Source organism: Bombina bombina, chromosome 4 (assembly GCF_027579735.1).
Source record: "Bombina bombina isolate aBomBom1 chromosome 4, aBomBom1.pri, whole genome shotgun sequence".
Lineage (NCBI taxonomy): Eukaryota > Metazoa > Chordata > Amphibia > Anura > Bombinatoridae > Bombina > Bombina bombina.
In genome coordinates this window covers 922,946,057-923,090,235 of record NC_069502.1, presented here as the reverse complement: position 1 = coordinate 923,090,235, position 144,179 = coordinate 922,946,057, and positions in this window count along the sequence as shown.

Sequence of the window (144,179 nt, the reverse complement as noted above, 5' to 3'; positions counted from 1 at the left end):
ACCTTGGCCCTCCTGATGTTTCAGCACTACCTTACCCATTATGCTTAGGAACTCTGTAGTCCAGTTGAGAATCATAAGTCATGTAGTTCTGAAACAGCTGGAGGGCCAAGGTTCCCCATCTCTGCTCTAAGCCACTATCTAAGTTCCTTACAATTTGCCTTTTTGCATTCGAATGACCCATAATTATTTGCAAGAAATAGAACAACAATAAAATATTCTAACACATTAGAGTATTTTTTTTAAAGGGACAGCGAATAGCTAAAGATTTTAGATAAAATGTTTAGTAGACGTGCGCAGCGGAAACATTTTTTTGGTTCGTTTGGGACCGATTCTGATTTTTTCGCATTTTGTTTTGGATTGATTCAAATTCAGATACATTTGAATGTATTCATTTTGGCTTCATTTGGATTCTAATAAATTTGGATGTATTCGTTTTGGATTCAATTTGTAAATTCGGAAGTTCGGTATGTGTTATGTTGATTCAGATGGTTCCAAGTTACACAAACGGAATTGTTTCACTGTTCTCTCTGATCTCACTAAATCTCACTAAATTTAATTTTTATACTGAATTGTGATTATAAATTTAATTTTTATACTGAATTATTCGGATTTATTAATTACAAATGCATTCGGATTAGTTTAGTTTCGTTGTTAGGGTAATTCGGAAATTTGAATTTCGATTTGAATCTCCAAATTTGGCGAATTAGTCTGAATTTCTATTTGTTTAGTTATGTTTAACAAAGCAAATTTTCAATAAATGTCCTTTTATATTTTTCCTATTTTTGTGTGTAATTTAGCTATGAAAATTGTGGATTTTCTAATTCTCAGAGTTGGAAATGAACACTGCCCACAGCAAACAAGATGTTATTTTGTTTTAAAAACATTTAGCCTTGGCTGACATGTTATTCTATAGCAAAACAATAGAAATGTCTTGTAATTAAAATTATTATTATAAATGACTGTAACCTGATCGATTAATGAAAACTCATTAATAGGGATTCTTTACATAAGCAGATATTTTACAGATTTGACTTTTGAAGTTCTGGCATTTATTGTCTTCAGTTTCTTTGAACACTGGTAATCACATATGATAAACAGTATCACAGAGAGACCTTGAAGCTGTCTTATCATTCATGTGTGCTAGTAAACTATAAAATGGTTATTAATCATGCGGTTTGATTGCACAAAAAACCTACTTATGTTGCTTAAAGGGACCTTAAAGGGCCACTAAACCCAAAATCTTTCTTTCATGATTCAGATAGAGAATAGAAATTTAAACAACATTACAATTTACTTCCATTTTTTATTTTGCTTAATTTTTTAGATATCCTTAGTTGAAGAAAAAGCAATGAACAAGGTGAGCCAATCACACAAGGCTTCTATGTGCAGCAACCAATCAGCAGCAACTGAGCATATCTAGATATGCTTTTCAGCAAAGAATATCAAGAGAATAAAACAAATTAGATAATATAAGTAAATTAGAAAGATGTTTAAAATTGCATTCTCTTTCTAAATCATAAAAGAAAAAATGTGGGTGTCATGTCCCTTTAACTTTATATTTTTTCGTTTCTGTATTTAACACAGGACATTTGAAAAAGGATTATTTTTTAATGTACTGGCACTATTTACAAGATGGTAAATGGGAGTTCCAATCATCAGCCAGTGAGAAATCAATTCCTAGAACCAGATGTACAGACAGGCTTTTACCATTAGTTTCAAAATACAAATAAACCGTTTTAACTTTGTTTTCAAATAAAAAATATGGGCCTGATTACAAGTGGAGTGCTAAATATTGCTTTTATGAGAGCGATATTAGCGCTCCACTGTATACTGTATTCTCAGCAATGCAAACGCGAGGTTGCATTCACAGAAATGTGAACGCAACCTCGCGTTTGCATTGCTGGGAAGCATTGCACTCATGAAAGCGCGCTTCCGTAGGCTCCTATGGGAGCCTCATTCTGATGCCGTCAGAGGCAGCATCAGAACTTCAGCGCAGCAAAGGTGATAAGTAACGTAGCGATGGTAGCAATTTTAAATACAGGTATACCCCACTTTGCAGCACTTCACTTTACAGCGCTTCGCTAATACAGCGCTTTGTGGAGCTGAAGTTAAACCTCCAAGGATTTTGAAACAATGCTGTAATCATCGTGAGATTGCGAGAAAAGTAACTGGCAACATTTTGTTATGCGCATTTCACTGTTTACATCATTACAGGGCAATCTGTGTCTCAGAGTTGTAGTCTGGCAAATTTTACTATAGTAATTGTCACTATTTTACAGGTACAGCATTTATTGAATACTAATTGAATACTGTGCTGTGCTAGTGTTAAACTAAACATAGCACTATTGCACCCCTAATATATGTTAGTTCAAACATGTTTTCAAGTTTTTAAACACACTCGCAAGTGAAAAGAAAGCTAAAACCGCATTGTTTCACTTTAAGGCAGTTTTCACTTTACAGCGGGGCTCTGGTCCCTAACCCGCTGTTTGAGTGGGGTATACCTGTATATATGTATATGATTATATACATATATTTATGTGTTAATATGTATATACACATATTAACACATACATATATGTATATAAGCATATACATATATATATATTTACAGAGAACACACAGTTCCCATAGATCAGGCACTTTTCAGTGCCGTTTTTTTTCTAACACCCCACACCCACCAACTTTAGCCCCAAAATACTGCATAGTGCAGTAATTGTATTAACCCCTTAATGACTGAGGACGTGCAGGGTACGTCCTCAGAAAAAAGGCAGTTAATGCCTGAGAACGTACCCTGCACGTCCTCGGTCTGGAAAGCAGCTGGAAGCGCAATCACCAGCCATTTTGTAATGGGGTATGATAATTTAGTGCTCCAACTGTAATCTAGCCATATATGTTTACAATTCTTGCATGAACAACATTTTAATAGTTTAATGTCCCTTTAAAATAACATTTTTTTAAATATATTCCATGGATCATTTGGCAGAAAAACATTTTAATAGGTGTATATTTTTATTTGAACTACAATTAAATTTACTTCTGTTAAGCAAAAAAAAAAATGAAACCCAAATTAAGTACTCAGCAGCTGTCACTAAACTGATGGAGAAAATAAATGTGACATGATTCGTTCAAAGCATCTGTCACAGTTGGAATTCCAAGTCTTCTGAATGGAGTAAAGATCCTGTGGATACAATAAACAACTTTCAATTTTCTGTCTTTCTTTCTATCTTTTTTTCTTTCTATCTTTCTTTCTTTCTTTCTTTCTTTCAGTATTGTATACTGTTCTGTTTAATAGAAATATGAAACTAAGATGTCAACACATTATTTTTCAGTTAAAAAAAATCTTCTGGGTTTATTTTATTTCTTCCTTTGCAGAGAAACTATAATTCACACTGATATTTTAACAATTTAGGAAGGAAAAAAAAATGTTTTGCAAGTATTTAATATGCTGTGATACTGTTAGTTATTATTTTCCCCTTGATTTTAAACAAATGAATAGATATTTTATGAGAAAAATTCAACTTGCCTAAAATTGTTCTCCTAAAATAATGGATAAAATATAACTCATTTTTTAAAACAAAATTAGCCTCTCACTTGAGGGCATAAACAGAGGTTGCTTTCATTCATTCAGCTTGGTTAGTTTTTAGGTAGTATTTTAAATACGTTTAAAATAAAGCATGCATTTTACTTATAGTAATGATAACAAAACCAGTTGATAAATATAGATATTCAACCCATAAAATAGATTTTTATTTTTTTTAATCAACTTTATTTATGTAATAAAAAGAAAATACAAAGTCAGGAGACATAGCTCAAACATTATATATGCAAAAGCTAATTCCATTTATCTAATTAAGGTATTAAGGTTACTGTAACAAACATACATGAACATTTGTCACATTAAATGTAGAAGTTTTTAAGCATGTAAATTAAATCTGGTTCATAAGTAGTGACACATAAAGAAAAACAGTGTAATAATGATAATAATGAAAATAAAATAAAAATAAAAATAAATGACTGGAAGCCTCCACTTTTATAAAGTAATGTGTTAGTCTCAGAATCAGGCAGGTTATGTTAAAGAAAGAGAAAAGGGAACAAACACAAAGTTATGACGATAAATCTGTTAATATGCGTGTGTTTTAACTCTTTAAGTCTGAATTAAAGTACTCATATTTCTGGGGTGGTGTATTTATCCCAGCTTGTGATCATTCCAGCATATATATCCATCCTGTCATTTTTTAGGTAATGGTACTCCTCAAGATCCAAGAACTCATAGACTCTCTGGGGCCCATTTATCAAGACTCGCCAGAAACACCAGTTATGAAGCAGCGGTCTAAAGACCACTGCTCCATAACCTGTCCGCCTGCTCTGAGGAGGGGGACAGAGATTGTGGGAAATCAACCCGATCCAATACGATCGAGTTGATTGACACCCCCCTGCTAGCGGCTGATTGGCCACAAATCTGCAGGGGGCGGCGTTGCACCAGCAGTTCACAAGAGCTGCTGGTGTGATGCTGAATGGGGAGAGTGTATTGCTCTCCGCATTCAGCGATGTCTGTCGGACATGATCTGCTGATCGGATTATGTCGGACAGACATTTCATAAATAGACCCCTCTGTATCCACATGGTTAGTTGAAGTATCTCTCTACTTTTCAATTTTTTTTTGCAATCAGAAATGTAACGCTATTGGTCATTATATTGAATAGTTTGAGATGTAGTTTGTACTTAATCTTAGGGGATTTGTTTAGCAGCCAGATTAACCCTTTGAGTGCTAAGCACTTTCCCACCTGGGTGCTAAGATTTTTTAATGTTATTTTTATTTTTAATTTTTTTTTAACTTTTTTTATTTTTTTCCCAGACCAAGACTTACTCTGTTGGAAAGGTTAGATGATTACCTTTCCAATGGTGGGTCTGAGATACAGGCTTCTAAGCAGCATGCCCCCTGCTCCTATACTTAACATTGTTAAGTATAAATAAAGTTGCGCGGTGACGTCATCACGTTATTGCGCGTGACGTCACCACACAAAACGGGAAGCTCCGGTGATGCCTGTCACTCTACAGACACGATCGCCGGGGTAGGAGCGGGTGGGAGCCCCCAGATCTCCCTCAAGGTGGGAGAGTGCTAGTGACGGCTCTCAGCCGTCATTAGCACCAGAGTGGGAAACTCGGTGACAGCTCAGAGCCGTCATTAGCACTCAAAGGGTTAAAGGGTCTAGTGGAAATTGTGTCTCTAGGATTTTTTCTATTTCTTTTATCACAGCTCCCCAGAACATCCTAATAGAGGAGCACCACCATGATATGTGAGCCATGTCACTTCCCACCTGCCCACAGCACCAGCATGCATTGTTGGAATTAGGGAATAATCAATATAGTCTGCAGGTTGTAAAATACCATCTGTGTAAGATTTTTATATTTAGTTCTACTATTGACGCAGAAGATGAGGATTTCAAAGTAGAGTAAATAATTTGTGAGCTTGTTTGTGGTAAAATTATTTTCTCATCTCTCTATGTAAGGTTGGATATGTCCTGGTTGTGTTTGAGATAATAACTTATATATGACTGAGATTGTATGTCTTGGTGTGGGGGTTCTGATAAATAATCGTTTCAAATTTGTTAGTGGTCTGGTCATATTTCTGGCTTGTGGATGTGTAGTAACTAATTTGTGGACCCTGTAGTATGTAAACCACTGTTTGAAACAGTCTAAACCCTGAGTAATTAGGTCACTTTGTTGCTTGATTTGTTTTGGGTTTTTTTTAGAAGGTATATTATGGGTAAGTCTTTAGGAATTGAGGATGTGTGGTCCAGTTCCAACTGAGGGCCAAGATTGAATTCTCTGTTTTCTACTAGTGATGTTAAAGATGATGGTCTGGATGAAATGAAGGGGAATTGTATTTTCCCAGTTTTTAATAGTTTCTATGAATATTGGGTTGGTTGTGGTTATATTAGTGGTTTTCTGTTTAGGTGCCCAGCAGATTGTACCCAAATGTTTTGACAGCTGTGGGTATACCAATATAGGATGTGTTGTAGGAAAATTGTGCTTCTATAAGTTTTAAGGTTGAGTACCCCCAGGCCTCCCTGAAGTTTGGGAGACATCATTGTTTTTTTTTTAATTCTGGGGTGTTTTTTATTCCATGTAAAGTCACTGAAGGCTTTTTGTAATGCATCAAGATAGTATTCCAAGATAGGTATGGGTAGTGTTTGTAGCAAATATAAGATGCGTGAGAACACTTTCATTTTTATTGTGTTAATTCTACCAAACCAGGAAAACTTTTTATTTTTCCTTCTTGATAAGTCATTTATAATATTTTCTTTTAATGGTGTGTAGTTGTATTTAAATAAAAGGTGTAGAGATGGAGTGATATTAATTCCTAAGTATTTTAAGTATATTCGGCACCATGTGTAGGGGGCTCTTTTTTTAACTTTTTGTAGTATGTCATTATGAAGTGTAATGTTTAACATTTCTGACTTGGTTGGGTTTATTAAAAAATTGGAGAGTAAGTGGAATTCTTGAAATTCTTTGATAAGTTTCGGTATTGCTTTTCCCGTGTTTGTTAGTGTAAACAGTATGTCATCTGTGTATAGTGAGATAGTGTATTGGTGTTTCCCTATTGAGATTCCTTCTATCTGTGGGTTTTGTCGAATTTTCATTGCCAGTGTCTCTATTACACAGGCAAAGAGGATGGGGGATAGAGGGCAACCCTGTCTGGTACCATTGATAATGGTGAATGGGTCTGAGAGAATACAGTTGAGGAAAACTTTTGCACTAGGTTGTGTATATAATGCAAATATATGTTGAATTATTAGATTTCCAAATCCCATATGAATAAGTGTGCTACGTAGGTAATTCCATGCCACCTGGTTGAAAGCTTTTTCGCCGTCTGTTGACAGATGAATCAAAGGTATCTTCTGTTCTTGCACATGATGTTCTCACTGTATTGTCTTTTGCTTCCCGTCCTGGCACAAATCCAACTTGGTCTGGGGCTATTATGTCGGATAATATTTGTTTCAATTTGTTGGCTAATGTTTTGGCATATATTTTGATGTCAGAATTCAAGAGTTAGATGGGGCAATAATTTGATGGGTTTTCTAATGTTTTCCCTGGTTTTCGTAGTACTATGATATGTGCTTCTAATGCCGCTTTAGAAAATGGGTGTTTTTCATCGATTGTATTGAAATATGTTGCTAAGCTAGGTAATAGTAAGTCATGGAATTTAGTATAGTATGAGTACGAGAAGCCGTCAAGTCCAGGTAATTTCCCTGTGGGTAATGATTTAATAAAAAATAGATTTTATTTTTTACTGTGTGTAATTCCTCCTTCCAGCCCTTTCTGTTTTTTGCTGTAGTGTAGTGACTAGTGATGGTCAAATGTGCTGAAATGAGTACGAGAAGCCGTCAGGTCCAGGTAATTTCCCTGTGGGTAATGATTTAATAAAAAATAGATTTTATTTTTTACTGTGTGTAATTCCTCCTTCCAGCCCTTTCTGTTTTTTGCTGTAGTGTAGTGACTAGTGATGGTCGAATGTGCTGAAAGTGTAATTCGTTTGGTAGAGCAAATAGTCATGTGGACTTTCGTTTTGGACAATTAAATGTTGATAAGAATGAGAATCCATTAAAATTCAGTAATCAAATTTTATTTCTATATTTCAAATGTTACTTTTGTTTTCAAATGTTTATAATTAGATTGAACATCTGCATTCAACATTTGGAATGTAACATTCGATTTAACAAATACGATACAAAAGTTCAATAGTTCACAGGGTAGGTAGTTTAGTAAACTGATACACAATAGATACAAGTATATCAATTTGAATGTTTCTATTTTGAAGATTGTATCATTTGAATGTTGCATTTAAAGAGAGCATTAGAAGTACTATTACAAATATATCAATTTAAATTTTTTTAATTCGAATATTGCATAATTCAAATCAAATTATTAGATAAATTTGAATCAAATATTACATTTAAAGATAGCTTTAGAAATACTTTTAAATTAAATTAATGTTAAAATGTTGTACAATCATTCAAAATTCGAATACAAATGAACGAATGTGTTAAAATTCGTTTCATTTTTCAAATTGGGAAAACACAGTCCCTAGTAGTGACGTATAGAGTGGTATCTCTATAAATGTAATCTTATGGTCACAACTAGTATCTGTTAGACTGGAAGATGAATGGAGCATGTTCATTTGGTCTACACTGTCACTAATTCATTCTTGATGCTGTGAATTGGGAGCACACTTTTATCCGCAGATATGGGGCATACAACATGGCTGACTAGGAAATAAAACAAAACGATTTACTGTAGTGGCAAGGAGTAGGTCTGTATACAGGTATAATACAAACACAGATTTAACATATGCTTTATGCAAAGAGGTGTAATGTGCTTTGCAACAGATTTACGAATCCTGGCTTAATCTAAACTATATATGAACTTAAATCAATTACTTTAATTAATACTGAGTTACTATTGTAAAGGAATACCTACTAAGGATATTTTTTCACTGCTCATTTTTTACACAGCCATTCTCATTTTGGAAGATACTTTGCTTTATTAACTTGGACTGTTTTCTTTTTTTTTTAAGGGGCATTTCTTGTCTGTTTTTTTTTCAAGATCATGCATACTCTAATAACTGTCCCTAACTGGCTTCAGTAGAAAAACTAACCTAGGTTACAACATGGAGATGCCCTTTGCTTTATACAGCAGCATATTTTTTCTCAAACTAATCATTCCTTTTGATACATGATTATATCTTGCATTTATTTAGTTGTTATTCTTTCTTTAAATATATAACTGGGTCAATTTTTAGGACAACAAATAAATTATCAACAATACAGTGAAATCTGCATAGCCCATTGCAAGGTCCACATTAGTACTTAACATACACACCCATTACCTAAAGGTCTTATTCTACAAGGCCCAATGTCCACAGCTCCCTCTTTACAATCCACCATTAAAAATATTAATACAAAAATTTAAATAATATCTAAAATAACCCTAATACCCGCCCCAAAAAGAAAAAAAAATAACAAGATACCAGAAAGCAGCAAAGTCTAGCAATGTTTACCTTTTAAATGAAATAAATTATTCCAACCTTTCTAAAGATTCCTTACAGTCCTGTTACTTGCCTCAGTCTGCATGTTTCCCTTCGATTTATCCTTTTTAGAAGTAAATATGGATTGGATAAATAAGTAATCAGTACAAGGACCAATAAATACAGTAGAATTTTACCATCAACAAATGTATACTAAAAAGACAATGCAATAACACTTACTTATTTTTTCTGACAAATTTCAATCTGCTAGATTATGAGTTTTGCGGTATGAGTGAAAAAGCAGTGTTAAGGCTCTTTTTCACTACCGCTGCTATTACGAGTCTTGCAGGTTTAGCTGCAGCACACACTTTTTTGGCCGTAACGCAAAGTAACTACTGCACCTTTCCAAAAGTCCTTTTTCAACAGGACTTCTGGTATTACGAGTCTGCCTGGGAGGCCAAAAAGTGAGCAGTACACCCTATACCATCAAGATTCATACCGTAAACTGAAAGTCAGTAGTTATGAGTTTTACTCTACAAAGCCATAACATAAAACTCATAACTAAAGTTCTAAAAAGTACACTAACACCCATAAACTACCTATTAACCCCTAAACAGAGGCCCTCCCGCTTTGGAAACACTAAAATAAAATTATTAACCCCTAATCTGCCGCTCTGGACATCGCCGCCACTATAATAAACATATTAACCCCTAAACCACCGCCCTCCCGCAGCGCAAACACTAGTTAAATATTATTAACCCCTAATCTGCCGCCCCTAACATTGCCGCCACCTACCTACATTTATTAACCCCTAATCTTCCGCCCCCAACATCGCCGCCACTATATTAAAGTTATTAACTCCTAAACCTAAGTCTAACCCTAACCCTAACACCAACTAACTTTAATGTAATTATTATTATTATTATTATCGGTTATTTGTAGAGCACCAACAGATTCCGCAGTGCTATTAACAAAGGCGGAGTACAAAAAAACAGTTATAGGGATCAAATGGGTAGAGGGCCCTGCCAAGAGTTGCACTGTTGTAGTCAGCTCTTCAGAAGATGATCAACAAACAGCTGGACTCTTAAGCTTACATGCTAGGGGGGTTCAGGGGATAGCAATGGAGGAGAGGAACTGGTATAAAGAAAGGTTAGCGTAGGTTGTATGCATCCCTGAACAGTAGAGTCTTTAGTGAGCACTTGAAGCTTTTAAAACTAGAGAGTCTTGTGGATCGAGGCAGAGAGTTCCACAAGATGGGAGCCAGTCTGGAGAAGTCCTGTAAACGGGAGTGTGATGAGGTGACAAGAGAGGAGGAGAGTAGGAGGTCGTGAGCAGAGCAAAGGGGACGGGAGGGAGAGTATCTGGAGACAAGGTCTGAGATATAGGGGGGAGCAGTGCAGTTGAGGGCTTTGTATGTCAGAGTGAGAATTTTGTGTTTGATCCTAGAGGCAAGAGGAAGCCAGTGAAGAGACTGGCAGAGAGGTGCAGCGGATGAAGAGCGACTTGTAAGGAAGATGAGTCTGGCAGAGGCATTCATTAAGGATTGTAAAGGAGCTAGGCGGTAGGTGGGGAGACCAGAGAGGACAGAGTTGCAGTAATCGAGGTGGGAGAGGATGAGAGAGTGGATTAAAATCTTAGTTGTGTCTTCTGTAAGGAAGTGTCTAATTTTAGAGATGTTTTTAAGGTGGAAGCAGCAGGCTTTAGCCAAAGACTGAATGTGAGGAGTGAAAGAAAGATCTGAGTCAAATGTGACCCCAAGACATCGGGCATGCTGGGTAGGGGTAATGATGGAGTTGTTGACAGTTATAGAGAGATTGGGGGTGGAGAGTTTTGAAGAAGGGGGGAAAATAAGGAGCTCAGTTTTGGAGAGATTTAGCTTGAGGTAGTGAGAGGACATTCAGTTGGAGATGTGAGAAAGACAGTTAGTGACATGGGTTAACAAGGAAGGAGAAAGGTCTGGTGCAGAGAAGTAGATTTGGGTGTCATCGGCATACAAATTATATTTTAAACCGTGGGACTTTATTAGGGAACCTAGTGATGACGTGTAGATTAAGAAGAGAAGGGGACCGAGGACAGAGCCTTGCGGTACTCCGACAGAAAGTGGTGACGGGGTAGAGGAAGCCCCAGAGAAGGCTACACTAAAGGTACGGTTTGACAGGTAGGAAGAGAGCAACGAGAGGGCTGTGTCATATATGCCGAAGGATTGGAGGGTTTGGAGCAAGAGAGGGTGGTCAACAGTGTCAAAGGCTGCGGACAGATCAAGGAGAATAAGCAGAGAGATGTGGCCTTTTGATTTTGCTGTAAGTAGGTCGTTGGTAACCTTAACAATTAAAATAATTAAAATAAATCTAAATAAAACCTACTATTAATAACTAAATAATTCCAATTTAAAACTAAATACTTACCTGTAAAATAAACCCTAAGCTAGCTACAATATAACTAATAGTTACATTGTATCTAGCTTAGGTTTTATTTTTATTTCACAGCTAAGTTTGTATTTATTTTAACTAGGTAGAATGGTTAGTAAATAGTTATTAACTATTTACTAACTACCTAGCTAAAATAAATACAAATTTACCTGTAAAATAAAACCTAACCTGAGTTACACTACAATTAAATAAATTACATTTATTAAATACAATTAACTAAATAACAAAAAACAAAACACTAAATTACACAAAATAAAAAAGAAATTATCAAATATTTAAACTAATTACACCTAATCTAATAGCCCTATCAAAATAAAAAAGCCCCCGCAAAATAAAAAAAACCTAGCCTAAACTAAACTGCCAATAGCCCTTAAAAGGGCCTTTGCAGGGCATTGCCCCAAAGAAATCAGCTCTTTTACCTGTAAAAAAAAATAAAAACACGTCCCCCAACAATAAAATCCACCACCCACACAACCAAACCCTCCAAATAAAATCCTAACTAAAAAAACCTATGCTCCCCATTGCCCTGAAAAGGGCATTTGGATGGGCATTGCCCTTAAAAGGGCATTTAGCTCTTTTTCTGCCCAAACCCTAAGCTAAAAATAAAACCCACCCAATAAACCCTTAAAAAAAACCTAACACTAACTCCCGAAGATCCACTTACAGTTTTTGAAGACCCGACATCCATCCTCAACGAAGCCGGGAGAAGTCTTCATCCAAGCGGCAAGAAGTCTTCAACGAAGTCGAGAGAAGTCTTCATCCAAGCTGCAAGAAGTGGTCCTCCAGACGGGCAGAAGTCTTCATCCAGACGGCATCTTCTATCTTCATCTATCCGGCGTGGAGCGGCTCCATCTTCAAGACATCCGGTGCGGAGCATCCTCTTCTTTACACGGCTCTTCTCGAATGAAGGTTCCTTTAAGTGACGTCATCCAAGATGGCGTCCCTTGAATTCTGATTGGTTGATAGAATTCTATCAGCCAATCAGAATTAAAGGTGAAAAAATCCTATTGGCTGATGCAATCAGCCAATAGGATTGACCTTCAATCCTATTGGCTGATGCAATCAGTTAATAGGATTGACCTTCAATCCTATTGGCTGATCTAATCAGCCAATAGGATTGAGCTTGCATTCTATTGGCTGATTGGAACAGCCAATAGAATGCAAGCTCAATCCTATTGGCTGATTGGATCAGCCAATAGGATTGAAGCTCAATCCTATTGGTTGATTGCATCAGCCAATAGGATTTTTTCACCTTTAATTCCGATTGGCTGATAGAATTCTATTAGCCAATCGAAATTCAAGGGACACCATCTTGAATGACGTCCCTTAAAGGAACCTTCATTCTACAGTAGCCGCAATAAGAAGAGGATGCTCCACGCCGGATGTCTTGAAGATGGAGCCGCTCCGCGTCAGAAGGATGAAGATAGAAGATGCCGTCTGGATGAAGACTTCTGCCCGTCTGGAGGACCACTTCTTGCCGCTTGGATGAAGACTTCTCCCGGCTTCATTGAGGACTTCTTGCCACTTGGATAAGGACTACTCCTGGCTTCATTAAGGATGGATGTCGGGTCTTCAAAAACTGTAAGTGGATCTTGGGGGTTAGTGTTAGGTTTTTTAAGGGTTTATTGGGTGGGTTTTATTTTTAGCTTAGGGTTTGGGTGGAAAAAGAGCTAAATGCCCTTTGAAGGGCAATGCCCATCCAAATGCCCTTTTCAGGGCAATAGTTAGTTTAGGTTTATTTAGATAGGTTTTTATTTGCGGGTTTGGTTGTGTGGGTGGTGTGTTTTACTGTTGGGGGGTGTTTGTATTTTTTTTTACAGGTAAAAGAGCTGATTTCTTTGGGGCAATGCCCCACAAAAGACCCTTTTAAGGGCTATTGGCAGTTTAGTTTAGGCTAGGGTTTTTTTTTATTTGGGGGAGGGGCTTTTTTTATTTTGATAGGGCTATTAGATTAGGTGTTATTAGTTTAAATATTTGATAATTTCTTTTTTATTTTGTGTAACTTACTGTTTGTTTTTGTAATTTAGTTAATTTTATTTAATAAATGTAATTTATTTAATTGTAGTGTAGTGTTAGGTGTTAGTGTAACTTAGGTTAGGTTTTATTTTACAGGTAAATTTGTATTTATTTTAGCTAGGTAGCTAGTAAATAGTTAATAACTATTTACTAACTAGTCTACCTAGTTAAAATAAATGCAAACTTAGCTGTGAAATAAAAATAAAACATATGCTAGATTCAAGGTAGGTGGCGGTGATGTTAGGGGCGGCAGATTAGGGGTTAATAAGTGTAGGTAGGTGTTGGTGGTGTCTGAGGCCGAAGATTAGGGGTTAATAAATATAATGTAGGTGTCTGAGATGTCGGGGGTGGCAGATTAGGGGTTAATAAGTGTAGGAAGGTGTCAGCGATGTCGGGGGCAGCAGATTAGGGATTAATAAGTGTAATTTAGGTGTTAGCGATGTCGGGGGCGGCAGATTAGGGGTTAATAAGTGTAGGTAGGTGTCGGCGATGTCGGGGGCAGCAGATTAGGGGTTAATAAGTGTAATGTAGGTGTCAGGAGTGGCAGATTAGGGGTGTTTAGACTTGGGGTTAATGTTAGGGTGTTAGGTGTAAACATAAATTTAGTTTCCCCATAGGAATCAATGAAGCTGCGTTATGGAGCTTTACGCTGCTTTATTGCAGATGCTAGGCTTTTTTTCAGCCGACTCTCCCCATTGATGTCTATGGGGAAATCGTGCACGAGCACTTAAAACCAGCTCACCGCAGCTCACCACAGCGCTGGTATTGGAGTGCGGTATGGAGCTCAATTTTGCTTTGTGCTTCAATATTGTTTGCTAACGCCGGGTTTTTGAAAACCTGTAATACCAGCGCTGTAGGTAAGTGAGCGGTGACAATAACTTGCAAGTTAGTACCGAGCAGCTCTTACTACAAAACACGTAATCTAGCCGCTAGTTTCCTTTCATTTCCTGTCCCCTGTATCATGTGACAGCCATCAGCTATTCACAGATTCATAATGTGAACACCTGCACATGCTCAGTTGAAACTGTGCGCAACTGAATCAGTTATTTAATGAGATTTGACAATTAAATGATATTCCTTTGTGATTAAAACAGTTTCCAATTTACTTCTATGTATCAAATTTGCTTTGTTCCATGATATTATGTGTTGAAGAGATACCTTGCGTCTGGAGCAGTGCATGGCAAGAAATAGTGCTGCTATCTAGTGCTCTTGCAAATAAATAACATTGTTGCAAAACTGCTGCCATATAGTGCTCTAGAAATGGGCCGGCTCCTACGGCCCTGCTTTTAAACAAACAATACCAAGAGAAAGAAGAAAAAGTGATAATAGAAGTACATCAGAAAGTTGTTTAAAATGACATGCTCTATCTGAATCATGAAATAATTTTTTGGGGGTTTCATGTCCCTTTAATCATGAAAGTTTAATTTTGACTTTACTGTCCCTTTAAAGGAACATGAAAACCACATTTTTTTTATGATTTAGAAAGAGCATGCAATTTTAAAAAAAACTTTTGAATTTACTTCTAATATCTAATTTGCTTAATTCTCTTGATATCATTTATTGTAGCTTATTTGCTACTGATTAGTAACTGCCTCGTGATTGGCTCACCCATGTGCATTGCTATTTCTGTAACAAAGGATATCTAAATAATGAAGCAAATTAGATGCTAGAAGTAAATAGAAATGTTGTTTAAAATTGTATTCTCTATCTGAAAAGTCACCAAAATGTAACCATCAGAAAGATAGTAACAAAAAGCAAAGGCACCCTCCACAGGCTGTCATAGAGGATAGATGATTACCAGGGTCAGCTCTTCTTAAGAATGGATGGAAAATCGGAGAAAAAAATGAAAGAGAAGAAGGCGCTCCAATGGTGCTGAATGTTAAAACACAGCTAGATTTTCCCCAGAAATGATCCCCTTACAAGTAAATTGTAGTGTAAAACTCTTAACTACTGACTTTAGAATGCTGTACCAGTCTTGACAGGAGAGGGTCTATCGCTCACTTTTTGGCAGACTCGTAATACCGGCGCTATGCAAGTCCCATTGAAAAAAGAGGATACGCAATTTACATAAGTTGATTTGCGATATTTCCAAGTCTGGCCAAAAAAGTGAGCGGTGAGCCTGTACCTTCAAGACTTGTAATACCAGCGGGCATTAAAAAACTGCGTTAGGACCAGCTAACGCTGCTTTTTAAGCCTAACGCACAATTCCTAATCTAGCCAAAAATTTGCACTTATTGGGTTAGTGCATAAAGGCTAAGGGTTAGAAAAGATGTGCACCAAGCATAAGATAAATATGCCATTGACACATGCGCCCCCCCCCCCCCCCCTAAAGGAGCCAGATTCAAGATGGTAAGTAAAAACATTAGGGTTTAGAGTTAGTTTATTTTTAAACGTTTTATAGGGTGGTAGGTTTAGTATAGGCTTTTTTCAAAAGAGCTTAATCACTATTTTTTTTATTTGCAAAAGAGTTATAATCACTTGCCCTTTTCAGGGTGATTTTTAGTTTAGTATTTTTTTAGTATAGATTTTTTATTTTTTGCAAAAGAGCTTAATCACTTACCCTTTTAAGGACAATTTTCAGATTAGTTTTTTAGAAGTTTTGTTTTTGGTGGGGTTATTGTAGTTTTAGTATATGTTTTTTAGGGGCATTTGTAGGGTACTTTAGTTTTAGAATAGGTCTTTTACTAGTAGTGTTTTTTATTTTTGGTATTTTTTGTAACTTAGGGGGTATTGGAGGGGTTAGCGGTTAGGGAGTTAAGTAGCATAGGGGCTTTTGTGGTGGGGTAATGGTGGTATAGGGGTTAAGTAGTGTAGAGGGTTTATTGCAGTGGAGGTTGTGGCAGTTTAGGGGTTAATAGGATGGGGAATGAAAATCTAATTGAAACGTTTAATCTTAATCTCTCCTAAGGTGCCTTGTCAAAAGTAACTATATGTATAAATATGCTATAGGTCACTCTAAGGAGCAGTGCTTAAGCATAAGTATGCTTCTATGCACTGATTCAGTATTGATAAGTTATTGTTTGATACTAACAGAGGGCAAATAAAAAATAACTTTTATTTATATTTATTTAAAAGACAGTTTATGTTTCCATAGTGTTCTGCTGCCCTCACAAAAATTAAAAACACTTCTCCTGTGTGTTGATTCTAATGTTATAATAAACTTTAGATTGGTGGTGACAGAAAAAAGAGATCTTTAGAATATCTTCTGATGCATGCGTGTTTATTTATGTTTGACTTTATTTAAAGTTAGTATTGGCTTGCCATATATTGGGCTTATTTAAAAATGCAACTTGGATCTTAACCTCTGCTATATTCAGGGGTAATACCTCTTTAAATTTTATTTATTTCACATACTCAGGATTCATGAATAGACCTCAATGATCCTATATTACTTATACTGGTGGTAAAGAGTATAAATATTCGTACTGACTCTACTACAGTACTGTTGTGGGTTATGTTATGCTAATGTTTGCATGGAGGCATACTGACAGTATTCAAAGAGTCATATATTCCATATCATTGAGGAAAGAATTGCGGTCTAGGTATAAGGCTTACAGGTTACTGATGCCCCTTAGGGTCATAACTTAATGAATCTAACATTCTATGGTTATGTCAAAAAGTTGTGTCACTTGTACGCACAGCTACAATAAAAGTTACTGCTGTATTCTGAGGTGATTTCCCTTTAAATGAATTCAACCACTCGCATGCTGTATTGACCAATCTCAAAATTATTTCCTTAGACAACTATATTGATCGTTTTGACTAACTATGTAGTTCCATCCTTGATTAACTGTTGTTTTTTTTTACATAGATATGCGAAGAAAGTCTTGCATTATATATTTTTACAAAAGGAATTACAGCATTTGTAATGAACTATTCAATAGCCTCTACACCTTTTGAGTTTGAAGCTATTAATCTAACATAGTTGTGCGTTATACTAATATAATGATCCTAATATTGCAAACATTCCATATCTGTTAAATTGTGGCTCTGTTTAAATGAACCCTTTAGGAAATAGTGCTTATTGCCTCACGGAGTTTAAACTAAATTGCACTTTTAGCCGACAACAGTGCTGTTACAATTGGTAAGTTTGTTTGTATTGCTATTTTATCAAGTATTCGGCCAGAAGCACTGGCGAAAAAGCCACCAAGTAATTACTACGTTTTACCACCATTATCCAAAGTTTTTTAAAGTTTTTAACATTAAAGGTACATGAAACCCAAAAATATTCTTCCATGATTCAGATAGAGAATACAATTTTAAACAACTTTCTAATTTACTTCTATTATCTAATCTGTTTCAATCCCTTGGTATCATTTGTTGAAGGAGAAGCAATGCACTACTAGTTTCTAACTGAACACATGGGTGAGGCAATCACATTCAATATATATATAGTGATGTCGCGAACGTAAAAATTTCGGTTCGCGAACGGCGGACTTGAACGTCCGCTACTGTTCGTGAACCGGCGAACCCGCGCGAACCGCCATTGACTTCAATAGGCAGGCGAACTTTAAAACCCACAAGGACTCTTTCTGGCCACAATAGTGATGGAAAAGTTGTTTCAAGGGTACTAACACCTGGACTGTGGCATGCTGGAGGGGGATCCATGGCAAAACTCCCATGTAAAATTACATAGTTGATGCAGAGTCTGCTTTTAACCCATAAAGGGCCTAAATCACCTTACATTCCTAAATTGTTCGGAATAACGTGCTTTAAAATATCAGTTATGATGTTGTATCGATCAGGTAGTGTAAGGGTTACGCCCGCTTCACAGTGACAGACCAAACTCTCCGTGTAACGCACCGCAAACAACCGCAAACAGTCCATTTGCACAACCACGAGATAGATTTGATAGATACATAGATTACATAGCTCAATAGATGCAATATACATATGATAGATACAAATTACATAGATCAATAGATGCAATATACATTTGATAGATACGAATTACATAGATCAATAGATGCAATATACATTTGATAGATACGAATTACATCGATCAATAGATGCAATATACATTTGATAGATACGATTGATAGTTAGATAGATTTGATAGATAAATAGATAGATTTGAAAGATATATAATTTCCCTGACAGAGTATAACAATAAGACATGCGGTCTGGGACCCGTGGTGTGTTAAGTAGTACTATTCTTAGCAGTTTACTACTACCTGTTACTCCCCCTATCTGGGGAGATCTATATGGCCTGCATTTTTGGAACAGGGAGATGGAAGAAGATGACTGGTCTGTCCTCCTACTTCAAATTTGTCCTAAACACAAGTGGCTGTCTCAAAACAGTCCGGCCACGAGATAGATAGATTTGATAGATAGATATACATAGATTGATAGTTAGATAGAATCGATAGAAGATAAATAGATAGATTTGATAGATATATAATTACCCTGAAAAAGTATAATAATAAAACATGCGGTCTGGGACCCATGGTAACTACGTTGTGTTAAGTAGTACTATTGTTAGCACTTTAATCCCTGTTACTCCCCATATCGGGGGTGGTCTATATGGCGTGCATGATTACCCTGACAAAGTATAACAACAAGACACGCGGTCTGGGACCCATGGTAACTAGGTTGTGTTAAGTAGTACTGTTCTTAGCACTTTAATCCCTTTTACTCCCCCTATCGGGGGAGGTCTATACGGCCTGCCTGATTACCCTCACCAAATATAAAAACAAGACGTGCGGTCAGGGAACCATGGTAAGGTTACTTCCTTTTGCACAATCAAGTATACCAGTTGCCGACAGAGGTTCTGACCCTGCATTACGGCTGCACCTCTCCCTAAAAGAGGGATCTGTTACAGAGTCTGTGGGCCTGTATGCAAAGAGCTGGCCTGCCTGAAAGGAGCAGCAAGGCAGTACAGGTCTTTCTCCTTCAGCCTTTTTATACGATGGCCCACGACCCTCAACAGGCACAACAGCATGAAACACCACATATGCCATCCTTTTGCACAATAGATTACAGATAAGGCATTGATTTGAGGAACCCGGAGATAATTTAGAGGAACCGGGAATATTGAACAAAAAACGTGCTTGGACACCCAGTACAGGTCGTTCTCCTTCAGCCTTTTTATACGATGGCCCACGACCCTCAACAGGCACAACAGCATGAAACACCACATATGCCATCCTTTTGCTCAATAGATTACAGATATAGCATTGATTTGAGGAACCCGGAGATAATTTAGAGGAACCGGGAATATTGAACAAAAAACGTGCTTGGACACCCAGTACAGGTCGTTCTCCTTCAGCCTTTTTATACGATGGCCCACGACCCTCAACAGGCACAACAGCATGAAACACCACATATGCCATCCTTTTGAACAATAGAGTTCAGGTATGGCATCAATGGAACCCGGAGATAATTTTTCGGAACCGTGAGATGGAAAAAGATGCTTGGTCGGTCCTCCTACTTCAAATTTGGGGCACTGCGCGTGCAATGTACTGTGCCACCAGATATGAGTGGTGTGTTAAGTAGTACTATTCTTAACAGTTTAATCACTGTTATGTGATTTTTTTTTTTGGTTTGAGTTTTGTAGCCACAGTGCAGCACCAGAGGCCAGAAAAATTAGGCATGTACAAATGCCTGAAAAATTCGGTATTGTTGCGGCCAGAAAAATTGATGTTTGTAAAACAGTTAGAAAGTGCCCTAAAACCTTGTGGCTTGAACACTAGTTGTTGGCGAATAAGTCACGCAAGTCATCCTGCATTCTAAGAAAAAAAAAGCCAGCGTGTGTACCATTTGTAGCCCAAGGCAGCTCATCTCATCATCAGGCCTTTTTTACTCAAATATATCGCCCAATGTCAGTCCCTTCGGGATCCATCCCTCATTCATTTTAATAAAGGTGAGATAATCAAGACTTTTTTGACCTAGGCGACTTCTCTTCTCAGTGACAAAACCTCCTGCTGCACTGAAGGTCCTTTCTGACAGGACACTTGAAGTGGGGCAGGCCAGAAGTTCGAATGCAAATTGGGATAGCTCAGGACACAGGTCAAGCCTGCACACGCAGTAGTCAAGGGGTCCATCGCTCCTCAGAGTGTCGAGATCCGCAGTTAATGCTAGGTAGTCTGCTACCTGTCGGTTGAGTCTTTCTCTGAGGCTGGATCCCGAAAGGCTCTGGCGATGCATAGGAGTTAAAAAGGTCTGCATGTCCTCCATCAACAACATGTCAGGAAAGCATCCTGTCCTTGCCGCCGTGGTCGTGGGAGGAGGAGGATTACTTTCATCTCTTCCCCTGTTAGATTCCCGTTGTGCTGTGACATTACCCTTATACGCTGTGTAAAGCATAGTTTTTAATTTATTTTTTAAATGCTCCATTCTTTCCGACTTGCAGGAATTTGGTAACATTTCAGGCACTTTACGCTTATACCGGGGGTCTAGTAGCGTGGACACCCAGTACAGGTCGTTCTCCTTCAGCTTTTTTATACGAGGGTCCCTCAACAGGCACAACAGCATGAAAGACCCCATTTGCACAAGGTTGGATGCCGAGCTAATCATGTGCCATTCCTCGTCCTCACTGATGTCACTGAGGGTATCTTCTTCCCCCCAGCCATGTACAACACCACGGGTACCAGATAGGTGATAACAACGAGCACCCTGGGATGCCTGTTGTGCTTGGTCTTCCTCCTCCTCCTCCTCAAAGCCACATTCCTCCTCTGACTCCTCTTCCTCACAATCCTCTTCCTGCGTTGCCACAGGTCCAGCAAGCGATGCTGATAAGGCTGTTTCTGGTGGTGATGGACAACACAACTCTTCCTCTTCCTCTTCACGCTCATCTACGGCCTGATCCAGCACTCTTCGCAGGGCACGCTCCAGGAAGAAAACAAATGGTATGATGTCGCTGATGGTGCCTTTGGTGCGACTGACAAGGTTTGTCACCTCCTCAAAAGGACGCATGAGCCTACAGGCATTGCGCATGAGCGTCCAGTAATTTGGCAAAAATATCCCCAGCTCCCCAGAGGCTGTCCTAGCACCCCGGTCATACAAATACTCATTAACAGCTTTTTCTTGTTGGAGCAGGTGGTTGAACATTAGGAGTGTTGAATTCCACCGTATCGGGCTGTCGCAAATCAAGCGCCTCACTGGCAGGTTGTTTTGACACTGGATATCGGACAAGTGCGCCATGGCCGTGTAGGAATGCCTGAAATGTCCACACACCTTCCTGGCCTGCTTCAGGATGTCCTGTAAGCCTGGGTACTTATGCACAAAGCATTGTACAATCAGATTACACACATGTGCCATGCACGGCACATGTGTCAACTTGCCCAATTTCAATGCCGCCTCCAAATTACTTCCATTGTCAGAAACAACCTTGCCAATCTCCAGTTGGTGCGGAGTCAGCCACTGATCCACCGCGTTCAGGGCAGACAGGAGTGCTGGTGCGGTGTGACTTTCAGGCAAGTCAACCCCAAGACGGCGTGACACTGCCGTATACGGGATGTTGAATAGTACCTGGGGAGCTGGGGGGGTGCCGTTGATGTGGAGCAAGACGCAGAAGCAGAAGAGGACTAAGCCGAGGAAGAGGTTATGGAAGAGGATGGAGTAGGAGGAGTAGAGGAGGTAGCAGCAGGCCTGCCTGCAAGTCGTGGCGTTGTCACCAACCCCTCTGCAGAGCCACGCATTCCAGAAGTCAGCAGGTTTACCCAATGCGCAGTGTAGGTGATATACCTGCCCTGACCATGCTTTGCAGACCAGCTATCAGTGGTCATATGGACCCTTGCCCCAACGCTGTGTGCCAGACATGCCATTACTTCCTTTCGAGTACAGGTTTGGGATTGCCTTTTGTGAAAATAAATTTCTGCCAGGTACCTTCCACTGCGGTGTCCCAATAGAAACAAATTTTTTGAAAGCATCAGACTCAACCAGCTTGTATGGTAAAAGCTGGCGGGCTAAGAGTTCAGACAAGCCAGCTGTCAGACGTCGGGCAAGGGGATGACTTTGGGAAATTGGCTTCTTACGCTCAAACATGTCCTTGACAGATACCTGACTGTGGGCAGATGACCAGGAACTGCTACGTAAGAGAGACTCAGTGGATGATGGTTGAGAGGGGGCATGGAGGACAGCAGTGGTTGATGTGGCTGAAGATGCTGTAGCAGGAGGAGGATGGCGGCTTTGAGTTTGTGTGCTGCTTCTACTCATGTGTTCTTCCCATCGGCGTTTGTGATGTGAGACCATGTGCCTTCGCAAAGCAGTTGTACCTAGGTGGGTGTTGGACTTCCCACGACTCAGTTTCTTTTGGCACAGGTTGCAAATGGCATCGCTGTTGTCAGAGGCAGACACACACAAAAAATGCCACACTGCTGAGCTCTGTGATGACGGCATTCTGGTGGTGGCAACAGCATGCGTTGATTGGCGTCGGCGTGCTGTCTGGCTGACCCCGGGTGCCGATGCATGCTGTCTGACTGTGCCACTAGCTCCTTGCGATGACCTCCCCCTGCTTCCAACTCATCTCCTCCTCCTCCTCTCTGTCTCCCCATCTGAACTTTCCCCCTCTTCTTCTTCTCTTCTAGCAGGCACCCACGTGACATCCACCGACACATCATCATCAACCGCTTCACTTGTATCTGACACATCAACAAAGGAAGCAGCAGCGGGTACAACATCATCATCATCATCATCACACTGTACCTCCATGTCTGTAATGCTGTCTGACTGAGACATATCCCCGTTATCTACATCCTCTGTCAATGATGGTTGCGCATCACTTATTTCTTCCAACTGATGTGTCAATAACTCCTCTGACAGATCAAGTGAAGTGGCTGTGGTGCTAGTGTTGGTGGTGGTGACAGGCAGGCGAGTGGCACTGGTCACTTGAGAGGTGCCCAAAGCACAGCTGGAGGTGGATGGTGCGTCATGGTTAGGAGGACTAGGAGCGGAAGCTGTAGAAGATTGGGTGTCCTGTGTTAGCCATTCAACTAGGTCCTCCTCAGAACTTTTCGCGTCCCTGGCACCTGGCCTCTGAACAATGTGCATATTTGTAGGGTCTAAAGGAATCACAGCACCACGACCACGACGGCACCTGCGGGGTGGCCTGCCTCTGCCTGTCATTTTTTTTTAAAATGTACACTTACAATACTATTAAACAAATTGTGAGTGGTGGCACTGGGCAAGTGGGCACAGTATACGCTGTGAGCCTGACACCAAAAAACAGACTGATGTTTCAAAGTCAAAAATGTTTATTTTTTAAATATTAAAAGTACTGTGACAACAAATATGATTGGTGGCACTAGTTGGCAAGTGGGCCTGGCTGGCACACACGCTGGGAGGAAGGCAACTGCAATTAGATTACACTAGCTGACTGATGCTTCACAGTCCAAAAAGTTTTTTAAAAAAAAAAATTACAATACTGATTGGTGGCACTAGTTGGAAATGGCAAGTGGGCCTGGCACACACGCTGGCAGGCAGGCAACTGCAATTCAATGGCACTAGCAGACTGATGATTCACAGTAAAAAAAGTTTTTATTTTAAATATTTTCAAACCTGTTAGAACAAATATGATTGGTGGCACTAGTTGGCTTGGCAAGTGGGCCTGGCACACACGCTGGGAGGAAGGCAACTGCAATTAGATTACACTAGATGACTGATGTTTCACAGTCAAAAAAGTTTTTATTTTAAATATTTACAATACTGTTATAACAAATAGGATTGGTGGCAGTAGTTGGCAGTAAGTGGGCCTGGCACTCACGCTGGCAGGCAGGCAACTGCAATTCAATTGCACTAGCAGACTGATGATTCACAGTCAAAAAAGTTTTTATTTTAAATATTTACAATACTGTTACAACAAATATGATTGGTGGCACTAGTTGGCTAGTGGGCCTGGCACACATGCTGGCAGGCAGATAACTGCAATTCAATTGCCCTAGCAGACTGATGATTCACAGTCTAAGAATTTTTTTATTTTAAATATTTACAATACTGTTAGAACAAATATGATTGGTGTAACTAGTTGGCAAGTCTGCCTGGCACACACGCTGGCAGGCAGGCAACTGCAATTCAATTGCACTAGCAGACTGATGTTTCGCAGTCAAAAAAGTTTTTATTTTAAATATTTGCAATACTGTTATAACAAATATGATTGGTGGCACTAGTTGGCAAGTGGGCCTGGCACACACGCTGGCAGGCAACTGCAATTCAATTGCACTAGCAGACTGATGATTCACAGTCAAAAAAGTTTATATTTTAAATATTTACACTACTGTTATAACAAATATGATTCGTGGCACTAGTTGGAAAGTGGGCCTGGCACACACGCTGGCAGACAGGCAACTTCAATTAAATAACAATAGCAGACTGATGTAAAAGTTTGTATTTAAAAAAGTTACACTAATGTTGTAGTGGTTCACACCTAATTCACTTATAAGGTCTTAAAGTACAGTTATATTGAAATATGAATTCCAAGCACTGACCTTTAAATATTATATCAGTGAAACAGGTCTCATTTCTTACAAAGAAAGTTTCTGAGTACAATAAAGAAATGGTACTTGAGAGGATAACATTGTTTAAAAATAAATTTTTATTATACAGAAAAATCAGCTTACAGAAGTAATACAAAATTAAATTCATTTAAATCCAAAAATACACACAGAGTTAAAAGACTATCAGTTAAACTTGCTTTCAATAACAATTGTTACACACCACTCAAAATGACTTCTTTGCAACCAAATCTTATCCTTAGAGATGCTCTATAACATCCTGTCAGAGTCACCTGCCTCATGTTTACAACAAGGTGTATTTATAGTTTTTTATTTGGATGACGTCATCATTTATTGTTTTCTTTTTATATGTATTTTTAGCATCATTTTAACATCAACAAAACTTGTCTAGCTTTTTCTATCTTCAACAGATTTGTACATCAACAATGTGGCCTTGAAAATCTGTTATACAAGAGTTTAGACATACGCACTTTAAATTGCAATGAGCATCCATTTTAGAGCTATAAATTCAAGGTTGAATAAACCTCCATTTTAAATCACATATCATCTTATGTTAAAACTAGTTAGTTGGTTAGTATGTTAGCAGACAGATAATAAAAACCTTTTATATTGTAAAAGACTTTTGTTTAAACATATAAAAGTATACAGTTATACATTGTACACATTGTAGAAGTACATCATTTAAACATATATTTGAATATAGTCATACACTTCATATATTGCAAAATAAGCATATTAAAGATTATATTTTTCACAATTTATGTGAACAGGCTCTTATAGCAAGGTACAGTCTTTATGTATAGAAGCTGTACATGATAGATTTAAAAGAAATCTATCATTTATAGTAAGTTATAAGTGTTTTTCTGAAAGAATGTATTTCTTACTGTTGGTATAGTTTTTAGTCAAACATTTTATAGCAATGTTAATACTAACATTTAAAACTAACATTTACATAGCAGCTTATAAACAAAGTTTATTTGCAAAGTTATGCATTGTTAACTAAAAATTACATTTACAAGCACAGGTGTATCACAGGGTTAATGAAAGCCTGTTACAATGTTACAACAGATAGGAGTGATGGCACTCAGGATAGAAGTAGGCACAGTATGTGCTGGCAGCCTGACACACAGGCTGGCACTAGTGGCAGGCTTGCCTGGAACTAAAATTAAATAACACTAGAAGACTGATGTAAAAGTTTTTTTTTTTTTTACAAAATTTAAACTAATGTTACACCAGATAGGAGTGGTGGACTGGCACTGAGGATGGAAGTATGCACAGTATATGCTGGCAGCCTGACACACAGGCTGGCACTAATGGCAGCCAGGCTGGCCTGGCAACTAATATTAAATAACACTAGAAGAGGACTGATGTAAAAAAAAAATTTTAACACAATTTACACTAATGTTACACCAGATATAAGTGGTGGAAAAAAAGAGCTATTAATCACACTATATGATGTGGGCCTGACACACAGGCCTGATGGAAAATGAAATTAGATTACACTAGCAAAATGATTTAAAAGTTGTTGTTTTTTAAATTTACAATAATGTGTATGAGTGGTGGCTGGAGTGGTGGCTGGCACAGCAATTAACCACAGTATATGCTGTGTGAGCCTCAGACAGAGGCCTGATAGAAAATGAAATTAGATTACACTAGCAAAATGATTTAAAAGTTTTGTTTTTTAAATTTACAATAATGTTAAGCAGATATGAGTGGTGGCTGCTGGCAAAGCAATTAACCCCAGTATATGCTGTGTAAGCCTGACACATGGGCCTGATAGAAAATGAAATTAGATTACACTAGCAAAATGATTTAAAAGTTTGGTTGTTTAAATTTACACTAATGTTAAGCAGATATGAGTGGTGGCTGCTGGCACAGAGCAATTAACCACGGTATATGCTGTGTGAGCCTGAGACACAGGCCTGATAGAAAATTAAATTAGATTACACTAGCAAAATGATTTAAAAGTTTTTTTTTTATTTTAAAATAATGTTAAGCAGATATGAGTGGTGCCTGCTGTCACAGCTATTAACTACAGTGTATGCTGTGTAAGCCTGACACACAGGCCTGATAGAAAATGAATTTAGATTACACTAGCAAAATGATTTAAAAGTTTGGTTGTTTAAATTTACACTAATGTTAAGCAGATATGAGTGGTGGCTGCTGGCACAGCTATTAACCACAGTGTATGCTGTGTAAGCCTGACACACAGGCCTGATAGAAAATGAAATTAGATTACACTAGCAAAATGATTTAAAAGCTTTTTTTAAAACTTTTAAAATAATGTTAAGCAGATATGAGTGGTGGCTGCTGGCACAGCTATTAACCACAGTGTATGCTGTGTAAGCCTGACACACAGGCCTGATAGAAAATGAAATTAGATTACACTAGCAAAATGATTTAAAAGTTTGGTTGTTTAAATTTACACTAATGTTAAGCAGATATGAGTGGTGGCTGCTGGCACAGCTATTAACCACAGTGTATGCTGTGTAAGCCTGACACACAGGCCTGATAGAAAATGAAATTAGATTACACTAGCAAAATGATTTAAAAGTTTGGTTTTTTAAATTTAAAATAATGTTAAGCAGATATGAGTGGTGGCTGCTGGCACAGCAATTAAACAACAGTGTATGCTGTGTAAGCCTTAGACACAGGCCTGATAGAAAATGAAATTAGATTACACTAGCAAAATGATTTAAAAGTTTTTTTTAAAAATTTAAAATAATGTTAAGCAGATATGAGTGGTGGCTGCTGGCACAGCAATTAAACAACGTTGTATGCTGTGTAAGCCTGACACGCAGGCCTGATAGAAAATGAAATTAGATTACACTAGCAAAATGATTTAAAAGTTTTGTTTTTTAAATTTAAAATAATGTTAAGCAGATATGAGTAGTGGCTGCTTGCACAGCAATTAACCACAGTATGCTGTGTAAGCCTGACACACAGGCCTGATAGAAAATGAAATTAGATTACACTAGCAAAATGATTTAAAAGTTTTGTTTTTTAAATTTAAAATAATGTTAAGCAGATATGAGTGGTGGCTGCTGGCACAGCAATTAAACAACGTTGTATGCTGTGTAAGCCTGACACACAGGCCTGATAGAAAATGAAATTAGATTACACTAGCAAAATGATTTAAAAGTTTTGTTTTTTAAATTTAAAATAATGTTAAGCAGATATGAGTGGTGGCTGCTGGCACAACAATTAACCACAGTATGCTGTGTAAGCCTGACACACAGGCCTGATAGAAAATGAAATTAGATTATACTAGCAAAATGATTTAAAAGTTTTGTTTTTTAAATTTAAAATAATGTTAAGCAGATATGAGTGGTGGCTGCTGGCACAGCAATTAAACAACGTTGTATGCTGTGTAAGCCTGACACACAGGCCTGATAGAAAATGAAATTAGATTACACTAGCAAAATGATTTAAAAGTTTTGTTGTTTAAATTTACACTAATGTTAAGCAGATATCAGTGGTGGCACTAATCACAGTATATGCTGTGAGCCTCACACACAGGCTGAAAGCCAGGCAAATGCAAATAAAATTACAAATAAAAAAAAAAAAAAAACGACTGAAGTTATAGCCCTAAAAAGGGCTTTTTGGGGTGCTGTCCTTACAGCAGAGATTAGATGAGTCCTTCAGGACTGTAGTGGATACTAAATACACTAGCCTAGCTATCTATTTCCCTATAATGTCAGCAGCAGCAACACTAAAGCTCCTCTCACTAAGAAAGCAAGATCGTAATGAATCTAAAATGGCTGCTGCCAAGGAGCTGGGAGGGTCTGTGAGGGAGTGTCTGCTGCTGATTGGCTCAAATGTGTCAGAAGGCTGTGAGATACAGGGTCAAAGTTTCCTCATCACTTATTTCTTCCAACTGATGTGTCAATAACTCCTCTGACAGATCAAGTGAAGTGGCTGTGGTGCTAGTGTTGGTGGTGGCGACAGGCGGGCGAGTGGCACTGGTCACTTGAGAGGTGCCCAAAGCACAGCTGGAGGTGGATGGTGCGTCATGGTTAGGAGGACTAGGAGCGGAAGCTGTAGAAGATTGGGTGTCCTGTGTTAGCCATTCAACTAGGTCCTCCTCAGAACTTTTCGCGTCCCTGGCACCTGGCCTCTGAACAATGTGCATATTTGTAGGGTCTAAAGGAATCACAGCACCACGACCACGACGGCACCTGCGGGGTGGCCTGCCTCTGCCTGTCATTTTTTTTTAAAATGTACACTTACAATACTATTAAACAAATTGTGAGTGGTGGCACTGGGCAAGTGGGCACAGTATACGCTGTGAGACTGACACCAAAAAACAGACTGATGTTTCAAAGTCAAAAATGTTTATTTTTTAAATATTAAAAGTACTGTGACAACAAATATGATTGGTGGCACTAGTTGGCAAGTGGGCCTGGCTGGCACACACGCTGGGAGGAAGGCAACTGCAATTAGATTACACTAGCTGACTGATGCTTCACAGTCCAAAAAGTTTTTTTTTAAAAAAATTTACAATACTGATTGGTGGCACTAGTTGGAAATGGCAAGTGGGCCTGGCACACACGCTGGCAGGCAGGCAACTGCAATTCAATGGCACTAGCAGACTGATGATTCACAGTAAAAAAAGTTTTTATTTTAAATATTTTCAAACCTGTTAGAACAAATATGATTGGTGGCACTAGTTGGCTTGGCAAGTGGGCCTGGCACACACGCTGGGAGGAAGGCAACTGCAATTAGATTACACTAGATGACTGATGTTTCACAGTCAAAAAAGTTTTTATTTTAAATATTTACAATACTGTTATAACAAATATGATTGGTGGCAGTAGTTGGCAGTAAGTGGGCCTGGCACACACGCTGGCAGGCAGGCAACTGCAATTCAATTGCACTAGCAGACTGATGATTCACAGTCAAAAAAGTTTTTATTTTAAATATTTACAATACTGTTACAACAAATATGATTGGTGGCACTAGTTGGCTAGTGGGCCTGGCACACATGCTGGCAGGCAGATAACTGCAATTCAATTGCCCTAGCAGACTGATGATTCACAGTCTAAGAATTTTTTATTTTAAATATTTACAATACTGTTAGAACAAATATGATTGGTGTAACTAGTTGGCAAGTCTGCCTGGCACACACGCTGGCAGGCAGGCAACTGCAATTCAATTGCACTAGCAGACTGATGTTTCGCAGTCAAAAAAGTTTTTATTTTAAATATTTGCAATACTGTTATAACAAATATGATTGGTGGCACTAGTTGGCAAGTGGGCCTGGCACACACGCTGGCAGGCAACTGCAATTCAATTGCACTAGCAGACTGATGATTCACAGTCAAAAAAGTTTATATTTTAAATATTTACACTACTGTTATAACAAATATGATTCGTGGCACTAGTTGGAAAGTGGGCCTGGCACACACGCTGGCAGACAGGCAACTTCAATTAAATAACAATAGCAGACTGATGTAAAAGTTTGTATTTAAAAAAGTTACACTAATGTTGTAGTGGTTCACACCTAATTCACTTATAAGGTCTTAAAGTACAGTTATATTGAAATATGAATTCCAAGCACTGACCTTTAAATATTATATCAGTGAAACAGGTCTCATTTCTTACAAAGAAAGTTTCTGAGTACAATAAAGAAATGGTACTTGAGAGGATAACATTGTTTAAAAATAAATTTTTATTATACAGAAAAATCAGCTTACAGAAGTAATACAAAATTAAATTCATTTAAATCCAAAAATACACACAGAGTTAAAAGACTATCAGTTAAACTTGCTTTCAATAACAATTGTTACACACCACTCAAAATGACTTCTTTGCAACCAAATCTTATCCTTAGAGATGCTCTATAACATCCTGTCAGAGTCACCTGCCTCATGTTTACAACAAGGTGTATTTATAGTTTTTTATTTGGATGACGTCATCATTTATTGTTTTCTTTTTATATGTATTTTTAGCATCATTTTAACATCAACAAAACTTGTCTAGCTTTTTCTATCTTCAACAGATTTGTACATCAACAATGTGGCCTTGAAAATCTGTTATACAAGAGTTTAGACATACGCACTTTAAATTGCAATGAGCATCCATTTTAGAGCTATAAATTCAAGGTTGAATAAACCTCCATTTTAAATCACATATCATCTTATGTTAAAACTAGTTAGTTGGTTAGTATGTTAGCAGACAGATAATAAAAACCTTTTATATTGTAAAAGACTTTTGTTTAAACATATAAAAGTATACAGTTATACATTGTACACATTGTAGAAGTACATCATTTAAACATATATTTGAATATAGTCATACACTTCATATATTGCAAAATAAGCATATTAAAGATTATATTTTTCACAATTTATGTGAACAGGCTCTTATAGCAAGGTACAGTCTTTATGTATAGAAGCTGTACATGATAGATTTAAAAGAAATCTATCATTTATAGTAAGTTATAAGTGTTTTTCTGAAAGAATGTATTTCTTACTGTTGGTATAGTTTTTAGTCAAACATTTTATAGCAATGTTAATACTAACATTTAAAACTAACATTTACATAGCAGCTTATAAACAAAGTTTATTTGCAAAGTTATGCATTGTTAACTAAAAATTACATTTACAAGCACAGGTGTATCACAGGGTTAATGAAAGCCTGTTACAATGTTACAACAGATAGGAGTGATGGCACTCAGGATAGAAGTAGGCACAGTATGTGCTGGCAGCCTGACACACAGGCTGGCACTAGTGGCAGGCTTGCCTGGAACTAAAATTAAATAACACTAGAAGACTGATGTAAAAGTTTTTTTTTTTTTACAAAATTTAAACTAATGTTACACCAGATAGGAGTGGTGGACTGGCACTGAGGATGGAAGTATGCACAGTATATGCTGGCAGCCTGACACACAGGCTGGCACTAATGGCAGCCAGGCTGGCCTGGCAACTAATATTAAATAACACTAGAAGAGGACTGATGTAAAAAAAATTTTTTAACACAATTTACACTAATGTTACACCAGATATAAGTGGTGGAAAAAAAGAGCTATTAATCACACTATATGATGTGGGCCTGACACACAGGCCTGATGGAAAATGAAATTAGATTACACTAGCAAAATGATTTAAAAGTTGTTGTTTTTTAAATTTACAATAATGTGTATGAGTGGTGGCTGGAGTGGTGGCTGGCACAGCAATTAACCACAGTATATGCTGTGTGAGCCTCAGACAGAGGCCTGATAGAAAATGAAATTAGATTACACTAGCAAAATGATTTAAAAGTTTTGTTTTTTAAATTTACAATAATGTTAAGCAGATATGAGTGGTGGCTGCTGGCACAGCAATTAACCCCAGTATATGCTGTGTAAGCCTGACACATGGGCCTGATAGAAAATGAAATTAGATTACACTAGCAAAATGATTTAAAAGTTTGGTTGTTTAAATTTACACTAATGTTAAGCAGATATGAGTGGTGGCTGCTGGCACAGAGCAATTAACCACGGTATATGCTGTGTGAGCCTGAGACACAGGCCTGATAGAAAATTAAATTAGATTACACTAGCAAAATGATTTAAAAGTTTTTTTTTTATTTTAAAATAATGTTAAGCAGATATGAGTGGTGCCTGCTGTCACAGCTATTAACTACAGTGTATGCTGTGTAAGCCTGACACACAGGCCTGATAGAAAATGAATTTAGATTACACTAGCAAAATGATTTAAAAGTTTGGTTGTTTAAATTTACACTAATGTTAAGCAGATATGAGTGGTGGCTGCTGGCACAGCTATTAACCACAGTGTATGCTGTGTAAGCCTGACACACAGGCCTGATAGAAAATGAAATTAGATTACACTAGCAAAATGATTTAAAAGCTTTTTTTAAAACTTTTAAAATAATGTTAAGCAGATATGAGTGGTGGCTGCTGGCACAGCTATTAACCACAGTGTATGCTGTGTAAGCCTGACACACAGGCCTGATAGAAAATGAAATTAGATTACACTAGCAAAATGATTTAAAAGTTTGGTTGTTTAAATTTACACTAATGTTAAGCAGATATGAGTGGTGGCTGCTGGCACAGCTATTAACCACAGTGTATGCTGTGTAAGCCTGACACACAGGCCTGATAGAAAATTAAATTAGATTACACTAGCAAAATGATTTAAAAGTTTGGTTTTTTAAATTTAAAATAATGTTAAGCAGATATGAGTGGTGGCTGCTGGCACAGCAATTAAACAACAGTGTATGCTGTGTAAGCCTTAGACACAGGCCTGATAGAAAATGAAATTAGATTACACTAGCAAAATGATTTAAAAGTTTTTTTTAAAAATTTAAAATAATGTTAAGCAGATATGAGTGGTGGCTGCTGGCACAGCAATTAAACAACGTTGTATGCTGTGTAAGCCTGACACGCAGGCCTGATAGAAAATGAAATTAGATTACACTAGCAAAATGATTTAAAAGTTTTGTTTTTTAAATTTAAAATAATGTTAAGCAGATATGAGTAGTGGCTGCTTGCACAGCAATTAACCACAGTATGCTGTGTAAGCCTGACACACAGGCCTGATAGAAAATGAAATTAGATTACACTAGCAAAATGATTTAAAAGTTTTGTTTTTTAAATTTAAAATAATGTTAAGCAGATATGAGTGGTGGCTGCTGGCACAGCAATTAAACAACGTTGTATGCTGTGTAAGCCTGACACACAGGCCTGATAGAAAATGAAATTAGATTACACTAGCAAAATGATTTAAAAGTTTTGTTTTTTAAATTTAAAATAATGTTAAGCAGATATGAGTGGTGGCTGCTGGCACAACAATTAACCACAGTATGCTGTGTAAGCCTGACACACAGGCCTGATAGAAAATGAAATTAGATTATACTAGCAAAATGATTTAAAAGTTTTGTTTTTTTAAATTTAAAATAATGTTAAGCAGATATGAGTGGTGGCTGCTGGCACAGCAATTAAACAACGTTGTATGCTGTGTAAGCCTGACACACAGGCCTGATAGAAAATGAAATTAGATTACACTAGCAAAATGATTTAAAAGTTTTGTTGTTTAAATTTACACTAATGTTAAGCAGATATCAGTGGTGGCACTAATCACAGTATATGCTGTGAGCCTCACACACAGGCTGAAAGCCAGGCAAATGCAAATAAAATTACAAATTAAAAAAAAAAAAATGACTGAAGTTATAGCCCTAAAAAGGGCTTTTTGGGGTGCTGTCCTTACAGCAGAGATTAGATGAGTCCTTCAGGACTGTAGTGGATACTAAATACACTAGCCTAGCTATCTATTTCCCTATAATGTCAGCAGCAGCAACACTAAAGCTCCTCTCACTAAGAAAGCAAGATCGTAATGAATCTAAAATGGCTGCTGCCAAGGAGCTGGGAGGGTCTGTGAGGGAGTGTCTGCTGCTGATTGGCTCAAATGTGTCAGAAGGCTGTGAGATACAGGGTCAAAGTTTCCTCATCACTTATTTCTTCCAACTGATGTGTCAATAACTCCTCTGACAGATCAAGTGAAGTGGCTGTGGTGCTAGTGTTGGTGGTGGCGACAGGCGGGCGAGTGGCACTGGTCACTTGAGAGGTGCCCAAAGCACAGCTGGAGGTGGATGGTGCGTCATGGTTAGGAGGACTAGGAGCGGAAGCTGTAGAAGATTGGGTGTCCTGTGTTAGCCATTCAACTAGGTCCTCCTCAGAACTTTTCGCGTCCCTGGCACCTGGCCTCTGAACAATGTGCATATTTGTAGGGTCTAAAGGAATCACAGCACCACGACCACGACGGCACCTGCGGGGTGGCCTGCCTCTGCCTGTCATTTTTTTTTAAAATGTACACTTACAATACTATTAAACAAATTGTGAGTGGTGGCACTGGGCAAGTGGGCACAGTATACGCTGTGAGACTGACACCAAAAAACAAACTGATGTTTCAAAGTCAAAAATGTTTATTTTTTAAATATTAAAAGTACTGTGACAACAAATATGATTGGTGGCACTAGTTGGCAAGTGGGCCTGGCTGGCACACACGCTGGGAGGAAGGCAACTGCAATTAGATTACACTAGCTGACTGATGCTTCACAGTCCAAAAAGTTTTTTTTTTAAAAAATTTACAATACTGATTGGTGGCACTAGTTGGAAATGGCAAGTGGGCCTGGCACACACGCTGGCAGGCAGGCAACTGCAATTCAATGGCACTAGCAGACTGATGATTCACAGTAAAAAAAGTTTTTATTTTAAATATTTTCAAACCTGTTAGAACAAATATGATTGGTGGCACTAGTTGGCTTGGCAAGTGGGCCTGGCACACACGCTGGGAGGAAGGCAACTGCAATTAGATTACACTAGATGACTGATGTTTCACAGTCAAAAAAGTTTTTATTTTAAATATTTACAATACTGTTATAACAAATATGATTGGTGGCAGTAGTTGGCAGTAAGTGGGCCTGGCACACACGCTGGCAGGCAGGCAACTGCAATTCAATTGCACTAGCAGACTGATGATTCACAGTCAAAAAAGTTTTTATTTTAAATATTTACAATACTGTTACAACAAATATGATTGGTGGCACTAGTTGGCTAGTGGGCCTGGCACACATGCTGGCAGGCAGATAACTGCAATTCAATTGCCCTAGCAGACTGATGATTCACAGTCTAAGAATTTTTTATTTTAAATATTTACAATACTGTTAGAACAAATATGATTGGTGTAACTAGTTGGCAAGTCTGCCTGGCACACACGCTGGCAGGCAGGCAACTGCAATTCAATTGCACTAGCAGACTGATGTTTCGCAGTCAAAAAAGTTTTTATTTTAAATATTTGCAATACTGTTATAACAAATATGATTGGTGGCACTAGTTGGCAAGTGGGCCTGGCACACACGCTGGCAGGCAACTGCAATTCAATTGCACTAGCAGACTGATGATTCACAGTCAAAAAAGTTTATATTTTAAATATTTACACTACTGTTATAACAAATATGATTCGTGGCACTAGTTGGAAAGTGGGCCTGGCACACACGCTGGCAGACAGGCAACTTCAATTAAATATCAATAGCAGACTGATGTAAAAGTTTGTATTTAAAAAAGTTACACTAATGTTGTAGTGGTTCACACCTAATTCACTTATAAGGTCTTAAAGTACAGTTATATTGAAATATGAATTCCAAGCACTGACCTTTAAATATTATATCAGTGAAACAGGTCTCATTTCTTACAAAGAAAGTTTCTGATTACAATAAAGAAATGGTACTTGAGAGGATAACATTGTTTAAAAATAAATTTTTATTATACAGAAAAATCAGCTTACAGAAGTAATACAAAATTAAATTCATTTAAATCCAAAAATACACACAGAGTTAAAAGACTATCAGTTAAACTTGCTTTCAATAACAATTGTTACACACCACTCAAAATGACTTCTTTGCAACCAAATCTTATCCTTAGAGATGCTCTATAACATCCTGTCAGAGTCACCTGCCTCATGTTTACAACAAGGTGTATTTATAGTTTTTTATTTGGATGACGTCATCATTTATTGTTTTCTTTTTATATGTATTTTTAGCATCATTTTAACATCAACAAAACTTGTCTAGCTTTTTCTATCTTCAACAGATTTGTACATCAACAATGTGGCCTTGAAAATCTGTTATACAAGAGTTTAGACATACGCACTTTAAATTGCAATGAGCATCCATTTTAGAGCTATAAATTCAAGGTTGAATAAACCTCCATTTTAAATCACATATCATCTTATGTTAAAACTAGTTAGTTGGTTAGTATGTTAGCAGACAGATAATAAAAACCTTTTATATTGTAAAAGACTTTTGTTTAAACATATAAAAGTATACAGTTATACATTGTACACATTGTAGAAGTACATCATTTAAACATATATTTGAATATAGTCATACACTTCATATATTGCAAAATAAGCATATTAAAGATTATATTTTTCACAATTTATGTGAACAGGCTCTTATAGCAAGGTACAGTCTTTATGTATAGAAGCTGTACATGATAGATTTAAAAGAAATCTATCATTTATAGTAAGTTATAAGTGTTTTTCTGAAAGAATGTATTTCTTACTGTTGGTATAGTTTTTAGTCAAACATTTTATAGCAATGTTAATACTAACATTTAAAACTAACATTTACATAGCAGCTTATAAACAAAGTTTATTTGCAAAGTTATGCATTGTTAACTAAAAATTACATTTACAAGCACAGGTGTATCACAGGGTTAATGAAAGCCTGTTACAATGTTACAACAGATAGGAGTGATGGCACTCAGGATAGAAGTAGGCACAGTATGTGCTGGCAGCCTGACACACAGGCTGGCACTAGTGGCAGGCTTGCCTGGAACTAAAATTAAATAACACTAGAAGACTGATGTAAAAGTTTTTTTTTTTTACAAAATTTAAACTAATGTTACACCAGATAGGAGTGGTGGACTGGCACTGAGGATGGAAGTATGCACAGTATATGCTGGCAGCCTGACACACAGGCTGGCACTAATGGCAGCCAGGCTGGCCTGGCAACTAATATTAAATAACACTAGAAGAGGACTGATGTAAAAAAAATTTTTTAACACAATTTACACTAATGTTACACCAGATATAAGTGGTGGAAAAAAAGAGCTATTAATCACACTATATGATGTGGGCCTGACACACAGGCCTGATGGAAAATGAAATTAGATTACACTAGCAAAATGATTTAAAAGTTGTTGTTTTTTAAATTTACAATAATGTGTATGAGTGGTGGCTGGAGTGGTGGCTGGCACAGCAATTAACCACAGTATATGCTGTGTGAGCCTCAGACAGAGGCCTGATAGAAAATGAAATTAGATTACACTAGCAAAATGATTTAAAAGTTTTTTTTAAAACTTTTAAAATAATGTTAAGCAGATATGAGTGGTGGCTGCTGGCACAGCTATTAACCACAGTGTACGCTGTGTAAGCCTGACACACAGGCCTGATAGAAAATGAAATTAGATTACACTAGCAAAATGATTTAAAAGTTTGGTTGTTTAAATTTACACTAATGTTAAGCAGATATGAGTGGTGGCTGCTGGCACAGCTATTAACCACAGTGTATGCTGTGTAAGCCTGACACACAGGCCTGATAGAAAATGAAATTAGATTACACTAGCAAAATGATTTAAAAGTTTGGTTTTTTAAATTTAAAATAATGTTAAGCAGATATGAGTGGTGGCTGCTGGCACAGCAATTAAACAACAGTGTATGCTGTGTAAGCCTTAGACACAGGCCTGATAGAAAATGAAATTAGATTACACTAGCAAAATGATTTAAAAGTTTTTTTTAAAAATTTAAAATAATGTTAAGCAGATATGAGTGGTGGCTGCTGGCACAGCAATTAAACAACGTTGTATGCTGTGTAAGCCTGACACGCAGGCCTGATAGAAAATGAAATTAGATTACACTAGCAAAATGATTTAAAAGTTTTGTTTTTTAAATTTAAAATAATGTTAAGCAGATATGAGTAGTGGCTGCTTGCACAGCAATTAACCACAGTATGCTGTGTAAGCCTGACACACAGGCCTGATAGAAAATGAAATTAGATTACACTAGCAAAATGATTTAAAAGTTTTGTTTTTTAAATTTAAAATAATGTTAAGCAGATATGAGTGTTGGCTGCTGGCACAGCAATTAAACAACGTTGTATGCTGTGTAAGCCTGACACACAGGCCTGATAGAAAATGAAATTAGATTACACTAGCAAAATGATTTAAAAGTTTTGTTTTTTAAATTTAAAATAATGTTAAGCAGATATGAGTGGTGGCTGCTGGCACAACAATTAACCACAGTATGCTGTGTAAGCCTGACACACAGGCCTGATAGAAAATGAAATTAGATTATACTAGCAAAATGATTTAAAAGTTTTGTTTTTTAAATTTAAAATAATGTTAAGCAGATATGAGTGGTGGCTGCTGGCACAGCAATTAAACAACGTTGTATGCTGTGTAAGCCTGACACACAGGCCTGATAGAAAATGAAATTAGATTACACTAGCAAAATGATTTAAAAGTTTTGTTGTTTAAATTTACACTAATGTTAAGCAGATATCAGTGGTGGCACTAATCACAGTATATGCTGTGAGCCTCACACACAGGCTGAAAGCCAGGCAAATGCAAATAAAATTACAAATTAAAAAAAAAAAAAACGACTGAAGTTATAGCCCTAAAAAGGGCTTTTTGGGGTGCTGTCCTTACAGCAGAGATTAGATGAGTCCTTCAGGACTGTAGTGGATACTAAATACACTAGCCTAGCTATCTATTTCCCTATAATGTCAGCAGCAGCAACACTAAAGCTCCTCTCACTAAGAAAGCAAGATCGTAATGAATATAAAATGGCTGCTGCCAAGGAGCTGGGAGGGTCTGTGAGGGAGTGTCTGCTGCTGATTGGCTCAAATGTGTCAGAAGGCTGTGAGATACAGGGTCAAAGTTTCCTCATCACTTATTTCTTCCAACTGATGTGTCAATAACTCCTCTGACAGATCAAGTGAAGTGGCTGTGGTGCTAGTGTTGGTGGTGGCGACAGGCGGGCGAGTGGCACTGGTCACTTGAGAGGTGCCCAAAGCACAGCTGGAGGTGGATGGTGCGTCATGGTTAGGAGGACTAGGAGCGGAAGCTGTAGAAGATTGGGTGTCCTGTGTTAGCCATTCAACTAGGTCCTCCTCAGAACTTTTCGCGTCCCTGGCACCTGGCCTCTGAACAATGTGCATATTTGTAGGGTCTAAAGGAATCACAGCACCACGACCACGACGGCACCTGCGGGGTGGCCTGCCTCTGCCTGTCATTTTTTTTTAAAATGTACACTTACAATACTATTAAACAAATTGTGAGTGGTGGCACTGGGCAAGTGGGCACAGTATACGCTGTGAGACTGACACCAAAAAACAGACTGATGTTTCAAAGTCAAAAATGTTTATTTTTTAAATATTAAAAGTACTGTGACAACAAATATGATTGGTGGCACTAGTTGGCAAGTGGGCCTGGCTGGCACACACGCTGGGAGGAAGGCAACTGCAATTAGATTACACTAGCTGACTGATGCTTCACAGTCCAAAAAGTTTTTTTTAAAAAAAATTTACAATACTGATTGGTGGCACTAGTTGGAAATGGCAAGTGGGCCTGGCACACACGCTGGCAGGCAGGCAACTGCAATTCAATGGCACTAGCAGACTGATGATTCACAGTAAAAAAAGTTTTTATTTTAAATATTTTCAAACCTGTTAGAACAAATATGATTGGTGGCACTAGTTGGCTTGGCAAGTGGGCCTGGCACACACGCTGGGAGGAAGGCAACTGCAATTAGATTACACTAGATGACTGATGTTTCACAGTCAAAAAAGTTTTTATTTTAAATATTTACAATACTGTTATAACAAATATGATTGGTGGCAGTAGTTGGCAGTAAGTGGGCCTGGCACACACGCTGGCAGGCAGGCAACTGCAATTCAATTGCACTAGCAGACTGATGATTCACAGTCAAAAAAGTTTTTATTTTAAATATTTACAATACTGTTACAACAAATATGATTGGTGGCACTAGTTGGCTAGTGGGCCTGGCACACATGCTGGCAGGCAGATAACTGCAATTCAATTGCCCTAGCAGACTGATGATTCACAGTCTAAGAATTTTTTATTTTAAATATTTACAATACTGTTAGAACAAATATGATTGGTGTAACTAGTTGGCAAGTCTGCCTGGCACACACGCTGGCAGGCAGGCAACTGCAATTCAATTGCACTAGCAGACTGATGTTTCGCATTCAAAAAAGTTTTTATTTTAAATATTTACAATACTGTTATAACAAATATGATTGGTGGCACTAGTTGGCAAGTGGGCCTGGCACACACGCTGGCAGGCAACTGCAATTCAATTGCACTAGCAGACTGATGATTCACAGTCAAAAAAGTTTATATTTTAAATATTTACACTACTGTTATAACAAATATGATTCGTGGCACTAGTTGGAAAGTGGGCCTGGCACACACGCTGGCAGACAGGCAACTTCAATTAAATAACAATAGCAGACTGATGTAAAAGTTTGTATTTAAAAAAGTTACACTAATGTTGTAGTGGTTCACACCTAATTCACTTATAAGGTCTTAAAGTACAGTTATATTGAAATATGAATTCCAAGCACTGACCTTTAAATATTATATCAGTGAAACAGGTCTCATTTCTTACAAAGAAAGTTTCTGAGTACAATAAAGAAATGGTACTTGAGAGGATAACATTGTTAAAAAATAAATTTTTATTATACAGAAAAATCAGCTTACAGAAGTAATACAAAATTAAATTCATTTAAATCCAAAAATACACACAGAGTTAAAAGACTATCAGTTAAACTTGCTTTCAATAACAATTGTTACATACCACTCGAAATGACTTCTTTGCAACCAAATCTTATCCTTAGAGATGCTCTATAACATCCTGTCAGAGTCACCTGCCTCATGTTTACAACAAGGTGTATTTATAGTTTTTTATTTGGATGACGTCATCATTTATTTTTTTCTTTTTATATGTATTTTTAGTATCATTTTAACATCAACAAAACTTGTCTAGCTTTTTCTATCTTCAACAGATTTGTACATCAACAATGTGGCCTTGAAAATCTGTTATACAAGAGTTTAGACATACGCACTTTAAATTGCAATGAGCATCCATTTTAGAGCTATAAATTCAAGGTTGAATAAACCTCCATTTTAAATCACATATCATCTTATGTTAAAACTAGTTAGTTGGTTAGTATGTTATCAGACAGATAATAAAAACCTTTTATATTGTAAAAGACTTTTGTTTAAACATATAAAAGTATACAGTTATACATTGTACACATTGTAGAAGTACATCATTTAAACATATATTTGAATATAGTCATACACTTCATATATTGCAAAATAAGCATATTAAAGATTATATTTTTCACAATTTATGTGAACAGGCTCTTATAGCAAGGTACAGTCTTTATGTATAGAAGCTGTACATGATAGATTTAAAAGAAATCTATCATTTATAGTAAGTTATAAGTGTTTTTCTGAAAGAATGTATTTCTTACTGTTGGTATAGTTTTTAGTCAAACATTTTATAGCAATGTTAATACTAACATTTAAAACTAACATTTACATAGCAGCTTATAAACAAAGTTTATTTGCAAAGTTATGCATTGTTAACTAAAAATTACATTTACAAGCACAGGTGTATCACAGGGTTAATGAAAGCCTGTTACAATGTTACAACAGATAGGAGTGATGGCACTCAGGATAGAAGTAGGCACAGTATGTGCTGACAGCCTGACACACAGGCTGGCACTAGTGGCAGGCTTGCCTGGAACTAAAATTAAATAACACTAGAAGACTGATGTAAAAGTTTTTTTTTTACAAAATTTAAACTAATGTTACACCAGATAGGAGTGGTGGACTGGCACTGAGGATGGAAGTATGCACAGTATATGCTGGCAGCCTGACACACAGGCTGGCACTAATGGCAGCCAGGCTGGCCTGGCAACTAATATTAAATAACACTAGAAGAGGACTGATGTAAAAAAATTTTTTTAACAAAATTTACACTAATGTTACACCAGATATAAGTGGTGGAAAAAAGAGCAATTAATCACACTATATGATGTGGGCCTGACACACAGGCCTGATGGAAAATGAAATTAGATTACACTAGCAAAATGATTTAAAAGTTTTGTTTTTTAAATTTACAATAATGTTAAGCAGATATGAGTGGTGGCTGCTGGCACAGCAATTAACCCCAGTATATGCTGTGTAAGCCTGACACACGGGCCTGATAGAAAATGAAATTAGATTACACTAGCAAAATGATTTAAAAGTTTGGTTGTTTAAATTTACACTAATTTTAAGCAGATATGAGTGGTGGCTGCTGGCACAGAGCAATTAACCACGGTATATGCTGTGTGAGCCTGAGACACAGGCCTGATAGAAAATTAAATTAGATTACACTAGCAAAATGATTTAAAAGTTTTTTTTTTTATTTTAAAATAATGTTAAGCAGATATGAGTGGTGCCTGCTGTCACAGCTATTAACTACAGTGTATGCTGTGTAAGCCTGACACACATGCCTGATAGAAAATGAAATTAGATTACACTAGCAAAATGATTTAAAAGTTTGGTTGTTTAAATTTACACTAATGTTAAGCAGATATGAGTGGTGGCTGCTGGCACAGCTATTAACCACAGTGTATGCTGTGTAAGCCTGACACACAGGCCTGATAGAAAATGAAATTAGATTACACTAGAAAAATGATTTAAAAGTTTTTTTTAAAACTTTTAAAATAATGTTAAGCAGATATGAGTGGTGGCTGCTGGCACAGCTATTAACCACAGTGTATGCTGTGTAAGCCTGACACACAGGCCTGATAGAAAATGAAATTAGATTACACTAGCAAAATGATTTAAAAGTTTGGTTGTTTAAATTTACACTAATGTTAAGCAGATATGAGTGGTGGCTGCTGGCACAGCTATTAACCACAGTGTATGCTGTGTAAGCCTGACACACAGGCCTGATAGAAAATGAAATTAGATTACACTAGCAAAATGATTTAAAAGTTTGTTTTTTTAAATTTAAAATAATGTTAAGCAGATATGAGTGGTGGCTGCTGGCACAGCAATTAAACAACAGTGTATGCTGTGTAAGCCTGACACACAGGCCTGATAGAAAATGAAATTAGATTACACTAGCAAAATGATTTAAAAGTTTTTTTAAAAAATTTAAAATAATGCTAAGCAGATATGAGTGGTGGCTGCTGGCACAGTAATTAAACAACGTTGTATGCTGTGTAAGCCTGACACGCAGGCCTGATAGAAAATGAAATTAGATTACACTAGCAAAATGATTTAAAAGTTTTGTTTTTTAAATTTAAAATAATGTTAAGCAGATATGAGTGGTGGCTGCTTGCACAGCAATTAACCACAGTATGCTGTGTAAGCCTGACACACAGGCCTGATAGAAAATGAAATTAGATTACACTAGCAAAATGATTTAAAAGTTTTGTTTTTTAAATTTAAAATAATGTTAAGCAGATATGAGTGGTGGCTGCTGGCACAGCAATTAAACAACGTTGTATGCTGTGTAAGCCTGACACACAGGCCTGATAGAAAATGAAATTAGATTACACTAGCAAAATGATTTAAAAGTTTTGTTTTTTAAATTTAAAATAATGTTAAGCAGATATGAGTGGTGGCTGCTGGCACAACAATTAACCACAGTATGCTGTGTAAGCCTGACACACAGGCCTGATAGAAAATGAAATTAGATTATACTAGCAAAATGATTTAAAAGTTTTGTTTTTTAAATTTAAAATAATGTTAAGCAGATATGAGTGGTGGCTGCTGGCACAGCAATTAAACAACGTTGTATGCTGTGTAAGCCTGACACACAGGCCTGATAGAAAATGAAATTAGATTACACTAGTAAAATGATTTAAAAGTTTTGTTGTTTAAATTTACACTAATGTTAAGCAGATATCAGTGGTGGCACTAATCACAGTATATGCTGTGTGCCTCACACACAGGCTGAAAGCCAGGCAAATGCAAATAAAATTACAAATTAAAAAAAAAAAAAAAAAACGACTGAAGTTATAGCCCTAAAAAGGGCTTTTTGGGGTGCTGTCCTTACAGCAGAGATTAGATGAGTCCTTCAGGACTGTAGTGGACACTAAATACACTAGCCTAGCTATCTATTTCCCTATAATGTCAGCAGCAGCAACACTAAAGCTCCTCTCACTAAGAAAGCAAGATCGTAATGAATCTAAAATGGCTGCTGCCAAGGAGCTGGGAGGGTCTGTGAGGGAGTGTCTGCTGCTGATTGGCTCAAATGTGTCAGAAGGCTGTGAGATACAGGGTCAAAGTTTCCTCAATGATGACAAATAGGGGGCGGATCGAACATCGCATATGTTCGCCCGCAGCGGCGAACGCGAACAAGCTATGTTCGCCGGGAACTGTTCTCCGGCGAACAGTTCGCAACATCACTATATATATATGCAGCCACCAATCAACAGCTAGAACCTGCTGCTCATGAACTTGCCTAGATAAACCTTTCAGCAAATGATAACAAGAGAAGGAAGCAAATTAAATAATAGAAGTAAATTGGAAAGTTGTTTAAAATTGTATTCTCTATCTGAATCATGAAATCATTTTTTTGGGTTTCATGTCCCTTTAAAGGGACACTGAACCCAATTTTTTTATTTTGTGATTCAGATAGAGCATGACATTTTAAGCAACTTTCTAATTTACTCCTATTATCAAATTTTCTTCATTTTCTTGGTATCTTTATTTGAAATGCAAGAATGTAAGTTTAGATGCCGGCCCATTTTTGGTGAACAACCTGGGTTGTCCTTGCTGATTGGTGGACAAATTCATACACCAATAAAAAAGTGCTGTCCAGAGTACTGAACCAAAAAAAACCTTAGATGCCTTCTTATTCAAATAAAGATAGCAAGAGAACGAAGAAAAATTGATAATAGGAGTAAATTAGAAAGTTGCTTAAAATTGCATGCTCTATCTGAATCATGAAAGAAAAAAAATTGGGTTCAGTGTCCCTTTAAGTTTACATGTGCTACACACAAGAGAGCAAGATTAAAAATCTGGACCCAGGTGCTGAACCTAAAATGGGCCTGCTCCTAAGCTTTCATTCCTGCATTTCAAATAATGATAGTGAACAAGGGAAAATTGATAATAGGAGTAAATTAGAAAGTTGCTTAAAATTGCATGCTCTATACGAATCGTAAAAAAAATAATGTGGGTTTAATATCCATTTTATAAAGAAGACAGGTTGAACAAAAACTGAGAAAGTGTCAATCTTTTGATAGGAGATATTCAAACAGTGTGTACTAGTAAGTAAAGGAAGAGCTGTGAGTGTTTCCTAAAATCACTCAACACTACCTGTTGCTGTCTCCCTTTGCAGGTTACTTGTAAAACATTGCTGCACACACACTGCTCACTCATACTACTAAAGACACCTGTTCTCTCCTGAGTTTATGATAGGGAATAAATCTCAACCAAGGAGATTAAGAGAAATAACTAAATCTCATAATAAAAGTTAACTGGAAAGTATTTTTTATGGTATATTTTACAGAAAACACAAAAGTTTAATTTTGACGTCCACGTCTCTTTAAAACCAAACATTAAAAGACTAAACTGCTAGATTACGAGTTTTTGTCGGTAAGGCTTGCGTTGCTAAAGCTCCTTTTTTTCCCACCGCTCCCTTAAGCCAACGCTGGTATTACAGTTTTTTTTAAACCCGGCGTTAGCCGCAAAAAAGGTGAGCGTAGAGCAAAATTTAGCACCACATCTCACCTCAATACCAGTGTTGCTTACGGTAGCGGTAAGCTGGCTAAACGTGCTCGTGCACGATTTCCACATAGGAAACAATGGGGCTGAGCTGGCTGAAAAAAAAACTAACACCTGCAAAAAAAGCAGCGTTCAGCTCCTAACGCAGCCCCATTGTTTCCTATGGGAAAATAAAAAATATGTCTGCACCGCTAACACCCTAACATGAACCCCTAGTCTAAACACCCCTAATTTTACACTTATTAACCCCTAATCTGCCTCCCCCGACATCGTTGCCACCTGCATTATACTATTAACCCCTAATCTGCCGCTCCGGACACCGCCGCCACCTACATTATACTTATAAACCCCTAATCTGCTAACCCCAACATCGCCAACACCTACATTATAGTTATTAACCCCTAATCTGCCCCCCCAACATTGCTGCAACTATATTAAATTAATTGACCCCGAATCTGCAACCGCCGCCAACGTCGCCGCCACTATAATAAAGTTATTAACCCCTAAACCTAAGTCTAACCCTAACACCCCCTAATTTATATATAATTTAAATAAATCTAAATAAAATAACTACAATTAAATAAATTATTCCTATTTAAAACTAAATACTTACCTATAAAATAAACTATAAGATAGCTGCAATATAACTAATAGTTATATTGTAGCTAGCTTATGATTTATTTTTATTTTACAGGCAACTTTGTATTTATTTTAACTAGGTACAACAGTTATTAAATAGTTATTAACTATTTAATAACTACCTAGCTAAAATAAGTACAAAATTACCTGTAAAATAAATCCTAACCTAAGTTACAATTACACCTAACACTACACTATCATTAAACTAATTACCTTAACTACCTACAATTAATTACAATTAAATTCAATAAACTAAATTACGAAAAAAAAAACCCCACTAAATTACAGAAAATAAAAAAAGAATTACAAGAATTTTAAAACAATTACACCTAATCTAAGCCCCCTAATAAAATAAAAAGCCCCCCAAAATAATAAAATTTCCCTACCCTAAACTAAATTACAAATAGCCCTTAAAATGGCCTTTTGTGGGGCATTGCCCCAAAGTAATCAGCTCTTTTACCTGTAAAAAAAAATCCCCCCCACCAACATTACAACCCACCACCCACACACCCCTACTCTAAAACCCACCCAATCCCCCCTTAATAAAACCTAACACTACCTCCTTGAAGATCACCCTACCTTGAGACGTCTTCACCCAGCCGGGCACAAGTGGTCATCCGATCAAGGCAGAAGTCTTCATCCGATGGGGCAGAAGAGGACATCCAGACTGGCAGAAGTCTTCATCCTATCCGGGAAGAAGAGGACATCTGGACCGGCAGAAGGCTTCATCCAAGCGGCATCTTCTATCTTCTTCCATCCGACAAAGAGCGACTCCATCTTGAAGACATCCGGCGTGGAGCATCCTTCCAGCACGATGGACTAACGATGAATGACGGTTCCTTTAAATGACGTCATCCAAGATGGCATCCCTCGAATTCCTATTGGCTGATAGGATTCTATCAGCCACTCAGAATTAAGGTAGGAAAAATCCTATTGGCTGATCCAATCAGCCAATAGAATTGAAGGTCAATCCTATTGGCTGATGAAATCAGCCAATAGGATTGAGCTCGCATTCTATTGGCTGTTCCAATCAGCCAATAGAATGCAAGCTCAATTGTATTGGCTGATTGGATCAGCCAATAGGATTTTTCCTACCTTAATTCCGATTGGCTGCCAGACTCGTAATACCAGCGTTAGAAAAAAAGCAACGTTGGGACCTCTCAACGCTGCTTTTTAAGGCTAACGCAATACTCGTGATCTAGCCATAACTTTTTACACTATATATATATATATATATGTCTAGAAATTAATACATATGTATTTATGTGTTTATATGTTATATAAATATATATATATGTTATGTTGCATATGTGTATACATTTTACATATTAACTACTGACTTTTAAATGCGGTATCAGTCTTGACAGGAGAGGGTCTACCGCTCACTTTCTCCAAGACTCGTAATTCCGGCGTTAGGCAAAATTTCATTAAAAAGATAGGATACGCAATTTACGTAAGGGGATTTGCGGTATGCTCGAGTTGTGGAAAAAAAGTGAGCGGTACACCTGTACCTGCCAGACTCGTAATACCAGCAGGCGTTAAAAAGCAGCATTGGGACCTCTCAGCGCTGCTTTTTAAGGCTAACGCAAAACTCGTAATCTAGCAGTTATTGTTTTATCATTTAACAATTTGAATGGTATTAAAAATTCAAAGTGCAGCTTTTCCAATGGATTAAAATGTTGTAGAAAGACAAATAATTGAAAAAAATGTATCTGAGCTGCTACACAATGTTTTCATATAACAATTCTGATGGATAGGGAAGTGTACGACTAAGCACTGTGGCTGTATCTATAAAATCAGAGAAATAGCTGTCCATGAATGTACCCCTGGTGTACTGAAATGTATTATGTATTTTTGATCTCTCCTAGTTTGCCTTACAAAATTTAAAACAAATGATAAAATAGTTTACTAATTTGGGATAAGTGGTATTTGGAGAATATGGAGGAACAATATTACTGGCTGAAGGGACACTAAAGTCAAAATTAAACTTTCATGATTCAGATAAAGCCGAGAGTTTTAAAAGACTCTGGGGCTGAATTATCAGGCTTGCCGGAGACAGTAGTTATGAATCAGTATGAATCAATATGATCGGGCTGATTGACACCTCCGATTGGCCGCAAATCTGCAGGGGGCAGCATTGCACAATCAGTTCACCAGAACTGCTTGTGCAATGATAAATGCCTTGAAAAAAGGAATGCCAGCCTTGGAAGATTTCATAAAAGACCTTTATTATACCTTGGTCCACATAAAAAACAACAAAGTTTCAGACCTGTGCTAGGTTCTTTAGTCATGTCTGCAAGAGTATACAGAGAGGCTACCTATAGATGAGGGGTTAATAAGTATAATGTAGGTGGCAGCGGTGTAGGGTGTGGCAGATTAGGGGTGTTTTGACTCGAGTACATGTTAGGGTGTTAGGTGTACACGTTCCCATAGGAATCAATGGGTTATCGGGCAGCAGCTAACATGAGCTCTCGCTGCTTTCCGACTCCCATTGATTCCTATGGCATCCGCCGCCTCCAGGGCGGCAGATTGAAAACCAGGTATGCTGGGCCGGAATAGTGCCGAGTGTACCTGGCAGATATTTGATAACTTGCAAAAGTAGTCAGATTGTGCTGAACTTGCATTCGGAACATCTGTAGTGATGTAAGAGTCCGGCGGATCGTATGTTACGTCACCAAATTCTACTTTTGCTGGTTTGTAGGGTTTGATAACTAAGGCGAATCAGGCTCGCCACATATACGCTGCGGAATTCCAGCGTATTTGCGCTTGACGACTTGATAAATAGATGCCATAGTATGTACATACTACATATATAGATAGATATTCATTTTGTCTCTCTCTCTTTCTTTCTTTTTCTCCTTCTCTCTCCCTATCTCCCTATCTCCCTCCCTCTCCCTCTCTCTCTCCCTCCCTCCCTCCCTCCCTCTCTCCCTCTTTCTTTCTTTCTCTTTTTCTCCCTCTATCTTTCTCTCTCGCTCTCTCTCTCTTTCCCTCTCTCTTAATCTATTTTCTCTCTATTTTCTCTCTATTTTCTCTCTCTATTCTCTCTCTTTCTCTCTCTCTCTCTCTCTCTCTCTCTCTCTTCTCTCCCATAGAAAGCTATGACACTGCTAGCAGTTCTCCAGCTCAGTACTGAGTAACTCAGCTATTCAGAAGTGTGCACTGTGCAGAGATCATAGGCAAGCTGGATAGGAACATGCTAATACTGATCCTAATGGTGGTTGTGCACAGCTCAGCAGGCTACATGTCTAACCCCTTGCCTACCAATATGGCTACATCACAATGTTTCCTAAAGTTAACCCTATAAGCACCAAATTCAGCCTCATTGAATAATTAATAAAACATATGTTCTTCACAAGGTGTGGATTAACAATGTGATGTATCAGTTAATTATTATTAATATATAGTTATATGTTTAAATAAAAAAAAATTATTGGTGGCTTTCACATTTTAGCTGTCTGCTGCCCATGCTGTGTATTTTACATTAGAAATGAGTAGTGATTATTTTTTAAACCGAGTGTTGAATCTTTAATACCTTTCTAGGGGCAGTAAAACAGACATGGAATATTATGTCATGTGTTGCAGTGCACATTATTACATTAGCACAATGTTATACTGGGTCTTGTAGGAAAAATTGAATTTTAATTTGATCTTCATGCACAGCTTCTGCATGCGAACAATAAAATTATATAATACATTTAACCCCTTCCAAAAAATTGCTTTGCTGTCCTTTCTGTCTGGCAATTTATAATCAATAGTGAAAGCATCTTTAAAACAATAACTATTAGATAATTTAGCCTTCTCCAAAGTACCTCAAAAATACCTCATAAAAGTTTCCATGTAGTCCGACTTTTGCACATTATATGTACTACGATCATGCATCATGTCAGCCCTGTGCTTGGCCTCCTTACAAGTTGTTCCAGTCTCTAATTATATCCAGCCCAGCAGCAAGACTAGAGTGTCCTCCTCACACGTGACTGCTTGTGTCTTACTCCACCCTCTCTGCAGTCTGCAGCTGATTGGCTAGGCTCCCGAGGCTGCTTATAGAGCAGCCTCTATTGGGAGTGGTATGGGCCACAAACTAAGAGATTTAACTAAGCGTCACTGGGTAGCAGTCTCTGCGGCCCATATGAAAATTGCACAAAAACAATGCATTCATATTGCACAAAGGGTGGGGAGCTGAACGGCTCACAGCCTCTCTTTCCTTGCGCAATATGGATGGATGCATGGATGAAGTTTGGAAAAATTTGAATTAATTGCATGTTGGCAGTGGCGGCTGCGGGGGGGGGGGGCTGGGGGGGGGTTGGGGGGTCAGTTGGGATAAAAAAAATATTTAAAACCTATTTTTTTTTATTTTATTAAATATTGGGCTCCCAATTCCTCCTGTATTTGTTTGTTAAATTTTGTCTGGTGTCTCATATTGTACTGTCCTTTTATCTTTGTTACCTATGAACAGTGCTGCGGAATCTGTTGGCGCTTTATAAATAAAGAATAATAATAATAATAATAAAATATTATTAAAAAAAAAGTGTAATTACACACATATGACAGGTAAGGCGCTGCCTCACCTGCCTCCTATGACTGCACTTTTTGTGTGGACCAAGGTATAATAAAGGTCTTTCTTTTATGAAATCTGCCAAGGCTGGAGTTCCTTTTTTCAAGATTGTCTGATATGGAGGGGTGGCTGACTCCTTGCTCCTGTGCCTAATTTTTTGGTTGCTGTTCCAATCCCTACATCTCTGCTTCAATGATAAATGTTGACAGCGTATGCTGTCGGCATTTATCGATGTGCGGCGGACATGATACACTACATCGTATCATGTCCATCCGCACTTTAGCAAATCTGCCCCTGTATTTATACTTGTACAACATCATTTATGAACATATTACCAGTCTATTATAAATTAATATACGCTGTATTACACTATAACGTTATATCTGTAAAGGTACAATTCATGTATGCATAATTACCTGTTGCCATAGTCTCATGATATATTTATTTTACCTGGTACCTTTATGATAGATGGAGGGTCAGTATTTACATCTGTTGGATAGCTACTGACTCTGGTCACATATTTTTAAGCAACAGGTTTACAATATCTTTTCCTCATTGCATTTATTGTTACTTGCTCTACAGACCTCCTTTGTTTGCTGCTCTCAATATGATCAGTTGCCAAAACTAACACTCTACTCAAAAGCTGCAAACACAATTTTTGATAAATTCTGCATGCATTGGATGGACATTTTCTCATTGTGTATGAAATTAAGAGCCTTTCTTTCTTCTGAGGGCTTGAGTGCTTGACAAATTGCCAGGCTTTAAAGACATAGACATTCCTCCCTACTCTTACTCTGTGGATGTATTATTTTGACTAACCTTGGCCAGTCAAATGTTCCATTCAAGTAGTCAGTGTACCTGCCATCATTGGTGTTCTGACACTTTCCCTTTTACTCACTAGATCCTAAAAAATGCCGTCCTTCCACTATTTTTTTTTAACAATCCCCTGTCTCTCTTGCCCTTTCTTCTATTCCTTCTCAATGGATGCTATTTACACCTTTCCATCACTCATACTTTCTCTCACAACCAAACATACACACTATATTCTCACTGTAAACTTGTTCACAACAGACTAGAGGAAGTCATACTAAATTCAAAATAAAATAAAAATAAATTTACATGAAAATGTGTTTATTTATCTGTTATTATTGTCTTATTTGGTTTTGATCCAGCACATACTGAATACTGTTTGTCTGTATCTGTGTCTGATAATATACGTAAGATGAAAAAAACACCAAACTCAGCTTTCTGTTTACCTGCTTCAAACTCATCCAACATAGTTAAAATTAAACATTAAGTATTGTCTTATATTATCTAATAAAAGTATTACTGTGTAATGAGGCAATATTTTGCAATCCTGTGTTTGTAACTACATCCAATTTACATGAAAAAAGAAGCTAACAAATGTTCCCAAATAAGATACATGTTTTTAATAGCTTTGAAAATGCCTGATACAGATCTTCCAATAAAGTTGTCATTCAAATTGACTGAAATCATATGGGATCCATTATTACAACTTAGTATTTAAAGGATATTAAAGTAAAACATTTTATATTGTGCATAAGGAAAAGCTGCGATTAAACAAATGATTTCTCAAAAAATATAAATTTAAAGCTGTTTAAATAAACACAAAATGTATCTGTGTATGTTTGTGCATAACTGATGCTCAATGATCAGTTGTTAATCATGGGATGATAATGCCACTCAAGTTCTGTTGCTAGATTAAATGGACAGTCTAGTCCAAAATAAACTTTCATGATTCAGATAGGGCATTCAATTTAAAAAAAAAAATCCAATTTACTTTTATCACCAATTTTGCTTTGTTCACTTGGTATTCTTAGTTGAAAGCTAAACCTAGGAGGTTCATATGCTAATTTCTAAGCCCTTGAAGGCTGCCTCTAATCTCAGGCCATTTTGACAGTTTTTCACCACTAGAGGGTGTTAGTTCATGTGTGTTATATAGATAACACTGTGCTCATGCACGTGGAGTTATCTAGGAGCCAGCATTGATTGGCTAAAACGCAAGCCTGTCAAAAGAACTGAAATAAGGGGGAAGTTTGCAGAGGCTTAGATATAAGATAATTGCAGAGATAAAAAAGTGTATTAATGTAAATGTGTTGCTTATGCAAAACTAGGAAATGGGTAATAAAGGGATTATCTATCTTTTAAAACAATAAAAATGTTGGTGTAGACTGTCCCTTTAAGACATATGTCTATAGTATGAAAACAAATAGGTTTTAATAAACTATAAACCATCAATTAAAAAATATCAACAGCACAATAATGCATATGAAAATACCTTTGTATAGATGAAATATTTTTTTTTGAATTTCTATTTTAATTAAAATACTCCAAAGTACAATCAGGCACAGAACCTCAGTCTAGAAATATAGTCTGAGACATGGAATTTGTTGCCACTTCTCCAATGTCAACAGAGAAAACTAAATGCATACTACACCTGAAATTAAAATTTTAAAAAGATAGATAATTACCCATTCACTAGTTTTGCATAACCAACACAGTTATATTAACCCCTTCATCCAAATGGGTGTACCATTATGTCATGAAAAAAATGGGTCTTAAGGACCCTAGTAAAGTAAAGGTACATCTGTACTGTATTTAGCCTCCTTTTAAAGGGAATTCCTACATTGCAGATCCCTCCCGCAGCCCCATAAATTGCCTCATAACTAAGTCAGCATCTCCGGCATCCATCAAAGCCTGTGCAGTCATGTGATCGCTGTGATAGCAAATCACAACGATTGCATAGTTACTGTACAAAACAATACCCATAATGGTGGGCAGCTCAGCAGGGGAGAGGGGAGGGAGGACAATAGAAGGGTGGGATGAGAATAAAGGGGCAGGAGGTAGATGGAGGGTGGAACCCTATCCTATGCTAAAGGAACAAAGTTTGGAAAGGAGAGAAAGGGATGGGACACTACACTGCAGAAAAGATGTCAAATCGAATTGGGGGTGATACAAAATGATCTCAGGGTGGGGAGAGGTGTGGAGGGTGAGGACTATCACTATTCTACAGCAAAAACTATCTAGAAAAAAATAAAATAAAAAATTCTCGTAACTGGGTACTGGCAGACATCTGCCAGTACCTAAGATGGCCGCAACTAGTGGTAGGGGGAGGGTTAGCTGTTTGTGAGGGATCAGGGAGGTGGGAAGGTTGATGAGGTATCTATACCCTGCAGAAAAAAAAAGTCCTAAACTGCATACTGGCAGACTGTCTGCCAGTACCTAACATGGTGGTGAGGTGTGTGAGTGTTTGTGTGGGGGTGGGGGTACAGTGCTATTTAGGAGGAATCAGGGAAGTGGGAAGTGTAAGGGGGGATCTCTGCATTACAGTACGATTACCCTTCCCAGCTAACTAATTAACCCCTTCACTGCCGAGAATTTTAGAAGTGTGATGCACAGCTGCAATTAGCGGCCTTTTAATTGCCAAAAACTAATTGTAAAGTCATGCATGTCTGCTATTTTAGAACAAAATGGACCTCAGAGAAGTTTTTCCACTATTTGTCTCATGACTGAAGTAGTTGTGTGTAAATAATTTCAGTTAGAAACCTGAAATTTGTGAAAAAGGTAACATTTATTTTTTTATATGATTGCATTTGGTGGCATAAAATATACCAAAATAGGCCTAGATCAATAACTTGGGTTGTCTACTTAAAAAAAAAAAAAAAAAATATATATATATATATATATATATATATACACGTTAAATATTTAAATAAATAAAAAACAACAAAGGCTCTATTTCTGTTTAAATGGAGTGATAGCAAACATGCTAAAAATTCTCCAGTATCTTTAGCAAACTTTTCTCTGAAATTCACAGTACTAAAGGGGTTAATTTACTTTTTACCTCTCTGATTAATCTCTGCAATCTGCCCCCTTATCTCAGTGCTATTTACAGACTTGCATTTTAGCCAATCAGTGCTGATTCATTTGTAACTCCACAGGTCTTGCTGTGAAAAGCTAATAAAAATCACTTAGATAAAGGCAGCCTGCAGGGGCTTAGAAACAGGCAGAGATTTAAAGATTATAAGGTATATTAATAAAACAATGTTGGTTGTGAAAAACTGGGGAATGGATAGTAAAGGTGTTATCTATCTTTTTAAATAACAAATATTTTGGAGTAGACTGTCCCTTTAAGCCTTTAGATGTATAAACAGGACATTTATTAACACACAATATATTTTTCTTTCTATAAGTTAAAATATCAGCTATTTTTCCTGAGATGATAAAATTAATTTATGGATGAAACAATGGCTGCACAGGAAATTAGGCAGATAGTAGTATAAACAGAAATTTAAAAAAAAGAGCTTTCAGAATTTAAGGTTACAGTGAGAGCTGTTATGAGCAACCTAACTGTAAAATAAATAGTTAGTACAATAGAATGCATAAGATATGTAACAGTTCTAAGGTGTTGCGTCTATGCAAGCACATGAAACCTAGAACAATTTAGTAAATATCAGCTCAGAAGACTTTCCTAAAGTGACACATAAAAATAAGGCATATACTATGGATGAAAAATATTCTTTATTTCCAAAGGACAAAGCCAGCTCAAATAAAGTTTTTTTTTTTTATATAACTTTAACATGCTATTTGCATTGAGTTTGACAAGTCTGAGAAGTTATTATTTACTTACTTTGAGTATATTAAACCCTACATAACATATATTAGCACATGGATTATGATATTAATTGTAATGATAAAACTAGTTTATGATATTATTAGAAATTATACATTTAAAAATCCTGATAGAAATTATTTGAAAGATATTCTCAGAGGCCTAAATTCATACAAACTAGTGCGTTGGCCAAGGGACCTATCATAAAATTATGGGGTAGAAAAACAGAATTCTCTTAAAAATCTCTTAAAATGATGATGTTCATTTAATCGCACTTATAGTTTTCTTTTTTAATTATATTATCATAGTTATATATTCATATCATGTAGTATGAAAATTAAGTAAATAATAATATACGTTGCACTCCATATTTATTTCTTAAAACGTAAAAGCAATGTGCAGGCAGTCATCATAACAATAAATATCAATATAAAAAGAAAAAAACTATTGATAATTTGTCAATTACAAAAGAATGACAAAAAGACCCACTAGAACTGTACCAATTGACAAGGTATTTTTTTTAATGTTAAATTCATCCCATCACCTACATAAAATCTGACGAAGACCTGGCCAAACCCCTGAGTGGGAGGGGCAAAACGCATCATCTGGCAAACAAGGTGCAACCGACCAGCATGGTCACAACGCTATACACTTAACTGTGCAAGTAACGAAATACCCCTCTATACTTTACAAAAGGAATAAGTGGTTGCTATAACAGAATCATACAGAGAGCGCATTGGTATCGTGAAGCAAGGGGAGTTCTAAAATGCACAGGTAAATTTCTGAGGGGGAGTTAGGAACGCATCACACAGCAAGGTGTGTGGAAGCGGTTTTAGCCAAAATGCAGTACCTGCAGAACTGTTATACCTACTGGGATGGTAAATATTGAGGTAACACATTTTTTGCATACCTTTGTGGCTCATCAGGATCCTTATCATCATTTTCTCAGCACCATCTACTTCTTTGAAATTTGAGCCTCCAAGTCCTCCAAATTTGTTTGGGACTTTATTTATGGAAAAAGCAGCCTTGAGGCATGCAGTATGCACTAAGTGCCTCTTACTTTGACAGACTGTGTTCACTGGACTGGAGTATATGAGTTTTGGCTTACTTGCATGTACACATATGTTGTTTTGTATGTACAGTAGGTGATGGGATGAATTTAATGCTCAAATAAAATAAAATACCTTATCAATTAGTACAGCTCTAGTGTGGGTTTTTGTCATTCTTAGTAACTGACAATTTATCAATTGCTGGAACGGAAATATATGGTTACCAGCGCCTAGGTTAAATACAAGCACTTCCTAACAGAGTCTATATAGCGGAATAGCAAGAATAGGTGTAATTGGGAGCGCCAAAGGCTAAAGTATTAGATGGGTCAACTATATAATTCTAATATATCCAACAGAATCAGCTGGAACACAAATAGGTTACCAAAAATTCTACAATCATCTAATATATAGAAAAAGATTATTCAGAGTTTATTTGAACAAAAATAAAATATAGTATGGGTCAACAATATAATTCTAATATATCCAATAAATAGAACACAAGTTAATTACCAACAGTTCTCCAAACAACTATTATGTAAAAAGTTTAATTCGAAGTATAGTATAACAATAGAGGACTACAGCTTGAGACAAACAATGCCTAAATAAATAGGAAGACAAGATATACTATGTATCTAAATTTTGTTAGAACGTATACAAATATGTCAGAGATTGCAATTATATACACACAATGAGAAAAGAAGAAAAAGAAAAGAAGTATTAAAGTGATAAATATAATACCCCAATAGGAGGTTACCAGTATAACTCAAAAAAATAAATAAAAAAATATACAGTATAATGATTAAATTTAAAATAACTTCCCAATTTACTTTTATCATCAAAATTGCTTTGTTCTCTTGTTATTCTTTGTTGAAAGCTAAACATAGGTAGGCTCAAATGCTAATTTCTTAGCCCTTGAAAACTGCCTCTTATCTCAGTGCATTTTGACAGTTGTTCACAGATAGACCGTGCTAGCTAGCTCATGTGTGCCATATAGATAACATTGTGCTTACTCCCATAGAGTTATTTATGAATCAGCACTGATTGGCTTAAATTCAAGTCTGTCAAAAGCACTGAGATAAGGGGGCAGTCTGCAGAAACTTAAATACAAGGTTATCACAGAGGTAAATAGTGTATTAATATAGCTGAGTTGGTTATGTAGAACTGTGGAATGGGTAATAAAGGGATTGTCTATCTTTTTAAACAATACACATTCTGGAGTAGACTGTCCCCTTAATGTGTTTCAAATAACTGTTATATCTACTGCATAGTATTAAAAAATATGGGGAACTGTTCCTTCATGTTTATTCTTGTGTTTGAAACAGCTGTTTTTGCTAATGAAAACTAACATTGTTGCTGTTAAGGACATGTCATTAAAAATGGTCTGAGCCTGAAGGTAAAGCAGACTTGCTAATGCTATCTGTTTAAACACACAGCCTAACTGCTACTGAAATATTAATTATGACTGAGGGATTTAATGAGCACAACCAGCTATTTCATATACAAAAGTCTATCTCTTCTACCTCTACTGGGAGATTAATTAGTGCTATTCTCTACTGTTTACATCAATTTTCTACAGATAATACATTGTTATTCCTATTTTCCGTATAGGTTATGGTTTCAACGGGCAAAACCCGCTTTTTCAAATAAAAAATAAAGGTAAACAGATGTTCAAAAATAATTACACTCAAGCAGGTGAAAAGGACCATTGGAGTACAATATCCCTTTAACTTGGAATTTAAGGCTGCAATGATGGTACGGTAGAAATCATTATGAATTCTGCAATTTTCAAATTGTGATGTTGCAACATTAGTCTCATGAACCAATTTTCTTGAATCTACTCCACTGCATCAGCACAACTTTTAACATTTCAAAGATAAATATAACTATGTATCAGTAAACATGTTTTTGTTTTGCTACATATAACCTTGAATAACCTTGAATATTTTCTTACCTTGAAAATGTGTTTCCATATTCCATTTGTAATACAATTCCTTACATTAATGTGCATTATTATTTACAGCTTAAAATAAACAGTTTTTATTATGAGAAGAAAGAGGAATTTTAATAAATGTGGATGAAAAAAAAACACCAGACAGATTTACAAAAGTCAACTGTGTATCAGCATAATATTTTAAATAACTACAAAAAATTTTCATTAACTGTGAATTCAAAGTATGCTTTTTGGCAATGAAATGTGTTTTCATATTCTTTTAAATAATTTCCTAGATGAAGGTTATCATTTAAAACCTAATATTTGTAATTTTTGTGCAATGAAGTAGTAGCTAAGACTTTAGAAAATGCTGAGATACATGAAAAATAGCAGATAGTTTAAGAAAGGTCAAAAAGTCAACGATATATCAGCATAATATATGATATATAGTAAAATAAGTGCAAACATTATGAATTTAAAAATGTGTTTTTCTGTTTTCTTTTTTACAATGAAAATGTATTTCCATATTCTGTTAAACAATACTGTGGATCAATGTCTATTATCTTTTAGAATCTAAAATATATGCAATTTTGTATTGTGAGAAAAATAAAGGCCAGTACTTTAGAAAATTCAATATTACAAAAACAAACAAACAAAAAAAATCACAACACATAGCAGACAGCTTTCAAAGGTCAAGGGATAGATTTATTAAAAGTCGAGCGGACATGAGGTGGTCAACATGTTAAGGAGCAGCACTACTTAACCCCTTAACGACCAAGGACGTGCCAGGAACGTCCTACAAAAAGTGTCGGTTAATGACAAAGGATGTGCCTGGCACGTCCTCTGGGGTTTGAAGAGATTTCACCCGCTTCCAGGGTATTGCAATGATGCCTCAATATTGAGGCTTCATGCAATACCCATTTTTAAGCAAAACGGTGCAGAGAGGGCCACTATGTGGCCCTCTCTGCATCAGCCAGCAATGGTGTTGATCGTTGGTGGCGTGGGAGGAATACGAGGGAGGCGGTGGGTGGTCTATTGTTGGAGCAGTTCCAGCCATCGGTCATCTAGTTCCGTCAGGAGCGTGTGAGGGGGCATGGGCACGCGTGCACTCTACATAAGCTATGTTGTTAGTGAAGAAGCCAGAGGGAGAGGGAGGGAGAGAGGGAAGTGCAAATTAGTGTGATGAAAGGGATCTGGGAGGGGAAGGGGGTAGTGTATTGAGGGTGGGCAGCTACACTACAGAAAAATGGGTATTTATAAAAAAAACGGCCAAATTTTGAACAAACTGGGTACTGGCAGACAGCTGCCAGTACCCAAGATGGTGCCCAATAGGTAGAGGGGGGAGGGTTAGACAGCTGTTTGAGGGGGATCAGGGAGGTTGGGGACTAAGGCGGGATACAACACAGTATTATATATATATATATATATATATATATATATATATACTGTATATATATATATATATATATGCCCTTTAGTTTAGTACTGGCAGACTTTCTGTCAGTACTTAAGATGGCAGTGACAATTGTGAGGTGGCAGAGGGAAGATAGTTGTTTGAGGGGGTTCAGGGAGGGATCAGGGGGTGGGATGTGTCAGGGGGAGCCTGATTTCTACACTAAAGCTAAAATTAACCCTACAAGCTGCCTAATTAACACCTTGGGCATAATATAATTGTGATGCGCAGCGGCAGTTAGCGGCCTTCTAATTACCAAAAAGCAACACCAAAGCCATATATGTCTGCTATTTCTGAACAAATGGGATCCTAGAGAAGCATTTGAAACCATTTGTGCCATAATTACACAAGCTGTTTGTAAATAATTTCAGTGAGAAACCTAAAGTTTGTGAAAAAGTTTGTGAAAAAGTGAACGATTTTGTTTATTTGATCGCATTTGGCAGTGAAATGGTGGCATGAAATATACCAGAATGGGCCTAGATCAATACTTTGGGTTGTCTACTACACTAAAGCTAAAATTAACCCTACAAGGTCCCTACAAGCTACCTAATTAACCTCTTCACTCATAATTGCACAAGCTGTTTGTAATAATTTCAGTGAGAAACCTAAAGTTAGTGAAAAAGTTAACTTTTTTTATTTGATTGCATTTGGCGGTGAAATGGTGACATGAAATATACAAAAATTGGCCTAGATCAATACTTTGGGTTGTCTACTACACTAAAGCTAAAATGAACCCTACAAGCTCCCTACAAGCTACCTAATTTACCCCTTCACTGCTGGGAATAATACAAGTGTGGTGCACAGCAGCATTCAGCGGCCTTCTAATTACCAAAAACAAATGCCAAAGCCATAAATGTCTGTTATTTCTCAACAAAGGGGATCCCAGAGAAGCATTTACAACCATTTGTGCCATAATTGCACAAGCTGTTTGTAAATAATTTCAGTGAAAAACCTAAAGTTTGTTACAAAGTTTGTGAAAAAGTTAACGATTTTTATTATTTGATCGCATTTGGCGGTGAAATGGTGGCATGAAATATACCAAAATGGGCCTAGATCAATACTTTGGGTTGTCTGATAAAAAAAATAATATATATATATATATATATATATATATTATATATATATATATATATATATATATATATATATATATATATATACACATGTGAAGGGTTATTCAGGAATTCCTGACAAATATCAGTGTTACAATGTATAACTATCGCTAATTTTGAAAAACAATGGTTTGGAAATAGCAAAGTGCTACTTGTACTTATAGCCCTATAACTTGCAAAGAACATGTAAAAAATGGGTATTTTTTAACTCAGGATAAAATTTAGAAACTATTTAGCATGGGTGTTTTTTGGTGGTTGTAGATGTGTAGCATATTCTGGCGGTCAAAATTAGAAAAAATGTGTTTTTTTAAATTTTTTCATCATATTTTATAAAAAAAGTTTATTGTAAATTATATGATATAATGGTATCTTTAGAAAGTTCATTTAATGGTGAGAAAAACGGTATATAATATGTGTGGGTACAGTAAATGAGTAAGAGGAAAATTACAGCTAAACACAAACACCGCAGAAATGTATAAATAGCCCTGGTCCCAAATGGTAAGAAAATTGAAAAGTGCTGTGGTCACTAAGGGGTTAACTTCCGTTTCAAGCGAGCTTAATAATAGGAGCCACAAATGTGTTTCAGCATAATATTTTATAATAAGTTCAATCATTTATTTTTTAAACTGTGAATACATTTTTAGTTTATTAAATTTCATCAAGCTGCAGACAATACATTTAATTTACACTGTTTTGTTCTACATAATTAATGGGAAGAGCATTCTTATGTCTGGCATACGTTTTAAGTTGCCAGGAGTCATTCAATCATTATTTTTCTGTCCTTTATTAGTATAAAATACAAACTATTATATAGATCAGGTTAGTGTTAGCTGCATATTATTTATCACTCATCAGTGGAAGGTTCAATTTTTTGTTGTTGTTAATTAATAAAGACTTTGGGTACACAGACCCTTACAAAATAAATTATAATAAAAAAGGTGCAACACAGATAAATATAACAATTTATTATGAAACACTTTTATTCATACCAGAAAAGTCTTAAATATTTTGAACGATGGCTACTGCATTATCCTGTCCAGGAGCATTTGACTGCAAAATGTTTTTAATTAATAAGTTATTATGCTTATTGTATTTGAATGTCTTTAAAATTTCAACAGCTGTCACTGTAAAACCCTATTTTGTTTTATGCTATTAACATCTCATTTGTTTTACATTATTCCCTTTGTGCTAAATGACTTACATTGTTTATACTGCCAGGCCTACCAAATATATAATAAATTCATACAAGTAGGATTTTGCAATTAATCAAAATGATTTTTTTTTATACTGTGATGGATTTTGCAATTAATCAAAATGATTTTTTTATACTGTTATGGGACTGTGTAAAATAGTGTTATTCTCATTTTAAAATCTTAAATAGATAAAGAAAATTCTGAACTTAATTTCACATGGACAAAGGTTACTATGAACTGGAATGTCCTGAAATTGCATTCCATAGTCTGTACTGTAAATACTATCTTATTGCATTCCAGATAAATCAAGCTAGACAAACAATAACATTTTTTTCTCTACATTAATCCAAAGCTTGCTATAAATGATTCAAAGATTTTTTTTTGTGTTAAAGGGACACTGAACCCACATTTTTTCTTTTGTAATTCAGAAAGAGCATGCAATTTTAAGCAACTTTCTAATTTACTCTTATTATCAATTTTTCTTCGTTCTCTTGCTATCATTATTTGAAAAAGAAGGCATCAGCTTTTTTTGTTTCATTACTCTGGACAGCACTTTTTTATTGGTGGATGAATTTATCCACCAATCAGCAAGGACAACCCAGGTTGTTCACCAAAAATGGGCAGGCATCTAAACTTACATTCTTGCATTTTAAATAAAGATACCAAGAGAATGAAGAAAATTTGATAATAGGAATACATTAGAAAGTTGCTTAAAATGTCATGCTCAATCTGAATCACAAAATATTTTTTTTGGGTACAGTGTCCCTTTAAGTGAAAGGAGATACCTGTCATAATGTATAAAAAAGTATGTCTTATAATTAAATAGTTTAATATTAAATATTCTGTGAATCTTGAACATTCAACATTTACTTTCTAATAATGAAAAGGACATGAAACCCTCATTTTTTTCACAATTTATATTGAACATACAATTTTAATCAATTTTCAAATTTATGTATGTTATCAAATTTGTTTCATTCTCTGTTCCTTTGTTGAAGAAACAGCAAAGCAATAAGGGGAACAAGATGAACACATTGGGTGAGCCAATGAGGAGAGGCATAAATGTGCAGCCACCAATCAGCAGTTTGCTCCCAGTATTATATGTCTGCTCCAGAGTCTACTTAAGTATGCTTTTCAACAAAGGAAGTGAACAAAGTAAATGAAATAATATAAGTAAATTGGAAAGTTCTTTAACATTTCATACTCTATCTAAATAATGAATGCTTAATGTATCTTTTCTGGCCCTTCGATAATGTTGTATGTTATACAGGAGGAATAAACAAATAGCCATTTCCACTCAAACATGCTGGCTTGAAATGTTAAAATATATTGAATAAGCATTGCTGTGAGTAAATACTAACCTGGGTTGGCACTGAAGAAAATTCTTCATGAACTTGGCTGATAGTAAAAAATAAAATGTGATCTTAAAGGGATATTAAAGTCCAAATTAAACTTTCATGATAGAGTATGTAACGTTAAACAACTTTTTAATTTACTTTTATTATCAAATTTGCTTTGTGCTCTTGTTATTCTTAGTTGAAATCTAAACCTAGGTAGGCTCATATGCTAATTTCTAAGCCCTTGAAGGCTGCTTCTCATCTAAATGCTTTGGAGCCGACCCATTTTAGGTTCACTACCCTGGATAGCACTTGCTTATTGGTGGCTACATTTAACCACCAATAAGTAAGAGTAACCCGGGTTCTGAACCAAAATGGACCGGCTCCTAAGCTTTATATTCCTGCTTTTTAAATAAAGATAGCAAGAGAACAAAGAAAAATTGATAATAGGAGTAAATTAGAAAGTTGCTTAAAATTGTATGCGCTATCTGAATTATTAAAGAACAAATTTGGGGTTTAGTGTCCCTTAAAGCCAAACAATACAGCATGAGAGGAATTGCAAAAAAGATAAAATCCTTGTGTTATGGTAAATATTACATATGGTGATGATTTATATTAATTATAACATACTGATTAGTGCCTTTTTTATTACATTGATGAAACAGGCTATTTTTTATCACTTTGCAGCAAAATTAAATTCTTGTTAACATTATTTATTTACCAGAAAAAAGGTAAAATAAAACACTCTCTAAAGTATCAATCTTAAAGCAAGAACATCATCTAAAGAAAGGGTCACCCCAGAATCAATAGCACGGCATGTTAAAACTGTAGAAACAGAAAAAGATCATTCTCCTACAGCTTCATTTAGATTATACCACCCCCCCCCCCAAATATAATAGGGCAGATTGCTGGAACCAAATGAAATGCAGTTGAAATAAAACTGGTTGTGCAATTGCACAAGTTGAATACAAATATAAGATCTGAAGAAGAGGTAAACTAAAATCATATCTCAGCAGAAAAGACTAAAAAAGGTCAGTCACAATTCTTTAGAAAAGTTTATCTAATGATGCTTCTACTAAATTTACCTATACAGTCTTTGGGGATATTTGTAGATAAGATAAATAATTTGAAAAGTTTTTCTAAGGAACAGTGATTGACCCCATAGGTATTATAGCTTATGCATTTTGATGAACTTTTATTTAAAACAAATGTATAAGCACTACATTATGTATAAGAACAAAAGGGAGGAGCAGAATTTTGTAGACATATATAGAATACCTCTTCAAATCGGAAATAAAAAATATGTATATATTTTCTTGATGAAAGCATCTTTTTATTACTTCTATGTTTTCTTATTTACCTTGGAATTACTTGTGAATAAGATGGATTAACCTGCTCTTCAGCTGCCACCTACCATTCATATATTCCATGTCTAACAGTAGGCAATCTTACTTATACAAGGTTATGCCAAAAACAGACAATGAGCATGTCAATTCTCATACCAGAGGCCATGTAGCAGAAAAAAAAATATTTAAAATTATTAGGTTTTATTATAACATAAAACAATGTACAAAGCTATTGTACGGTGTCCATTATCCTTGCAAACTCCTCCAAAACTCCCTTGTCCATCATTTAAAATTCCCTCCTTCCTCCTGTAAAACTACCTCCATCCTCCTCCCTCCTGTAAAACCCCCTCCTCCATTCTCTAAAACTCCATGCTCCCTCCTCTGAAACTCCCTCCTTCCTCTTCTCTCTGGTAAAACTGCCTCCTTTCTGCTTCATCCTCCCTGCTTCGTGCAGCCTCCTCCATGTGGCATTTAAAAAAAAGAAAGATAATCTAATTGCACCAATTATTAGTCTCCTGATTCTTATGAACTATACTAATATTTGTGTCTGTAATTACGCATTTGTGGTATGTATTGAGTCAACTATATAAAACTTAACTTAAAGGGACACTGAACCCAAATTTTTCTTTTGTGATTTAGATAGAGCATGAAATTTTAAGCAACTTTCTAATTTACTCCTATTATAAAATTATCTTCATTCTCTTGGTATCTTTATTTGAAATGCAAAAATGTAAGTTTAGATGCCGGCCCATTTTTGGTGAACAACCTGGGTTGTTCTTGCTGATTGGTGGATTAATTCACCCACCAATGAACAACTGCTTTCCATGGTTCTGAACCAAACAAATAGCTTAGATGCCTTCTTTTTCAATTAAAATTAGCAAGAGAACGAAGAAAAATTAATAATAGGAGTAAATTAGAAAGTTGCTTAAAATTGCATGCTCTATCTGAATCATGAAAGAAAAAAATTGGGTTCAGTGTCCCTTTAAATTTAAAATAGGTAAGCATACATATAGTAAATCACTTTTTAACTTATTGTGTAATTTACTGTTTAGCTTTAACTAGGTACTGATGCTGGTAAGTTAAAACATAACCTTAATTTATAACTATTTAAAATGTTTTAAACAGAATGAAGAAGACAGCTCTATATTATGCTTATTGGTGGAGTGGATCTTATACACCTTTTTCATATAAAGAATCTACTTGTTACTATTGGTTTATATTGAGTGGCGAGTGATGTGTTAATGGTGTATATCCTCTAATGGGAAATAGATGTCCCATATAAAATGGCTTCTGCTTTTTAAATTATCCTTTCCCCAGATAATTAACCATACAGATTTCCATAAATATTGGATAAGTATCTAATTTGCAAGATAGAAATAGACAGAACTCATGATACATTTCACCATTGTAGTTTTTACAAACTCAGTTGCCATCCCTGATAAAATTGTCCAAGGCCATACTTGTGGCAGGGTATATGAATTATGAGTTCTCAAGGGAAAGATTACTAGAAAAAATGCATGTTCTTATTAGCACCGACTTGCACATTGATCATTTGAAAATTATATTTACTGCTATGATCAGAAACTTTTAAGATACGATTGTTTTTATGTCCAGCTATCAGAAAAAAGGTTAAAATATTATTAAACTGTGATAACTTCATCACCCATCACAGAAGGAATGAAGGAATCACCCACCTCAAACCTCCTAATGATCGATAAGTAACTTGAGGTGGTTCATTCCTTCATTCCTTCCTATCTCCACCTCCTAGATAGGAATATGAAAATAGGGGTTCAGTTGATAAGGATTCACAAGGGTGAAATGAGCGTCGCTAGGATAGCTATTTATCACTAAGGGGTTATCAGCTGAACCCTTATTTTCAGACCTGCAGAATATTCCTATCTAGGAGGTGGACATATGGGCACTCTCTTTAGGATTATGCTGTATTGGAAATAGACCCAGCATGACATGGTAGGAGCTGTGAGTTTACTTGACATCAGGAAATAGTCTGTTTATATAAATTCGCTCTGCAGGATACGATTGGCAACAAGGTAAGAGAAGTTCTACCATTCCAAAACCAGACCCATGAACAGCATGAAGGCTACACCTGGCAAGGTAGGCAACTTAACTCTATGCCGTAAAACCCTGGAGGTGCAGTATGAACACTCACCACAAAACTATTAGCCGCTTAAAAGGAATGGTTGTTTTAAGTGCCTAATATACTCAGAACGCAGATTGATTTTGTTCCTATTTCTCTGACTTTTCATTTAAAGAGAGTGGCCATTATGCTATAAATCCCCACCTATTCAAGTACATTTTGGGCCCAGTACTCCCGAGGAAAATTATCCCTGTTTGTTTGCACTGACTCTATAGGACTGCTTAAGCCACTATCTGTAATGGACTGGATTACAAATATCACCTATAGTGATTAATTCATAAGTGGGCGCATTTATATTAGGTTATTCTAATGGTCAATAAATTTGCATAGTGTTGATAATGTTTTCTTTTGTTTATTTCTTTCATATGCAACAATTTCTATGATGTGTTCTTTGTTGTTCTGAATTTGTCCATTTTTTAACAGGTATATCTTGAATGACATTAGGTGATATACTTTGGTGCTGGATAAGGGAGGTTGTAGTTTCCTAGGGATTCTAGGGATCTATCCTTTTCCTAAGTATATATATGTGTTGTATTAATTTGTTTATTATTTTCCCTATTAACTTTGCACCCAGGCCTGTCTGGGGCTAACTGCCTGTGACTCTGGGGACAGCACAGCTTCCTGTGAGTGCCAATGAGCACCCTGGGCTGAGCATGTTGCAGGGTCATGGGATGTGTACCCAGTCCAGTCTGAGAGTGCAGTCCCCTTCTGTGCTTTGTATATGTCTAGGGTGATTACATAAGTCTTTGCACCCTTCCCTTGTTCACAGTTTGTTGGATTGAGAGCTTGCATTCTGTGGCTGTTTTAGGGACCCAGGTTTTGGAAGGGACCTTGACGAGCTACCTGGGCTTGTTCCTTTTGGCTAAATGTGGTAACTAACCCTTCCATTTTTGCTTTTCATCTTAGCTGAGAGGTTGTAAATGAGTGCTGGACTTTCTCTGTGTGTTGTATTAATTTGTTTTGCAATTTTCCCTATGGGCCTTGCACCCAGGCCTGTCTGGGGTTAACTGCCTGTGATTCTGGGGACAGCACAGCTTCCTGTGAGTGCCAGTGAGAACCCAGGGCTTAGCATGTTGCAGGGTCATGGGATGTGTACCCGTTCCAGTCTGAGAGTGCAGTCCCCTTCCGTATTTTGTATATATATATATATATATATATATATATATATATATATATATATACATCAATACTTTAAGTTCATATAACTTAAAGTAGAAAAATGTGGTTTTGTTGTTGCAATTATGCTAAATGTATGAGTAATGGCTTTATATAAAATGTTCACAAAAGCACACATCAGTTTACATTAAATTTTGAGGAATTGACTAGTCAAGACAAAATTTGAACAAGAGTTTAAATCTACTATTAATTTAAGTATGCTTAATGATAAAAACAAAGCAATAGTGTTTATTCTTTAAGTCATTGATTTACTAATATTAGATCTGCAATTGAAACTGAACTTTTAAACTATTTTATTTAAAAAAATATATCCACATAGGAAAGACAAAATACAAATTCTAAATTTGCACAACAGTTTAGCATCCATTATTGTGAAGATTCTAAAAAAACTTTTGCTTTTACAAAATTAAAAGCAACATTTTATTCTCATATCTACATTAAAGTTTCAATTACAGGGTAGTATTTTATTCTCAATCTTCATTTCATTTTTTTATACAGAGCCCTATTTATTTATCTTTACAAAAACACTGTAGCACATACATAGATTACTAAATTAGATTCCAAAATCACTGAAGACTCATTAATCCAGGCAACCAGAAGTTATAACAAGCTTCAATCAATTTACTTTTGAATTAACAAACTGGAAACTTCTGCATGCAATATTTTCTCATACTGACGCACATTGCTTTGTTGGTCTCTGAATAATAATGTGTCGGGGGAATGTGATCATTCCAGTAAAAAGCATGTATATAGAAAACAGTGGTGTTTGTAGTTCTCAGCCTTTGCACTCTCATTCTGAGATATAAAATGTGTAAAGTTTATACTATCAAACCCATACACCAATTTTCAGGAGAAAACTGTTCTCTATTCCTTTTTTCTGCAATTTTTTTTTAAAAATATTGCTGGTCTATCAAAATATATCCAACGTTATATCATACATTTAATTAATCAAGAATAAAATAAAGCTTGTTTAACACTGATATGCACATGGTTATGCTATGTAACCCAAATTACTGATTTTTAGTAGATAAATCCTTTCCTTTATTTTTTCTGCAAATTTATACAAAAACAAGACAAATAAAAGATATTGCTGGGCTAACATAATTTATTGAAATAAAAACAAAAAATAATTAAAAACAAATCTATGTTTTGAAACTCATATTCTCATAGATAAATGCCTTTCACTGTTTTTTTTTTCTGCAACATTTATACAAAAACAAAACAAACAAAATAATATTGATGGACTACTATAATATCATAATATATCAAAAGTAATAACATAACTTATTTCATGAACCAAAAAAAACAAAAAAAAACTATGCTATGAAACTCATATACTGATTTTCTGTAGATAAAAGTCCTCCATTGTTTTTTTCTGCAAAATTTAAACAAAAACAAAGCAAACAAACAAAAATATTGATGGACTATTATAATTTTCATAATATATGACAAGTAATATCGTAACTTATTTAATGAACCAAAAAAAACCCAACAAAAAAAACCACGCTATGAAACTCATATATTGATTTTTTGAAAGGTTACTATCCTCCATTTTCTTTTTTTCTGCAAATTCATACAAAATCAAAATAAACAGAAATTGAGGTGAAAAGGTTATGATATGTAACTCATATACTGCTTTATGTAGATAACTGTCCTCTATTCTTTTACACAACAAAACAAATACCCCCCTCTCAAATAACTAATATCTATTATCACATCCAAGTCAAAAGGAAGATGAGATAAAAAGCCAAACTTTGCATACAAGAATAAAAATGGCCATCCTTGATTCTGAATGCTCCCTCAGCTGTCTCAAGTTTTGCAAGTAAAGGCTGTGCATAAAATGACTGCATTGGTAAGGTCTGTGCATTTTGGAAAAAGAGATTTTGTTTGAAAATATTGTGTGTGGGAGGGTGGGGTGGGGGTATATAATATATATTGATAATTTCTATTAGTAAAATACTGAAGCTAGTAATCTACTAGCATCTGGTATTGATTTTTTTTATTTAGTTTTAATTTTGTGGCCATTTAATATTTTGTGAAAGTATGGGCATTTTTCCATGTTTTCATAGAAAATTATTTCACATATAAATTACATACTTTATTTATGATTCGCACATATGAACAATATAGTATGCAATCTGTTATAAATGTATGTTTTGTATGTATAATTAAAGGGGATTTGTAATATATGTTGAAAAAAATGTCTACCTAAATACCTTATTTATTCTTGCTAATTATATGAATTTTACCTTTAATATTTCCAACCAACAATTATTCACTGCTGTGAAAACATTTTAGCTATAAATAATGTAAATTATTTTAATTTTAAGGACAATGAAAGTAAACAGAGGTGATGATTTTATATTATTATATGATAAAAGATTTGATTTCTCTATTGAAGAAAATATAGTCTGTAGACGATTTTTAATCCACATGCAAAGGTCTTTACTGTAGATAAAGATAAAAAATCTAATATTGTTGAGTATAATATGCATGCTAAATAAATCATGATTTCTTATTTTACAAATGATTATATCCACCAACACATGAGTTACTTTAGTTTCCCAATGCCACAGGAGGAAAAAATAAAAAAAAAATTAAAAAAATTTCTTATGGTAAATAGAACACATTTGCTTCAGATTTTCAGGATCTTAAACAGAATTAGAGCCTTTGTTTTTTTTCTTTTTTTCTTATTTACTTATAAATTAAAAATAATAATAATAATCATATATATATATCTAACATCTACATATACAGTACATATATATATATATATATATATATATATATATATATATACTGTATATAGCATAAAATGAGCTTTCAGAAGATGAAAGATTCAACTAGCTATTTATTTTTACAAATTAAGAAATTATTGTAAAATCTGCAATAAGATTTATTTTCCAGTTCCACAAAAAATTGTAGCTAAACAACTAGAGAAATCAATCCTAAAATTTGTTCACTGGCGCCAACTGAGTCAGCTTAGGACACGCATGTATACAACTTTTTTTATTAGCTTTGTTCATTTTAAAGTATATATTAAAAGTAGAAAACCCAAGGTATTGCTCGAGGCCCATTGTTTTGCATATATGTGATCATAAAATGTAACTTTTTCACAAACGTTGGGTTACTCACTGAAATTATTTACACACATCGGGGCATATCTATCAAGCTCCGTATGGAGCTTGATGCCCCGTGTTTCTGCCGAGCCTGCAGGCTCGCCAGAAACGGCGGTTATGAAGCAGCGGTCACAAAGACCGCTGCTCCATAACCTGTTCACCTGCTCTGAGCAGGCGGACAGACATCGCCGCAAATCAACCCGATCTAGTACTATCGGGTTGATTGACACCCCCCTGCTGGCGGCGAGTCAGCAGGGGGCGGCGTTGCACCAGCAGCTCTTGTGAGCTGTTGGTGCAATGCTGAATACGGCGAGTGTATTGCTCGCCGTATTCAGCAAAGTCTGGCGGACCTGATCTGCACTGTCGGATCAGGTCCGCCAGACTTTGATAACTAGAGGCCATCCTCTGAAGTTATAAGAAAAATGGTTCTAAAAGCTTCTTTAAGATTTCCTGTGTTTAAGAATGCCAGATATGTATGGGTTTATCATACATTTTGGTAGATAAAAGATCTCTAATTCTCAAAACTGACCAACAAAAATATATATTTTTAAGTAGACAAGCCAAGGCATTGATCTTGGCCCATTTTTGTACTTTATGACATCAGTTGACTGTAATTGTATGCTAAAATATGATAATCTAAAAAATCATTAACGTTTTCACAAACATTGTGTTTCTCACTGAAATTGTTTACCCACAACCTAAGCGGTCATAGGACAAATGTTTTCAAATTGTTTTTATGATCTCTTGTGTTTAGGAATGCCAGAATATATGGTTTTGGTAACAAGAAGGTCTCTAATATACAGTATATATATATATATATATATATATATATATATATATATAGTCAATGGCCAAAAATATTGGCACCCCTGAATTTCTGTCAGATAATGCACCACTTCGACCAGAAAATTGTTGCAATTACAAATGTTTAGGCATTCTCATGTTGTTTATTTCTTTTGTTTGTATTAGTATGACACAAACAAGTGGAGAAAAAAAGTCAAATCTCCAAAAATGGACTGGACAAAATTATTGGCACCCTCAACTTAATATTTGGTAGCACACCCCTTGGAAAAAATAACTGAAATCTATTACTTCCTGTAACCATCAATGACTTTCTTACATTTCTTCCTGGAATTTTGGATAACTGTTCTTTCACCAACTGCTCCAGCTCTTTCAGCTTGGACTGGTTACTTTTTCCAACTGCTGTTTTGAGATCTCTCCACAGGTGCTGTATGGAATTGAGGTATAGACTTATTGCTGGCCAGTTCAGTACTCTCCAGCGCTTTGTCTTAAACCATTTCTGGGTGCTTTTTGACGTGTGCTTTGGGTCATTGTCCTGCTGTAAGACCCATGACGTTGCACAACAGAATTCTTTGGTAGTCTTCAGATTTCATAATGCCATGCACACAGTCAAGACATTCAGTGCCTGAAGCAGCAGAGCAACCCCAAAACATCAGTGAACCTACACCATGTCTGACTGTGGGGACTGTATTCTTTCCTTTAAAAGCCTTATTTCTTTTTCTGAAAACAGTAGAATGATGGGCTTTACCAAAAAGCTGTAATTTTGTTTTGTCTGTCCACAGCACATTCTTTAAATAGGATTTTGGCTTCCTCAGGTAAGTTTTGGCATACTCCAATCTTGCTTTTTTATGTTTCTGAGTTAGCAGTGGGGTCCTCCTGGGTCTCCTACCATAGCGCCCCTTTTCATTCAGATAGTGACATATAGTGTGAGATGACACATTTGTACTCTGTGCCTGAAGGTCAGCTTGAATTTGTCTGGATGTTGATTGAGGTACTTTATCCACCATTTAAACAATACTTTGTTGCAATATTTGATACATTTTTCTCTTTCGTCCACGTACAGGGAGATTAGCTAAAGTGCCATGGGCTGTAAACTTCTTGACAATGTTGTGCACTATGGACACAGGAACATTAAGATCTCTGGAGCTGGAGCTGGACTTGTAACCTTGAGATTGTCCATGCTTTTCCACAATTGTTGTTCTCAAAGCCACAGACAATTCTTTGCTGCTCTTTCTCTTCTCCATGCTCAGTGTGGCACACACCATTTTAACGGGTTTTTGGTGTGGTTTCTATATTGTCAGCACCTGTTAATTGATACAGGTGAGTTTAATTACAATTATAGGAGAATCACAAACTTAGAATGCAATATTTTTTTTACAATTTTGAGAAGGTGCCAATAATTTTGTCCAGTCTATTTTTTTAGTTTTGGGTGGAATGTGTCAGATTTGGCTTTTTTTCTCCACTTTTTTGTGTCATACCAATAGAAACAAAAGAAATAAACACGAGAATGCCTAAAGATTTGTAAATGCAACAATTTTCTGGGCGAAGTGGTGCATTATCTGACAGAAATGCAGGGGTGCCAATATTTTTGGCCATGATTATATGTATATATATATATATATATATATATATATATATATATATATATATATATATATATATATATATATATATATATATATATATATATATATATAGTACAACTTGGAGCCCTTTCCTGTCAAATGCTTTGCCATATACCATATTCCTTTTAAAAAGTTTTTTTTAATAATATTTAAAGGGATACTAAACTAAAAAAAAATCTTCCATGATTCAAGTAGAGAATACAATTTTAAACAACTTTCTAATTTACTTCTATTATTTAATTTGCTTTATTCTCTTGATGTCCCTTGCTGAAAAGCATATATAGATAGGCTCATTAGCTGCTGATTGGTGACTGCACATAGATGTCTCGTGTGATTGGCTCAACCATGTGGATTGCTATTTCTTCAACAAAGGATATTGAAAGAATGAAGCAAATGAGATAATATAAGTAAATTGGAATGTTGTTTAAAATTGTATTCTCTACCTGAATCATGAAATACATTTTTTGGGTTTAGTGTCCCTTTAAATTATATATTTTAATTAGAAAGTGTAGATATGAGTGTAATGGTGTATTGTAATGTGTTTTTAATTCTGGTGATATTTAGCACATTTGTGATATTCATTGAAAGTATAGGTTGCTATAGAGCATTGTTGGCCACGCTAACCCTTCTCTGGTAAATGGGAATTACCATGGATTTGTAATATCAAGATGCATGCTAATGTTAGCGTAGTCCAGCAATAGCGCTTATCACGACCTGTGATATCATTAACGCACCCTTTGTAATCTTGCCCTTAGTATGGAATAACTGCCCTCATTTTAAAAAAAGACCAACAAAAGTATATATATTTATAGGCTAAACAGAGAACACAAAGTAATTGATCTAGGCCATCTATTTGCATTTCATGCCACTATGTGGCCATAATAAGTAAGTAAGTCAGGCACAATAATGAAAAATAGTGCATAAACTGGTTGCAACAAGTAATTTTTTTGCACTACACGGAAGTCCCTGGACAAAATACTATGAAAAAGCCTAAGATCCTGATGTTATAAACTATCTAGTTTATAGCAACCATTATGTTTGATTTGTTGCTTATCAACAGCTTATTTCCAAATAAACTTATTCATTTAACTTATGGTGGGAACAATATATCTTATTCCAGAATTCACTTGAGATCAATATCTAATTCAGTATACTACAATGCCATATGTTGTTATTTAAAATATTATGATGCTATTTACTGATGATTTTGTGCAGAGTTTCAAACAATGAAACTTTTGTTTAAATGTTGTCTACATATTAAATATTTATTTTTGAAAAGCAAGTCAAATAAAGTATTGAGACCTAAAAAAAAATCACAGACTAGACATTATTAAACAATGACAAACAATTATATAATAAACTATCAAAAGCAAGTCAAATAAAGTATTGAGCCTTAAAAAATAACAGACTAGACATTATTAAACACTAACAAACAATTATATAATAAACTATCAAAAGCAAGTTGCTGAGTTTGTGGTGTGGGTGCATGCTGACTTTGTGATGTGGTGAATTTGTGTTGGGTAAAATTGGCTGAGTCAGGATGCACCCATAGACATACATACATATTTATAATATAATGAACTGCATCAAATACCAGCATAATTACACATAGAAACATACAATTTAATGGTAGATAAGAACCAAAACAGCCCCTTAAGTATTTTGATATTGCATGTTACTTTTTTCTTATGATAGTCTTATTCATGTCCAGGGATAGGCACAGGCAAAGGCTGTGGCGGACATTTTCCAAAGTACAGACCTTAGTGAAGGACACCAAGGTACATTTGAAATTTAAAACATTATTTTATAGTGATTGGTGTTATTATAATGATGCAGATACCACTGATCCTATAACCAGCCCTCCTCTGGCTATACCCATGTGCCAGTGTCACTACTGTGCCATTATATAGTGCTGGGTGTTATTATACTGATGCAGTTACCACTGACCCTATAACCAGCCTTTGTCTGGCTATACGCATGTGCCAGTGTCACTACTGTGTCTTTGTATAGAGCTGGGTGTTATTATACTGATGCAGATACCAGTCCTCCTCTGGCTATACCCATGTGCCAGTGTCACTACTGTGCCATTATATAGTGCTGGGTGTTATTATACTGATGCAGTTACCACTGACCCTATAACCAGCCTTTGTCTGGCTATACGCATGTGCCAGTGTCACTACTGTGTCTTTGTATAGAGCTGGGTGTTATTATACTGATGCAGATACACATCCAGTATTCCACTCAGGCTTTATTTATTCCATAACTTATCACCCAATATCGCTAGCAGTCTTTTGACAAGCCACAAACTTTATTCACTTGTTCATGGAATAAAAGGGATTCTATTTCATTATTTCTAAATCCAGTGAGTGCTTTACTGCCTGCTGAAATATTGAATTTTCCATAGCACATATTGGTTTCCCTCTTTGCACCTACATTGCAAAGAGGGAAATTACCCCACTTTTCTATAGAAAGGGAATACAGCACTCTCTTCTTATTAAGTTATAGTATATTTTTTAATCCCAAACAAACATCAAAATACCAATTTCTCTAATATAGATAGCCTGAAATAAGTCTAATTTATATAAGCAAACATAAAATTATCAAATGTGCTCTCATACTAATCCTGCAAAGTAAATGTATAGCGACCTGCCCTGAAATATAGCATTATATAATTTTTTTATATAAAAATAGACCAATTGAGTATTAACACATTGACAAAGAGAGTGGATATCATTACACTCTCTAGGCAAAATAGCCAAGACCGCTCAGTTCAAAGAAGTTCCTTTATAGAAAGATACCGGCTTCTACAAGTGGTCTCAAAGTACAGGCCCTGGGGCCATATGCGGCCCCCAAGAAAGTTTTATGTGGCCCTCCCTTATGTAAGGTAATGAATTAATTTGGACTGTCAATTTATTTAGGGTAATAAGAGGTGTAACTAGTTGATATTCTATATAAGCACTCTAAAGATAAATTTAAATACAAGAGTCCAGTGTAGACTCCCAACATACACTTCTTGGATAAATGTCACTTTTGACATTGTTATACAGTTCCAGAATGATCTCTTCACTTAGCACTCACAAGATAAATAAAGAAAACTGTGTATGTCTGTTGTGGGCTATAACTCCCACCATGTACTACTACTTGGGTAAATGTCACTTCCAGTTCCTAGTATATCTAGCATTTACTAATTTCAAGTGGCCCCCATGAGTGCAGGACACTTGGCCAGTGGCCCCAGAATTTGTTACCCCTGCTCTATATCTCAAAACAAAACATGGGCTTTCCTCCTTAGTGTGGCTCAAGACGTTAGAATGCAGTGCAGTTAGATAAACTCTAAAGGTTTATTCCCGAGTGACTCACACCTCCTCTATGGGCTGCTACAGTTCATTGGAGTACATCAAACAATGTGAAAGCCTTCAGCCCTTCTGTCGTTACCTGCTGTATCTTGACGTCCTCTCCACTAATGATCCAGGCCCCTACTATTGCCGTGTGGCTTCCATCTCCTACTCCGTAGTACTCACGCATCCCGAGGGGTGACGTCAGATGTGGGGATCTCCACCGGCTCCTCCCCACTGTCAATGAGACATGCTGCTTCAGCAATACAGTGATATAGCTATGGGGACTGCTACCTCCAGATCCTTAATAGACACCAACACTGCCGAAATCCAAATGCCAAGACTTGAGCTGGGTAAACTTAGAACCATTTAGAACAAACAAGAGGATTCCAGCGAGTCTCAAAGCACGTATAAACTTTATTCATGAAAGGCTTGACTTACGCATTTTGGCATTGGAGCACCTTAATCATAGACATACTATGGCTGCCATAAACCGGAAATATAAATAGTTAGCAATTAACATAATGACTAAAATCTGTGTTCTGTATAGTACATCAATTGACATGGTAATAATAGGAAACTTACATAATGCGAGTAAATCATGAAATCCAATATGCAAATTATTCAACTTATCTCCCTAGACTGTCTCAGTATTGTATAGGACCATAAAAAAACACAAATATACTGTGAATTAATCAGAGATTTTGGTTTGGCCCCCTCTATCTTAGTATTAATGACATACTTTTTCAATTATGGAACAGGAATATATAGACTCTATGCAAAGTTCCAAAAGATATTGCAAAATTCATTCTAGTGTCTCAAATCCTATTTAGTTAGAGTGGGGAATATAATAATATGCCTCCATATGTTAATGTGACCTCAATATCTATAACCTTATATTATTACTGCAAAATGTCTACATAGGTTCACACAGCCTAATGATGTTTCCAAAAATTGATAACATCCCCTGTTATATTGAACCCTAAGTGTTTTCTGGTTCTAAGTTTAAAGATCCAAAAAGTTTCTCTGTAGAAATATTTGGTGGATCTATCTCCTCCTCCTTTTGGAGGCGCTTTAACCCATTCAATGATCTGCCAGACAAAGCTAGTGGTGACGTTTTGATGCCTGTATATAAAGTGTCTCGCTAAATCTGAGGATTCTACTCCTTGGTCTATGTTGTTGAGATGCTCTCTGATTCATGTGCACGCCTCTCTAGTGGTACACCCAACATACTGCCTGTCACAGATAGAGCATTCTACTAGATAAACTACATATGTTGTGTGGCAGTTGGTACTTACCAATAAATTGTATACCTTTTGTGTTACTTTAGACTGAAAATTCTTTGTAGGCTTGGTATGACTACAAGCTATGCATTTACTAAAATTGCATTTGAAGTGTCCTTTGACACTCAACCATCTACTGATGTTAGTCCTTTGTGTTTTTAGTACGCTGGGTGAAAGCATATTGCCCAGGGTACTACCTTGTCTAGCCACGTAATTACACCCTTTGGATACATAATCCTTAAGGCTATCTTCAGCAGTTAAAATGGAAAGGTGTTTCCCTATTATGTTACAAATTTCCTTAAACTGTGGGCTGTAGGTGGTAACAAAAACTGGCTTATTATCATCAAATTTGTTGTTTACATTATTAGCCCTACTGGTCTTGTCTAAAAGGTCCTTCCTATTCATTCTTTTAACTTCCAGCAATGCTCTATTGATAATTTTACTTGAGTGGCCTCGTTCTATGAGTTGCAATTTCACAATTTCCCTTTCTTTTAGGAAATCTGTTTCATTCGTACAATTTCTATTAATACGGACAAATTGTCCCTTAGCTACACCAAACCCTTTATGTTGTGGATGACTGCTTTGTGCATGCATTAGAGCATTAGTGTTGATCGGTTTTCTATATAGGGTTGTACTGATTGACTTATACGAAGAATTCCCCATCAGCAAAACATCTAGATAGGCTATGCTCAATCTATCAAAGTTGTATGTAAATTATAGGTTTACTGTGTTAGAGTTCAGGTTGGCCCTCCATCTCTAGATCCGTTCCAGTCCAGATGTACAAGAGGTCATCAATGTACCTCTTGTACATCCGTATATGTGAACAATATGGGTTAGTAACTCCATAGACGTGGCACTGCTCCCACCAACCCATGAATAGGTTGGCGTAAGCGGGGGCAAACTTCGCCCCCATAGCGGTGCCATGTCTCTGGAGGTAGTAAGTACCCGCCTCGAATCGAAAGTAGTTATGGGACAACAAGAACTTTAATGCTCTAATAAGAAAATCCTTAAGTACTAGATTCATAATTACTGTGGTGGTCCAGTAAAGAATGGGGAATTGCAGAGTATAGGTCCACCACATCTATGGTAAGCCAAGAGCAATTTACATCCCACAGTACCTCTTCCATACTTGTTAGTAGGTGTTTGGTATCTTTCAAAAAGATGTGCAATGATAACTAGAGCACTATTGGCTGCAAAAGTGACTCAAGCCAGCTAGACAATTTCTCAAAAAGAGACCCTATACCAGAGACTATTGGTCTTCCCCTCACCTCCACCAAGGACTTGTGAACCTTGGGGAGGTGATGGAAGATTGGAGTCACCGGCTGGGAGCCCAAAAGGTATTCTAAGTCAAAAATACCCTCCTCTAGACCATCATCCAGAAGATCCCAGAGCTTAGTTTTAAACTTATTAGTGGGATCCCTGTGTAAGGTGAGATAAACCTCTGTATCATTAAGCTGTCTCATGGCTTTGGAAATGTAATCCTTTCTATCTTTACTATTTACTAACTAGTCTACCTAGTTAAAATAAATAGAAACTTACATGTGAAATAAAAATAAAACATAGCTAGATACAATATAACTATTAGTTATATTGTAGCTAGCTTAGGTTTTATTTTACAGGTAAGTATTTATTAAGTTTTGAATAGGAATAATTTAGGTATTAATTGTAATTTTTATTTGGAATAATTTAAATTGTTAAAGTTAGTGGGTGTTAGGGTTACGTTAGGGTTAGACTTAGGGTTAGGTTTAGGGGTTAATAACTTTAGTATAGTGGCAGCGATTTTGGGGGAAGCAATTTAGGGGTTAATAACAGTAATGTAGGTTGCGGCGATGTTAGGGAAAGCAGATTAGGGGATAATAATATTTAACTAGTGTTTGTGATGCGCGAGTACGGCGGTTTAGGTATTAATATGTTTAATATAGTAGCGGGGATGTCCGGAGCGGCAGATTAGGGGTTATTAATTTAATATTTATTTTAGTTTTTGCAATGTGGGAGGGCCTCAGTTTAAGGGTTGATAGGTAGTTTATGGGTGTTAGTGTACTTTTTAGCACTTTAGTTATGACTTTTATGGTACAGCTCTGTAGCATAAAACCCATAACTATTGACTTTCAGTTTACGGTATGGATCTTGTAGTTATGGGCTGTACTGCTCACTTTTTGGCCAGACAGGCAAACTCGTAATATCGGCGCTATGGAAGACCCATTGAAAAAGCACTTTTTTAAAGCTGTGGTAGTTACGTTGCATTACGGCCAAAAAAGTGTGCGGTACAGCTGTACCTGCAAGACTCGTAATACCAGCGGTAGTGAAAAAGCATAGTTATGAAGCTTTTTCACTCATAACGCAAAACTCGTAATTTAGCCGTTAATTATTTAAAAAGTCAGTGTTGTCTTAATTTTTCTGAGCTTGAAATTATCAAGCTCCGTTCTGAACTTTTTAACTGTTTCCTGTAGCAGAGTGTCCAGCTCATTATATTTTGGGTGCTTAATATAGTCATTCAGTTGTGACTGTATTGTGGCTAATTCTTCTCTAATCTTTGCCAGCTTTATATCTTTAAACTTAATAATAAGATTCATAAGCTTTTTAGAGCATTCATTCAATGTATTGTTACATTCCTGAATGAAAGCAGTGTCTTCCACCTGGAAAGTGGGATATTTTTTAAGTCTCAAACCCCGAGGTAAAAGGTCAAGTAACCTTATCCTCAAACGGTGCTGATACACTTAGAGCCAATACCACCTTGGATTTCAGCAGCAGGTCCACCCAATGGCTTTACACAGGTAGCAATCTTAAAACCACAAGTCAAAACTCTAGCTTTCTTGCACTATATCTCCCGTTAAAGTGGATTCAATGTTGGAATCAAAAATCAAAGCTTGCCAACGACAAATGCATTTCACCCCTTTACACACTTCATGCTGAGACATCGTCAGGGCTATAAACTCCTTTACTTAGATCCCATATTTAAATCCTAGATGGCCCTTCCTACTTAATTGATTCCTTTTCAATTAAAGGGACATTCCCTAGAAACCTAAACAGATACGTTTTGATATACATAAATCCTTTCAAATATTTCTATTTTCATTGCGCTTTACTTACTCTTCCAACAGTTCATTCAAGACCTTCTGTTAATTTAATTTTAAAGATATAACATGTCAGCTCCAAAACAATTATTCAGGGAAATTTTTATGTAATCACTCTACGTCTCAAAAAAACATCCTTTAACACCTTTATTTTAAAGGCATACACATTCTCAATCCTAAATCACCAATATATACATTCCTTATCACTACCAATTCTATTTACATAAGAGGGGAGATTCTATCTTTATAAGAATGGTGTTACCATACTACATTTAAAAGGCCTTTCTGCACCAAATATTTGTCTTAAAGGGATATGAAGTTTACATTGAGAGGAGCCTTATGTACAGGTTTAAAAACTAACACAAACTTTTCTTTTTTGATTTTTTACCAGATATTCTAAACCTTATTTGAGGGAGTACATTTTACAAAAAGCAAGCATAGTCAGATTTCTCATTTATACCTTGAGGATATTTTGTTTTCAGATTATATATATCCACCTTGCTTCTTTTTGTAAGAGACATTTATCTACAGGGAGTGCAGAATTATTAGGCAAATGAGTATTTTGACCACATCATCCTCTTTATGCATGTTGTCTTACTCCAAGCTGTATATGCTCGAAAGCCTACTACCAATTAAGCATATTAGGTGATGTGCATCTCTGTAATGAGAAGGGGTGTGGTCTAATGACATCAACACCCTATATCAGGTGTGCATAATTATTAGGCAACTTCCTTTCCTTTCGAAAAATGGGTCAAAAGAAGGACTTGACAGGCTCAGAAAAGTCAAAAATAGTGAGATATCTTGCACAGGGATGCAGCACTCTTAAAATTGCAAAGCTTCTGAAGCGTGATCATCGAACAATCAAGCGTTTCATTCAAAATAGTCAACAGGGTCGCAAGAAGCGTGTGGAAAAACCAAGGCGCAAAATAACTGCCCATGAACTGAGAAAAGTCAAGCATGCAGCTGCCAAGATGCCACTTGCCACCAGTTTGGCCATATTTCAGAGCTGCAACATCACTGGAGTGCCCAAAAGCACAAGGTGTGCAATACTCATAGACATGGCCAAGGTAAGAAAGGCTGAAAGACGACCACCACTGAACAAGACACACAAGCTGAAACGTCAAGACTGGGCCAAGAAATATCTCAAGACTGATTTTTCTAAGGTTTTATGGACTGATGAAATGAGAGTGAGTCTGGATGGGCCCGTGGCTGGATTGGTAAAGGGCAGAGAGCTCCAGTCCGACTCAGACGCCAGCAAGGTGGAGGTGGAGTACTGGTTTGGGCTGGTATCATCAAAGATGAGCTTGTGGGGCCTTTTCGGGATGAGGATGGAGTCAAGCTCAACTCCCAGTCCTACTGCCAGTTTCTGGAAGACACCTTCTTCAAGCAGTGGTACAGGAAGAAGTCTGCATCCTTCAAGAAAAACATGATTTTCATGCAGGACAATGCTCCATCACACGCGTCCAAGTACTCCACAGCGTGGCTGGCAAGAAAGGGTATAAAAGAAGAAAATCTAATGACATGGCCTCCTTGTTCACCTGATCTGAACCCCATTGAGAACCTGTGGTCCATCATCAAATGTGAGATTTACAAGGAGGGAAAACAGTACACCTCTCTGAACAGTGTCTGGGAGGCTGTGGTTGCTGCTGCACGCAATGTTGATGGTGAACAGATCAAAACACTGACAGAATCCATGTATGGCAGGCTTTTGAGTGTCCTTGCAAAGAAAGGTGGCTATATTGGTCACTGATTTGTTTTTGTTTTGTTTTTGAATGTCAGAAATGTATATTTGTGAATGTTGAGATGTTATATTGGTTTCACTGGTAAAAATAAATAATTGAAATGGGTATATATTTGTTTTTTGTTAAGTTGCCTAATAATTATGCACAGTAATAGTCACCTGCACACACAGATATCCCCCTAAAATAGTTATAACTAAAAACAAACTAAATACTACTTCCAAAACTATTCAGCTTTGATATTAACGAGTTTTTTGGGTTCATTGAGAACATGGTTGTTGTTCAATAATAAAATGAATCCTCAAAAATACAACTTGCCTAATAATTCTGCACTCCCTGTATATAACCACCTCTATTATTGGTATCACCCTTATCTATTGCAATAAATTGCAGGGTCATTGTTGTGATAATATAACTTAAAACCTATTAGAGCGCCCCACAGATAGTACCAAAGCTTCAATATGCAATATGTAATCTGCACTATGAAGTATTAAATATGTATAAATACACAAATAAAGGATATGCTGCTTACAGATAATAAGCTGAATCGGATAATCAGGGTTGCTGCCTATATGCTATACGTCACTGGAGACCGGATAAAAACTAAACTGAATAAAACAGAAAACAAGGCGCAACACCTCTAAGGGAAGTAAATCAAATTATACACACAGTTTTATTGATAATCACAATTTAAAACTCACAAAATCCGACCTCAAACAATATGAGGTATGACATGGGCACCTGAGAACTGTATAGGTCTCTCAAATGAAATCCATTAAAGTTCCATAGTGACAAAGTTCCAGGTGTGCAAGATGTTTTCTCCAACGTGCACACAATGTATACTGAACACTTCCTGCACTCACCACATGGAATCAGGTTCTCCAAAACATCCACGGATCAAACAGTGAGCAGAGTACGATGAAAGTCTAAAAACTCTTTACAAACTTTGAAAAGACCGCCACCAAACAGACCAACTGTACACAAATAAATGTGCCGGCTGCGTGTTACAGCTGATCGTAGTAGTGTAAAGACGGTGGGCGTGGCCTTATTTGTTATTCGTCAGAGGCTGCCCACTTGATCCACATTTCTTCTTATATACGGCCCCTGGGACCGCCTCTTATAAAAACGATGGATTACTATTATACAACTGGGAATAATGCAAAAGACCTGTTAACTATAGTTAAGGAATATAAACTGCAATGAGTGACAGGTATTGATAAATGTCAATATTACAATAACTGCACAATCAATCCTCAGTAAAAGTTGTTTTAATATCATGCGGAATGTATATATCAGCACACATTGGCACAATTAAGAAAGTAGAACATCTAATAGAACATTCTAATACATGGATAAAAATTTGTTTGTGTACAGCTGGTCTGTTTGGTGGCGGTCGTACTCTGGTCACTATTTGATCTGTGGATGTTTTGGAGAACCTGATTCCATCCGGTGAGTGCATGCAGTGCCCGGTACACATTGTGAGCACGTTGGAGAAAACATCTACACACCTGGAACTTTTTCACTGTGGAACTTTAAAGGATTTCGTTTGAGAGACCTATACGGTTCTCAGGTGCCCATGTCATACCTCATATTGTTTGAGGTCGGATCTTGTGAGTTTTAAATCGTGATTATCAATAAAACTGTGTGTATAATTTGATTTATTGCACTTAGAGGTGTTGCGCCTTGTTTTCTGTTTTTTTCTGTCATTGTTGTGATACCTCGCAAAGTGTCTAGCAACATTGGTATCCCTTTTGAAAGTAATGTCATCCCTGTGTTCCTGAATTTTTTAGGGTTCGCTTGGTTTTCCCTACATAAAAAGAGGGACATGCACAGTGTAACAAGTAAACCACCCCTACTGAGTCACAGTTGAAAAATAATGTTATAATGTACTCTTTTCTGACATTTCCAGTGAATTTGTGACTTCTTTCCATGAATGGGCAATACACACATTTTCCGCACGGGAAACTTCCTTTTAAGCCCCTGTTTTTCCTTAACCAATCCGCCATTGAAGGACTCCTCTCAAATCTACTTTTGACTAGTTTGTTTTTTCCTTACGGTTAGAAGTGGATAATCTCCCACCACTTCCCTAATCTTGTCATCTAGGTGTAAAATGTGCCAATTATTTTTTAACACTTTCCTCACATTTTCCCATTGATCACAGTAAGTGGTAATAAACCCTATTTTTTTCTGTTCACTTTTCACATCCTTCATGTAAAGCAAGCTATCCCTGCCTGTTCTTCTTGCTCTGGATTAGGCCTGTTTAATTCATTTGTTAGAGTATCCTCTCTTTTGAAACCTATCTTTCGTTAACATAGCATGTTCATCAAACTTAGTTACAGACAAACAGTTCTGTCTCAGTCTAAGGAATTGTTCAATTGGAATTCCTTTAATAAAGGAGACTGGATGTGCACTGCTTGCTTCTAGAATACTATTGGTCATAGTAGTTTTTCTATAATTCTCAGTGACTATTAAACTTCCTTATTTGTCTAAAAATTCCTTTGAACTTGCTTTAAACGTTAAAAAGAGAATCCTGTCATTAACATTTAGTTCCCATGCCCCTAGATGTAGACAGGCATAGGTGGGGGCACATTCTGCCCCCATCGCTGTACCCCTTACTTGCCTATACACTCTTCTATCAAAGTGTTTTCCAAAAGTGACTTTGAGAAGATCCAAGACAAAATCTGTGTGTTTATCAAATTTAAAACCTCTTGTTTCCTAGAATGATCTAATTGCTTTTAAGCCAAGTGAGTGAGGGATCGAGGAGTAAAGACTCTCTACATCTAGGAAAACCAAGATTGTATTATCTGAGACCATCTAATTTCTTTAAAAGATCCCAGGTGTCTTTTACATAGGAGGGGAGATTTGAGAGAAAAGGTCTTAAAATGAAATCTACATACTGACCAATATTTTGTGTGACACTGCCAATCCCAGAGACGATGGGTCTCCCAGATGGGCAGGTCATACTTTTGTGGATCTTGGGAATAATTTAGAACACTGGCATTTCGGGGAAATCAGGATACAGAAATTTAAATTCTTGTTGAGAGATAAGAATATATATATATATATATATATATATATACTGTATATATATATATATATATATATATATATATATATATATATATATAAAAGTATAAATATATATTTTAGCAAAAAAAGTCATATATATTTATAGAAATATGTATTTATAAAAATGCAACCCCCCAAGCTATAAAAAAGGAAAAATACAGAAAAAAATAACCAAAGCTACCCAAAATAATAAAAAAAAACCCTAAACTAATACCCCTACAAAAATAAAAATCCCGCCCAAAATAAAAAGACCCCCTAATCTAATACTTAACTACCAATAGCCTTTAAAGGGTTTTTTGTAGGTCATTGCCCTAAAGAAATCAGCTCTTTTACATTAAAAATAAACAAAATCCCCCTAACAGTAAAACTGTAAGTTAAATCTCTATTTTAACTGTTTTGAATTATGCAATACCAGTTTTGTAGCTCTGATGAAAACTTAACCCAAACAAAATTAATGGTATGAATGGGTTAACAGAAACAGAGCAAGTTTAATTAGAGTGTTAATGGATCAGCTACAAAATTGAGCTAGAAATATGCTTAAAGCTCAGTAAGTAGCAAATATAACAACTTAGTATGAGCCTGCTTTTTGATATATAAAGAGTTAATCTTCCTGCATGTTCAAAATCAACACAGCTAAATAGTTGTTAAGTGCAAGTAATAGTATCCACAGACAGCAATAGTATTGTTTATAATACTGTTACTTAATAACAGGTATGAGTAAAAACAGATACTTGCGTTTTGATAATTGCAGGTGAAGATCTGTCCTTTAACTTGACACAATGAAAACAGGCACACAAATGAATGCTCTTTTGCACAGGCAAACTTGCAGCTTCTTGGGAGACTGGAACACTGATAGTGGAAACAGCAGTGAGCAATGAGACAGCTACATTGGTAAACCTGAAGTGAGCAGCTGATAGTGATCCTGAATGAAAAAACAGAACTTGCAGGTAGTGAATGACAGGAACTTGAAACAAGCTGAGTTTTGCTTGCAAACATAAGAAGTCAAATAATAACGCAGCAAGAGTTAAATTCCTGAAAACAACAGTAAAGAGCTATCCTTTCATTGAGAAGTCTAACTTGAAGACAGGAAATGACTTCAATATTCAGGCAATGCGCTATGGAAACCCCTGATGATTTATAGCAGGGAAAAAAGGGAGGAGGATAACTGGATAGTTCTTAACTATTAGTATTACATATCCCCCTCCTTGAAGAATCACCTCTGGAGATTGCAGTCGATGAAAAGCAGTTATGAGAGAAGGTGCATGAACATCAGAATGCGGATACCATGAATTATCTTCAGGTCCATACCCCTTCCATTTTACAAAGTATTCTAGTCGACGATGTCTGATACGGGAGTCAAGAATCTTCTCCACTTCAAATTCATCTTGACCATCGATAACAACAGGAGGTGGTGACTGATGAGGAGAACGTGTATTGGGAATATAAGGTTTCAGCAAAGAAACATGAAATGAAGGTGATTAATTATATTTTTGATAGAGAATGGGCAGATAAATTGATTGGCCAATTTTTTACTAGGTAATTGGAGTTTGAGATGTTTCGTAGATAACAAGACTTAGTCTCCTATACTGTAGTTAGGGCTTGGTCTATGTCATAAGGCGTATTAATGTTTTTGGTGTGATTTTGCCTCCTCTAAATGTGTCTTAAGAATCTTTAATCTGTCTTCCAAAAGAACAGAAAATTCAGTGGCACTTGGAGAGTTTACTGCACTCTTGGAAATAAGAAAAGGAGATGGATAAAACCCATAGATAGCATAAAAAGAAGATACCCTTGAAGATGAAGACATGGAGTTGTTATATGAAAATTCCGCCATTGGCAGATATGAAACCCAATCATCTTGTAAGGGTGAGACATAACATCTTAAATACTGTTCCAGAGTCTGATTTAATCTTTCTGTTAAACCCTTAGGCCTAGATTTGGAGTTTTGTCTGTAACGACCCGCGTAGCTAATGCCGGCTTTTTTCTGGCCGCACCATAAAAATAACTCTGGTATTGAGAGTCCACATAAAGGCTGCGTTAGGCTCCAAAAAAGGAGCGTAGAGCATATTTAACGCAGCTTCAACTCTCGATACCAGAGTTGCTTACGCAAGCGGCCAGCCTCAAAAACGTGCTCGTGCACGATTCCCCCATAGGAAACAATGGAGCTGTTTGAGCTGAAAAAAAACCTAACACCTGCAAAAAAGCCTCGTTCAGCTCCTAACGCAGCCCCATTGTTTGCTATGCGGAAACACTTCCTACGTCTGCACCTAACACTCTAACATGTACCCCGAGTCTAAACACCCCTAACCTTACACTTATTAACCCCTATTCTGCCGCCCCCGCTATCGCTGACCCCTGCATATTATTATTAACCCCTAATCTGCCGCTCCGTAAACCGCAGCTACTTACATTATCCCTATGTACCCCTAATCTGCTGCCCTAACATCGCCGACCCCTATATTATATTTATTAACCCCTAATCTGCCCCCCACAACGTCGCCTCCACCTGCCTACACTTATTAACCCCTAATCTGCCGACCGGACCGCACCGTTATTATTATAAAGTTATTAACCCCTAATCCGCCTCACTAACCCTATAATAAATAGTATTAACCCCTAATCTGCCCTCCCTAACATCGCCGACACCTAACTTCAAACATTAACCCCTAATCTGCCGACTGGAGCTCACCACTATTCTTATAATAATACATCTAACAAAATTAATTATCTCTTATTAAATAAATGATTCCTATTTAAAGCTAAATACTTACCTGTAAAATAAATCCTAACATAGCTACAATATAAATTATAATTATATTATAGCTATTTTAGGATTAATATTTATTTTACAGGTAACTTTGTATTTATTTTAACCAGTTACAATAGCTATTAAATAGTTAAGAACTATTTAATAGCTAAAATAGTTAAAATAATTACAAAATTACCTGTAAAATAAATCCAAACCTAAGTTACAATTAAACCTAACACTACACTATCAATAAATTAATTAAATAAACTACCTACAATTACCTCCGATTAACCTAACACTACACTATCAATAAATTAATTAAATACAATTACTACAAATAAATACAATTAAATAAACTTGCTAAAGTACAAAAAATAAAAAAGAACTAAGTTACAAAAAATAAAAAAATATTTACAAACATAAGAAAAATATTACAACAATTTTAAACTAATTACACCTACTCTAAGCCCCCTAATAAAATAACAAAGCCCCCCAAAATAAAAAAATGCCCTACCCTATTCTAAATTACTAAAGTTCAAAGCTCTTTTAACTTACCAGCCCTGAACAGGGCCCTTTGTGGGGCATGCCCCAAGAAGTTCAGCTCTTTTGCCTGTAAAAAAAAACATACAATACCCAAGCCCCCCAACATTACAACCCACCACCCACATACCCCTAATCTAACCCAAACCCCCCTTAAATAAACCTAACACTAAGCCCCTGAAGATCTTCCTACCTTGTCTTCACCTCACCGGGTTCACCGATCTGTCCAGAAGAGCTCCTCCGATGTCCTGATCCAAGCCCAAACGGGGGTCTGAAGAGTTCCATGATCCAGCTGAAGTCTTCATCCAAGCGGGGCAGAAGAGGTCTTCCATCCGATTGAAGTCTTCATCCAAGCGGCATCCATCCGGAGCGGAGCGGCAGCATCCTGAAGACCTCCGACGCGGAACATCCATCCTGGCCGACGACTGATTGGATCAGCCAATCGGATTCCATCAGCCAATCAGAATATTCCTACCTTAATTCCGATTGGCTGATAGAATCCTATCAGCCAATCGGAATTCGAGGGACGCCATCTTGGATGACGTCATTTAAAGGAACCGTCATTCGTCGTTCAGTCGTCGGCCAGGATGGATGTTCCGCGTCGGAGGTCTTCAGGATCCTGCCGCTCCGTTCCGGATGGATGACCATAGAAGATCCCGCTTGGATGAAGACTTCAATCGGATGGAAGACCTCTTCTGCCCCGCTTGGATGAAGACTTCAGCCGGATCATGGACCTCTTCAGCCCCCCGCTTGGGCTTGGATCAGGACATCGGAGGAGCTCTTCTGGACAGATCGGTGAACCCGGTGAGGTGAAGACAAGGTAGGAAGATCTTCAGGGGCTTAGTGTTAGGTTTATTTAAGGGAGGTTTGGGTTAGATTAGGGGTATGTGGGTGGTGGGTTGTAATGTTGGGGGGCTTGGGTATTGTATGTTTTTTTTTACAGGCAAAAGAGCTGAACTTCTTGGGGCATGCCCCGCAAAAGGCCCTGTTCAGGGCTGGTAAGGTAAAAGAGCTTTGAACTTTAGTAATTTAGAATAGGGTAGGGCATTTTTTTATTATGGGGGGCTTTGTTATTTTATTAGGGGGCTTAGAGTAGGTGTAATTAGTTTAAAATTGTTGTAATATTTTTCTTATGTTTGTAAATATTTTTTTATTTTTTGTAACTTAGTTCTTTTTAATTTTTTGTACTTTAGCTAGTTTATTTAATTGTATTTATTTGTAGGAATTGTATTTAATTAATTTATTGATAGTGTAGTGTTAGGTTAATTGTAGGTAATTGTAGGTAGTTTATTTAATTAATTTATTGATGGTGTAGTGTTAGGTTTAATTGTAACTTAGGTTAGGATTTATTTTACAGGTAATTTTGTAATTATTTTAACTATTTTAGCTATTAAATAGTTCTTAACTATTTAATAGCTATTGTACCTGGTTAAAATAAATACAAAGTTACCTGTAAAATAAATATAAATCCTAAAATAGCTATAATATAATTATAATTTATATTGTAGCTATATTAGTATTTATTTTACAGGTAAGTATTTAGCTTTAAATAGGAATAATTTATTTAATAAGAGTTAATTTATTTCATTAGATTTAAATTATATTTAACTTAGGGGGGTGTTAGTGTTAGGGTTAGACTTAGCTTTAGGGGTTAATACATTTATTAGAATAGCGGTGAGCTCCAGTCGGCAGATTAGGGGTTAATGTTTGAAGTTAGGTGTCGGCGATGTTAGGGAGGGCAGATTAGGGGTTAATACTATTTATTATAGGGTTAGTGAGGCGGATTAGGGGTTAATAACTTTATAATAATAGCGGTGCGGTCTGCTCGGCAGATTGGGGGTTAATAAGTGTAGGCAGGTGGAGGCGACGTTGAGGGGGGCAGATTAGGGGTTAATAAATATAATATAGGGGTCGGCGGTGTTAGGGGCAGCAGATAAAGGGTACATAAGTATAACGTAGGTGGCGGCGCTTTGCGGTCGTCAGATTAGGGGTTAATTATTGTAGGTAGCTGGCTGTGACGTTGTGGGGGGCAGGTTAGGGGTTAATAAATATAATATAGGGGTCGGCGGTGTTAGGGGCAGCAGATTAGGGGTACATAAGTATAACGTAGGTGGCGGTCGGCAGATTAGTGGTTAAAAAAATTTAATCGAGTGTCGGCGATGTGGGGGGATCTCGGCTTAGGGGTACATAGGTAGTTTATGGGTGTTAGTGTACTTTAGAGTACAGTAGTTAAGAGCTTTATAAACCGGCGTTAGCCCAGAAAGCTCTTAACTACTGACTTTTTTCCTGCGGCTGGAGTTTTGTCGTTAGAGTTCTAACGCTCACTTCAGACACGACTCTAAATACCGGAGTTAGAAAAATCCCATTGAAAAGATAGGATACGCAATTTACGTAAGGGGATCTGCGGTATAGAAAAGTCGCGGCTGAAAAGTGAGCGTTAGACCCTATTTTGAGCGACTCCAAATACCGGAGGTAGCCTAAAACCAGCGTTAGGAGCCTCTAACGCTGGTTTTCACGGCTAACGCCAAACTCCAAATCTAGGCCACAGTCTGGGGGGATGGTAGGAGGTGGAGTATCTAGTATCTATTTTTAAGATTTTACACAGTGATCTCCAGAAAGCTGATGTGAACTGTGTTCCTCGATCTGTGATTATGCTCTTAGGAAGTCTGTGCAGTCTTACTATAGAGTCTAGAAATACTGTAGCTGTTGTCTTAGCCGTCGGTACCTGTTTGAGAGGAATAAAATGTGCTAGTTTTGTTAAATGGTCAACGACTACTAGGACGGTGTTGTAATGTTGAGAGGTAGGTAGCTTGACAATAAAGTCCATTGAGATTGTAGACCAAGATACATCAGGAATAGGGATAGGTGTTAAGCAACCAATAGGTTTTTTATGGTCAAGTTTATTTCTTGCACATATATCACAAGATGTCACATAACTATGTATGCTTTCTTTCATTTGAGGCCACCAAAAATATCTTCTGATGAGTTCATTGTTTTTTTGTATACCTAAATGACCTGATAAGACATTATTGTGATAATAACGTAATACTTGATCTCTGAGGTCTTTAGGTACGTATAATTTGTTTTCATAAAATAATAACCCAGAAGTTGGGTGTTTTAAACACTCCTTAGGAGGATTTTCTTCAGTAGCTAAAGAGATCAATATGTCTTTTTCGAAAACTGTTAAAGATCCCAGAAATTTCTCAGGTGGTATCAATGTTCTTAAGGAGTCATTCTCAGGGACATGGTTGTGTATTCTGGACAGGGCATCGGCCTTGGTATTATGAGAACCTGGTCGGTAGGTGATCCAAAAAATTAAATTTGTCCATGAAAAGAGCCCATCTAACTTGTCTAGAAGACAAAGTTTTGTTCTTTTTTAAGTACTCCAAGTTTTTGTGATCAGTGTATATTATAAACAAAAACCTTGTTCCCTCTAGTAAATGTCTATGTAATACACCTTTAAGAACTATCCAGTTATCCTCCTCCCACTTTTCCCTGCTATAAATCATCAGGGGTTTCCCTAGCACATGGCCTGAATATTATGTAAGGCAAATCTCTAATTTAACTGTTTTTCAAGTAATAATGCAGTTAAATTCCTGAAAACAAAAGTAAAGAACTATCCTTTCACTGAGAAGTCTAACTTGAAGACAGGAAATTACTTCAATATTCAGGCAATGTGCTAGGGAAACCCCTGATGATTTATAGCAGGGAAAAGTGGGAGGAGGATAACTGGATAGTTCTTAAAGGTGTATTACAAAAACCCTTTTTATTACTTATTGTGGGCTGTTTTTTTTTGTTTTTTTATACTCCGTTCGCCTTTGCTGCATCCCAGTGGATTCCGAAAATGGCAAGGTTGTGAAAGTTTCACCACCCTGCCATTTTCGGAATCCACCTGGATGCAGCGAAGCTGCAACCAGGTGAATTCTTTTGGCTGCGCGCGCCTTTGCTGCATCCTGGTGGATTCTGAAAATGGCAGGGTGGTGTAAGAATCCACCTACTTGTAATACTCACACAACCCGACACGTGCAAAAAGCTTACTTCTAGCGGAGTTTAAAGGCAAGCAGGTGTAAAAAAATTGTGTTCCACTCGTAATCTAGCTGAAAGACTTTATCAAATAGTTAAAGCTTGGGCCCAACAAGTGGTTTGTTGCTTTTTCTGCATTGGTTCCTGATAAGGTTTTTAATGGAATACTGTGTAAAATAAATTACTACTGCAAGCGGAACTAGATAAACGATTTGGCAATAATGTTGTTAAGTCCCACACACTCATCAGTTATTTTTATTTCCATTATCAGGAACATAATACTGTTCACAACATATGTTCAATTTCTTGAGAGCGTATTGCATTGTCATTAGGGACGGACATATAAAGTTGATATGGTATTATGTTTTATTTCATGATTGTGCTGTTTGGGGAAATCTGTTTCTCAACACTGATATCAGCCAAGTCTCATTATCTGAGGTGGAAAACATAGTAGCTTATCTATTATTAGTTTATAATCTATGTGTATAGGTAATGCTGCTCTGCACACTGTAAATGTAGCATAGCAGTTAATGTTTGCTTCTCACCTGTTTCATTACCTTTTAAAGGGACAGTCTACACCTTAGTCATCTTAAAGTCTTACTGTAGATTAAACTGCAAATAGTCTCCTGTACATTTTCAATATCATGCAGCATGAACGGTAAAAACATTATTTTAAAATTAATATTATTTCTAGCCACTATGAAATGAGTATGACATCACAATCTGGGGTGCATCTAAGAAAACGATTGCAAAAAAAAATATATTAAAATGTATATTAAAAATGTTAAGATATCTTTAAAAAGAGGGGGTAAAGTACCTTGATGTTACTCACTCTCTGTCGAGAGTGGTAGCGTAATAATATATAGTGCAAGTATGCTGCCAAACTGAGGGAATGGATAGTCTCTCTAAAGAAGGTTCATTATCCAGGTATCCTTTGTTCTTCGTCCGCTCCTGCGGCACAGTTGACAAGCAGGGTTCTTTTCAAGTTGCACCTGTTACTTGATGTGACAGTTGCGCCTAACCAGGCACCACACTTCCGCGTTCTAATTAGCGTCACGTAGTATAGTAGGTCTGATAATGATCAGCTGTCAGTTACTACCTTTTTTTGCGGCTGTATTGCCGTCTGTTTCTTCTCCGATATTGTCTTCTGCTAATAGTGTCCTGCTATAGCTAAGTAAGTACATTCACTTGCAATCCTTTGACCGTATAATTAATTAATCATTCATGCACCTGATTCCCTCAGTCTCTTTTTAAATCTTCTCAGGCCTAATGTGCATTGCATTAGCTTTAAAGTATTGTTCCAAAACAACAGAGGGCTGTTACTGTTCCAGCATGGATTTTACCAGCATATTCAAACTACAGCCTTTCCTTTTAGCTATGCTTAAAATCATCTAATCACAAGTATCCATATAAATCCATAATGTTTCCTGGACACTGCTACTTAACAAACTCTGTTAATGATATGATATATCCTCCTCCGAATATGTTAAAATATTCAGAACTCTGCATCTATGTGTTCAGTTAAAACAGCTTTCCTGTGATTCTCTAATATATGCACAAACAGTATTTAATGCCTTAAACTTGCAACTTGTCTATCACCTGTGCTGCTCTGCTTATTATTATTATTATTATTATTATTCTTTATTTATAAAGCGCCAACAGATTCCGCAACGCTGTTCATAGGTAACAAAGATAAAAGGACAGTACAATATGAGACACCAGCCAAAATTTAACAAACAAATACAGGAGGAATTGGGAGCCCTGTTCCCGTGGGAACTTACAATCTAAATGGGTAGGAGGGTGAGAAACAGGAGGTGGGGACTGCAAAGGTGGGAGTGATGTTAGTGTGAAGTTAGATGAGGGCAACTATTAGGCAAGTGGAATTCATTAGTTACTGATTTGGTTATAGGCTTCCCTGAACAAGAAGGTCTTTAGGGAGCGTTTAAAGGAGGAGAGGTTGGGGGAAAGTCTGACAGCACGAGGAAGTGAGTTCCAGAGGGTTGGTGCCGCACGAGAGAAGTCCTGTAGTCTAGCATGAGAGGAGGTGATGGTAGAAGAGGCAAGGAGTAGATCGTTGTTGGATCTTAGGGGACGGGCTGGAGTATATTTGTTGATGAGTGAGGACAGGTATGGGGGGGGGGCCGCATTGGTAAGGGCTTTGTAGGTCAAAGTGAGAATTTTGAATTTAATTCTGCTGTGAATGGGGAGCCAGTGAAGGGACTCACAGAGGGGTGCGGCAGATACAGAGCGTCGGGAGAGGTGGATTAGCCTAGCAGAGGCATTTAGGATGGATTGAAGGGGGGGAGAGGCGGGAGAGAGGAAGGCCAGTTAGTAGGTTGTTACAGTAGTCAAGCCGGGAAATTACTAGGGAATGGATTAGCTGTTTAGTAGTTTCAGCGCTCAGAAAAGGACGGATTTTGGAGATATTGCATAGGTGGTTGCGACAGGATGAAGAGAGCGATTGGATGTGGGGTATGAAGGACAGATTGGAGTCGAGTGTAACTCCAAGGCAGCGGACTTGGGGTGATGGGGAGATAGTGGTGTCACCGACAGTGATAGTAAAGTTAGAAACTGGAGTAGAATTAGTTGGGGGGATTAGAAGAAGCTCAGTCTTGGACATGTTGATTTTTAGGTGGTGAGAGGCCATCCAGGAAGAAATGCCAGATAAGCAGCTGCTGATGTGGGAAAGGACAGACGGAGAGAGTGCAGGAGTGGATAGGTAGATCTGAGTATCATCAGCATAGAGGTGATAGTTGAAGCCATAGCTACTAATAAGTTGACCCAGCGAGGAAGTATAAATAGAGAAGAGTAGAGGGCCTAGAACAGAGCCTTGAGGTACTCCAACAGACAGAGGCAGTGGAGAGGATGAGTCACCAGCAAATGAGACAGAAAAGGATCTATTAGAGAGATAAGAGTGGATCCAGGAGAGGGAAATGTCACAGAGTCCAAGGGAGCTGAGAGTCCGTAAGAGGAGGGGATGGTCAACAGTGTCAAAGGCAGCAGACAGGTCAAGTAAGATAAGTATAGAATAGTGGCCATTGTTTTTAGCAGAAAGAAGATCGTTCGTAACCTTGGTGAGGGCAGTCTCAGTTGAGTGTTGGGGACAGAAGCCAGATTGCAGGGGGTCAAGCAGTGAGTTGGAGGATAGGAAGTGTGTTAGGCGATCGAAAACTAGTTTTTCTAGGACTTTAGAAGCTAGCGGAAGTAGCGATATGGGGCGGTAGTTTGCAGGAGAATTGGGGTCGAGGGAGGGTTTTTTGAGGATGGGGGTGACCTTTGCATGTTTGAATGATGATGGAAATGAACCAGTAGTAAGGGATCGGTTGAATATGTGAGTAAGAGCTGGGGTGAGGGTAGAGGACAGAGAGGGTATTAGATGTGAAGGGATAGGGTCAAGGGGGCATGTAGTGAGGTGTGAGGAAGATATTAGGGAACTCACTTCATTCTCAGTGGTTGGGGGGAAGGTACTGAGAGTGTTGGAGGGGGTGACCGGGGGTGCAGTTGAAAGGTTGCAGTCTTGTGGTGGGATGTTGCTTCTGATGGTAAGTGTTTTGTTGAAACATACAGCTCTATATAATAGTATGTACTGTGAACCTGCAACAAACCTTAGTTTCCATCTATGAGTCAATCTTCTACCAGTTTACTCAGAAGCCTGAATATCTTACATTGCTATATTTTTCACTCATGAATCCTGCAGCTACTCCTATTAACTATAAGTCACAGTATCAATTTATGTATCCATTGAAGCCAGAATATATAGTATACATAAGTTTCACTCTCCATGAATTCTACAATAACTTCTTGCAACTATGAATCACAGAATATCATCTATCCCTGTCCAGGATACTCTTCCCCAGGTCATGGGTCAGTGTCTCCAATTCCCTACCACTGCCCAGAGGGTCTGTGTCCTGAGCGAATATACACCGGAACATGACAACAGGTGTGTGTCTTTATTTCCATTTTTAATCACCCATAGGTGCTCCCTTATACTTTCTCTCAAGGTTCTAGTTGTTTCACAAAAATACTGTTTTTTGCAGCTGCATTGGATTAGATATACCACCCCTTATCTTTAAATCTAATTGTATCTCTTATTTGAAAACTTTCGCCTGTTTGGCTAGAGGTATGTTGTTTTGTTTTTTAACTAAAATGACAAGATTTGCAGCAGTGGCATGGATAGAAGCCATTTATTTCATTGCCAAGTAGATCTTTTTGTATAAAATTGGAACTCTTTCCTTTAAATTCACTGGGTGCTAGCATGCTCCTTAGATGATTTGATCTCCTATATATGAAGGGTGGTCTAATTGATAGTTTATCACCATAAATGAGTTTTCCCTCACTATGTGCCAATGTTTATTTATTATTTTCTTATATTCTCCATTATAATTGGTTATAAAGGGGACTACTATGTCTTGTTCTTTGTTATCAGGGAGGTTTTTAGTCTTTATTTTATATTGTAGGAATGTATGCCTTTCTACTTCTTTAACTTCCTCGAAGTCTAGAAATGTTTTTCGTGTCATATCCCCTGTCTGAGAATCTTTTACTTAAGATAGTGACTTGCTCCTCATAGTCCATAAGTGTCAAACAATTTTTCCTCACTCTCAAGAATTGGGCTTTTGGTATATTCTCTGTCCATCTTGTGAGATGGCAACTATTTGTGTGAATAAAACTATTTGAATCTACCTTTTTAAAAAATGTCTTAGTCTTGAAACTATTTTGTTCAATTTCTTTGTTCAAATCTAGAAATTATATTCTCTCTTTACTCATTTGATGAGTAAATCCTTGGTTATTTTTATTCATAGCATCAAAGAATTAGCAGTGATTGTTTACTTCCCTTCCAAATGATTAATATGTCATCTATATATCTTTTATAGGTCACCAGGTTATGCACCAAGCTACACGATCCTAGGAAACTAGTCTCCCAGTTTCCCATAAAAAGGTTACAGTACTATACCCACATTTCTTTCTTTCACTACTTCAGGGCTTATTTGAGGAAGCACCCCTGTACTTGGCATTAGGGTAGTCTATAGAGCAAGCTCTTCCCCCCCTTTCACGAAAATAACTTTTTAACCATTCCTGCTGCATGATACAGAAAAAGGTGGAAGAGGCTATTTGCAGACTTTAATATCACTAAGATGTAGACTGTCCCTTCAAGGGCTGGATTACAAGTGGAGTGCTAAAAATCACTTTTGCAAAAAATAATATGCACTGGTATTACAAGTTGACAGCAAATGAGAAGCATTTTGCTCATGAGAGAGTATTTCCATACCGCTAGATTTAGAGTTTTGTCGGTAAAAAGTTGCGTAGCTAACGCTGCTTTTTTTGCCAACGCACCCTTCCAACAACGCTGGTATTTAGAGTTGTCTGAGGGGCTGCGTTAGGCTCAAAAAAGGGTGTGTTGAGCCTAACTTAGCTCCACTTCAACCCTCAAATCCAGCATTGCTTACGGTAGCAGTAAGCTGGGAAAATGTGCTAGTGCACAATTTCCCCATAGGAAACAATGGGGCATTTTGGGCTGAACAAAAACCTAACACCTGCAAAAAAGCAGCGTTCAGCTCCTAACGCAGCCCCATTGTTTCCTATGGGGAAACACTCTCTAAGTCTGCACCTAACACCCTAACATGAACCCCGAGTCTAAACACCCCTAACCTTACACTTATTAACCCCTAATCTGCCGCCACCGCTATCGCTGACACCAGCATTATATTATTAACCCCTAATCTGCCGCTCCGTACACCGCCGCAACCTACATTATCCCTATGAACCCCTAATCTGCTGCCCCTAACACCGCCGACCCCTATATTATATTTATTAACCCCTAATCTGCCCCCCCAACGTCGCTGCTACCTTACCTACACTTATTAACCCCTAATCTGCCGTCCGGACCTCGCCACCACAATAATAAATGTATTAACCCCTAAACCGCAGCACTCCTGCCTCGCAAACACTAGAATAAATAGTATTAACCCCTAATCTGCCCTCCCTAACATCGCTGCCACCTACCTACAATTATTAACCCCTAATCTCCCGCCCGGACCATCGCTGCTACTATAATAAAGTTATTAACCCCTAAACCTAACTCTAACCCTAACCCTAACACCCCCCTAACATAAATATAATTTATATTAAACAAAATAATATTGCTAAATTTAACTAAATTATTCCTATTTAAAACTAAATACTTACCTATAAAATAAACCCTAATATAGCTACAATATAATTAATAATTACATTGTAGCTATTTTAGGATTTATATTTATTTTACAGGCAACTTTGTATTTATTTTAACTAGGTGCAATAGTTATTAAATAGTTATTAACTATTTAATAGCTACCTAGTTAAAATAACTACAAAATTGCCTGTAAAATAAATCCTAACCTAAGTTACAATTAAACCTAACACTACACTATCATTAAATTAATTAAATAAATTAACTACAATTACCTAAAATAAAATATAATTAAATAAACTATTCTATAATACAAAACCCCCCACTAAATTACAAAAAATAAAAAAGAATTACAAGCAGTTTAAACTAATTACACCTAATCTAAGCCCCCTAATAAAATAAAAAAGCCCCCCAAAATAAAAATTCCCTACCCTATTCTAAAATACAAAAGTAATCAGCTCTTTTACCAGCCCTTAAAAGGGCTTTTTGGGGGGCCTTGCCCCAAAGTAATCAGCTCTTTTGCATGAAAATTAAATACAATACCCCCCCAACATTACAACCCACCACCCACATACCCCTACTCTAACCCACCCAAACCCCTCTTAAAAAAACCTATTGCTAACCCCCTGAAGATCATACTACCTTGAGTCGTCTTCACTCAGCCTTGAACTCGCACTCTATCAGCCAATAGAATGCGAGTTCAATACGATTGGCTGATTGGATCAGCCAATCGGATTGAACTTCAATCTTATTGGCTGATTGCATCAGCCAATCAGATTGTTTCTACCTTAATTCCGATTGGCTGATAGTATTTTATTTTCATGCAAAAGAGCTGATTACTTTGGGGCAAGGCCCTGCAAAAAGCCCTTTTAAGGGCTGATAAAAGAGCTCATTACTTTTGTATTTTACAATAGGGTAGGGAATTTTTTATTTTGGGGGGCTTTTTTATTTTATTAGGGGGCTTAGATTAGGTGTAATTAGTTTAAACTGCTTGTAATTCTTTTTTATTTTTTGTAATTTAGTGTTTTTTTTTTATTATAGAATAGTTTATTTAATTGTATTTTATTTTAGGTAATTGTAGTTAATTTATTTAATTAATTTAATGATAGTGTAGTGTTTAATTGTTTAATTGTAATTTAGGTTAGGATTTATTTTACAGGTAATTTTGTAGTTATTTTAACTCGGTAGCTATTAAATAGTTAGAGGTTTAGGGGTTAATAACTTTATTATACTAGCGACAACGGTGTGGGCGGGAGATTAGGGGTTAATAATTGTAGGTAGGTGGCGGCGATGTTAGGGAGGGCAGATTAGGGGTTAATACTATTTATTATAGTGTTTGCGAGGCGGGAGGGCGGCGGTTTAGGGGTTAATACATTTATTATAGTGGCGGAGAGGTCCGGTCGGCAGATTAGGGGTTAATGAGTGTAGTTAGGTAGTGGTGACGTTGGGGGGGCAGATTAGGGGTTAATAAATATAATATAGGGGTCAGCGGTGTTAGGGGCAGCAGATTAGGGGTTCATAGGGATAATGTAGATGGCGGCGGTGTCCGGTCGGCAGATTAGGGGTTCATTTTTTTTTATAGTGGGGGGGCCTCAGTTTAGGGGTTCATAGGTAGTGTATGGGTGTTAGTGTACTTTAGAGCACAGTAGTTAAGAGCTTTATATTCACGCATTAGCCCATAAAGCTCTTAACTACTGACTTTCTCTGGAGTTAGGAGTCTTGTCGGTAGAGTCTCTACCGCTCACTTCTCCCAAGACTCCAAATACCAGCTTTAGGCAGATCCCATTGAAAAAATAGGATACGCAATTGGTGTAAGGGGATCTGCGGTAGCCTGGAATCGCGGTAGGAAAGTGAGTGGTAGACCCTTTCCTGCCTGACTCTAAATACCAGTGGGTGGTAAAAAGCAGCGTTAGGACCCCTTAACGCTGCTTTTGATAGCTAACGCAGAACCCTAAATCTAGGTGATTGACTCCAATGGGAGCCTCATTCTGATAACGTAATTTACAGCCTCATAACGCACACAGCGCAAGGGGAAAGTAGTGCAGCAATGGCAGCAAAGATTTCCATAGTGTCTGTATTACATTTTGTGCGGTCCGGATAAAATGCTTGCATTACAGCATATACCGATACGATCCATACCACCATCTGAGAGCAGTAGTTATGGATTTTGTGAAACAAAAATGTTACACAAAACTCATAAATAAAATGTTACAAAGTACACTAACACTCATAAACTACCTATTAACCATCCTATTGGCTATTTTGAACAGTCAATAGGATTTCAGAAGCTCTCATCCTATTGGCTGACTTAAATTTGAAGAATCAAATCAGCCAATAGGAATCCAAGGTACGCCATTTTGAAACGGGGACCTTGCATTGAAGCTTTAGTGTACGGCGGTGACCGCATGAAGAGGATGCTCTGCTCAGGATGGCATCGTCTTCCAGGATAGTTCTGCTCCACCCCACCGGGATTAAGATAGAAGACATCCCCCAGGATGGATGCAGATATCGCTGCCTGGATGAAGACTTCTCGCCACCTGGATGGAGATGGATGTCCGGACTTCAGCAACCGTGAGTAGATATTCTGGGGTTTAGTGTTAGTTTTTTTTTTGGGGGTGTTTTTTTTCAGATTAGGGCTTTGGGCAAATTTTAAAAGAGCTAAATGCCCTTTTAAGGTTAGTGCAAAAGAGCTGAATGCCCTTTTAAGGGAAATACTGCCCCCTTTAGGGGCAATGGATAGCTTAGGTTTTTTTTTTTTTTTTTTTTTTTTTTTTTTTTTTTTTTTTTTTATTGAGGTTTAATGAAATGACATACAAACAAGGTATACAAAAATAAATTCAAGTACATAATACATAAAGAGATGCCAAAAGAGTTATGGACCTTCTCCTCCACTCCAGAGGCCACTTTTGGACCCCACACCATGCAAAATAAAGCTGTAGAAGGTACAATGAAACTAATGAGACCACTTATGGGTCTCAACTGAACCTCAGGTTTTATAATATTTTTAAAGCTATAAAACATGCTTGAGGAAATACAGGTTCTATAATATTTTCAGAGCTATAAAGCATGCTTGGATGAATGGATATCATGGGAGAGATAAATAGTAAAACATGCTTGAGTAGATATAGGCTCTATATTATTTTTAAAGCTAGAAAACATGCTTGAGTATATCAATGGTGTGTTTGTTAAATATGGGGAAAATAAGGTTTCTTTACAATCAAGTGAGTTTACCAGAGGAGCCTAGGGTGGACAATCTCAACTGGAGACATACCTTAGGGGTCAGTTTATCAACATAGGAGCTACATAAAGTTGTGGGGGAGAACAAGAGGTGCAAGGTATACAGTTCACTACTCCAGAGGTAATAGGTGTTTGGTAGGGAAGTATGCAGGGGGAAGCACTCATATGCATTGTTATATACATATTTAAAACTGACGCTGTGGCGTAATAAAAAAAAAATAAAAAAAAAAATGATAATATGCCTGACAAAGTCAAGGATATGAGATATTGTGCGCTGTGGGTGAACCTATTTGTAGACCCGTGGTGAAGTTCCTTGGGAAATGTGATTATTAGGGCCTATAGCACCTATAAATGGGTCGTGAGACACTGCGCACCCCAAGACACACACAGGATCCCGCCATCCCGGCCGCAGACCACGCGACCCAGTGCGTGCCAATGGGAAATAGAATACTCATATGAGTCTCAAAGGGCCAAATTATAAAATAACATTGGTCAAATTGTTACTACAGGATGATGGAGATTGAATATAATTTGACCTGCAAATATACATGAGGAAAGGGTTAAACATCGACAATTAGATGTATAAACAGGGTGATCTAGAATCACAACTGCAGCACTTTTACAATATACAACCTGTAATAAACATGGTAAATAAGCATTCAGCTCCCTTTACAGCAGCCTACTGGATATTAAAAGATAAATGTCCTTAATGTAGTGTTTCTAGGGTTTGATAGCATCACAGTCTGATAGGTTCACAATCGCTATAGGAGTTATAGATCGCAGAATATGGAAAATGTGGCTAGTAGCCATATAACAGAAACAGTGTAGGCATATTTGCATGTCCTGCATTTATATACAAACCCAGCTACTAATGATGTACAGACCCACCTAGAAAAACTATCTGTAGTAAGCTGGATTAACAGTATTGGAAAAGTTATAGTTAGTTGGAACAGTGGCAATAACAGTGATAACATGCAGCTCATGGTTAGGAAAACATACCTAGTAAGACAGTAAAACAAAATAGATAAAACTTTGCAGATCTGAGTGCTAATACCTTGAGCAGAATTTCTTAAAGGAGTCCATGCTAGATTGCAAAAGTCAATTTGATAGGTGATGAGGATATAAGACCGTATGCTCACCATCTCTACCCAAGTATTTGTTGATATCTAGCCTACCCCTATTTTAATGCATTCACTCCTAGAATGTTGCCTGTGCTTCTGAGGCAGGCCATCTGCCAAACCATGTAGAGCCATAATTAAAGTGAGAGCCATATCAGGGATACACCATACCCTCTGCAGCGACTTCTGCGAACTTTGTGTATCCTGAGTAGCTGCCGGTGGGACAATGTAGAAGGGCCTTATCTTTATCCAGGCCAAGCTGTTCTGCGGCAACTCGCGCCCACCGCGGGGGATAATAGTAGATTGGGCAGGATCAGCAAGATTTGTCCCAACCGGCTTGTCAGGGTTCCCAATTTCAAACGGCGTCAGCTCTCTTCTCTGTACAGCAGTGGCCATGGGAGGTAAATCAAGCTGCGTTGTTGGTGAGAGGTAACTGTTCACAGTAGGCTTTAGATTAGGCGACACCGCGCCCGCATCTTCAGTACTGCTCATTTGGATTAGGTCACTGTCTCTCCTCCATGCGGCATCCACAGCTCTCCCAAGCCGCTCAAAGTGGCCATCTAGGATCTCAGTGAGTAGCGTAAGTAGATTTGCTCCTCCAGGCTCCATCTGGAGCAATGGTAGATATAGCCCCATTGGTTAATAAATTATGACAGTGACTAATAGGGTCGCACTGTTGCTTAACGACAGGCCCACAGGGGGAACCCGCCGGGGGGTCAGGAGAGATGAATAGGAGTCCGGCTACGTTAAAGAAAGTTCTGCAGTCACAAGGGTGTAAGGAAAATGGCTTCCTCTTCTGTATACTCAGGGTAAAGCTCCGGCCCTGGGTCCAGGGAATTACATCAAGGTTTAAATTTGGCTTTCGCCCACAAGTAAACAAAGGTTCAAGGTATGCTTGAGAGGCTTCTTAGGATCCATTTCTTGAGAATAAGAAGTTTAGAGCTGTTTTATAGCAAATTCAGGACCGGAGCAGTAAGATTATGCGGCCATTCTCGGGCGTTCCAGACTCCGCCCCTAGGTTTTTTTTTAGAGTTTGTTTTTTTATTTTGGGGGGTTGGTTGGGTGGTGGGTTTTACTGCTGGGTGGACTTTGTATTTTTTTTACAGGTAAAAGAGCTGTTTAACTTAGGGCAATACACTAAAAAGGGCCCTTTTAAGGGCTATTGGTAGTTTATTGTAGGTTAGGGGGTGTTTTTATTTTGGGGGGGGCTTTGTAATTTTTAATTAGGGCTATTAGATTAGGTGAAATTGTTTTTATTTTTGATAATTTTGTTTATTATTTTTTGTAATCTAATTGTTTTTATTTTTCGTAATTTAGTGTTTATTCTTTTTGTAACATTTTTTCATAGGACTAGTTTTTTTAAAATTTGTAATTTAGGATTTTTAATTGGTAGTTTTCTTTTAATTTTTTTTTAGAATAGTAAGGTTAGGCTAATTTATAGTTTAATCTTAGGTTTATTTCTATTTCACAAGTAAGTTTTTATTTATTTAAATATAGTTATATTGTAATTTTAATTTAAAGTTAGGGGGTGTTAGGTTTAGGGGTTAATAGTTTAATTTAGTGTTTTGCAATGTGGGAGGTCAGAGGTTTAGGGGTTTATAAGTTTATTTAGTGTGGGCGATATCAGGGAGTGGCAGTTTAGGGGTTAATAACTTTATTATAGTGTCGGCGATGTCGGGATTGGCGGATTAGGGGTTAATAACTTTTATAAGTGCCGGGGAGTGACGGATTAGGGGTTAATAATTTAGTGTTGGTTATGTCAGGGAGCCGCGGATTAGGGGGTGTTTAGACTAGGGGTTTATGTTTGGGTGTTAGGTTTAAACTTAATTTTCTTTCCCCCTATAGACATCAAACGTGATCGCCATTCCGCACTTCAGCTTCTCCATTGATGTCTATAGGAGAATGTGTGCATGAGCACGTCAAATTAGCCCTCGACTTTTGTGTGGTATGGAGCTTAACGCACCGTAACACACAGCAGAAGGAGGCTTTTCAGTAACTCATAATGGCAGCGCTATGGAGAGTGACATAACGCACTTTTTTGCCATTATTTTCTAACCCTGTTTAGCGCTAAACTCGTAATCTAGGCGATATTAACACATACAATATATATATATATATATATATATAAAAGCATATATATTTACTGGGAACACATAGTTCCTGTAGATCGCAATGTAAATACACTTTTCAGTGCGTTTTTTTTTTAACACCCCACACCCGCTCCCTTTATACCCCCAAAACTGCTTTTTGCAGTTATTTTATTAAACAATAAAGATGCTACTATCTTTCGGCCAGATTATGAGTTTTGCGTTATGAGGGGTGCGGTAGTTACTTGTACGTTATTTCCATTGTGTATCTTTTAATAACATAGGTATTACGAGTCTGAAAACAATCTCGTAACGCGTTGCGGTAACACAACTACTGTGTTTATTTAATAGGCATAATTACGAGCGCGTTAAACATTCTCCCATAGAGATCAATGCTAAATAACATAATCACCGATTTTTCATCTAACACTCAATCTCGCGAGAAATATGCACTGCTCGGTCATATTACGTATACCATATAATGCACAACAAAAACACAGCTCAAATGTACAAACAGCAATCGCTCATGCAACATAGCACATACGCATTACACATTCACAATCAGAAAATAAAAAGAATGCACAACTTTTACACTAAACGAGGAATACATAAATACTTTACGATCTTGCAACACGGAACAAAACAACAGGAAAAAAGAATTGCACACTGATACACAAGCAAAACATTCGCATTCAAGATTACGGAACATTAGTACAAATAAACATTTATACCACTTCACAAATACGAGACCATCACAAATCACCATTTACATTTTAAAGATACTACTTTTGGACAATGTTATGCAAAATGATCACTATGACATCATAGCATTATACACATTACACAAATGTGAGCATGCGCAAATTCAAACAACTAATACACATTGCACACATATTAATTACATACTAATTACAAACAAAGCACACCTGAACATCCTTTACTTTTGCAAACTGGTACATCATTAAACATTTACATAGGGTATATAAGCACACCACAAGCATGGCTTCTTCAACTGTGTTGCTGGAGGGTTTTGTGAGATTAGAGAGGAGAGAGATTTAAGTAAGTTAGTGTTATTGTGAGAGTTAGTGTTATTGTGAGAGAGTGTGTTAGTGGTATTGTGAGAGTTAGTTAGTTAGTGTTAGTGTGAGATAGTGAGTTAGTGTTAGTGTGAGAGTTAGGGAGTTATTGTGAGATAGTGAGTTAGTGTTAGTGTGAGAGTTAGTGAGTTATTGTGAGATAGTGAGTTTGTGCGAGAGTTAGTGTTATTGTGAGAGTTAGAGTTAGTGTGAGAGTTAGTTTGGGTGAGTGTGCAAGTGTTTTTTGTTAATACTTATATAAACACATTTACACGCAAACACATTCAATACATCCATACACTTATCACTAACACTACATAAACTACATCCCCTCTCATACTACACTCCATACCCCATTCCCTTTCAGCCCATAACTAATTCCCTTTAAGCCCATACCCCATTCCCTTTAAACCCATACCCCATTCCCTGTAAACCCATACCCCATTCCCTGGAAACCCATACCCACCCCATAGTTAGATTTTGTTGGATTTTCAAATTATTGTTTACATATCCTCATTTTTGTCTTTTTCTACATATTTGTCTGTTTAATACCCTTTACCCTCTTTTATTTATATCCCTTTCACACTTTGAGCACTTTTTAATTTGTTTTCATTATTTTGACCCTCTTTAATTTGGGCACATTCACTTTTTGTTTGAGTATGTCGGGAGGGGGGGATAGGGGGCAGATTAGCCTGGAACTATTAGAGTTCCTCAGGAAGCAGCTTAGAGAAGAGATTGTAGAGGAGGTTAGGCAGGAGGTTAGTCAGGAGAGAGGGAGGGGGAGAGGGAGAGGAAAGGGGAGTGGGAGGGGAACTGGACAGGAAGGGGGAGAGGAAGCAGTGGGTGGACCCGGCCAATTTGTTGAGGCTGAAAAAGTGGCAGTGTAGAGAGGGAGCTTCACAGTCCGGGAAACAGAGGCTCACATCACAGGGGAATCCCAGGCTGAGGGATGAGAGGTATATCATAGAGGAGAAGAAGGCCCTCATAGAGGCTTATATGGAGAGGGCTAGGAGGCTGCAGGCTCAGAAGGCCACACCTAGGGAGAAGAGGAAGCTATGGCTGGAGATCAGGGATGCCGTTAATGCAGTGGGGGTCCATAACAGGGATATCAAGTCTATACAGCATCGCTACCAGGACTGCAAAATGGAACTAAAAAGATAGCTCTCAAGGTCGAACCAATATCTAACAGGGACCGGTGGCGGTCCTGAAATGATATTTTAATTTTCCCGATGGGAGGAAATGCTGCATCCCAGAGTGCATCACATTTCTTTGTTAAATATTTTTTATTCGACAGTGTTAATATGAGTGTAACTGTACTTTGTAATGTATTTTTGAAGTGTTTCGTGAAACTTTAATGCTGAGGAAACTGTTATCTACAGCTCTTAGAGCGTGGAAAAGACTGTTTTGCGATTTTTCAAGACTTGTAATATCTGTGCAATAGAAATTGATTTGCGAAAAGACCATATTGCGTACGGAAAACTCCTACCTTGTGACTTGTAATCTTGCCCTTTGTGTCAGTAGCAGAACAAAAATGATACATATCAGTGCCATGTTTTTAAATAGTCAATCACTATCCTTTAGCAAAACATACCTAATGATTGTCAACAAAAAAAATAATCACCATTAAGTTCTTAGGTTTTAATTAATTTAATTCTCATAGAAGTTTAAAATAGACAGTGGACTAAATATGATTAAGTCATGATACATTTCCAAAATACAGAGGGAATTCGAATTGGTCAACGGCATAGTTGCCAACAGTCCTGTTTTTGCCGGGACAGTCCCGGAATTTGGGACCCAGTCCCGGCCATTTAAATGTCCACGGATTGTCCCTGCACACTTCCTAATGTTATTTTTATTTTTTTTAAACGTTTTGCTGCAATTCCGAGTTCTGACAGTTGGTGTCACTGTCAAAGTGAAGCATAGCAGGAAACTGAATATCATTCTAGCTGCTTGTTTACAGAGGTTCTTGCCGTGGGGGACTTTCCTGCTTCTGATTCAAATCAAACATTCTTCAAACAGATGATCTATGGATCATTTATCAATCACCATGGAAAAATAATGTGAAATTGCGTGCTAGGATCTGTTTGTGCAGGTCAGGGTACAGATATTTAGCAGCTGCAGTGAGGTAAGTGAATAACTGTTATGGTTGAACTCAGTTAGTTTAGAAGACAGTGAGACTATAGGTTTGAGCTTTGGGGGTTTATCAGCATTGCACTATTGTGTACTGTCCACACATTTTGTCACTGTTCTTTGATCACAGTTGAGTGCTGCAAACTATGTGACATTTTAGTAGTTAGCTCTGTGGCAATGAGCTGCTGCTAGTGAAGGGTTAATAATACACATTGTACAGATCTGGGAGATAATTAGCTGCTGCTAGTGAAGGGTTAATACAAACTGTACAGATCTGGGTGATAATGATGTTTTACAAAAGAATAAATCAGGTGTAAAGATAATGGTCAAAATCTAAACTACTTTCTGTTAAAAATATAAAAATATAGAAACCTGGCGCAGGCCTACTGGCTATAATGCATATTCCTTCATTTGTTCTATGCCTTTTATATTTTAATATATATATTTATATATATCCAGTATATATAATCTGCACTATAATAAATAGGCGGGGCTAAACTATGCTAATTATGTGGGTTTGGTAAAGTGGGTGGAACTTTAGGGCAGGGGGTTTGGTAAAAAATTTCATACAGGTAATTGATAGCTGGAAAGTGTTCCTGGAATTTCTTTTTCAAATGTTGGCAGCTATGCAATGGCATTTTGTTAATTTCTAGCCACTTGAAATCTTAAAAACTTAGAGCATAGAAAGAAACTTTAATAATTGTGCTGTTATAATCACACATTTTTATATGCAGTTACTATTATACACCAATGAAAATAACATTGTAAGGGTTTAAGTAGTTTATTTTCATAACTTTAAGGCCTATTTTGCTAAATTATTTAATTTCATTGTTGCTTCCTTACAAATATACAGTTTTAAGTTTTCTTAATGGAAGCCAACAATTCCAGGGTTCGGTGGTTGCATGACATACTGTATATTTATTTAGTTTAAGTTCAGGGATACTATGTACAAAACTGTATTTTTGAATAGCTAAATTAATGTGGCTAATATATGGCAAGGTCCAAACAACAATGAACATTTGAAGTCAACCAGTTTTATGAGTGAAGGAACTTACTGTTTTCCTTATAATAACATAAGGATGCTTTTAGAAAAAGCACTGCATGACATTTGGCAGAGAGGAAGATCATGGATGAATCATTCATTATACAAAAAAAAAATAATAATTTCAAAGGGTTTTTCTGTTCAGAATTCTGACAATATTATTTGCTTATTAACGTAAATTCATTAAAGCTTTTTTACCTAAGGGGGAATAACTTCAGAGCAGTAGAGGAGGATCTAGACAGCCGATTAAACTAAATAAAGTATTAGCTAGTGCTATTGCTGCAACCCAGCAGCAGTGCTAAAAAAACAAAAATATATTTATATATATATATATATGTTACGGGTTAGGTAATTCTAGCGTTACTCGGGTAAAGCGAATATTACCCAAGTGGCTGTGGGTAAAGCCTGATGAACTGTAATTCCCCATGTACACTAGGGGCAAGATTACATATGTGGCGCAAGCATCAGTGCAACTGCTAAAACCCGCGCCGCACGTAATTTTACCTTGCACATCGGGGTATCACATATGCGACGCTGGCAGTTCATAAAGTGTCGTAAGTCGGATAAACTAGCAATGTCCAGAAATGAGTGAATACAAATTTCTGCAGTCCCCAGTGACTTATGGCACTTTAGAAACTGCCGACGCCTAAGAAAATTTTTTTTATCAAATCTCCCGTAAAAGTCTAACCCACCTCCCAAAAATAAACCTGACACATAAAACCCCTATATCCGCCATAAAACCCACATCAGAACTAATAATAAAAGTATTAACCCCTAAACTGTCAACCCCCCACAACGCAATATGCCTAATTAAACTATTAACCCCTAATCCGCCATTAACCCACATCGCAATCTACCTAGTAAAAGTATTAACCCCTAAATCTGCCAACCCCAGCATCGCAATCTACCTAATAAATCTATTATCCCCTAATCCGACAAACCCACACAATGCAATAATCCTAATAAAACTATTAACCCCTAAACCGCCACACCCCCAGAACACACGTACCCAAATTAATCTATTAACCCCTAATCCGCCAAAGCCCCACAACGCAAATAACTAAATGAATTAACCTAACAACCCCTAAATTAATCCCAATTACTTAATTAAAATACACTAAGTAATAATTAAAATAAAAAAGCTAACATTATTAAAAAATAAAAAAATAAAAATTTAATTAATCAAAGATTACAAAAATAAAATAGTCTAACATTACATAAAATAAAAAACAAAATTATCCAAAATAAAAAATTAAACCTAATACCTATGAAAATAAAAAAGCCCCCCAAAATAAAAACACCCCCTAATCTAATGCTAAACTACCAATAGCCCTTAAAAGGTCTTTTTGTAGAGCATTGCCCTAAGTTAAACAGCTCTTTTACCTTAAGAAATACTAAGTCCCCCTCTAACAGTAAAACACACCACCCACCAAACCCCCCAAAATAAATAAACCTAACACTAAAAAAAACGAAACTACCCATTGCCCCGAAAAGGTGCATTTGTTTGTGCATTGGCTGATTTGAACAATCAATAGGATTTCAGTAGTTCTCATCCTATTGGCTGATTTGAATTTGAAGAATAAAATCAGCCAGGAATGCAAGGGACGCCATATTTAAACACATACATTGAATTCACTATTCAGTGTACATTGGCAATCATACGAAGAGGATCCTCCACGCTCCATGGCTCCATGGTCACTGGTCCTGCTCCTCGCTCATCTCCGCTCCGCTCTGCGCCAGCTTGGTCCTGGATGAAGATTTATTTAGTGGCAGAGGGGTGGGAGGCTAGAGGTTTAGGGGTTAATATATGGGAGGCCGGAGGTTTAGCTGTTAATAACTTTATTATAGTGTTGCCAATGTCGGGGAGCGGCGGAATAGGGGTTAATAACTTTATTTTGGTGTCGGCGATGTTGGGGGCAGCAGATTAGGGGTGTTTAGACTTGGGGTTTATGTTAGGGTGTTTGGTTTAAACGTAACTTTTTTTCCCCCATAGACATCAATGGGATTGTGTTACTGAGAATTTTCATTCCGCACTTCAAGTGTTTTTCCTAACACTCTCTCCCCATTAATGTCTAGGGGGAAAAGCTTGCATGAGCCCGCAAAGCAGCCCTAGATTTTGTGCGGTATGGAGCGGTTGACAGGTAGATAGATATTGCGCATGCGTTAGGTGATAATGCATAATATATATAGTCCCAGTAATGGAAGTCACTCATAGGGTCTTGAGATCAAATAAGCAAAGTATTTATTGACGTTTCGGGGTTTCCCCCATTTTCAAAAACAAGTATAAATATAGTGTAACAACTCATCACCTTATATCCCCACATCTCACCAATAACAGTGTCCACGGCCACATCCCGGAAGCTGCCGGTGTCACGTGACCCTTGTGTCATGTGGCGTTGTCATGGCAACTGGACGCTCAGTCGGGAACGTTGAGTGTTTTAAAACAAAGAGAACAGTGTCAGGCAACGCAATGGAGCAATCTAAGGAGAATACATATATAAGGGATTACTAGAACAGTATGTGGCATAATATGCAATGTAACAAGATTGTTGCTATTTCCTATTAGTCAGCTGACAATATTAAGCATATACTGCACATGTTACATAATTTACATTTCGAAAGTAGCATTATCATATGTAGTATACAAGCATACCAGAGAACATGCAGCATCATATAATGAGACCACACTGCGTGACTATACGCCATATACCAGTTAATGGATTAAGGGTCCCATCTAATTGGGGTCTGCAAAAATTTATATATAGACCCCAAATATAGTGCAGGACCTTGTAATAGTATGAAACATAAGGAATAAATATAGGGCTTGTAATGTCCTAACAATAATCATACCACTATGATCGGAAATGAACTGAAGTAAAAGGGCAATTACGTGAATATAGCTATGTCAATCAATCAATAACCCATATATAGAACTTGATACATATTAATCCAGTGTATAATTTTAAGTACGGGCAAGAGCAGAAAATTTTTACTGGGACAAATGCAGAATTTAAGGAATCTTATCTGTTAAAGATGTAGATACAATCTTGATATAACATTACATGCAACAGTGCCAATCAAGGTGAGAGAACAGATGGGGTAGTGAAGTAAGTGGGTCAGAGACTAGTACTATCAGGTCGTCTGCAAATAGAGCTATTTTCTGCTCTATGTGGTGACTTTCCACGACACTGATCTGTGAACAGGAGCGAATGGCCTTGGCCAGAGGCTGTATTATAAGAGTAAATAAAAGAGGGGATAGTGGGCACCCTTTCCTCGTGCCGTTGGTTATTAAAAAGGACTCAGAACAAAATCCCAATCCCCTAACCTTTGCTGAGGGGTTGGAGTATAGTGCTGCTATGGATGTGATAAAGGAGGTCGGAAATCCCAACCTCCGCAGAACTGCAAACATGTATTCCCAACTCACCCTGTCAAAGGCCTTTTCAGCGTCCAACGACAGGGTGACACAGGGCAGATGAAGTCTATGGGCCTCAAAATAAATATTCAGAAGCCACCTTGTGTTGTCAGGTCCTTGGCATCTTAAAACAAAGTCTAACTGATCAGGATCGATCAGTAAAGGCAGAAGAGAGTTAAGGTGTGAAGCTATTGCTATTATTTTGGCATAGAGCTTGACGTCAAGGTTTAACAACGATATAGGCCTGTAACTCTCGCACTTCGTGGAATCCCTCCCTTGCTTTGGGAGTAACAAAGTCCAGAAAGGGAACAGCACATGGGAGTAAAGAAAGTGCACAGTAGACCTAGGGCGCTGCCAAGCCCTAATACACATGAACAAAGATAAGCAGGGTCTCCAGCACTTTATTAAACAGACTTTATTAGAACACAAATAGCGACGTTTCGGTGTCACAGCACCTTATTCATGCTTGGTAATTGTATACAGGCCTTTTGCATCTTTAAATACCCAAATTTTGGCGCCTTCTCAGATTGTTCTATGGAGAAGGCTCCCTCTAGTGGCCTAATGCTATACATACACTCACATATAACTTATATACAGGTTGAATTAGTTAATATAAATATATTACTAAGTCCCAAAAGATACATAGAATTTCACTAAAAAAATGCATAATAATCTATAAGAAAATTTCATTAAACTACAGTTTATATATTACCTAAATAAATTTAATGAACCATTTCATAAACACTTTAGGAAAAATTAAAATGCATAGAAAATTTTTTTTTTATACAAAAGTTTATAAACAATTAAAAACAAGGGAAGGGCCTAAAAATACAGCAAAGATTCTAAGTGATAAATAATTAGTCGGGCTGAAGGTGCTTGAAGAGAGATTCAGAAAAAACAGCTTAAATCAAATTCCCTGTTAAGACCCTTGGGATGCATACTATCTAATTTATGCACCCACCACATCTCTCTTTGTTTTAATAGACGCTCCCTATTCATGCCTCTTCTGTTTGGGGGGATATGGTCTATTACTTGCCACCTGAGTTGGCTAATGTGGTGGCCTTTCTCTAGAAAATTGTTGGATACAGGGGCATTCCTGTTCTTGCATCTAAATTTGCACCTATGTTGACCAATACGGTCTTTCACCTTGCGGGTGGTCTCACCTATATAGATGCAAGAACAGGGACACTTGATCAAATATACCACATAGGTGGTCTCGCAGGTATAATACCCCTTGATAGAAAACTTTTTTCCACTTTGGGGATGATGAAAGAATGCTCCTTTTATCACTGAATGGCAACTCATACAACCAAGACAGGGAAAAGTTCCCATATTTTTCTTACCCAACAACTGTTGTCTATTTTGTCTGGTGGGGCCTATGTCTGTTCTCACCAAGTGGTCCCTAAGGCTTTTTACTCTCTTGTGTGCCATAATGGGAGGCTCTTGGAACTGAGCGACATTAGAATTGCATTCCTTGAGAATATACCAGTTCTTCCGAATTAGCCTAGATATTTTGTCACTCAATGGGTTGTATTGACTGACAAACACCAGCCTATTTTCTTTGGGTGTTCTTTCTTTAATTTTATCCAAAGAGCCTATAGTATCATCTAGGAGTTTTTTAGGGTATCCTCTGTCAGTGAACTTTTTGGACATTTCATTAAACCTTATCCTCCTTGTCTCCCCATCATCGACAGTCCTGTTAACCCTTAACAGTTGGCTCCTGGGAAGGGAACTTTTTCCAATGGCCTGGGGTGGAAGCTGTTAAATTGCAATGTACTGTTTCTGTCTGTCTCTTTTCTATACAGATCAAATTCTAGGTGATGACCCTTCTTGAGAACTAGCGTGTCCAGGAAGGGTATAGATTCCTCACTGACACTCACTGTGAAGAAAAGGTCCCTTACTTCAGAATTTAAATCCTGAACAAATTGTGTGAGGGACTCAACATCGCCCCACCATACACCAAAAATATCGTCTATATATCTCCACCATACGGCTTCATATTGTTTAAATAACTGATTTTTATAGACGATACTCTCTTCAAACTCACACATGAAGAGGTTGGCGTATGATGGGGCGACGTTAGAGCCCATGGCTGTACCCCTCACCTGGACATACCAGCTGTCCTGAAAGATAAAATAATTCCAATAAAGGACAATACGTAACAAGTCCTCCAAAAATTATACTTCAATCTCATTATACCTCCTGTTCACCATCAATGTTTTTTTTTTATTATGGATATACCAGTTTCATGTTTTATGGATGTGTATAAACTACGTACATCCATGGTGAACAGGAGGTATTTGTCACTAGGGAATACCAAATCCCTTGCCTTCTGCAAAAAACTATTAGTATCTTGTATATAGCTTGACATCCTAGTGACTTCAGGCTGCAAGATCTTATCCAAAAATTTGGAAATGTTTTTAAATACCGACTCAACTGAGGAGACAATAGGTCGCCCCGGAGGTCTCTGTTTGTCCTTGTGGACTTTTGGGACAGTATAAAAGACAGGTGTCCTAGGGTTTACAGTACACAAATACTCAGATAGCTTTTTATCAATAATACCTTGACTCAGGGCTCTCTGTACAACTACATTTATCTCCTTCTGTATATTACCTAAAGGATTTCCCTGCAGTGGCTTATATGTATTTATATCACTCAATTGTGAGAGGGCTTCATTCACATAGTACCCTTTATCTAGCAGAACCATTGCTCCGCCTTTATCAGCCCCCTTGAAGATGATGTTTTTATTACCTTTTAACTCCTTCAGTATCATATTTTCACCCTTAGCAAAATTAGTCAAATTGACACGTTCATTTTTATGCCACATAGTAGTATGTTTTTTATTTTTGCATTCATCACGTAACTTTTTAACCCCTTGTTGTATTATGTTAACAAATGTATTGACACTACTATTATTAACATTGGGGTTAAAAGAACTTTTTTTGCTAAGACCTAACTTTTTTAAAGACAATTCTGGAGTCTGGGCTTGACTATCTGCCAGGTAATGTTCATTGCTGAACCAGACTTTAAGTTTGATATTGCGGTATAGTCTTTGCAAATCTTTTTCCAGCTCGAAAAAGTCTGTGTCATGGAAAGGGCAAAAAGAAAGTCCTCTATTGAGCATCGTATTTTCTTTTTCATTTAATGCATATTCTGACGTGTTTATTACTATATCATTATCTCCCCCCGCAAGTGTGGAACATGTCTGGCTGTCCTTAATAATAGATATAGAGTTGCTTACTTCTTTGGCGCTTGCATGCTAACACGTTAGCAGAATACTATCGTGTTAAAAGAATTCCCAGAGGGCTACGAATGAATACTCGCCCCACTCTATTAAGCAACAATAAAATCTATTGCGATAAGTTGGAGGCTATTCTGAATAAGTGTTCATACGATTTAATCGTATGGACTGTGGAATGCTTACAGACGGAGATGGAGTTGCAGGAGGTGAACATAAAAAAATGCAAGGATGAGCTACAGACCTGTTTGTCCAATGATGAATTTCAAGAGATGGAGAAGAGGATCGCTACTAAGATTGCGGAGGAACAGAAAGCCATAAAAGAAACAAAAAGGGCAAAGTTAATCCGTGACGAAGAGGATTACCGCCTGGGTCGAGTATACCGCTGGAGATCCTGTAACTATAGCAACCGGGGAGCATCAGGACCCAGGGGCAGACGTAGGCACAGGCCAACAAGAAGAGAACAGCATGATGACGCATCCAATACGTCAGATGGCTCATCCCATGGTTCATCCCCTTTAGGATCGAGCAACAGCGAGTGCAGCATCGGGTCCACCGGGGCGGCAAGAAACACCGCCGCTACAAGGGGGAACTCGATCCGCAGATCCAACCGGAAGAAAGCGCCAAAGAAGTAAGCAACTCTATATCTATTATTAAGGACAGCCAGACATGTTCCACACTTGCGGGGGGAGATAATGATATAGTAATAAACACGTCAGAATATGCATTAAATGAAAAAGAAAATACGATGCTCAATAGAGGACTTTCTTTTTGCCCTTTCCATGACACAGACTTTTTCGAGCTGGAAAAAGATTTGCAAAGACTATACTGCAATATCAAACTTAAAGTCTGGTTCAGCAATGAACATTACCTGGCAGATAGTCAAGCCCAGACTCCGGAATTGTCTTTAAAAAAGTTAGGTCTTAGCAAAAAAAGTTCTTTTAACCAAAATGTTAATAATAGTAGTGTCAATACATTTGTTAACATAATTTAAAAAGTTACGTGATGAATACAAAAATAAAAAACATACTACTATGTGGCATAAAAATGAACGTGTCAATTTGATTAATTTTGCTAAGGGTGAAAATATGATACTGAAGGAGTTAAAAGGTAATAAAAACATCATCTTCAAGGGGGCTGATAGAGGCGGAGCAATGGTTCTGCTAGATAAAGGGTACTATGTGAATGAAGCCCTCTCACAATTGAGTGATATAAATACATATAAGCCACTGCAGGGAAATCCTTTAGGTAATATACAGAAGGAGATAAATGTAGTTGTACAGAGAGCCCTGAGTCAAGGTATTATTGATAAAAAGCTATCTGAGTATTTGTGTACTGTAAACCCTAGGACACCTGTCTTTTATACTGTCCCAAAAGTCCACAAGGACAAACAGAGACCTCCGGGGCGACCTATTGTCTCCTCAGTTGAGTCGGTATTTACAAACATTTCCAAATTTTTGGATAAGATCTTGCAGCCTGAAGTCACTAGGATGTCAAGCTATATACAAGATACTAATAGTTTTTTGCAGAAGGCAAGGGATTTGGTATTCCCTAGTGACAAATACCTCCTGTTCACCTTGGATGTATGTAGTTTATACACATCCATAAAACATGAAACTGGTATATCCATAATAAAAAAAACATTGATGGTGAACAGGAGGTATAATGAGATTGAAGTATCATTTTTGGAGGACTTGTTACGTATTGTCCTTTATTGGAATTATTTTAGCTTTCAGGACAGCTGGTATGTCCAGGTGAGGGGTACAGCCATGGGCTCTAACGTCGCTCCATCATACGCCAACCTCTTCATGTGTGAGTTTGAAGAGAGTATCGTCTATAAAAATCAGTTATTTAAACAATATGGAGCCGTATGGTGGAGATATATAGACAATATTTTTGGTGTATGGTGGGGCGATGTTGAGTCCCTCACACAATTTGTTCAGGATTTAAATTCTGAAGTAAGGGACTTTTTCTTCACAGTGAGTGTCAGTGAGGAATCTATACCCTTCCTGGACACGCTAGTTCTCAAGAAGGGTCATCACCTAGAATTTGATCTGTATAGAAAAGAGACAGACAGAAACAGTACATTGCAATTTAACAGCTTCCACCCCAGGCCATTGGTAAATTCCCTTCCCAGGAGCCAACTATTAAGGGTTAACAGGATTGTCGATGATGGGGAGACAAGGAGGATAAGGTTTAATGAAATGTCCAAAAAGTTCACTGACAGAGGATACCCTAAAAAACTCCTAGATGATACTATAGGCTCTTTGGATAAAATTAAAGAAAGAACACCCAAAGAAAATAGGCTGGTGTTTGTCAGTCAATACAACCCATTGAGTGACAAAATATCTAGGCTAATTCGGAAGAACTGGTATATTCTCAAGGAATGCAATTCTAATGTCGCTCAGTTCCAAGAGCCTCCCATTATGGCACACAAGAGAGTAAAAAGCCTTAGGGACCACTTGGTGAGAACAGACATAGGCCCCACCAGACAAAATAGACAACAGTTGTTGGGTAAGAAAAATATGGGAACTTTTCCCTGTCTTGGTTGTATGAGTTGCCATTCAGTGATAAAAGGAGCATTCTTTCATCATCCCCAAAGTGGAAAAAAGTTTTCTATCAAGGGGTATTATACCTGCGAGACCACCTATGTGGTATATTTGATCAAGTGTCCCTGTTCTTGCATCTATATAGGTGAGACCACCCGCAAGGTGAAAGACCGTATTGGTCAACATAGGTCCAACATTAGCTGCAAGAACAGGGATGCCCCTGTATCCAACCATTTTCTAGAGAAAGGCCACCACATTAGCTAACTCAGGTGGCAAGTAATAGACCATATCCCCCCAAACAGAAGAGGCATGAATAGGGAGCGTCTATTAAAACAAAGAGAGATGTGGTGGGTGCATAAATTAGATAGTATGCATCCCAAGGGTCTTAACAGGGAATTTGATTTAAGCTGTTTTTTCTGAATCTCTCTTCAAGCACCTTCAGCCCGACTAATTATTTATCACTTAGAATCTTTGCTGTATTTTTAGGCCCTTCCCTTGTTTTTAATTGTTTATAAACTTTTGTATAAAAAAAAAATTTTCTATGCATTTTAATTTTTCCTAAAGTGTTTATGAAATGGTTCATTAAATTTATTTAGGTAATATATAAACTGTAGTTTAATGAAATTTTCTTATAGATTATTATGCATTTTTTTAGTGAAATTCTATGTATCTTTTGGGACTTAGTAATATATTTATATTAACTAATTCAACCTGTATATAAGTTATATGTGAGTGTATGTATAGCATTAGGCCACTAGAGGGAGCCTTCTCCATAGAACAATCTGAGAAGGCGGCAAAATTTGGGTATTTAAAGAATAAAGATGCAAAAGGCCTGTATACAATTACCAAGCATGAATAAGGTGCTGTGACACCGAAACGTCGCTATTTGTGTTCTAATAAAGTCTGTTTGATAAAGTGCTGGAGACCCTGCTTATCTTTGTTCTTGCTTTGGGAGTGTGATAATAATTGCCTGTAAGAATTGAGATGGGAAGGTACCTCTGGAACTGGCTATTGTGAAGAAACATATCAAAATAGGTATTAGCTGTATTTGGAATTTCTTGTAAAATAAATCTGTGAAGCCATTTGGCCCCGGAGATTTAAAAGCCTTAAGAGACATAATATCTGTCTTGACTTCCAAAGTAGAGATAGGGTCCTGCAAAAGGTCTGCCTCGTCTTGAGAGACTGAGGGGAGGTTTAGGGTGGTAAGGAAGGCATTGATGATGTCGGGGGTTGGGGAAGGGAATGCGTCATTCTGTTTTTGTTTGGTGATGTGTTGTCCCCCCACTGTTAGCGTATGAATATGCGCTGCAGCCGTCCTTTGTCTTAGCTTATTAGCAAGCAACCTATCTGCCTTATTCCCCTTATGATAGTAGATCTCTTTAAGCCTAAGAAGCCTATCTGCTGATATTTCAGTTTCTAGTTGGACTATCTGTGTTTTAATGGCTGCAAGTTGTTTAGAGAGCTGGGGTTGTGGGGTTACCTTTATGGTCAGCAGATATTTTATGCAGGCTCGTTAGGAGTTGTGCAAAGGTTTCCCCTTTTACGTTTTTTTAGTGCTGCCGCTTTTTTGATAAATGAGCCCCGTATATAGGTTTTAACGAGGCCCACAGAGTAAAATCATCCACTTCATCGTTATCATTTGACCCTAGAAAATCTATGAGGTCTTTAGTAATGGTAGCAGCAGTCTCCGGGGAGGAGAATAAATGAGGGGAGAGACGCCAAGTCAGGGAATGCTGTAATTCCACTGAGGATTGCAAGATAACATGAACTGGATCATGGTCTGACCAAGGGCATTGAAGGATCCAAGATCTGGTCACGTTATCCAAGAAGCTAGGTTCACAAAAAAAATATATCTATTCGTGAATACAAACAATGCACCGAGGAGAAATAAGTGTAGTCGCGGGCAGATGTATTTAGAGCGTGCCAAATATCAAACAGGTTAAACAGATACATCAGGTTTCTGAATTTATGCAAAAGTTTGGTTTGCGGGCCGTGTCCGATTTCTAAATGAGGTTCCCAAACAATATTAAAAGTAGTAAGAGACCCTGATGTAGAGACTCCAGTTTTTGAAGAAATCTATGCAATGCATGAATGTGTTGCTTGTTGGGGCCATAATATGAGGCTAAGGTATAAGTAACATACATCAAGCTTACAAATAATAATGAGATATCTACCCTGGGGGTCAGTTTCAACAAGAATGTTCTCATAAGAGATATCTTTATGGATGAGGATAGCCGTCCCTCGAGATTTCTGAGAAAAACTAGCAGCTTCAACAACGGGGGATTGAATGTGGATTTTCACACCTTTCACCCAGTGAGTTTCTTGTACAAAAACTAATTGGGCTCTAGTTTTAGCAAGGGAATGAAGGAATATGCTGCGTTTTGTTGGGGAGTTAAGCCCCCTTATGTTTTGGGTGACACAGTTAAATGGCATATTTCTTTATTTTTTCTAGGGTAGGTTAGGATATAAAGGCAATGAGAGGGAAATGGGGAGAGGGAGGAGAGGGGGAAAAAAAATCGATAAGATGAGAGAGTTAAAGAATGCTTAGCAAAGACAATGGAATGAATATTAAGGTTAATAGGTGTGTGTGGTATTTAAAAAAGACAAACCGCGTATGTAGCCTCTGAAATAAAATTCAGAGTACCTTAGGGGAGGGAAACGAACTCCGGCTGATGGGAACTAGCAGCAAGTTAGCAGTAGGAGGGGGGAAGGGGAGGAAGAAGATCTCTGGGAGAAAAAAAAAGTCATACGATAGTAAAATAAGCAAAGTGGGGTAAGAACATAGGCATTGCAAAGCACGTAAGGCAAAACACAATGAAACATGATATACGAAATCTAACAGAGTAAAATAGGTTTAACAAACTATCACCTAGATTACGAGTTCTGCGTTAGCTTTAAAAAGCAGCAGTAAGGGGTCCTAACACTGCTTTTTAACACCCGCTGGTATTACGAGTATGGCAGGTACAGGTGTACTGCTCACTTTTCTTCTGTGACTTTTGGCTACCGCAAATCCCCTTACGTCAATTGCGTATCCTATCTTTTAAATGGGATTTGCCTAACGCTGGTATTACAAGTCTTGGAGAAAGTGAGCGGTACAGCCTCTACCTCCAAGACTCCTACCGCATAAAAAAGTCAGTAGTTAAGAGTTTTATGGGCTAACGCCGGAACATAAAGCTCTTAACTACAGTGCTACAAAGTACACTAACGCCCATAAACTACCTATGAACCCCTAAACCGAGGCCCCCCACATCGCAAACACTATAATAAAATTATTTAACCCCTAATCTGCAAACCGGACATCGCCGCCACTATAATAAATGTATTAACCCCTAAACCACCGCAACCCCGCATCGCAAACACTATAATACATTTTATTAACCCCTAATCGGCCCCCCAACGTCGCCGCCACCTACCTACAATTATTAATCCATAATCTCCCACCCCCAACATCGCCGCTACTATAATAAAGTTATTAACCCCTAAACCTAAGTCTAACCCTAACCCTAACACCCCCTAACAAATATAATTTAAATAAATCAAAATAAAATTACTATAATTAAATAAATTAATCCTATTTAAAACTAAATTCTTACCTATAAAATAAACCCTAATATAGCTACAATATAACTAATTGTTACATTGTAGCTATTTTAGGATTTATATTTATTTTACAGGCAACTTTGTATTTATTTTAACTAGGTAGAATAGCTATTAAATAGTTAATTACTATTTAATAGCTACCTAGTTAAAATAATTACAAAATAATCTGTAAAATAAATCCTAACCTAAATTACAAATACACCTAACACTACACTATCAATAAATTAATTAAATAAATTAACTACAATTATCTAAACTAAAATACAATTAAATAAACTAAACTATAGTACAAAAAAACAACAACACTAAATTACAAAAATTTAAAAAATATTACAAGAATTTTAATCTAATTACACCTAATCTAATCCCCCTAATAAAATTCCCTACCCTATACTAAATTACAAAATTAATCAGCTCTTTTACCAGCCCTTAAAAGGGCTTTTTGTGGGGCATTGCCCCAAAGTAATCAGCTCTTTTAAATGTAAAAATAAATACAAGACCCCCCCCCAACATTAAAACCCACCACCCACACTATATTAAGTGTTAATAATTTGGCATCCTTACAATACCTCCTTATCAGTTTGGATTTAATTTTGACCCTTAATGTAGCTGTTTGAGTGAATATGTTAATATCCTGCTTAATTAGCTGTCATATCCTGTTATTTAACAACTCCACATTGTGCTTAATTCTCATAGCCTTCAGTTTATGGAGTTTGAAACCTGAGATCATCTCTATAATACACTGCTAGTTCCCTTGTTAAGTCTTGATGGTTGCAGTGAGGTCTGAGGATATGCCCACTTCACAGTTTCCTATATGTGATTCCACTCACACATTGTACATATGTTTTTTGTCACTTCTTGTTTGCATCTATTTAGCAGCCTAATAGCTATCCATACATGAGCTGTACTCTGCATCAATGCTGATTTGATTGCCCCAGTTAGTGACTAGCTGTTAATGTCTACAAATATACTTATAGGTAATTTGGTGATGACCTTTCTTATCATAGACAGTTCTTACAGACAGTTGATATACCCCCATGACCATATATACAAGAGCGCTGAGGACACGCTACCTCCTTAGGTTTAATATTAGTACAGATTTCAATTACTCTAGGGCAATTTGCTCTCTAATGTGGGCTGGACCTACACTAGTATCGTGATGTACATTCCCTTTCCTTAGTATGTCACCTAGGAGCTGCATAACCTCAGTTATAAGTGACATCTTGGATTCTCAGGTCCTACAATGCAACTAATAGTCTTAGTATAGAAAATCAGGACCACTGCCTGAGTGGAAAAATGTCTAAACAATGGGCCTGTACCGCAGGGTAGCTGAGCTCCTGTATCCTGGTGGCCCAGGCGTCACATAATAAATAAAATACCATGGTCGCCTAAAATGTAAGTCTTCAAAACATTTATCTGTCCCTAACAGGTTTGTCTACATGTAAATAATGCATATATTAACCCGGTCTATGCAATGAATATGATAAATCCCTAAGCACTAGATTGTATAGTAGAGTAGCATGACTTCAATTTATAGATATGGAGATTTTTTAAGTGACGGTACTGTATGGTGTAGTTTCAGCCCATGCGCAGTCAGTTCATTCATTCGGATATGGCGCTCACTCTATAGCAGCTTGGTTGCCTTAAACCAGGAAACACGGTGGTTTATTTTATATTCTTCAGAAATGTACAACCCTTTGATAATTACACACTCATACATATAATTGTTTTACCTGCTGTTTAGACATAGGGCCCATGTTTGGATGGCAGGGTATAAAAATTCCAAGTTTGTGAATAAATCATACTCCCTACTTTCACTGTAATGCCTAACTAATAGCTACACTTTTAATATTGGAGTTGTTTTTATTTCTTTCTTACCAGGTAGGCATTTTAGCCTGATAGTAAAGGATTTAGTTGCTATTGACATATACACATAGCTATATCTGCAAGTGAGGAAGGTTCTATAGTTAAGTTTGCAACTACCAACCTACGCCAAGGGGCAGTTTATCTCGCATTACAACCAACAGACAGCTGACACATGGCATTCTTTTGGTCCAGGTTACTTAGATGGTTTCACAGTTATATAGGTTCAATTATGTCAAATCAGGGATTCTTTACTCACTGGGTTGGTAACCCTTATATTAACATTGTCTTATCTTAGGCTGCGGCTTGTAACTGTATGATACAGAATTGTTATTTGGAGATCTATTTTTTTTATAAAGCTCTCACTCAGCATATACCGTAGGCCCGGCAACATGGTATTAAGTGATAGATATATTTCCATAGACCCAGTACCTGTTTAGTGTTGACTTTTGGAAAGCATCTGATGTGAGTTGTAATTTTGATATACATCCAGTAGTCTATATGTTTCTACGAATGTATACATGTCTATGCTACCCTGCAATACTGAAGCCAATCTACTCAGTACACTAAGCACCTGTTATCTATTATATATATTCACATACCCTCCTTTTCATTCGCAACAAATCTCTGAGCCCTTGGGTTACTTATTTCATTCATCTTACTATCATTATCACCTCCTCCCCCCCCCCCTCCCCCCACCACCATAAAGAACCTCCTTTTAAAGGAGAACTAACCACACGGCTTATCTTTCCTATGCCGCATCTCTATCATAGTTCTTTCCCAATCGCACCATATGCCTTTACTTCACAACAACCCTTATTGTTTCGCACCCTAACTACCTTCTTTAAATCAGTTGAAAATGTTATTCTAATTAGACATATGTCCAAGAGAGACTATTCTTATCACCCTATTTCCTCTAGACATCATTCTAGACGACAGGAGTTCAAAAGTGGCTTCTTATATTAAGAGAGGGAAATACTAAAAAGTAGAAAATGAGGTTTCAGTTTTGCCTGTTACATAGGAATATAGAGATATTACGTTGGGTTTTCTTATAATTAATCTTTACCTATATGTGATTATTGTATAGTCTTGAACTCCTAAATATTGTCATGGTTTAAAAGAATTTTTCTGAATATTTATGTAACATGTTTATTTGATGTTGTGTTGTCAATAACCTCAATAAAAAACCTATTTTTAAAAAAAAAAACCCACCACCCACACACCCCTACTCTAAAACCCACCCGATCCCCCCTTAAAAATAACTAACACTAACTCCCTGAAGATCACCCTACCTTGAGCCGTGTTCACCCAGCCAGGCCGAATTCTTCATCCAATCTGGGCGATGTGGTCCTCCATCCGGCAGAAGTCTTCATTCAAGCGGGGCAGAAGAGGTCCTCCATCCGGCAGAAGTCTTCATCCATCCGTGGCTCCATCTTCAAGACCTCCGACGCGGAACATCCTCCTCGGCTGATGGACTTACGAGGAATGCAGGTTCCTTTAAATGACGTCATCCAAGATGGCATCCCTCGAATTCCGATTGGCTGATAGGATTCTATCAGCCAATCGGAATTAAGGTAGGAAAAATCCGAATGGTTGATTTAATCTACCAATCGGATTGAAGTTCAATCCGATTGGCTGATTGGATCAGCCAATAGAATGAGAGGTCAATTCTATTGGCTGATCCACACATAAAACACTCATGTAACATATAAAACTTAGTGGCTAAGACTCCAAATGTGGAGTTTAAAAGGTAATAAATAATCTAAAACTGAGTGCTGTAAGAGCACAGGTATTATATATGGCCTATGCTAGAACTAGAACGAAACAAACATCCCATGATGGACTGCGTTATAGAGCAGAGAGAGTATCTGTATTTTGCTTTCACCCCCACCACATCGTCTGTCTTCCCCCCATCCCAGTCAAATATAGTTATAGATAACCACAGTGTAGAGAATGGTCTGACATGTCATATGGGCAAGTGGAATTGTCAGAATTGAAACCTTGAGCCCATGTATGGGAGTTATAGGGGTGCATATCACTGATAGGCCGAGAGCTCAGTTGCACTTTATCTAGGTAAATTTAGAATACCCGGTACTATGGTGGGTGTATAGGGAAAGCATAAACAACAGCAGGAGGGTCTTATAGTTATCTTGCCCCAGCATAAATTCTCTTAAATAGGGGATACTGCCTGTGGGAATCGAAGAGTTAAGGCATTATAAATAACAGGCAACAACTTAAGCTCTATGTCTGGGGATTATTATGTACTGAGGGCGTATCTAGAAGCATGGGAAGCTTCTATAGGTTATATATGTATGTGTAACTGTCAGGGGAGTCACGTCAATTTAGTGCAGTGAGACTGCGGTTGGTTAATACAGGGCTACTCATAGAGTGAGGTCGGACCTCAGGGTAATATAAGTATCACTGTGATGACTAAGTGGTATGATTAGATAAGCTAGAGAGACATAGTAGCATATTCCAAATAAAGACAGTCCGCACCTAAGCTCAAAGCTGAGGTACAGAGCTGAGGTACAGAGCATAGGCAAAACACAACTAAGAGCAAAACCATATAAACAAAACAAGAGCAAGAACACAACAAAAACAGAGGAAAGGAAAAAATACAAAAATTTAAAATATTTACACTGACTCACTTAAACAGTATAATGCGGAATGGAGAATAGCTCCATGAATATAAGGTAACTCATATGTTACCCTTTATACCATCCTTATTCAGCCATCTTCCTCCTCTTGAGCTTGGCTTGGGACAATAGAGTGTCATGAACCAAGCCTCCAGATTAAAAAGAAAAAGAAAAGGTCTGGGAGACATTCTGCTAAGAAGGGCTGTGGGGATTTGAACCTGTGGGTCTGTGGTTACTATTCCTGTTTGTTTGCAAGTCAGTTTGCTTGTGTGTTGAGCCACAGCCAGTTCTAGTAATAGCAAGGAACTTAAAAGATCTGATAAATAAATATTTGCATTACTTGTTATTACACCTGTGCAACACACAGGTGTTCTCAATTCTGGAATTAATCAGAACCAACCCTGTGCAAAACCTCCCTATTTAAGGATGGCTTTTAGTCTGCATTAGTATCTTCACATTGGATCTGTTTTGTCAAGTCAGAACCTGTTTCCTGTACTTCTTTGGAGAAAGATTTCACCTTTGCACCTGTTTACAAGGTATTACCAGGAGAAAGCCTTTACCTTTAAACCTGTTACCAATCTACAAGTTTGTTTCCTGCTTTATGCAATTCCTGCACTCAGCTATTGCCAGGAGAAAGACTTCACCTTTGCACCTGTTTACAAGGTATTACCAGGAGAAAGCCTTTACCTTTAAACCTGTTACTAATCTACAAGTTTGTTTCCTGCTTTATGCAATTCCTGCACTCAGCTATTGCCAGGAGAAAGACTTCACCTTTGCACCTGTTTACAAGGTATTACCAGGAGAAAGCCTTTACCTTTAAACCTGTTACCAGTTCACAAGTTTGTATCCTGCCTTGTGCAATTCCTGCACTCAGCTATAACCAGGAGAAATACTTTACCTTTAAACCTGTTACCAGTTCACAAGTTTGTTTCCTGCCTTGTGCAATTCCTGCACTCAGCTATAACCAGGAGAAAGACTTTACCTTTACACCTGTTACCAGTTCACAAGTCTGTTTCCTGCCTTGTGCAATTCCTGCACTCAGCTATAACCAGGAGAAAGACTTTACCTTTACACCTGTTACCAGTTTACAAGTTGTTTTCTGCCTTGTGCAAATCTTACATTTCAGTTATTACCAGGAGAAAGACTTTCCTTTTTGAATCTGCATCTCTGCTTACTTTGTTTGTTTATTTTCACTCCTGCCATATGTGGTCTTAACATACCTGAGAAGCATATTTAAAAATTCTGCAAGTATTTGTTTAATCAAAGTATTTTGTTTATTTCAATAAATTTATCATTTTCAATCAGTATGGCTTCTACTAATCTTCCTTTAAAGCAACTGTTCCAGACAATGAGGCTCTCACATGATATCCTGAGACAGAACATGACATAGAGTTACTGGAGTGTCTTTGTGGAAGCGGGTCCCATTGTGGGACTAACGGGTCCGGTGGGCTTTGTGATGGATCATGATGTGCCAGCTCAGAGCTCTACAGCTTCACAAGTGTTTTTAAGCCTGGTCGGATAACCCATCTATATTTTATGCCCTGTGCTCTGAGAAATTTTGTAAATTCCCCAAATGATTTCCGTTGTTAAAGGGTGTGGAAAGGTAAATCTGCAAATATGTTGATGTTTCTAAACTGGTCAGGTAGGGTGGGCTTGGCTAGGGATGCTCTAACCAACCTTTCTTTATAAGTGTAAAAGTGTAGTCTCACTATGATGTCTCTTGGTTTATCAGAAGCCAAACATCTGGGGTGCAGGGCCCTATGAGCTCTGTCAATAAGACCCTCATTGGAGGTGGAAGGTGGTGCCAGACAGCCAAAGAACTCTGACAGAAAAGCGACTAAGTCACTTGGGCCCACACTCTCTGATACTCCTCAGAGGCGCAAGTTATTATGACGGGAGCGATCCTCGATGTCTGCCATTTTGTTTTCCAGGATAGAGAGTTGCTCTGCCAAATTTTGGGCATAGGAGAGAACATTTGTCTGGTCTACAACCATGTCTTCCTGTTTTCTCTCTACAGTATCCAGACGTTCTGAGGTGGAAGTAAGGTCTCGCCGCAGATCTGCTAGCGAGGCAGTGATTTGGGTCTGGAAGGATGAATGGTGTGCCTCAAGTAGAGATTTTAGAGAATCCAATATAAAGGTAGGGGTCACATTTGTTGGAGCAGCATTCTGTAAAGCCCGGAGAGTAGTGATGTCATGAACCTAAAAATTTGGTTTCGCGAACTTCCCCAAAAGTTTGCGAACCGGGTGAACCACCATTGACTTCAATGGGCAGGCGAATTTTAAAACCCACAGGAACTCTTTCTGGCCACAATAGTGATGGAAAGGTTGTTTCAAGGGGACTGACACCTGGACTGTGGCATGCCGGAGGGGGATCCATGGCAAAACTCCCATGGAAAATTACATAGTTGATGCAGAGTCTGGTTTTAATCCATAAAGGGCATAAATCACCTAACATTCCTAAATTGTTTGGAATAACGTGCTTTAAAACATCAGGTATGATGTTGTATCGATCAGGTAGTGTAAGGGTTACGCCCGCTTCACAGTGACAGACCAAACTCCCGCAGCGGGTACAACATCATCATCATCATCACACCGTACGTGCATGTGTGTAATGCTGCCTGACTGAGACATATCCCTGTTATCTACATCCTCTGGCAATAATGGTTGCGCATCACTAATTTCTTCCAACTGATGTTTAAATAACTCCTCTGACAGATCAAGTGAAGCGGCTGTGGTGCTAGTGTTGGTGGTGGCGGCGGCAGGTGGGCAAGTGGTAACTTGAGAGGTGCCCGAAGCTAAGCTGGAGGAGGATGGTGCGTCAAGGTTCCGTGCGGAAGCTGTAGAAGATTGGGTGTCATGTGTTAGCCAGTCAACTATGTACTCAGAAATGTTCGGGGTACGTGGCCTCTGAACACTGGGCATTATTCTAGGGCCAAAGGGAATCACAGCACCACGAACACGACGGCACCTGCGGGGTGGCCTGCCTCTGCCTGTCATTTTTTTTTCGATTGGTGATACTATGAGTGCAAGCTACTGTGACAACAGATATGAATAGCACTGTGCACTGGCAGAAGTTGGCAGAGTAGACTCTGTAGGCCTGACACACACGCTTGCAGACAACTAACTGCTATTCAGTCTATTACAGTCAAAAAGTGTTGTTTTTTTTTTTTAAATGTACACTACTGTTACACCAGATATGAGTTGCACTGGGGTGACCCTGTGCCCTGGCAGGCACTGAAACGCACACGTGTGAAGGAAACTGACTGCTATTATTTAACACAGTCAAAAAGTGTTGTTTTTTTTAAAATGTACACTACTGTTACACCAGATATGAGTTGCACTGGTGTGACACTGTGCCCTGGCAGGCACTGAAATGCACACGTGTGAAGGAAACTGACTGCTATTATTTAACACAGTCAAAAAAGTGTTGTTTTTTTAAATCTACACTACTGTTACACCAGATATGAGCTGCACTGGGGTGACACTGTGCCCTGGCAGGCAGGCTCTGAAACACACACTTGTGAAGGAAACTGACTGCTATTATTTAACACAGTCAAAAAAGTTTTTTTTTTTTTTTAAATCTACACTACTGTTACACCAGAAATGAGTGGTGGCACTGGGCAAGTGGGCACAGTATACGCTGTGAGCCTGACACACACGCTGGCAGGCAGGCAGGCAACTGCAATTAGATTACACAGAAAAAAAAAAGTAGACTGATGTTCTAGCCCTAAAAAGGGCTTTTTGGGGTGCTGTCCTTACAGCAGAGATCAGATGAGTCCTTCAGGACTGTAGTGGACACTGAATACACTAGCCTAGCTGTCAATTTCCCTATTAAATCAGCAGCAGCTACACTGTCCCTCCTCTCACTAAGAATGCAGCTAAATGAATCTAAAATGGATGCTGTCCAGGAGGTAGGAGGGTCTGGGAGGGAGTGTCTGCTGCTGATTGGCTGGAATGTGTCTTCTGACTGTGAGGTACAGGGTCAAAGTATTACTCAATGATGACGAATAGGGGGCGGATCGAACATCGCTTATGTTCGCCCGCTGTGGCGAACGCGAACATGCTATGTTCGCCTGGAACTATTCGCCGGCAAACTATTAGCGACATCACTACTGGAGAGTGGTGGCAACAGTGTTGGCCATGGGCCCGGACATAGTCTGACTGTCCTGTCCTGTGTGTCCTCATGTGCAGATGGTAAGATAGGGCTAAAATGGTCCGCCACTGTTCATTTAGGACCTGTAGCTGGTTTAGACTTTCTTTTATTAAGTTGCGCCATGGGAATAGGGTTTAGGACAAGTAGTGAGACATCTGATTTCAGTGGTAGATTTGATAGAAATGGGCCAAGCTGAAGAGGTGAGCCAGTGAAATTCAGTGGGGCCCAGTGACCTGTGGTCTCCCCCCCTACAAGTTGTGCATTTAGCACATTATGTTTAAATTGTGAGAGTGTCCAGTGGGGTTGGAGACACGTGATTGTAATTTTCCCTTGTCCCAGTATCTTTCACAAGCTCTATGGGAATTTTTTATATAGAATAGCCAATACCACCTTTTATGGGGTGAATGTCCAGCTAAAGTAGGGCTATGCTTTCTCAGAGGGATGTACCCAATCAGGGGGATAAAGGTTAAGGAGCGTAGTTGGTACAATGCAGATATAGTGAGATGAGACAAGGATGGTATCAGGCACACTCAACTGTTTGATCTTCTATACTAAAAATGTATCTTGCAATGTTAAGAGGCCAGCCCGTGTGTTGAAGGGTCTTGCGATCTCAGAAGTCCCCAAGGTATGTGGGGCCTCCCTAGTCGGTTACAAGGAGGCTAATTGTCTTTCTGCAGGTCATCTATGAGTTAGTGTCTGTATTAGGTGCTTCCCCTAGGGGCTATGCCCCTTGAATTAGCAAGTGGGTCAGTTTTATATTGCTTTGCCTCTTCCCTTTAAATTAGCTAATTTTAGCAGATAAACGGGCCTTGTTTGGGGTTTCTATGTGGCTGGTCGTTAAGGGAACGAGAAGGGCAAGATTGCATCTTTTGGCGCCACTAGTGTGTGTGATTGCGGCCTACCTTGCCATAGTGGGTATGGGCCAGAGGCCGGGTGATCAGCAGTCTTCTAATTGTAGTGTTATTGCCGGTGGGTGCTTATAGTATCGAGAGGTACTTCTACCGTTTTCGGTTTTCCACAGCAAGGTCTCTTGTCGACTGGCACGCTATCTTACAGGATTCTTTCCATCCGGCTCCTTTCAGTTCAATCTCTGCATTTTCGTGTCACCAACTCCCAGCCCCTGAGCGGGTTCCGACCCTCCGGACCGGGAACCAGCGACAAAAAAAAAAATCCCTCAGGGATTTCACAACTGTTGCAGCTTGCTTTATATAGTCCTCCTGAGTAGCACCTTGCCAGATTTAGTTGCGGCGGTGAAGATCCGAAGAGCAACACCTTTTCCCCAAGTTTTAAGGTTCTCTATCACCTTCTATGCTGGGCTTTGCTGGGATAATTGTCAGATAGGACTAAAGTCTCATTTTTTATCTCTTTTAGTAGATTTTGTTGCGGAGCTCCTCTCACTTGCAACCATTCAGTCCGACAGTTAACTCCGCCCCTTCTGTTTGTGTTTTAAACCCTCATCCGTATTGTTGCAGACAACCCTCTTGAATTGCGAGGTTGGTAGTGCTTTCTTCAGGCTAGGTGGATGGCAGCTGGAGGCACAAAAGATTGAGTTTTTATCAGTTGGATTACTGTAAAGCATGGTGATAAGAGTATTGTCCTGCTTGATAATTCTGATGTCCAAAAAGTCCACTGAATTGCGGTCATAGGTTAACTTGAACTTGACAGTATGGTGGACCCTGTTTAGCTCCTCGAACCAGCCTAAAAAATCTTCGTCTGTTCCTGTCCACAACAGGAACAGGTCATCTATGGACCTTTTAAAGAGTAGTACTCTGTTGTCATAGAATAGGTTAGTTCCCTCAGATCCCAGTTCGGCCATAAATAAGTTGATGTATGATGGGGCCATATTCGACCATTGCCGTTCCCGCCACTTGAAGATAAAAAAAAAAAAAAGTCCTGTTAAAATCTGAAATAGTTGAGTTCTAGGCACATCCTCAACATCTCCAGGATTGCTTCCACTGGTGGACCAATATAAGGATATTTAGCTAGTTATCTCCTTATTGCTGCAATTCCTTCTTGGTGTGGTATTACTGTGTAAAGACTGGTCAAGCGTGACCAGTATAGTGTCTTGTGTCAAAAGTGGGAGTTGAAGCAGTAGTTTAATCATTTATGCTAAATCCAGCAAAAAGAATGGAATATTGTGAACCAGTGGCTGCAAAATGTGGTCAACATAAGTGGCAATGGGTTGCAGTAGGGAGCCTATAGCAAACACTATAGGTCTACCCGGAGGATCGGATAAGCTCTTGTGCACTTTGGACAACATATACAACACCGGTGTTCTTGGGAATTCAACTGTCATGTATTCACTGGTGCTTTTGTCGATGTAATTATTACTGCAAATACACTGTATCATCTCATCCAGGATAGCCTTGAAATTTTTGGTGGGATCATCCCTTAAAGGGCTATAGGTGTCTTTATCATTTAGCTGTCTCATTACTTATGTTTTATAATCCATATAGTCTTGTAATACCACTGCAACACCCTTGTCGGCTTATATCAAGATAATCTTAGTATCATTCTGAAGTTTTTTTAAAGCATATCTCTCCTTGATAGTGACAATGTGTCTGTATTCCTTCAGTGTCCTGCACCCATGGTTGGTTTCTTGCCATAATAATATGGAAAAGGTTCTGATGGATGAGTTGTGACTGTTGGGGTCATAAGTACTCTTGCCTTTAAAATATATTTTCTTTAGCAGCTTGTGTGCCAAAGTGTTCTCTCAATCTCAGAGATCTGGTAAATTTCTGTACGTCGACATAGAGGTAAAAAGCATCAGGTTTGGTCATGGGGACGAATGAGAGGCCTTTGTTCAGGAAAGTCCTTGCATCCCTCGTCTGGACGTGTCCACTCAAATTGATTAACTCCTCGTTGACCTGCCCCTCCTGGGTGATCTCGGTGGGTGGCTTGTACCCCCCTTCTGGGTATGGGTCCTCCGTCTCCCTCATTTTTTGAACATGTCTGCATCCCCCCTTTGCTATCTGCTTTTGTGGAAGGTAGACGGTAGATGTTGTCTGAATCTGAGCTGTTGCCCGAACTGTCCACTGTTCCTAGTGGACACGTCCAATTGTATCGTTGTCTCCAGGGTCTGTTTGACCTGTACTGTACCCTCTCTTCAGGGCTCATCTGCCAATGATACACACTTTTATTTTTGTAATCTTTGGTCACATCTTCCAGTTTGCAGTTTTTAAAGACAATCAGCTTGTTTTCATATTTATCTACCTCCTCCTTAAGCTTATTGAGACAGTTTTTGTCCTTTTCTGCTGCCAATCGAGTCAGGTGTAAATCCTCATATGCCTTGGTTTCCCTTCTATTTACCTTCAGTAATCTGGTGACCTTTTCTATGACCAGTAAAATCCGGTCTAAGGAACATTTGGTATGATTTTTGTCCTGTGATAATCAGAAAGATATGTGGAATGTAATATCAAGTCCTTTTCTTTTCAATTTTGCTAATTTATCATAAATGTGTGAAGTCTGTTCTGTGGTAACTTTTTGTGGTATGGCAGTGAAAGTAATTCTGGAGGCATCCTCCTCCTTGAAGAAGAATTATTCTGCCCCTTTAATTACCTCCTCTCTGTCTGTGTCAAATTCTTGCTCCAGTTCCATTTCAGAACTTGCATACACTGTATGCCAAAAAGAAAAGACCTTGTAAGGAAAGTGCAGGAGTAGATGCAATAATATGTCTGGGTGCTGCTACAAGAGTTAATATATCAATTCAAAAGAAGGTAGAAGCACTCCTGGCGCTTGGCCTGCAATGGCCTGGCTGCACTTCAAAGTGAATATACAGTCCCAGTAATGGAAGTCACTCACAGGGTCTTAAGTTCAAATAAGCAAAGTATTTATTGACGCTTCTTGGTTTCCCCCATTTTCAAAAACAAGTATAAATATAGTGCATGACACTGAAGGAATACAGACACAATCTCACTATCAAGGAGAGAAATGCTGTAAAAACACTTCAGGATGATACTAAGATTATCTTGAGAGAAGCCGGCAAGGGAGGTGCGGTTGTCTTACAAGACTATACAGATTATAAAAAAGAAGTAATGAGACAGCTAAATGACAAAGACACCTATAGCCCTTTAAGGGGTGATCCCACCAAAAATGTTGAGGCTATGCTGGATGAGATTATACAGTGTCTTTGCTGTAATAATTGCATCAACAAAAGCACCAGTGAATACATGACGGTTGAATTCCCAAGGACATGTTGTATATGTTGCCCAAAGTGCACAAGAGCTTATCCGATCCTCCAGGTAGACCTATAATGTCTGCTTATGTGCCTCCAGCTGCCATCCATCTAGCCTGAAGAAAGCACTACCAACCTCGCAATTCAAGAGGGTTGTCTACAACAATATGGATGAGGGCATAAAACACAAACAGCTCGCTGAAATGGAAGTGAAATTTCTGCAAAGGGGCTATCAAAGCAAAGCTTTAATAAACAGCAGACAGGCCATAGAAAGAGATACACAACTAGAATTGTTGACACCATCCAAGAAGGAGGAGAGACTAACATTTACTACCATCTTCACAATGTGAAAGTAAGAGATTGCTGAAACATTAAGAAATAACTGGTCATTACTCACTACCGATGGGGAATTACCCTTCATGGATAATCAACTGCCCAGGATTGGGTATCGTAGAGCCAGATTGCTTTAGGATCAACTCATAAAGACAGACCCTAGAGATTGCTACACCAGCTCTACCTGGTTAAAAACAAAACTGGGTTGCTTCCATTGCCTAGGCTGTACTATATGTGGGGGCCTAACTACAGGGAATACATTCTGTCATCCGTATTCCACCAAGAAGTTCAAAGAGATCAAACACAGAGTCACCTGTACCACAAAATACATAGTATTCCTTCTCTACTGTATATGTGGCATGTTTTACGCTGGTAAGACGGTGGATGACCTCAGAACCAGGATGGCCAATCACCGGTCAGCCATAAGGACAGCTATTGACAAAGGTACCTAGAATTATACACTGGATTAATATGTATCAATTTCTATATATGGGTTATTGATTGATTGACATAGCCATATTCACGTTATTGTCCTCTTACTTCAGTTAATTTCCCATCATAGTGGTATGATTATTGTTAGGACATTACAAGCCCTATATTTATTCCTTATTGTAATAACCTGTCACTAAAGTATAGATTTGTAACAGATTTGGCTTGTGTTGATCTCAGATTGCTGTATCTTTAAGTATGTAACAATTTGAATCAATAGTATTGTAACAGTGATGAGGTAAATAAACAACTTTATGAAAATTCTATTTATCTCACAGTATTAACATGCCACACATATTAAGTAGAAACCAACAGTTCTGGGCTTTACTTAGATATATTTGTGACTTAGTACATATATATGCAAGAAGTAATGAAATGTTACCGGTATGCTGAAACTTTAGCTGAATGAGGGAGCAGACAGTCCAGAATTACCAGGATACACTGGCAGGGAGCTGCAGCTGAGAAACACCTCCTGTAGCAGCTGACAGAGGAAGGAGCTGAAATATGGAAGCTGGATCCGGTAAACAGGCAGGTCAGAATCATGCAACAGGGAAGTGAAGCATGGGAGAGAGTTCTGGCACAGGAACAAGTAGTTGAAATACACCAAGCACTGGAAATACAAATGAGTCTTCAGTAGGGGAAGCAAGCATCACTTGCTAGAACAAAATACTCAAGCAATGAAGGCAAAAAAAGGAGGGATTATATAGACCAAAGCATCATGGTAGCTTCTTCTTAAAGGAACAGTATAATACACACTGAAAATGTTACATAATCCCCCTTCCAAGGAACCACTGCGAGGTTCAAGAACACGGTCTGTCAGGGTGTCTCCTATGTAAAAGGGACACAAATTGCAGGGCTTGGAGGTTAGTAGACGGCTCCCAAGTGTTATCCTGAGGACCGTAACCATGCCAACGGACAAGGTACTGCAGTTGACCATGATAACGTCATGAATCCAGAATGCTAGCAACCTCATATTCCCATCAGGCAGAAGAGGGGGCAGGGTGACCATATCAAGAGGTACATCAGAAGAGCAAGGCTTAACCAGGGAGACGTGGAAGGTAGGGTGTATCCGGTAAGAAGAGGGAAGTTGAAGGGTAACCGTATTAGGGTTAGAAATCCTAATGAAGAAAAATAGAAGGAGTCCCAGGTAGATAGAATAAAAACAGTTCTTTATTGGATTCGTTAAAATGGTAAATTCTTGTGAGACACAGCTCACACGGTCACAACATCAGCCAAGGAGAAATTGTAGAAATGAGCGTAGCACCAGTGGCTTACATGTTTCGGCTAAACGCCGTAATCATAGCCTAAGGTGCTATGTCTCTAGAGTCATTAAAAAGAGTAGAAAACAATCTGATTGGCTAAAACACTTAAGGTAATAATTAAAATAAACGCCCATTTGAACACACCTAAGTTAAACAAAGAAAGGTTTCACAGTTAGACGCGCTACAGAGATATAAAATGATAAGAGATATAGTGTGTAATACAAACATAAAAACATTGGTAGAAGGTATATAGAAACTTAGGAGTGAAAGCTTATCAAGTAAGAACAAGACATAGAGTAAAAATAGTAATAATAGTAATAATGGCAAGCAAAAAGTACAAAGTGAAAAGAGCATTAGGACACAATTTTGACTTTAGGTTGTAGGACATAGTTATAGATAAATCGTAGTATGGACATATTTTACTGTCATTGAAAGCTTAAATATACAGCTACAATGAATGTGGTAAAAAAAGCCACCATATGATTATTAGATTATTATAGAGAGGGTGTCCATAAACAAACACATAGTAAACTATGTCACAAGACAATATACCAATATATCAAAAACACAATTGTATGAATGAAATATATGAAGATATGATGGGAAGTATAAGCAGAGAAAGCGAAAATTTAAGAACATTGACACTAAGTATAAGTGTGGATATATGTATATATATATATATATATAGTGATATTTCACGCCTAGACCGCTCATAGATACCACCATATACCTTAGCTGAACTGTGTTTTGAAGGAAAATACAAAATATATAATATTAAACAAGCACTGTGTAGAGTGTATAGAAAATTTATACATATAATGTATGTAAGAAAAAGAAACATGTAAGAACATTTAAGAATATGCAAGATAGTATAGTGATGCCAAAAATATCATATAATTTGATAGAAAATTAAATAATATGCAGTGATGTATGATGACAGTTATAATCAAAGTCTAATGTCTTATATAATTACTCCCAAAAATTGATCAGATCAAATTTGGAGTTTATACCTTGGGGAAGTCTGGTTTTTAATTGAAAGATCCAATAAGTTTCACGTTTTGCTAAAACTTTAACTATATCTCCCCCTCTAATTGGGACCTTGGCTTTTTCAATGGCTGTCCATCTGAAGGAATCAAGGCAGCAGTTGTGTTTGGTAGCAAAATGTTACACTAGGGGAGTAGTAGCCATGCCCCTTGTTAGGGAGGAGATATGTTTTCTTATTCTAGAGTTGACATCCCTAGACGTGAGACCAACATATTGAATATCACAGAGGGTGCAGGTGACAAGGTATATGACATTGGTGCTGGTACAATTTAGACAAGATTTAATAGGATAAACAGTCCCTGTTACAGTCGATCTAAATTCAGTCCTAATTTGTGCACAAGGCCTATATTTCTTATGTCCACATCTATACATGCCCTGATGTCTCAGCCAAGAGCTAGTATGTTGTGTGGTCTGTCTGAGTTGTGTAGGAGAAAGAATTGAGGCTAAAGTGGCACATTTCTTATAAGAGCATCTAATACAATTTCTTACTACATCGGTAAGCTTGTCATCTGCAATTAGAAGGGGAAAATGTTTTTTAATGATATTGCAAACTTCGGGGTATTGAGCACTGTACTCAGTTACAAAGTAAATACCCTGAAAGTTACTGTTAGTATTCTTGCATTTATCAAGTAACATTGACTGTCTGGGGATGAGATCAACCTGTTGTCTTGCCTGTTTGATATGTCTCTTAGAGTATTGTCTAGATCTAAATCTATTCTCTAATTGACTAGCCTCATGTTCAAAGTCCTCCTCTCTGCTACAATTTCTTTTTATCCTCATAAATTGGCCTTTCGCCACAGCATAAGCAGTGTTGGTAGGATGACAGGAGGTAGCATGTAAGAGTGTGTTGCCTGATATTGGCTTACGAAAAACCTTTGTGGAGATTGTACCATCACAATTACCGATAAGAGTTAAGTCAAGATAGTCAATTTTGACTGGATCAGAGATCAGAGGTTCAACTCATTCTGATTCAGCCAAGAAACAAATTTGGCCACATCCTCAGGGGGGCCAGACCAGATACATAGCAGGTCATCTATATATCTCTTGTAGAAATATATAGATGACCTGTAAGGATTATTATCTCCATAAATGTAGTTAGTCTCCCAATTGCCAAGGTACAGATTCGCGTATGAGGGGGCAAATTTTGCCCCCATAGCCGTACCTCATTTCTGAAGATAATAATCAGTCTCAAAACAAAAGAAATTATGTGTGAGTAAGAATTCTAACACACGAATGATAAAGCTTTGGAAGTCCTCAGTATAGTCTGTGTGATTTAGTAAAAAGAATTTTATAGCCATAATGCCTGCTTAATGGGGTATAGAGGAGTACAAGGAAACTGCGTCTATTGTGACCCACATAAATTTGGCATTCCACTTGTGATTTGCCAATAGATTGATAATATGTTTTGTGTCCTTGGTATAGGAAGGTAAGGTATTGACTAAAGGCTGTAGAATAGTATCCAGCCAGGACAAGAGTCTTTCTAGTAGGGAATCAACCCCACTAACAATGGGGCATCCCTTGATATTGATTAGAGATTTGTGAACTTTTGGAAAAAGGTGGAACATGGGTGTCTTTGGATGTTGAACATTCAAAAATGAAGCAGTCTGTTCATTGAGAAACCCATGTTCAACACCGTCGTCCAAAATTTCAAGAAGTTCTCTCTTGAATCTAGCTGTGGGATTAGTGGTCAATGAAGTGTATTCTTGCGGATTATTCAATTGGCGATGAGCTTCTGCCACATAGTCTGATCTATTAAGGACAACAATGCTGCCACCTTTATCAGCCGGACGTATGACAATACTCATATCATTTTGCAATGTTTTCATTGCATGTCTCAGTCTTTTGGGCAAATTTTGAGTATAACCTGTAGAATTATCATTAAGAGTTTGCAAATCTCGTTAACCCGAGAGTGAAATGTCTCTATAATTTGGCCTCTACTTTGAATCGGATAGAATTTTGATTTGTCCTTAAAGGTGGCAGCATTGTTGATAGTTCCCTGACTAAGAGAAGACTCAGAATATAGATGTTGTAAGTTTAAAACATCACATGCCTCAGTAAAAGACTCTGTAATGTGTGAATTAATGACTGGATTATCAATATGTGGTATACATTCCGAAGTATTGGTGGAAAAATGTTTTTTTAGAGTGATATTTCTGATAAGACGATTGATGTCTATCATTGTCTGAAATATATCAAATTTAACTGTAGGGGCAAAGCCTAGACCTAAGCTAAGCAATTCTAGCTGATCTTTGTTAAGCTGAATGGAGGATAGATTTATAACTGAATCTACTTGTATTTCGTTTGAGTACGATTTCCCCTCACTGGATACCTGTCTTGGTTTTCTAGATTGGCTTGTAATGTAACTCCTATTCCCTGTGGTGTCTGTCCCAGGGGAAAAACCTGATCTAAGGTAGATTGATCACACATACTGTTGTTAGTGTCTATATGTGTATAGGGAGTATATGAATTGGTATTAATGTTGGTCGCAATATATTTGGAACTATGCGCACCTGTTTGTCTCCTATCTGTAGAGATAATGCCCAGTGAAGTACCTTTAGCAACAGATATTGGTGGAGGAGCTGTTTTTAATATACTGGACTGTTGGTTAGTCATTTTATTAATACGTGTGAGTGTGCCCACCTCTTCCTCACTAGCTGAAAGGTTTTCATCTGAAGATTTATCAGATCTGTCTGTGTCACTGTCTGTGAAAGTTACAGATTTATTGTGTCTATTGCGATTTCTGCGTTTGCCTTTCTGTTTGTTTGATTTAGATGTATTGCGTCTGTATTCCCTTCGTTGTTTTTTGTTCCATAGATAAACTGAATCTTTAGAGTAATCTGTCCTATCTCTAATGAATTTGACATGTTTGTTTTCCATTATCACTTGTTTGCCCTTTACTAAAGATGTCTGTAAAATAGCGTCAAATTTGGAAAAGTCAGGGTCTGTGCTTCGTTTGTTAAGTTCTAATTGTAATGTATCAATCTCTATTTTAATATCATTTAGATGTTGAGTTCTAATTTTGATTAATAATTGCATAAGTTGTAATGAGCATTCAGATAATACATTATTCCATGCATTTACAAAATCTTTGTCATTAGTGTCCACTTCAAAAGTGGGAAACTTTAAGATTTGCAGACCCCTTGGGATCATCTTGGCTTTTATATAGGATTGGAATGTCCAAATGTCCCATTGAGCTTTAATTTCCTTAAATAGGAGATTTTCCAAAGATTCAAACAGTGTAGATAATGATAGAGTCCCTTGATCATCAGAAAAAATCTTGGCACATTCTGTTTCTGTGTGAACTCTTGCTGTGGCTGACATAAGGGAGTAAAATTGTGGCTGTGTTGAGCCTTCCATGTTCTATGTTATATGGAACAATGGTAAAGTTCAAGCTTGAAAGAAAACTCCTCAAATATATACCTCAGAGTATAGCATATAACATTGTGTAGAGATAATGAGCTGCCGGATGGTAGCACACACGTAGCAAAAGTGAGAACCGGGGTATCACCAGTTAATACCCTAAGGTAGCATGAGCAAGGGAGAAATGGTTAACACTTAAGTCCGTATGTGAGTAGGAAAGCCAAACCTGGCACCGGGACTTAGTCCACAATGAACACCCCCAACCAGCAATACTGTGAGCCAAAAAGAGGTAAAAAAAATCCTAATGACAGGGAATGGTCCCACAAAAAGTTTACCAAGTTTCCTGGAAGTGATTCTGAGTTTAAGGTTTCTGGTAAACAACCAGACCGAGTCATCAATCTTATAAGCAGGTGTTTTTTGTCGAAGATCATAGTATTGTTTCTGCCTTTCTTGTGCCAACTTGATATTATCCTGGAGTATAAAAAAGGTTTGGGCAAGAGTATTAGTAACGTCACTGACCTGAGGATAAGGAGTGTCCAAATGGGGCAGTAGATGAAAAGAGGGATGGTAACCAAAATTTGCAAAGAATGGTGACATCTTAGTGGAAGAGTTAACGTTGTTGTTATAAGAGAACTCCGCTAAGGGCAGCTGATGTAACCAGTCATCCTGTAGGTGGGTGGCATAACAATGGAGATACTGTTCTAAGGACCGGTTTGTTCTGTCAGTCTGCCCATTAGTTTGAGGATGATATGCCGTACTGAGTTTCTTGTGTATCCTTAGAGCAGCACATAAATGTTTCCAAAATATTGATGTAAACTGGGAACCACGATCAGTCGTGATGGAGGTAGGGAGACCATGTAATTTTACAATATGTGATATGAAGAGGTTGCTAGTGGTTTGTGCAGTCGGACGATTAAGACAGGGGATAAAATTAGCCATTTTAGTAAGTCCACAACCACTAGGATAGTAATATGATTTGATGATCTAGGCAATTCAACTATAAAGTCCATTGCAATGTGAGCCCAAGGTCGATT